Source organism: Vicugna pacos, chromosome 11, assembly GCF_048564905.1.
Source record: "Vicugna pacos chromosome 11, VicPac4, whole genome shotgun sequence".
Taxonomy (NCBI): Eukaryota; Metazoa; Chordata; class Mammalia; order Artiodactyla; family Camelidae; genus Vicugna; species Vicugna pacos.
In genome coordinates, this window is record NC_132997.1 from 21,477,483 (window position 1) to 21,621,661 (window position 144,179).

Below are 144,179 nucleotides of genomic sequence, written 5' to 3' on the forward strand. Positions count from 1 at the left end.
GAGAGGTGGCTTCCTGCCAATTTCTAAGAATCCAAACAACCCACTGACATCATCTGCTAAATATAGCTCTGCCTTTACTTTAGGTGAATAAATAATGTCGCTGGAAGGGAAGAGGCTCTCTTCGGTTACATGTTTATTGTGATCAGGCTGTCAAGCTTGTGTCATCCAAAGAATAATGTCCAAGGAGGAAGGGCGGGCAAAGAATCTTCAAACCCTTTCAGGAGGTCACTGTTGAAGACCCATTCCTGCTGCCTTCCCAGCTGCACCCGGCTCTGAGAGGGAGGTGGGGGATTCAGGAGTTGGGGGTCTTGGAAGCCCTGACAAGTAGGGGTGTGTGTGTGCTGCTTGTATGTCTGCTCTGCCCTCCAAACCAATAAGGAAAAGTGACTGGTCTCTCTGGGGCAAATGCACAGAATGAGGACATTCAAGACAGACACGGCCATGAGCTTTCCATGAGGCTGGGGTGGAGGTGAGCGGGGATCAGAGAGAGAGCAGGGTGGGGTCTGGAGTGAAGATGGCCAAGGCATCTCCCTGCATTCGGCAGGCCTTCGGGTAACGATGCTTATCCAACAGCGGCTGGAGATTCCACCCTCCAGAGCGTTGGCGTTTAGCATGCTGTGTTGAAGCCACAGGGAGAATTCAGACTTACAAGGAGACCGAGAGCTCTCTGCCTCCTCTCCCAGGACACGCTTCTCCCCGGCTCACTCCAAGGCTCCCATCGAGGAGGGGGCCATCCGACAGGGCTTGTAGGCACTTGGAGGAAGAGCAGCTCTAGGGAGAAGAAAGGCAAGAAAATTAGTGCGGGGAGATAAGGAGGCTGTGAGCAAAATAGCTACTGGAAAGTGCTGGCGCCCTACTAACATCTGCAAGGTTTCTCCTCACAGTCAGGGACACAATAGAGGTGGCTACTATGGAAACAGGTGTAAAAGCGCAGAGAAAGGAGAGGGCTGGGTGGAAAGAGGAAGGAGGAAAAGGCACACAACACTTTTAAATCATCAAAGGGGAATACCACAGCACTTTCCATCTCCAAGAGGAACGTTGAATGCTACGAGCAGGGGAGGGGTCGGGGCTCTCAGACAGCGCAATCCCTTTCCCCCAGAAGCCTGGGTATTGAACCTGCTTTCCTGCGGTCAAGATCGCGGACCAGGAAAGCATCTCTAGGCTGCTCTAGTCTAACGTCCACAGCAGACTGCACACCGTGCTCTGTTTGGCCATGGCCTTCGGTAATGACCTTGGAGAGATCAGGTCATTTTTCTGTGTCGTGGTTTTATCACTGACCTTCCTCCAGGGAGGCGTGATGAAGCACTTTGTTCAAGGAAGAAGGGATAGTGCTGTTTAAGGCAGACACATGACGGAATGTCAAGAGCTCTGGGTGCAGCTGGGCAAGACGCGTGCTACCGCAGCCAGTGCCCCGAACGCATCCCAGAGAGCCAGGGAGGCAGAGGCCCAAGCTGTGTTCACACCTAACCAACGTCACTTTGCTTCAATGTGGGTATTAATGAAATGAAAGTGTTTTCTCCGGCAGAGGGGTGTTTTAATGAGTCGTTCATTTTTCATCCCAGGACTTAGAAACACGGTGCAGCAGACATAGGTGCTCTCAATAGAAATAAGATGTGAGCCTCATATGTAACTTCCAATTTTCTAGTAGACACATTAAAAAGCTAACCAGGGACAGGTTAAATCAATTTTAATCTAGTTGATTTGACTCCAGTATACTCAAACTATGATCATTTCAATATAATCAATATAGAAGTTATTAATGAGATATTTTATCTTCCTTGTTTCCATACTGAGTCCTTGAAATCAGGTGCATGTTTGACACTTAACAGTAAGAGATCTCAATGAGCCACGTCTCAGGGGCTCAATACCCCATGTGGCTAAAGACTACTGTATCAGACAGCACGGCTCTGTATTTTCCATTACAGATATAGAATTTTCCATTACAGATATATAAAGAAAGAACACAAAGAAGTGAAAATGGAAAGTGGGTCTATTTGGCTTAGGCCCTGATTCTCCCCACTTGCCTTGTCTCACCGTGGGAGCAATCATTACACCCACACACGCAGTTTGAACAGATAATCAACCTCAAATAGCTGTCTTTGCCCTTGAACAGTGGCCATCCTGTGGTTAGGATGAAGGAGAATTTCCGCCTAACAGCCTCAGCCTCTGGGCCAGCGAAATCAGACAGACCGAGTTCATGTCACGTCTCTGTCACTTTCTGAGACCGTTTCTTACTCTTTCTGAGTTGTCCTCAGTTGTATAATGAAAACACTGTTCATTGGGTCACAGGTTTGCTTTTCAGATTAAATAAGGTGAAGTCCAGCAGCAGGTCTACCATCAAACAGATGTCAGTGAGGGGAGCTCATGTCCCATTCTTCCTCAGCTCTGGTCTACCAGTCTGCCCTCGGATAGCGAATCTTCTCGAGGCCTCTGTGAATGAAGACACTGGAATCGTACACTTCTTCCCATGGTGGGAGACTGTTAGAGTAGAAACACGACTTTAAGGACTGGGATCAGCCTTCTCTCACTGATTCAGTTCAGGCTCGTAGCTGCATGTTTTCCCAGCACAGGAAGATACCAAGACTCAGTCAATCAGAAACAGCCCTTCTTTTGATGGCCATGGACCACATGGTTAAGATATTTTGAAAAGATAATTCAAATGCATCCTTTATTTAAAAAAAATTTTTTTGTTTTCTTTTGGGGGTGGGAGGTAATTAGGTTTATTTATTTATTTTAAATGGAGGTACTGGGGGTTGAACCCCAACCCTGTGCATGCTGAGCATGTGGTCTACCACCGAGCATATCCTGTGCCCTTAAAGGGGTCCTTTATGTTCTGAAGCTCTCAATACAGTAGCCATTAGCCACATGTGGCCATTTCATTCCTTTGGTTAACTTGTTTTCTCAGTCACATGAGCCACGTCTCAGGGGCACAGCAGCTACATGCTGCCAGAGGCTGCCGGCCGGACAGTGCAGAGACACTGGGACGTCCCGTAGTCACAGAACGTTCTTTTGCACAGTGCCGCTCCAGGGCTTTCAGTCTTGTTTCAAAATGCAACCAACACAAAACCCAGAAGGGGCAGGACTTTGAGAGTAAGCAGGTTTAAGGTCAGATTGGATGAGTGTGAGCCCGACTTCACCCCTTTGGAGTTACATCGACTTTAAGTTCCTTAACCTTTCTGTGCCTCAGTTTAATCATCTAGAAAGTGGGGATAATATTAATTGAACTGAATTCATTGGGCTGTTGTGAAAACTAAGGAAGGGAAGCTAGATGAAGTGTTTACTACAGTGCCTGATGTGGTAAATTCTAAATAAATATTATGTACTATTATTAATTCTGCCCCATTAACTGTATCTAAAAATAAGAGAGGATTGGGTTCTTCTGAAAGGGGAAGTTGTCCTTGGTTAACTTAAGAAAACTTCTTAAGAGAGGTAATCCCTTGAGCTGTGATTCAAAGGAAGGTAGGGGTCTTCCATTCATTTGAAGCAACTACTCATAGACATTTCTTGAGCATTTACTATGTACAAGACACTGTTGCAGACACAAAGATGGCCCTTAGTCTAGGAGAGGAGAAAGATAGACCATGTTGTCGTGAGTAAAGGCAGTGAAGGGCTGATGCACAGCATGTCTGCTGAGCTAGAAAGGGACCCTAATCTCAGCTGGGAGGCCAAGGAGGCCATTGCAGAGGGCGCAGCCCCTGAGCAGACCCTTAGAAGGAAGGGCAGGACAGGCAGGAGGAGGCAGGCAGAGTGCAGGAGTCATCAAGTGGCGGCTGCAGCCCAACATCTCAGCCTCTGCATCCCCGGGGAAAGTTACTCAGCCTCTTGCTAATGGGAAGATGGGCTCCAGCCTGCGCCTGGGTGCCCCCTGCATGGGCAGAGCCCCTCTGGAGTGAGGATGGCTCCCCCATCACCATGATTAAACCAATAGCCCTGACACCCCACTACAGAGGCAGAAAAACTGGGAGATCAGATCAAATTTAAGCACAAGGAATCAGGCAGCCAGCCCCAGTGTTATCCTGGCTGTTGTTCATTCTTTTAAGGTAGCAAGTTTAGCCCAGTGGCTCATCTAAAAAGGGCCCGTGTGTCTGCATCTACTGACAGACCTTAAGTAGTCTGCTGTTCTCTTGATTTGCACCAAGGATGAGAAAGAAAAATCCTTGTACTTTCTGTCTGGGTGGCAGCCCAGGTTGAATAGGGGCTACATCAACAAAAAACCAATAAACAAACAAAAAACAAAAATAAAACAAAACAAACAAAAAGCAAAAAACTCAAACAAAAACTTTTTAACAACTTTAACAACAACAAAAAACAGCAGAAAAAATTAAAAATTAGAAAGAAAAAAACAAAACAAAAATAAAAAATAAAAAGGGCCTGTGTGTCCCAGGGAAGGAAGTGCAGGGTGAGCCAGGAATTGGGGGTCAGGACGGGCCTGTCTGTCTTGAGGCCACGGGCAGATACCCCAGCCTTCTGCCTCCATCTGTATGTGGGTCCAGCACTGCCAGCCCAGTTGGAAATGAAAACCCAGAAGGGTGTGTTTCTGGTGACTGGGAATCCCTGAGAGGCCTTACAGGCCTGGGAAAGCAATGAGCCTGTGCAGTCCTGGTGGTCAGGAGGGAGGAGGCCAGACCAGCATTTCCACAGGCTTCTCCCGGCGTCTGGGGGCTCAGGCCTCCCCAAAGCCCGGAGGTTAGGTCATTGAGTTCCTAAATGGATGAAACATGTTGCTCCAGACCCACACTTACACCTGAGGTTGGAAATATTGGATTTCCCCTCAGGGCTTCTGATTCCTTCTCTGCTTTTCCTGTCCTGTCCAGCCATTATCAGAGGAGGAAGAGGCCTTTCCCAGCAGACTTCTGTCTTCCCGTGGCCCTGCCTCTGCAGACCCCCGTTCTGAGCCTCACAGAGTGTGCCCGTCAGGAGAGGCCCGCAGGGCTGCCTAGGACCGTCCTTGGGACAAGGATGCACCAAATGCCCATCTATCCCCGGAAAGCCCTCAGCCTGGCCCAGCTGGGATGGCCAGTCTCCTGCCTCTGTCCAGAGCCGGCCTGGGCAGCGGCTGCATCAGGAGACGTGCATGAGAGGAGGGGCCTTCCTCTCCCCACAAAGAGCTTTTTCTATTCTGGCAGCGAAGGAAAAGCTGAGCGTGGTTATTCCCCCCCCCGCCTCACCCGCTGACCAGAGCCGGAGCTGGTCAGGAGTCACAGACGCGGAGGGAAAACGTTTCACCTGCCCCGCTGCCCAGAGCTGCTCCAAGCCCAGCTGGGCCCCTGGCACCCTGGCCTGCTGGCAGCCACAGAGCATCTGTCCTGTCCTCCTCCACTGGGTCATCGGGACCCAGGAGGAGACGGCGGGAGAGGGGTGGGGTGTCGTGGCCTGATCCCCGCAGGTGTAGGCTGCGGTGTGCTGGGCAATGTTTAACAACGGGCTCTCTGAGGTGGGGGGTGAGCCCTGACTTGTATCATTCGCCAGTGTCTTTGGGGGAGATGCTTCATAGCTGGTTTCCAGCTCCTGATGTGATGTCACTGACCAGGGTCAGGGACAGATGTGCACAATGGGCTCCCGGGAGTTGTGCAAGCCAGGTGAGGGTCCTTGTGCTGGGCCTGTGAGGGATCCAGCCTGGCCCTGCTCAGAGCACTTGAGACAGACAGGCTCTCACTGCGTGCGAGGGTGAGGCTGAGTTAACTTACTCACTATGACGTTAAACGGTGAAATGAGATTTATCCGGAAGCAGGAGTTCTAAGTGATGAGATTGACTCTCAGGAAACAAATGGTCTAATTGGTTGTGGGTTTGGGTTTTTTTTCCTCACTGTTTTAAAAATTTATTTATCTATTTAATTTTTTGATGGAGGGACTAGGGATTGAGCCCAGGACCTCATGCATGCTAAGCACACACTCGCCCACTGAGCTACACACTACCCCCAATAAACGTTCTAATTGTGGCTGGTTTCAGACCTGTTCTGCAGTGATCTGAGGCAGAACACAAGCCATGTTCTCCTGCACAGTCACTGTGTGATACTCACTGAAAAACAAATACAAAGAGAAAGCAATTATTTTTCTTCACTATGAGAAAACTAACCTGTGGGTATAATCCAGAATCAATTATTAAACCACTTTTTGGTAAAACAGAACATGCAGTGAAGGCAAGGAGGGTTGTTCATTTCATTGAATAGTGAATAAAATGGCACCTGACCAATCTGATGAAGACAGTAAGTCAAACTTAAATGCTCTGGCATTTGACGTTGCTGAAACTACAAATTTTATTAAGCAGCTTTTTACATTTAAAATATGCAAAAAGCAAACAAAATTTAGTGGTGAAAGTAAAATTAAATATTTAATGACATAATTAAGTCTTATTAATGGTATGTTCCTTATTTTGCGGATTAAATATTCACACTGATTATCACCTTTCATCTTTATTACTTAAGCAATGTGTTTTTCATAATTATTTGTTGGATATTTTCATTAACATTTGATGAGTATTAATAGTTAAAATAAAAAACAGTTTTTATTTCAGTTGTAATGGCTTTACAGGGATAATACTATATAACTAAGTGTTTATAATGTGTTCTACTTGTTAATATTTAGATGACTGATTTTTGTTGCCACAGAGTGGAAATGTGGGTCCTTATGGGTGACAAAGGACAATCAACACTTTCTTCATTATTCTTTATTTATTTAATCTACTATTCTTAATGTAGCTTCACTGTGGGAGAAATATGAATGGCAAACTCACAACTAAAACTAATAGGTTGTGCTTGAGGTCTAATCTTATTCTTGTGTTAATAATGGCTTGCGTGTCTTTTAGAGACATCCTAATTTGTTTTCCATTTTTGCCTCACTTCCCTCACCGTTTTGGTGCATCAGAGGTTACACAGCTCCATGGCATTTAAGGCTTAGTATCTGGTGGCTTCACAGATATTTCTCTTCTGGGACAAATGACCAGGGTTTTCCATCCTGGACAATGTGAAGTGAATGCATATGGTTCTGCTAACTTTCCATTCAGACAGCAATCGTGGAGAACAAACAGGAACAGGTCCAATCAACGTGCAGAAATGAAATGCATATGGCGGTCACAACTCCCTGCACCAAGTGTGGCGGCCACACTGCCGTCGGCAGCACAGAAAGCTGGCCACCTCTGAGGCAGCCCCGGAGCTGCGCCTTCTCCACCTGAGGCTTCTTCCCAAATCTTCAGTGCATTTTCCCTGAGGATGACCAGCAGGAAGATAACGGCGATGCAGTCTGGTCTCCCTGCAGTCACATTTCAAACAGTTCTGATCCAGATCCCTGCTCAGCCTTCTGTGTCGGGTGAGAGCAGGCATCCGAGTGCAGATGGAGGCTGCTAATCAGAACAGGATGCCCTTTGGCTTCCCTCGGAAAGCTTTTTCCTCTTGGGCAGAAGGCATCTGCATTTTTAAAGCCACAGCCTGTTCGAAAGAGCCCTGCACCACGAAAATGTACGGGAGTGAGGATGCTTCCTAGCCATTAACAACCTATAGGAAATTTATCACTTAAGCTTACAAGAGCCCCATGCGTTTCAGTGGCAACTACGATTTATTGAGAACCTACCTTCTGATGTGCCATTTCTGACTCTCATGAAAGCCCCATTTTAGGGACAAACGGAAGCTGGGTGTGCAGGTTGGGCACTCTAAAGTCTCACCGGTGGTGATGGGCACAGCTGGGATTCAAACCCAGGTCTTTCAGGCTCAAAATCCCGGGGTCTTCTCATCACCAATTGATATCACCTCCCTCATCAGTTATTCCTCTACACGGTTATAGAGGACACAAGCTCCAGATGAATCTCATTGTTAAGAAAAGCTGAAAACACACACAGGCACAGGCAGAAGGACTAGGTTCCCCTTGCCCATGAAGCTGGTGCCTGAACCTCTGCGCAGAAGATGGGTTGGGTGTGGTCACGCCCCATGTGGCCCTGGTTGGGAAATCCGATGCTCTGTTCACAGACTTCTCTCCCGGAGCACTTTTCTCTCTGGCCAAGCTGTCCTCATGTGCAATGAGAAGGGGCCAGCATTAAGTGTCTGTGGGTTCCCCAGCTCCCAACAAACAGCTGTCCTGGAATATCTGGGGGGGAGGGTAAAGCTCAACTGGTGGAGCGCATGCTCAGCACCCAAGAGGTCCTGGGTTCAATCCCCAGTACCTCCTTCAAGCAGAAATCAGTGCATTCTCTTAATAATGGACATTTGGGTTAGCTCAAGTGTGGGTTATTATGAATAAATGTTTTTGTATATATATGCATGCATCTTTTTTATAAATATGTTTTCATTTACCACCTGAGAGGAGATCTATTGGGTAGATACGTGCTAAATACATCATTTTGAAAGAGACTTCCTGAGGTATAATTTACATACCATAAATCCACTCGTTTAAACAACAAAACTCTTCAGTTTTCATGTGTGTAAATGTGCAGTGTTGTGTCTCCCTCACAATCCCATTTTAGAACATTTCTATCACAGGAATAAAAGATTTCTCAATCCACACTTTTATCATCTTAGTTTGACACAGTCAGTCTCTCTTTCTCTGTTGAAATGCTTCCGTGATATAGATTCCAGTTCAATACATTCTACCATTTTTAGAATTGTTTTTGTGGTCGTTTTCTGTATTTTTATGAACTCATTGACCTTTCATTCTGTGACTCCACTGATGGTTTCTACTTTCCTTCCAAACTCATTAGCATTAGTTTGACTCAGGAATCCAGTCTTGATCCAGTTTTCTCAGCCACTCATCTCCTTGCTGACCTCATCCAGGCTTGTGGCATCCATGACATCTGGACTGTCATAACTTGAAATTCATTTTTTCATTCCAAACCTTTCCATACATTCTAGATTTATGCCCAGCCAGCTGTCTCCACAACATCTCCATGTGGACATCTAACAAGCCAAAAGCAGATTAACCATCTCCTCTGAACCTGCTCTCCCTCATTCTCCCCTTTTTGTGACAGTAACTCCATCCTGACAGGAGCTCAAGCCCCAGTTTTGAGGTCTTTCTTGACTTCTCCCCTCTCTCCGCCTCATCTCCTCCCCGTAAGCAAAGCCTTCATGTTCAATTTCAGACTATGTCCCTCGTTGGCCCCCCCCATTCTACCTGATCAGAGCTGCCACCACCTCTTGACTGGATGGCTGAAGCTGCCACTAACCACGCTCCTTCCGGGGCCCTCACTCCTGTAGGCTGTTCTCCACCCAGCATCAGAGGATCCAGTCAGGTCACTGCTCAGCTCCTTCTGCCCACAGCTTTCCATTCCTCACAGATGAAGCCAACATGCACACAGCACCCATGAGTCCTACATCATCTGTCAGGTGGTTACCTCTACAGCCTGGCCAGGCCGCACTCTGCTGCAGCCTCACAGGCCTCCTTGCTGCTCCTTGATTGTGACGGGGTGCTCCTGCCCCAAGGCCTGGCATTAGCTCTTCCCTCTGCCTTGAATCCTCCCTGGACACACACATGGTGGTCTCCCTCCTTCCTTCAGGTCTTGGCTCAAATGCCTGCTTGTCAGTAAGATCTCCCCAGGTCCCTTGTAGTGATCGTGCAGTAGGAACAGTGATGACAGCCCCGTGCATCACCATCCGTTCCACCTCCCTGCCTCATTTCCCTTCAAAGTTTTCTTACTGTTTCCTATGTAAAGTGCAGTCTTTTGTGAATTGTCGAATTCTTAATTGAATTGAATGTTTCATGAAGGAAGGTTTTAAACCAATCTGTTACTTCTTTATCCCAAAGGTAACACTCATTACATGGTAGGTGCAGTATGAATGCAAATGTAAGAATGACTGAATTGCATGAGAATCATAAATATATTTCATTTTATATTAATAAACCTATGAATTTTTCCAAATCTGCATGTGGACATATATGTCAGCATAGTCCATTCACTCTTTAGTCTGCTGATGGAAAATTAATTTCTTCAAGAACTTCTTGGGAACTAACTCTAGGCTTAAGAAAATTTCATAGAAAACAGTAGAGGAAAAGCTAAAAAATAAATACTTAATACAGACTGAAACGTGGCCACTGGTGGTGCAATTTCACCAAATGGAATTTGGAGGAAGTGTAGCCCCGGGGAAGAGTCATAATCTGCCACTGTGTCCCCCTCCGAGTGTGAGGAAGGTCACATGTCCATGGATGTGTACGTGACCAGTCTGGGAGGTTGCAGGTCTGGAAGGCTTGTCAGTACCTGCTTCTGCTCCTCCAGACCTGGCCTCATGCAGATTGACAATCAAGTTCAGTCCCTGGGAGTTTCCTGGGAGTGTCTGTCTTTTCCTGGGACATGACTGGGAGAATGAAGCCAGCTGGCTCTCTCTTCTTTGGAAGGCAGAGCTGGGGTGTGGGTGTCACCCAAGGACATTTTTCTCTATAGAACAAAACTCAGGTTATGAATGAAGAATCATAGAGGAAAATGAGCCAGTCATTCATTGTATAAGATGCCACAGATTATACTCCTGCCATTTGGGGCAGGATCCGATGCTGGTTCTGGTCTCATGGGCCTCCAGTTCTTCCCTGGATTTGCCTCTTCTCTCCCAGTCATGCATTTGGCTCTTCTTGGCTGTGTCCTGGGGAGGGTTCTCGGTCAGGACCATTTCTTCTTTTGTGGCCAGAGGCAGAACCCAGGGTACTCCAAAGTACCGGCTGTGTTAATTGTCCCTCCCTTCATATCCCTTTGGAGGACCAGGCAGAGATTCTCAGGTTCACATTCCCCACAGAATGCCTGGAGGATGACCTTCCTGGGACGTGTTGCTAGGCCTGGAATGTCATGGAAGGGAACAGCTTGATGGCCTTCTCCTGGGCCATTGATCCTGATGGCAAAGAACTTTCCAAAGACATTGGGAGCACAGAGCCCACTGAAAGCCCTGCTCATATTAGGTGGTAGCAGTGGGGTCTGTAAAAATAAATGTACGTAATTTATTTATAGCATTGAGTGTAAAGAAAGTTATCACTGAATCACAGAATCAAAGATGTGGAATGGAGTTTAGCCCACTCGGTTGCACATAAAGACATCAAGTGCCTCTCATGAAGACACTAAGCAATGCACCAGACAGTCAACGACACTGGAGGGTGGCTGTTACCTGACTGACACAGCCCACAAAGCCCCCACTCCCTGAGGGATGGTAGGATGAAGAGCGCTATGAACACTCAGCCTGGATCTGGGTGAAACCCCTTGACCAGGGATCCTAGTCCAGAGGAGACAGCCCGACACAGAGCTTAGCATCATCACTTGTTGTCCTACTGATTGTTCACTTAGAATAATTCTCAGTATTCCTATATATGAACACTGAATAATCTGAACTTGAAATTAAGAACGTACCATAATAAGCACCAATAGATGACATACTTAGGTAGAAATCTAACAAAATATATACAAGATTTATATGAGCAATATGACAGAATAGTGATGAAATAAATCAGAGAAGAATTAAATAAATGGAGAGAGATTCCATTTGCATAACTAAGAAGACTCACTGTTAAACTGTCAATTGTCCCCAACCTCATCTACAGATTAAAGACATCCTAAATCAAAATTGCAGTAAGTGGTTTTATACATATAGACAAACTGATTCTAATCTCCATTTGCAAATGCAAAAGCCCCAGAATGGTTACATACTATGGAACAAGCAGAAGAACAGAGTCAGGCTATGCCTAACGTCCGGATTGAATATGAAGCTAGAGCAGTCAATGAAGTGTGTGTGTGGTGGTGGTGGGAACCCTGGAAATGGTCAGCACTCGGCACAATGTGATGGGGCATTTAGGAGGTGGGAGAAGGGTCCAGATGAAGAGCCATATGAACTAGAGCTTGGGGGCAGGGAAGATTTGAAGTCTGGAGGCAAGTGTGGGAAGAGATCCCCGCATCCTGAGGGAGGGGACAGCAGGCGCCACGGCACAGGGGTGTGGAGTACACTGCTGGGTGCTGGAAGGTGGGCTGAGCACCAGGAGCAGGTGTAAAGGCATCCTGTCCCTATTTCACGCTGCAAACCTGGCCCGTGTGCATTCTAATATTCAGCTCCTGCTGTATGCAGTGATCATTCAATGCAGAGCAGGGTAAGTCATACCCACGGGGCTGGACTTCCAGGAGAGAGTCCAGAGAATCCTCATTTTGATGAGTCACCTTAGATCCTTAGCAATACAGGCTGGCAGAAGGGGGGGCTTGGATCATGGCATGTTCACAGAAGTGGGTACATGTTGGGGTGAGCTAAGCATGACCCTTAGGGGGTTCCCTGGAACTGCAAGTGATCAGGACAGAGAGGGAGGAAGAGTTGGTCATCTGCATCAACATCTGCCCACATCTGGGCTGCACCCATGTTCAGAGCAGGATGGCAAAGGGCTCCACCGGTGGATGAGCTGTCTCTTTGCAAAATTATTTTCCAAATGTAGCCTTCACCTCCATTTCTGGGTGTTGGGATATTTGTTAAAATAGACCTTCTTTCTCAGCAGTACCAGGGATCAGGTTGGAATCTGTGTTCACTGAGGTTTATAAAGGTGGAAGTCTGCAATCCTCTTTCAAAAGACAGAGTGTAAAATGACCCCTTCCTCCAGGGGTCATCTACAGGTAGGGAGGCTCCAAGTTAGTGCTTTTAAAATTTGGGTTTATTTCCCAGTTAGAGTTTTCCAATTCTGTGAATTCTTTTTCTTTCAGGAGTATAAAAATTACATCTCTCTCTCTCTGTATTTCACCTGAAACTTCAACTAGACAAGCCACTTAAGGTATTGCAGCAAGTATTCTTTGTTTGGATGTACACTCTTCCTTAAATAGCCCTGGTTATGAAGATGGTTCTCATGATGCATCCACAAGTGCCTGGGACCTTTGCACCTGGAGTGTTATCTGGGCTGCTTAGAGCTTCCTCTTGATACCTAAAGGGCAACACAAATTCAACAGTCATGAACTGTTCTATGTCCTGCAAAACCTAAGAACTGGCATCTACTCTTTGCTTTTCCCCCAAAATGGAAAAAATGGCTGTAAAATAATTACCAAAAGAAAAGCTAACAGACTAGCTTCACTTCTGTTCCCTAGAAATGGCACCATGAAACCCACTCCAGCTTTATGGCCTCCTACTGCCAATGTACTGCCAAGCAGCCCCGGGGGATCCAGGCTCAGTGCACCTTCAGGACAGCTGGTACAGGATTCCTTTGCTGGTCACCTGACTCCCTTGGGACACCTGGGCTTCAGTTCTCCACTCTCTTCATCTGTGAGGCATCAAAGAACAGGACCTGAGCCAGGCTTGGGCTGAGTACTGACACTTCCATCTAAGACTGATGACACCTGACAATAATCACTTCTCTTTGTCATCCTCAGATTATCCATCCATATAAAGGACCCGACAGCAAGTATCTTAAAGGTCATCATGATGACTGAATGACTTAACACGTGTGTCTAGTGTCTAGGCTTGGATCTCTTCCCAGAAGTGTCTTCATCAGTTTCTTGCTACCGTCCTGGCAGGCTCAGGTGTATGTACTGTTTGAAAGGGATGTGGGGGTCTAGCTGTGGGGATCTGGGCAGCAGACTTGGACAATGTGGAGTAAGGATCTCAGTGGGTCATGGAATGACCCTCCAAAACCTGATGCCCTGGTGAGTTAACTGCTCTACCTAAGGACACCCCAGTAGGCACAAGTACAGGCAATGGAGCAAGACATCCAAAGCTGAAACCTCTACCCCAGATGGAGAATCTCTAAGTAAAATATGAGTTGGCACAGACTGAGGGAATTTCTGTTTTTACTTCCTTAAATTTTTGCAGTATTTCATAAGACTGGATCTGAAGTTTTCCCAGTGGGAATTTCAAAATATTTTGCAGGATTAGTTTGACTTTTTAATAATTGGTTCAATTCATTTCTAAGACACAGAGTTTTGTTTTATTACACTTTGCGTGTTTTTATAAATTAGTTTTTAAAACATTGTGCATGTGATCTCTGTAGGAAAAAATTTTCAATCTATGTTTTTCAAAATATTTTCTTAGTATTATTTTAACACCGTCAAGTTCTACAGAGAATGTACTGGATTTGGTTCTTAATATTTGTTATTTGTGTTTCTGTTCTTTTTTTCATAAATAGTTAGCTAGTGGCTTATTAACTCTATTGTTATTTTTTAAAATTTCTCTTGTTTAAGTCTTTATTAAGTATTTATTTCATTTTATAGATTTTTTTTCTAATGTTTTCATTAAATCTTTTTGAGCCTAGTGTGTCACTTCCTAAGATGATCTTGAGGAAATTAATTTACATCAGCAGACTAAAGAGTGACTGAACTCTGCTGGCATACACGTCCACATGCAGATTTGGAAAAAGTGACAAATTCATTAAAATAAAATAAAATACATATTTGATTCTCATGCAATTCAGTCATCCTTTCATTTGCATTCATACTGCATCTATTACGTAATGAGTGTTACATTCAGGATAAAACAGTAACATATTGGTCTAAAAAAACCCTGCCCTCATGAAACTTCCAATTCAGTTAAAAATTAGACAATTCACAAAAGACTGTACTTTACATGGAAATGGTACGAAAAGCTTGAAGGGAATGAGACAGGGAGGTGGTAGGGGTGGTGATGTATGGGGCAGTCATCATTGTTCCTACTGTGTGATCACAAGGGACCTGGGGAGATCTTACTGACAAGCAGGCATTTGAGCTGAGACCTGAAGGAAGGAGGGAGACCACCATGTGTGTGTCCAGGGAGGATTCAAGGCAGAGGGAAGAGCTAATGCCAGGCCCTGGGGCAGGAGCACCCCGTCACAATCAAGGAGCAGCAAGGAGGCCTGTGAGGCTGCAGCAGAGTGCGGCCTGGCCAGGCTGTAGAGGTAACCACCTGACAGATGACGTAGGACTCATGGGTGCTGTGTGCATGTTGGCTTCATCTGTGAGGAATGGAAAGCTGTGGGCAGAATGAACTGAGCAGTGACCTGACTGGGTCCTCTGATGCTGGGTGGAGAACAGCCTACAGGAGTGAGGGCCCGGGAAGGAGCGTGGTTAGTGGCAGCCACTGCCATCCAGTCAAGAGGTGGTGGCAGCTCTGCTCAGGTAGAATAGGGGGAGGCCAATGAGGGACATAGTCTGAAACTGAGGATGGGGTTCAGTGATGGGGAGGAGATGAGGTGAAAAGAGGGGAGATGTCAAGAAAGACCACAAAACTGGGGCTTGAGCTCCTGTCAGGATGGAGTTACTGTCACAAAAAAGGGAGAATTAGGGAGAGCAGGTTCAGGGGAGAAGTTTAATGTTTTTGGCTTGTTAGATGTCCACATGGAGATGTTGTGGAGACAGCTGGGTGGGCATAAACCTAGGCTGTACGGAAAGGTTTGGAATGAAAAAATGAATTTCAAGTCATGACAGTCTAGATGTCATGGACGTGACAAGTCTGGATGAGGTCAGCAAGGAGATGAGTGGCTGAGAAAGAAAACTGGATCAAGACCTAATCCCTGAGTCAAAGTAATGCTAAAGAGTTTGGAAGGAAAGTAGAAACCATCAGTGGAGTCACAGAATGAAAGGCCAATGAGTTCATAAAAATACAGAAAATGACCACAAAAACAATTGTAAAAATGGTAGAATGTATTGAACTGGAATCTATATCATGGAAGCATTTCAACGAGAGAGACTGACTGTGTCAAATGAAGCCAATAAAGAAAAGTGTGGATGGAGAAATCTTTTTTCCTGTGATAGAACTGTTCTAAAATGGGATTATGTGGGAGACACAACTCTGCACATTTACAAACACAAAAACCAAAGAATTTTGCATTTAAATGAGTGAATTTATGCCTTGTAAATTATGCCTCTAGAAATCTCTGAATAAACAAAGATGCATTTAGCACTTATCTACCCAATATAGCTACTCCCAGGTATTCATCATACAGAGTAAATAAAAATAGATTTTAAAAAAGAGGTGAATAAGTACTAAATAATATTTTTTGTAATAACCCACACTTGAGCTAACCCAAATGTCCATTATTAAGAGAATAGACAAATATTTTGTGATATAATCTTAGAAGCACAAATTATTCAACCCTACAAACAGAATGAATGGAATATTCAAAGAAAAACATTTACCTCTAAAAAACGTTAACTAGAGCCAAAGAGACAGACATCAAAGACAACTGCTGCATCTCTTCCCAACTCCACATGGAGCGGTGTCAGATGAGTGGCTAGAAATCAGCCATGGTGGGATGCTCCCCACCACTGAATTGGCAGATACTAAAATCAGGACTCCTCCTCTCTGGAATGAGTTGTTAAACACTGACCAGCACACCCTTCCTGGGAGGGCCTGAGGGTTGTTAACACCCAGATTGCAGGGCCCACCCACCCACGGGGTTCCTGACTTAGGACGTCAGGGGTAGGGCCTGAGAAACTGCATTTCTAAAAGTTCCCAGGGACACGAGGCAGCTGGACTCAGAGTCAGAGGCCTACAGACCCTTTAGCATCATGTCCAAAAGGAAAGTCATCATCCTTCCCTCAAGCCCGCTCTTTCTCCGTGTTGTGTGTGGGCAATGGCAGCACCTTCCGCCCAGTTTCCTCAGCCAGAAATCTGAGGATTGTCTCCTCCACTTCTGGGCTAAGTTATCACCAGATCCTGTCACCTCTCTTCCATCAGCCCCCTCTGATCCTTCCCCTTCTTGATCTCAGGGCCTGGGCCCAGCCTCATTCGCCCTCCTTCCCTCCTGTCTATTCTTGTGCCAGCCTCCCAGGGAGGCACCCAGCTCCCCTCCTCACCTGTTCTGGTCCATTCTCCACGTCACCTGGCGGCCTGGTCCTTATGAGCTGAGCCATCCATCCCATCATAGGATTCCAGCATGAAAGGGGTCCTGGCTCCCGATTCATTCTCTCTGGGAGTCCTTCTGTCTGGAGGTCCCCTCCCTTCATCATCCTTCAGCCCCCACCCCCATCAGGGCTGGGCAGCTGTTATTTCCTCTGGGATCGCTGCACCCTCTCCGTCCCCACGGCCTATTGAAGAACATTGATTCACATTGTTGCCTTCGTTCCTGCTGTACAGCGTGGTGATTCAGTTATACATGTATATATATATTCTGCTTCATATTCTTGCCATTATAGGTTATTAATAGTTACTGGATACAGTTCCCTGTACTATTAAGTCATCCATATCGTTTATCTAGTTTATGTATAGTCGTGTGCACCTGCTAATCCCACCCTCCTCATTTAACCCTCCTCACCACCACTTTCCATCCTGGGAACCGTAGTTTGTTTTCTATGTCTGTGAGTCTGTTTCTGTTTTATAAGTAAGTTTATGTGTATCATTTTTTTAGATTCCATATACCAGTGATATATTTGTCTTTCTGTCTGACTTACTTCACTTAGTATGATAAATGCCGTGTCCATCCATGTTACTGGAAATGACATTATTTCATTCTTTTTTCTGGCTAAGTAATATTCCACTGTGCACATATATGATACCTTCCTTATCCATTCATCTGTCAATGGACATTTAGGTTGCTTCTGTGTCTTGACTGTTGTGAATAGTGCTGCTGTGAACATTGGGGTGCATGTCTAAGAAATCTAGAGATAGTCATACTAAGTGAAGTAAGTCTGACAGACAAAGATAAATACTATATGATATAACTAATACAAGAAATCTAAACAAATTGCAAAACCGATACCACTTTATAATGAAGCCACTGGGAGAAACTGCTTCTCAGGGGGTTACAAGCAAGATGAGATATTCCAGCTGAGTACAAATCCTCTTGTTCCTGGTGGCCTCGCCTCTGTTTCTACTGCAATTGGGCCTGGATAAAACCTGACAGCCAGCCTCAGCCTTGGGGAGAGGCATTTAAAGACAGAAACATAAATGAAACAGCAAATGAGATTGTCAAGTCTGTCTGGAGTCAGCGGCCCATCATGTGCCCATCTGTCCCTGGGCCACTGCATGTCCACCAGAGAAGGTCAGCCTGCCAGACTGTGTGACTGGTGAAGAGGACAGTCCCCCTGCCCCCAGCACTGTGGTACTGAGAGTGGACAGTGGAACCAGACTGTATTTGATCTCAGCTCCAGCCCTGCTACCTGCATGGCCTTGAGTCATGAGCTCTGAGCTTCTAGCCAGGGCCTCAGCCCCTCTCGAGTTTGCTCTGGAAATTAGAAACCCTCAGACCTCAGGATGCTCTTACCCATCCCTCCTGTGTGGGGGCAGTTTTCTACTGGCCACACAGACCATGAGCACTGGCCTAGAGACACACACACACACACACACACACACAGACACACGTACACCACTGTACATTGAATAAGGATGATGGGGTGGGATCAGAAGAGGAACAGATATGGAGGAGGAAGTCAGAGGAAGAAAAACATGGGAGGCATCGCCTACATGGGACACCACTCCCCCATTGTTTCAGCCTTATTCCACTTACACCAGAGGACGTCCCTAGAAGTACCATGTAGAATCACCCCCACTGTGCAGGTGGGGAGACAGACAAGCCTTGACAGACACCAGGACTTATCCAGGATGGAGAACAGGTAAGAATGAGGAGTTGAGTCTGGATGCCAGGGCATCTCGCCACAGCTGCACACAGAGCCTCCCCGGGAGCCGTGGAGAGGGCACGGCTGCTGTAACTGTGGAAGAGGTGGGTTTGCGAGGAGAAGGGGGTGAGTAGGCAGCAGCCCAGAGGGCTGTGAGTGATGTTGTCTGAGGAGGGGGGTCAAGGAAGTGGACCCCAGGAAGTGATGTCACTTCCTTGACTACAGACCCCAACAGAAATGGAACCTGGTTACCAGGCACCCACATTCTAGTGACAGTCCCGAGCCAGCGCACTTGGCTGGAGACAGTTGAAGAAGAAACATGTTCTCTTCTTGTTTCCCGGTCTCCCAGGGCTTCTCTGCCAGGAAACCCTGGACTGAGAGGTTGTTCAGTGGCTGTAGGCGTCTGTGGAACCCTCAACCTAGACACCTCTGGCCTATTTTGAGGAGGCCACCTAAGGTAACACAGGGTGGACTGTAGAAGGCTAGTCTGGGACCAGATCCGTTGGGGGCCCTCCCTGGGCAGGCCCACTTCCCCTCATCTCCATGTCGGAGAAGGGGGACTTGAGGGGAGGTGTCCCCTCTGGGCAGGAATGGGTTGTTGAACACTTGGTAACCTGCTGGTCCTGTCATGGCCACACCCAAGGACAGGGCTGATGAGGAGGAAAGAGGACTCCTGAGGGGCCTCTTCTCTCTGCCAATGGGAATCCAAGGCCCCCACTTTGTCAGCTTTTTGTCCGTGGAGGAGGTCTGTACAGACAGTGGTGTATGTGTGTCAGGACTGGAGATGTCTTATGGGTTGGAGAACCACCAAGATAACCAGACAGGGCTCTGAGGTTTCTGCTTGGCCGCTGGGCACTGTGTTTGCAGGACTCCACACAGGAGATGGGACAGGACCTGGACCATGGAGTCCCCCACTCCATCTCCCTGCAGGAGGGGCAGGTGCCCCACGACACCAGCAGAGCCCAGGATGGGCGGAGGGTGAGTGTGAGTGAGGAGACTCAATGTCCAGGAAGCCCTGGGCCCAACAGCTGCCCCGCTCCTCCCCGGGCTGCCTCTTAGAGACCTGCTGGCCAAGGAATCTGATTCCCCATCTCCCCCACCCACCCTCACAGCCCAGGCCCTGCCTTGGCCAGATGCAAAGTGAATGACCACATATGAGTCCAAATCTCAGAAAGAGACTTGGACAGAACTTCAGTTCATGTTAAGTCAACAGTGTTTCTGCATTTTTCTACACATTGCCCTGTTTCTCCTCCTTCCCCATGTGCCCACGTTGGCCTGACAAACCTCGTCCTTCCCACCCAGGGATCAGTCTCTGTGTTCTCATCTCTGGAATGGGATGCTGTGACAGCAGTCACAGGGATGAGGTAATTCATGCAGGGAGGTACTGTCACTGCGGTGCTGACACAATGATCTGAGACACTAATGCATTTAATCATCACACTCCGCCCCTTGTACTGGTGATGCCAAGAACCTTGAATCTGCTCAGGGCTCCCCTCTTCCACCTCTGGCACAAGAACTTGAGGCTTGAGGATTCGGTCTGGTCTCCAGCCCCAATCCCTGGGGGTCCCTGGTGCTGCCTCTGACTCATGTCTCTGCTCTTTCCACCCCAGGGGGAAGATGGACCATCAGGGAGCAAGGATGAGACCTACAGGGTGTGGAGCCTCCAGCAACACAGGCTGGAGAAGCTGGTGGCCAACCTGGTGCCTGCAGTCCTGGTCGGCCACCCCTCCTATGTGAACACATTTCTGGGCAATTATTGAACTTTTGCCACCACCCAGCAGGTGCTGGACCATCTGTTCGAAAGGTGAGCACTCTGTCTTCATGGGACATTGGAGACTCGGCCCACTTACTAGCAGTGACATGAGGCATTGTTCCTCTGCCTCCCTAAGCCTCAGTTTGCCCCCCTGCACACTGGGGTCAAGAGACGATCAGGCCCTAGGAGGGGAGGAACAGAGGGAGACCACCAAAAACACTTTCTGGGGCCCTGGCTCACAGAAACGGCAGCTGGCGGGGCTGTGGTTGTGTGAATTTGTCATTGTCCTCCTGCCTCCTGTGTCACTGGGACTTTGGCCTTGGGTGGAACTGTTTTCCCATTTCAAAGGGGGCCTGTGATGCCATTAGCTGTCCCTGTCCTGGGAGAGTGAGAGCAGGGATCCCTGGGAGGGACAAGAGGGGTCCCAGGCCCACTCAGATGTGCGCTACGGGGCTGGGTGGGCTCACTCATTCCTCAAATACATAGGAAGGGCCCCAAGGGATGGGGCTTTTCTAGGAACAACCATCATTTAATGCATCGAGCAGACAACAGCCATGCCCTCCAGGGCTTCCATTCTCCCAGGACTCACAGTGTCACACTAGACACCACATCCAGCTAGTGTGCTCAGGACAGTCCATGTGATGCCTTCCTGCTGTCCTCTAGATACGGGTGCAGCCTCCCTTTTACTGAAGAGGATGGGGGACCCCTGCACCAGCTGAAACAGTGAGTCTCCTGGATTGAAGGTGAGGGACTCCTTCCGCAAATACTGTGTGAAGCTGTGGGCTCTCTGGTTGGGCAGAGGTGGGCAGAATCCTGGATCGCACATACCCTGTGATTCTGGCTTGAGAGCAGAAGTCCTAGGGCTTCCCCTGGCAAAGAGGAGACGAGACCCAGAGAGCTGTGGATGGGACTGTGAGGGGCATGTGGGAGGTCAGAGGACAGAGTCAAGCCCTAAGAAAACCCACAACCACCCCCTATCCATCCCATCCCTGCCCACACGCCCTTTGTGAGACACAGAACACAAGGGGTGGAGAGCATCCTGCCCACCATCTAGTGGAGCCTCAATGGTGGGGACTCAGTTGGTGTTCAGGGGACCCAGGGAGCCTCAGGGCACAGCTGAACCCATCCTGATGATGGTGAGTGGCAGGGGCAGAAGGAGACCCAGGCAGGCTCCCTGGAGGATTATGCGGCCAGCAGGTGCAGGAGCTGAAGTCTGAGGTGTGAGGAGGCCCGTGGGCAGCCTGGATGGCCGACACAGCCTGTCTGTGTCTATGAGCTCAGACACTCATAGAGCAGCTCCCGTGTCCCTTAGAGGGCAGTGCCCAGAGCACACAGCCTGCCTGTCCTCACAGAGGTGCCATGCAGTGGGGAGGGGCAGGGAGAGGGACATAGCAGTGTGACAAGTGTCCCTGAAGCGGTGGACAGGTGGTCACGCCATTGAGCCAGGGCTGTCCCTTCAGAAGGTTTATAGCAGCCCCTTCTCTGTGTCCAAGCCCGCCTCTGCCCAGACTGCCAAGTGAGATGGGACATGGAGCAGAGCCGGCCTCTGGATGGGCAGGAGCCAAAGGCAAAGAGGCCCAGGTCCCTGCTGGGCTACCCTGGGAGCCCAACGTGGTGGGAACAGCCAAGCCTCTGACTCTGGTGCCCTCATGGCTACCCCCAGGGCCATGTCCTCCATCCTGGGCACCTGGCTGCTCCAGTACCCAGATGATTTTCACCAGCCTCCAGAATTTCCCTGCCTTAAGACCAATGTCTCTTACATAGAGCTGAGCATGCCTGGCTCAGACCTGGAGCAGCAGGCCCACCTCCTCCTGGCACAGCTGGAGCAACTGGAGGTCCCAGAGGCAGACAGTGATGGTGAGGAGGATGCAGGGTGGGGGATCTGGTGGGTGGGGAGGGGAAGGCACTGGACAACACAGAGCAGAGTCTGGGAAGACTCCCTGGAGGTGGAATCAGGGACTGAGAGTTGATTGAGTAGCAGTGAGGGCTCCCCTGGCTTTGGGAGACACGTGGGAAAGCAGTCCTATTGATGAGAATTTCCCTTCTTGGAGCCACAGCACTAGCTCCAGAACCCGCTGGAGAAACCACTCTGGGAGGAGAGCCAGCTCCAGCTCTCCTGCCTGAGACAGCGCCAGAGCCAGAGCCAGAGCAGAGGGACGCACTATAAGTACCAGTCAGGCTCTGCTGCCTGCCCTCCCCTTCAGTGCCGGGATGCCCACTGCTCCTGAGGTGTCTGTGAATTTACAACTCCTGATTCTTCTCAGAGGTGATAACACATTACTTGGGACATACTGTGTCTGGCTGACTAATGGATGAAGAGAATGATCATCATTGTTTTTTTCATTTAAATTTTACACATTTAAAAATTAAAAATAAGGCAGGACACCATGTTAAGGCATGCTCCTGGATATGCTCCATGCAGGGGAATTTTGATTTGCAACAGCGGCACCCACGTGAGCTCAGATGAGCAGAAAGAGTCTTCCCAAAACATATCAGGTGCCGGAGAAATTGCAGGGAGGTCTGAGCCTCAGGCCAGGCATCCTGGGATGCCCCCATGCACACAACATAGGGCCTCACAGGGAGGAGAGTCTAAGCTCTTCCTGGAGGGGGAAAAACAGGAGTCCCTGATTCAACTGGGAGCAGACAAAGGAGAGATCAGAGGACCCAGGGGAAGGGCCGCCCGGGCTGAGGCTCGACCTTGATGCTTAGGAGCACAGGCTCAGTGTCAGTTTGTAGGACTTGGTCTGAAGTGATCACACCCAAGTGTGAAGGCAAAACCAAATTCACCTCGACGAAACGCCTTCAGTACAGAAGCCCAGACAGCCTTTGTCCACTTGGAGGTTTTGGAAGCTTGAGATGCTGTGTAGCTCATGATGGACCTGGGGTTAAGTAACACACTCCCAAGTTCTTAGAAAACCGCAAACAACACCTGTCAGACTGCCGATTCTGCTAAGGGCCCCACCTGGTCAAGCCTCTAAGGAGATGCTCCAGTGTCAGCCAGTCATGGGAAACGTGCAGCTCAGCTGCGAGGATCTGTAGTCAGGCTGCACGGGCCATCCAAGCCCCTTGCAAGTCACCCACCTATATGCTCTGGGGTTTGGCTTTGAGAAACTCTTCAACCCATCAACCCCCCGGGGTTCATACTGTCCATTACAGGTAAAAACTGTGTGTTCATGGTTTGCAGACCTTGCAAACAACAAACCAGCCCTTTTGCTTCAAGACATCCAGATTCTTTTCTGGGATTTAATTCTAATTTTAGGATGACATCTGAAACAGTGCATAACTACTTTAGATTAGTGACGCCCAAATCTTGATTGAGTATTTGCTGTCTGTCAAGCGCTGAGCAGAGAGCAGACTGAGAACTGACTGAGGAGCTTCCTGGTCTGGGAGAAGCTCTGAATCCACAGGAGAGAAGACATGCCGGGAAGTGCCTGCCATCGTAGGAAAATGGACAGGGCTTGTGCTCAGGAAGTTCAAGGAGGGATCCTAGATTTAGAAGCTGTCTGGGGAGGACAGGATTGGGCTCCACTTTCAGAGATGAAGAAGGCATGCTTGTGGAGAAAGCTGGCAGCAGGAGCAACAGAAGCAGGTCCTTTAAGGACAAGGGATCAGAAGGACCATGACACAGCTTTGAAAGTCATGTTTTCTAACATTTGCAGTGGAGATGGCCATTACACCTGGTAACTGACAAAGTGGCCGGTAATAGAGCGTCATCTCGTTTTTTCAAGTTGGACATCATCTTAGATGAAATGAGACAAAGATGCTGCGTGATACATTTCAAACCTGCGTTGACATTTGATTGTTAATGTGAACAGCAAAGGGCCATGCGTGTCTTTGTTTGGATAGACTCACTTCTCTGCACCAGACACACAGGGCGGGGATGTGGACAAGTGACCCCAGCACGTTCCCACTCTCTCCCTGCAGGTCCTGTGAGGCAGCGACGTCCTCTCTGTTCTCTGCTGTGGACCCAGGGCCCAGCTCAGGGGCTCCATCAACCCTCCCTGAGGCCCTGCCCTTGGGAAGTGCCTGGTCATGTCATGATCAAGACGAGGACTTTCACTAGAAGGCACAGCCAAAATTTTGATCTCACGGAATTGGCGTTCTCCTAACAGCGTGACGGATGTTGTGTGTGTGAATGTTGCCTGTTTGCCATCCATGGAGCCAGCAGCTCCCATGCCATTCCTCATACGGCCACCAGAGGGAGGTGTGTCACTGCCTCTGAGAAACACACTGCTGCATTCTGAAGTGGTCCTGTCCAATTGAGCCTTCCTCAGAAGATGTTTTAGAAACTGAGGCTTTCTTTAAGCTATAGAGATTTGCTTTTCTTCTTCCATCTCGTTCGGGATCTAATGTAAATCTACTCCAATTCACAAGTAGAAGGTGAGCCACCGAGGGGAAGTTGTCCCTTGGGATACGTAGACATGTCTCATTCTGTGTCCAGCCCCCATCTGTGACCACCTCTGTCCCTTCCTCTCTCCTCCAGCCGTCTGTACATACTGCTTTCAATAAAACACTTCGACAACCAGTGTGATGTTGTAGAGATATTTTAAATTATGTTGTCTTGTGTGTGTGATGTGGATCATTGAGTGCGAGGGCTCTGCTCACAGGACAGTGGGGTTGTCCCTGGATCCCTAGGAGACAACTGAAGGAGGGCAGTAGGTCTCAGTGGGAGTCCATCACCAGGGAAGATCTGCTCAGCACAGCCCAGGTGGGTCCACGCTGTCTCGTATCCTCACAGCAGAGTCTGCCTTCCCCTGGGGAGCTCTGCTGAAGCCCTGTGTTTCCTGAAGGAGCCTCTGGGGCAGAATCAAGAACAGGGATGCTAGCAACCATGGGAGAGGGACAGGTTATGATTCTAATTACCTGATCCTCTGCCTACAACAGCTTTCCCTGTATTGTATTGTGTTCTAACCAATGGTCAGCCACCTGGGAGCAGAGTCTACGCTTTGGTTTCCAGTATATTACAGGTCTCTAGTCCAGTGCTTAGCCAAGAAGACACGCTCGCACTGCTGAATGAATACACTTGGGAGGGAAGACAGGACAGGTCTGCAAATGTATTTGAAATGGGGACTCTCTTGGAGCTGTCCCGACAGGAGGTCATCATACATAGGCATCTTCCTCACCTGCCAAGCCCTTTACACCTGAACACCTTCCCAGAGTGCCCCTCAGCCAGGACCCACCTGATCCCAGGGGTCCCCCAGGTCACATCTCACCTTCTGCTCTTGCTTCTGTTCTCATTTCGCCCCCCTTGATTGTCCCTTAAGTCTCAGAGGACACCTTTGATTCCCTCAGGGATCCAATATCATAAAATTAGATCATATGGTCCTAAAGTTCCTTGCTGGGACTAAATTAACAAATCAAGAATCACATGTAGAAACGCAGCTGTGCATGACTATCGCAATGGGTGTTTGTCTTCAGCTTCTTCAGGGGTCGGGTGATGGCTCCTCTAGGCAGTCTGAACTCCAGAAAACGGATTCTTCTAACTTCCGCTTGGGGCTAGGAAGCTTGGCATCTTCTATTTCCATTTCCTCCTCATTGGTGGCTTCTAACTTTTCTTTCATGTCAAGATCCTTAATACCATGCATGAATTGGATGTGTTTCTCCAGCATCAGCTGTTTCACGAAGGTCCGCCTGGAGTCTGGGCAGTGTGAGCAGGTGTAAACTTTCCTTGATGCCTTTGTGTTTGATCCGGTTGTGATGGCAGAGGCTGACGGATGAGCTGAAAGATTTTTCACACTGGCGACAGGGGTGATTCTTCATTTGCTTCCCATGCTCCTTCCTCACAGGTGGTCACACCTGCAACACGTTCACCCAGGACTGGCCACTTTTTTTGTTTTCACTGATTTCTTCATAGGTGATGGGTATTCCTTTCCCAATTTCTCTTTCCCACTCATGGATCTGGTGTCTGTGTTTTGATTTGCTGAATTTTGAGTTCCAGGCTTAATGCTCAAAGGCAAGTCTATACCCAAGTTTGGAGGCCCTTCCATGCTTTTCGGTGTTCCATGCATAGACGTGACACGGACCATTGTGAGTTGCTTCTGTGCATATAAAAGAGAACAGTCCAGACACTTGAAAACAGACACCTTCTGGTTTTCAATGTGTTGGTCACAGTGGTGATACAGCAGGGTTTGCAGGATGAATACAGTGTCACACATGGAACACTTATATTATTGTTGGCTCTCTGATCCTGATGCCGGGGTGCTGCGTGTAGGCATGGGGATGTGTACTTGGGGAGGACTTAAATGCCACTGGACAGATAGGACACTTGTAGAAGACTTCACTCTTGCATGTGAGACTTCAGTGCAGCCACGTCAGGGTACACAACATTGCAATGCAAACATCAAAAGCCAACTCTCCGCGTGTAGTGTAGATAGTTCTTGGTGACGTGGGTGTGGAAGTGCACCGACCTGCAGATGGCCCTGCACTCGGGGCATGTGCAGGGAGATTTGTGCTGATGGATTCTCTTGTGGGAGGCGTAGCTGCACTGGTCAGGAAGCCGCATCTGACAGACAGTGCAAGTCTTTTGTCCACTCACATCTGCAGCCTGCTGGACATGGGCAGCCAGCGATGTCTCATCCTGGAAAACTTCTTTACACTGCAAACTTTTCAGACTAGGCCTACAGAGCTTGGATGGGTCTTCATCCAGGGGCACAGCTGGAAGGATGGGTGTGCTCAAAGGGGCTGATGTGACCATCTCAGTTACGTCAGACTGAATTTATGTTACAGTGTGGGTGCCGGCTCCCATGGAGCTCAGGAGAGTGGAAGATGAAGCAGGATACTGCTTGATGGAGAAATGAGCATTTGATCTGCTGGGACCGGCTTCAGAATCAAGTGGGAGCCCTGCATCACCACTCCCTTCTTGTGCCCACGGGCATGGGACAGGAGGCTGCACTTGTCAATAATGAGGTTCCTACTACAGTGCACATCACTTCAATGCACACGCTGCATCTGTCCTAGCGTTGGGTCAGGGTCTTTTCAGGGCAAAGGAGTCCCCACACTGCAAGGACTTGTACCCACGGGTTTATAATGTGATGCCCGTGTTGGCAGGAGGACTGAGGCTGGGGATGTAAACTGGGACTGGGCTGACACTGCGCAGCACCTTGTTGAAAGCTTCCACCACAGAACTCTGCAGGGAGGACACTGCCAGGACCTGTGACACCGTTTTGGGTGGCTGTGAGGCCACCGCATCAATTATTGCCTGCTTTATTTGCTGCTGAGATGTGGTGAGCACTTGGCAGAGCTCAGAGGTGGCCTGGGCGCCCTGAGGCAGAAGTTGGCAAGGTGCACAGTCTTTGGCACGAGTTTGGCGTTGGCCAGGCTGGAGGCCAGCACCACGGCAGTTTGCTGCTGGGCGGCACTGGTGGCATTAATGATGCTGCTGCTGGTGCCCTGAATGGAGGCAGCAGGTATGACTGTCTCTATCACCGTCGTGTTGCTGGTGAGCTTCACATTAACGACCTGCGCGCTGGCCGTCTTCACAGCTGACACCAGGAGGAAGGCGGTCACCACAGGCTTGATCGTGACCTGTTTGGGCATCAGCTTGGCAGGGGCAACAGCGTTGGTGATGACCACTGACTGCACAGGTGCCCTGAGGCTGGAAGGAAAGGACAGTGGCTGAGGCTGGAGATGACAGAAGCAACATCACGGACACCACCATGGGCCCCGTCTGCTCTGAAGGCTTTTTTCCAGCATCAAGATTGACTTCGGGCAACACCCTCATCACCATCCCCTTGATTTCCCCAGAGGACATCTTGATGGTTTCGATGTGGACTTTGGGGATTGCTGGCATCGACCCTGCAGGAGAGGAGGGTGACCCCTCGCTAGCGTTCTCACTGGAGACGCTCTGGGGAACACCCGGCTGCTTGAGGGATGCTGTTTTCATCCCTTGGATGAGACTCCGGGACTCAGGAGACTTTTCAGTGGCTCTAGGGCTGTCATTTACTTCTTTTGGTAACAGAGGACTCCCAGGAGTTGGTCACTGGTTCTTTAGAGGAGTTGGAAGTGGCCTTTTTAGCCCTGAGGGCTGCGATCACAGCTATACAGGAGGAAAGCCTGGAGGATGGCTTGGTCCCTGATGGTGCCACACCACCAAGGGAGCTGTCATTCTTCTCAGAGCTCAGCTTCCCCTCATGGGCCCTGTTTTCAAGTACCCTTTCAGAGTTTTCCTTCAATTTATCATCCATTCTTCTGACTTTAAGAGGTTCATAAACACTAAGATTTATAGAATTTGTTTCCATTTCTCTCTTAACAACACAGTTGTAAGATGTAGAGATTCCAGTTTTGCTTAAGCTTAAGATGTTACCCTTCATTAATTAGCAAGAAGCAGCCAGACTACATACAAACTTATCTGTTACAAGGAAAATACATGGCCTGTCTAAAACGTGTTCTATTTCAAATTTTAAAAATGACTTAAAACTTCTTAAAAAATAAATGGAAAAGTTCTTCTAAGGAGGCTCACCTATAATAAAAAACACAAAAGAAAATACGTTGCCACAAAAGGAGGAGGAACAGGGAAGTTTCTGACTTGATTTTTGTTGATGGGGCAGGAGAGGAAAGACTACATGTCACCCCTCTTAGGAAACATGCAACCAGTTCCCTCTCCCCCTCTTCCTTATTCCTGTCAAAGTATTTTTGGGATTATAAATAAGCAAGATAATGATATGAATACAATTTCAGAAAAGATCTAATTACAAAAGCCAAGACATGGAAACAGCCTAAAGGTCCATCAACAGATGACTGGGTAAAGAAGACGTGGTAAATTTATACAATGGAATACTATTCAGCCATAAAAACTGACAACATAATGTCATCTGCAGCAACATGGATGTTCCTGGAGAATGTCATTCTAGGTGAAGTAAGCCAGAAAGAGACAGAAAAATACCATATGAGATCACTCATATGAGGAATCTAAAAAAACAACAAAACATCAATACAAAACAGAAACAGATTCATAGACATAGAATACAAACTTGTGGTTGCCAAGGGGGTGGGGGGTGGAAAGGGACACACTGGGATTTTAAAATGCAGAATAGATAAACAAGATTATACTGTACAGCACAGGGAAATAATACAAGATCTTTTGGTAGCTCATAGTGGGAAAAAATGTGACAATGAATATATATATGTTTGTGTATAACTGAAAAATTGTGCTCTACACTAGAATTTGACACAACATTGTAAAATGACTATCACTCAAAATATACAAAGAATTCATACAACACAGTATCAAAAAAAATTAAACAATCCCATTTTAAAATGTCAAAAAAAATTTTTCCTTTTAGAATAAAATGACTGAAATGAAAAAAAAAAAGAAAGACCATGACTGAAATTTGGGTGTGTGCCAAACACAATACCTAAAAATCTTTAATTTAAATAGCATGCCCATTAGGTTGTTTTTTTTTTTGGAGGGGGTGCTACTGAAGGAGCATCTTCTTTCCCTTTGCTTGGTATGTGTTTCTCATTTTCCCTTAAAAATCTCTGGATTTTAAGGAAATAACAAAAAAGGGCTGAGCTGAAAAGATTATATATACTGGAAGGGGGATAAAGATCTTGCAGGGCCTCCAAAGCCATAATAAAAACTCTGGATTGGATCCTGAAAGTGCTGGTGCCACTAAGGGCCACAACAAAGTGGGCAAGTGTGCATTTGACTACAGTGTACAATATACTGGACTACAATGTAAATATGGAAGAGATGGACAAGGAGGATTCAGAAAAATACACAGGACTAAAGACAAACGGATACAGGGGGAAACCAAGGCAATGCAGAAAAGTCGATGGCAAAAGTGAAGAAATGTGAGAGGGTTGATAGATGCCCTTCAGATCACGGTCTTCACTTCTAGTCCTCTAGCCTCAGAGAAGAAAAACTAACCACCCCACTATACAATAGACCTCCCTCCACTCCTTCTTGCAACCTGAATGCCCATGGCAGCTAAGGGGGAAAAACCCTCTCTTTTATTTAAAAATATGGCTCTTCTACTGGGCCTTTCTGTTAAAAAAGTACCCATCTGTTCCCCTTTTTAAAGGAGACCATCCCAATAGCCAGGACCTGTCCACCTCTGTGCTGATTCAGCCCAAATGTCTAGACACTCACATACTTCTCATAGTTAAATAATGATGAACTAAATCTCACGTAGTAATCCCATTTTCCTGGCCAGTGGGTAGATCAAAGAAAAGCAAGTGAGCCAATGTTGGCCAAGGTGAGGGGAAGGCTCCTTTCTGCAGTGGGTGTGCAGGGGTCCTAGGGGAAAGAAACCATTGCCCTTACAAATAAATATACAGGAAGAGACCACCTTCTTCCACTGGACATTAGTTAAGTAGACAAGACACGTAGCTAGAGTCTGCACAGGGCCGTGAAGACAGCTAGCAAAAGACAAGATGACATGCAGGGGACAGCAGAGTGTAAAGACAAAAACTGAATCTTTGATGCCCTCACTGAGGCTGGACTTTTGCATCTGAAGCCAGCTGGGCACAGGTTGTAGCTGAAGTTCTCTCTGACATCAACCAAGGCCCCAGTGAATCCATTCCTCCATTAACCTGGGGGTTTCCTCATTAAACCCAATATATTCTTACTGTGAAACGCACCTTCTAAACGTCACCAAATGTAAGGGGGCAAGAAAAAGTCATAAGTTAATTAGGTAATGATATGAAGCTGTCACAATGGAATCTTTTTAAGACACATAAAACAACACTGAACTATTACTTACTGGACTCTCTTGGCAGAGACACTGAAGAAGTAGTGCTGTGTATGAGGCCACGATGCAATCCTCCATGTGTTTCCCAGCATGCTGAAGAGCTGAAAATATTTAAACCGAAAACTGTACATTAAAACACATACACACACACACACACACAAAATCATCCAAGAAACCAACACCTCTGTTAGTCATCTTTCCTTCAAAACTGCTAAACATCAATAAATGGTGCTAGGAAAATGGAATATCCACACACATCAACAAAAAATAACACAATGGAAGAGGACCTTAATATAAGAGCCCAACCATAAATCCCTTAGGAGAAAACACAGGACTAAATCTTTGTGACCTTGGGTTAGGAAATGGTTTCTTAGGCACAACAACAAAACCACAAGTGACAAAATAAAAAACAGGTAAGTTGAACTTCATCAAACTTAAAGCTTCTGTGTTTCAAAAGACACCATCAAAAAAGTGAAGACAACTCACAGAATTTATCTGCAAATCAGGTACTTGATCAGAGTCAAGTCTCTTGAATGTATAGAATTCTACAACTCAACCAAAAAATGACAACCCAATTAAAAATATGGGCAAAAGTCTTTGAGAACTATTACTGTAATTTATGACAATAGCTCTCAGTTTACAAAGTGAGGCCAATAAAAGAATCCCCAAGTTTCAGAACTATAAAAACCTTTAGGGGTCCTATTATTCAGGTGCTTTTCTTTACAGATAAGTAAACAGAGAACCAGAAAAGGAAAGCAGACCTTGCCTGCACTGGACAAATACCTTCCCCACTGCTAGGAAGCCTGTGAAGAACTCCCACAAGCACTGAAATATCAAAGCTTGTCTGCACTGAACTAGAGAGGCCATAAAAACAGCAAGATTATAACAACATATGAATTAAACATGCTTCGGAGGAAAAACAACACATATTTCATTTGAATACATCAAAATAAACATACCTTTATTGAGGTCAAGTTCTTCATCATCTTCCTCCTCCTACTGTTTCTCTTCTGTACCATCCGTCTTCTCAGTTGACGCCCACTGTGTTTCTCCACTTGTTTCTTGCCTCTCCACTCTTACGATGCTGAGTGGTGGGAGCATCTTTGATCAACTCGTCTGTTTTACTTTCTGCCAACTGGGCTGCTCTCTCTCGCTCAAGGAATAGCTGAGAAAGATGATTTTTGAAGACCACTGAGAGAGATCACCAACCAGCATGAATATATGCAAACTTAAGGCTCAATTTGCTTTTAAACATCACCAACCCTAAGAAGCATTTGTCTGGTAAACAAGGATAGATATCAATAAATGCCCCTGCTCCTCATCCAACTGAAGGCCAAAGCAAAAGTATAAAAGCTGTTGAAATTCAATCAAGCAAATTAAGTGCACCTACTAATGATGCAGGCATTCTGTTTATAAGACTGAGAATCTCAACACTTTTTCTTAATTTGGATTATACTGAGAGGAAACTGGAGGAAAAAATACAAATGAAAAGTTCCAAGAATTAAACAATTTTGAAATCCTAGCAGCCTGGATAAATTAACTGGAAGGAAGAAAGTACACTGAACAAAACATAATATTAGGGGAAAGCAATGTGGCTTCTTTAAAATGAATTTAAAGGGATTAAGAGATAAACAAGAACCAGTAAAAGTAAAAAGCTAGTTCTCAGATAAAGACCTAGAACTGGACCTCAACTAGAATACTTAACAATGGAAGTACAATTGTCAATGGAAGGACACACCAAAAACTGTAAAAGGGAACCCCAAAACCTCCTGCCTTCACTCACTTTATTTCCATGTGCTGCTGCAGTGCCGAACGTACAGAAAGCATTTCATATACTCACTGATATGACTGGGGAAAACCCTGAGTTACTAATGACAGCTACAGCTACCTGAAAACCACATACCAAGGAGATCTCAAAACTTTGCTAAATATACACAAGCATGGTATATAAAATTTAATACCCTCAAGAAAATAAAATTTCAGCTTTATATGAAGCAGTATTTCTTAAAATTGGTTCCAGGTTCCCTAGGGGTCCCCCAAATCCTTTCAGGAATCTGTGAGCTCAAAACAGCATTCGTAAGTATATTAAAAGGTCAACTGACTCCTTTCATTCTCTCACAACTACATGGTGGGAGTTTTCCAGAATCTACATGCCATGTGATTATGTTTATACACCAATGGCTAATAGAATGAGTTCCTGAATTTTAGAGTTTTTTGTTTTGACTTCTAATTTATCAATAGATAAAGCACACATAAACAAAAGTTACTTGGTATGCCCAATAATTATTATAATGTATACTTTATATCACATAAAAGTATACAGAATAAAGAAGTCCTGAGATCCAAATGTTTGAAAAGGAATGATGATAGGCTCCTAGTTATGACTCAAGAAAACATGAAGCTGTTGCAGGTTAATACCTGAAGACACAGATCAAGCATTTCTAGTTTCAGAAAGGCCAAAAGGATTAATGGGTTAGCAAAGGCTTTGGAAAAAATAGTAATAAAGAAAAGGTTCATGATCACTTCTCAACATGTGCATACTGTCACTTAAGGAAATGACCAAGGTAGCTAGGAACTGGCAGAAAGTATTAAACTGGCAAAAGTGAAAACCAGTAGCAGCCAGCACTGCCAAGAAGCAAAAAATCACATACAGTTTTACAGGGGAGTATAAATCAGCTGACGAGGGAGTATGTGATTGGGGTGGGGCAAGCTGGGGACATCAATTTTAAATATACATACTCTGACACAATTCCTAAGCCAGGAAATTACTCCAAAGACATACATACTTTGAATGGTATGCCCCAGTATTTAGGTACACACATCCTGGGCACAGATCAGACCAGTAAGTGATGCTGGAGGACTTGAACCAGATGGGATAAAGCTAAAACTTGATTTGTTGTTAATAATCTACATTTGATTCATAAACAAAGAGGCCTTGTTTCTGTTTTTTGCTAACAATGCCTAAGGAGTGATTACAGTAGTTGAAAACAGTCAGCAGAGTAAGTAAATGATAAGTAAGCGTACACAGTCTAATTGAGTGTGCCTCACTGACCCGGTGAGAGAGGAAGAGGAAGAGGACGGGAGGGAAGGTAGGAGTGAGAGAAGGTAACAACAGATGAAGAAACTGGACAGATGTAAAAATCGAAGGTGTTAGTTTGTTTTTAAGTTGTTGCTTACTGCACTAAAGCCTGAACTGTAGGGACTTGTCCAGCCACCCTTAAACTACCATCCCCCTCTCCACTACAGAAGGAAGAATCAAAAGAACATGATGTTTCCATGTTGACAAGACAGTGCCAATTCCAAGCATTATACTCAACTAGATTGACCAGTAGACCTAAACCCTACAAAAGGTAAAATATGCCTGTTACCACAGGTGAGAATTAAAACAAATGAATATACAACTTTTGTTGACAGCCAGAAAACTAATCAGTGTGCTATCATTTTCAGAATGGTCGATAACCAATTTATAATTATAAATAATGGTCTTCCCAAAGAATGACTTCACCACTTTTAGTTCTTATACCCTTTATTTTCACACATGGCCCTTCATGGCTCTCTTGTGCGCTCTAAGAGGTTATATTCATAAGGAATTGATTGAAACTCACAATATATTGAGCAACTGATTCTTAAATCCAAAACTAAGATGAAGTTTTGGTCATCTTAACAGATCAAGTACTCATTTCTGAAATAGTTACTTGAACTCACCAGCCCTCGAATACCAAACCTCTGCCCCTGAGGTAGGTGCCGTGGAACCTGAAGCACACAGCTCACCGCTGTGCCCGTCATGCCACCCTGCCCTCCTGCTGTGCTGCTGCCCCATTCTGAAACAGGGAATGGGAAGAGGATAAAGGTTGTCATCATTTTTATGACACTAACAACGAATGTGTATTAACACAAATATTAAAAATTAAAAAGGTATAGCTATTCCTTTATTGAGATACACTGTTGACAATAATATTTCTGAGCCAGGCTACCAGGCTGGTTTTTAAAGTATCAACTGCTAATAGCAGTTAAATCTATACATGAATAAGTGAATTATATGACAGCAATTTTAAAATGACGACATTGAGAAAAGAAGAAACAAGGGGAGTAATATTTTTACATGTAATACAATCTTTCAGTGAGAATACATGTAGAAAATACGACCTACCATTATCATTAGTTAAACTGAGCAGCAGCACCCCAGTGACAGCCCTCATGCCGTCTTCTACTGCTCTGCCCACGTGATTGGTGATATTCCGGGGAGGCAGAGGCTGGCTGTCGGGTGAACAAATACTGTTCTCAGCACGGGTATACTGCTTAGTTAACTCTGTACAATGATGTAACGTTCTTAAGAGAAAACAAATTATAGACTGTTATGTTAAACAAACATAGTTATATTAAGAATTTCTACCTACTTGGACCTTACTGTTTTAAATTTGTCATAAATGCTGCCAAATTCATCTTTTTCTATTAAAGAACTTCAAATGTACTACCTATTTAATTGTGTACCAAACATGTCTGGGTAGTCACACTAGTTGCTAAGATTTTGCTTTTATTTTGGGAAAACTTGATACTAAAGTTTTTTTCTGAGCAAAGTTAAAATTATAAATTCAATGCAGATGTTTATAACTTTACTGCCCACAGCTGTCCCCCATTTTACAGAACTCTCCAGCATAACAACCTACCACAACCCATTCCCCAAACAAGTTAAACATTTAAAAGCTAACACCGGGCACTTCTGAATTTCAATTAGATGTTTTTTCATTTCAAATATAAGCTCTTAGCTTAGGCAAAGAATATTATTTATATTAATATTGCATAATAACCTTGTATAGATAAATATTAAATACTTCATAAACACCAGAACAAACCAAGTTTTTTTATGGAGGTACTGGGGATTGAACCCAGGACCTTGTGCACGCTAAGTGTGTGCTCTACACTGAGCTATACCCAACCCCCCACATCATATTTTTAACATGAGGTCGTTTAACTGACATGTTTCCTGGCAGTCATACAAGGGTAACATCTATAGCCAAGGGTTCTCAAGATGCTACCCAAAATAACAAGGAAATATAATCTTTAAGTGGGTCTAGTATTTCTGAAAACTCTGTAAATCACCATGTCCATTGACTTCAAAGTCTATGAGAGACGAAGTAAGCTGACTCTGTCAGCTGAGTCTTCATGTATTAAAAACCACACAAAACCCTTAAAGAAAACTGTACTACATCTGACTGCTCTCCAGCTGCTCCTTAAAACGTACGCTCTGGTTAAGAAGTGGTTCCTGTGTCTGACATGAAATAATTTGTTCTTTAGAAGTTTGGGGATGTTCACCAGAATTGCCATGCTGTTACTGTTAACTCACAGGCTTTAAGGAGCACTGAGATAATAAAGCTGCTGGGAGGTGAGGTGGGAACAGCAGGAGAATATTTAATTGTTCAATATGCTGTCCCTGCTTTAATCAGGGTTCTGCTGAAAATTTGGAAAAGCCAGATGAGTGGTCTTTCACAAACATCCAATTCTGACCTCTACTGCCTCTTCTAAGACATCTGACACAAAGGTCCTAATCACAAAGGTTCCTAACTGCCTCCTTTTAGAAGGCACGTGTCAGGGGTCATGAAGTACACAAAAGACATTTTCAAACTAAGAAACAGATTTTAACTTGCAAGAATATACTTTGGTAAGGGAGGGTAAACTTGGTTACAGAACAACCAGAATATGCCTTAAGGCTACCTAAGTGTGATATAATTAATAAATATAAGACAAACAGAGATGACAAAGAAACCTACAGATTAAAAGCAAATCTATTAGAAACTAGAGACTCCTAGAAATTTGAGACTATTGGAAATTTGAATAATGACTGCACATATAATATTAAGCAATTAATAATTTATAAGTTATGAGAATGGTACTGTGGTTATATTTTAAGAGTCCTCTTTTAGAGATTATATACTCAAGTACTTATGGATTAAATGATTAGAAATCTGTAAGTTGCTTCAAAATAATATAGAAGGGGGAATGGATAGGGTTATACATGGAAACAGGACTGGCCATGACTGCTGGTTATTCAAGCTGAATGAGGTGTACAACAGGGGTTATGATGCTACTGTCTGCTTTTATCTGTTTGAAATTCTTTAAAATAAGAGGTTACAAACAGATAAATGAGTCAGGCTGAAGTGGGTATTTGATACTATACCAAGGATGTTGGACATCCATCCAAAGAAATAAGGAATCACACAGATTTGGAGTTTGGGATTCTTGTTACAAAATAGAGATCTGTGGAAGGTTAACCCCCTGTGGTACTGGGATTATACTGGACAGGCTAGAGACCAGAGAACCAAGGCAGCAATATCAAGAACTGGGCTAGAGATATTAAGAAGAAGCTGCTATAATGAGCTAGAACCAGAGCTGGAGACAGACTTGGAAACTTTACATGCACTGAGGAGGATGAAATAATGCTATCTGCAGCAACATGGGTGGACCTAGAGATGATCATATTAAGGGAAGTAAACCAGAAGGAGAAAGACAAATACAATGATACCACTCATAAGGGGAACCTAAAAAGATGTCATGAGCCTATTTACAAAACAATAATTACTCACAGAAACTAACAGACATAGACACTTTTATCTTTGGTAACATGTATTTACCGAAGGGGAAGGGGAAGTGGGAGTCATAGGTTAGGAGTTTGGGATTAGCAGACACAAACTACTATAAACAAAATCAATAAACAATAAGGTCCTACTGTACAGCACAGGGAACTACATTCACTAGCTTGTAACAACCTATAATGAAAAAGAATCTATCTACTGATATCTATCTATCTGTAACTGAATCACAATGCTGTACACTAAAAACACAGCACTGTACATCAGTTTGAAAGGAAAAAACAAAGAAAGCATGACATTTCAGAAAAACTTACTTAGCTGATGAAACAATGAGTTGGGAATCTTTCTATGCTATCAAATAGCTTTGATTCTTTGGATTATGCACTGTTACCTAAAAGGAAATTTTTGAAATTTCATGGCAATCCATAACATTCATTCATTAATTCACGCACCACACGCAGTGCTCTAAAAGACATAAAGATGAAGAAGGATTATCAGCCTTTGTCATCTAAGGGAATAGCAACCCCCGTGTTCTAAATTGAAAATAATAGAGCTATTGCTTTACTACAAAATTAAAACATCACTGTTATAGTTGCTTATTCATAATTAATATATTCTGCACCATACATTCCCAGTAATGAATTACCAAGCTTTTTTTTATTCTTTAACACTTTTTATTGATTTATAGTCATTTTACAATGTTGTGTCAAATTCCAGTGTTCAGCACAATTTTTCAGTCATACATAGACATATACACACTCATTGTCACATTTTTTTCTCTGTGAGCTACCATAACATTTTGTGTATATTTCCCTGTGCTATACAGTATAATCTTGTTTATCTATTCAGAAAAGAACAATCACTAATTTAATAAACAAGCTAACATTTAAAGTTCTTAAAGTGGATTCATCTAGGATTTTTAAAAATTATATTTATCAACTGTACTTGAAGCACCCTAGAAGAGCCAAGAAATAATTTCCATTTCATCTATGCCAGAAACTTTTCATTCATAATAGATCATTTTCCCACAGGTGTTTCAAAAAAATCCCCTGATAATCCAATCTGGCCAACACACAGTCTATGTGTCTTGAAATTCACTGGCAGCATAAATTCTAGTCTACTCTGAACTTAGTTACGTCATTCAGAAAATTCAAAAAACAAATATACTTATGGCATACAGTTCAGAAGTACTCTTCAAAGCCAAATATTATAAACTGTGATTATAACAATGCGACTAAGTAGTTACATCAAGAAAATTCATATTAATTAAAAAAATAACAAAAACTTGACTGCATTTAAGTATTATTTTCTACAAACAAGTTAATATATTTAAGCAGAATTCCACATTAAGGAAAGAACTATAACACTTGGCAATATGAACAAACAACACGCATGATTTCATATGGCGCAACAAACTTAAAAAAACTACACTGCTCATTTAACATGTTCTTTAACTTTGGTTGCTCAAGAATGCGTTACGATTTCAACTTGGATTAGTAAATGTAAAACTCTAGGGATGTTTAATATAAAACTATGACAGTCTCACACACAGAGTCATATCTAAGATTAAATAATTTCTCCCATTATTTGTTCATACTTACACTTACCTAAACTCATAAACATCTCTCTGCTCCCCATAATGAGGCCACTAGTTTCTGTTCATCTTCATCTCTTAAATGATCCACACATCTTTCACTAGGAGAAAAGAAATGAATATACATTAGCATGTTTCATCACCTCGATACTTATCCCCTTAACTAACATATAAAAGCCATCTGTACACATGCTATGAATATGCTAGAACTTCTCTGAATACTACTTATTCTAAGTTTTATTCTGTGCAGTGTTAAAATATGAGATTGTAATTAATTTTTTTAATCTCCATAACTCTCCCATATCAAAGTGTTAATGGCTTTATCTTTAAAAGATTTTCAAGATGCTACTAAAGAGAAGAGATCTTTTCAAACTGCTGCAATTATTCTTTGAAGTATGTGAATTTTCTTCAGGCTTTAAATAATATATTAAAATGTTTTATGTATATATATCATAGCTTTACATTATGACCCAGACCACCCAAGAGCCAGAGTTCTTCTTTAACAAGTCTCCTGCTCATTTAGAAGTAGGAGACAGTAACGTGTCCATAGCCAAATGTCCAGTCTGAAAATGAGAAGCACCATTAATGAATATTGATGCACAACAAGAACTCTGAAGCAACAACTGTAGAGATTTAAAAAAAAAATACTGCATGCAACCAGCCCATAGTATTTTGGGGGACTGTGTAATTAGGTTTGTTTGTTTGTTTACTTTTAATTTCTTTTTCAATAGAGGTACTGAGGATGGAGCCTCATGTATGCTAAGCATGTGCTCTACCACTAAGCTAAAACCCCATAGTAGTTTTATAACACACTAGATGCCTTTTTCTGTTAACCTAAACTTATTTAAATTGGTATCAGAAAAGTCTTAAACTGAAGAAATTTTTTTAAACATTTTTTATTGATTTACAATGTGTCAAATTCCAGTGGAAATTTTTTTTTTAACCACTGGCTTATTTCAGAGAAAATCCATTATTTCCAGGAATCGATCATTTGCTAGTTCAATAAAATACATACCAGTACTGTTATTTCTACCATATAGAGGCTCAAGGGTGAGGTGGATAAACCAAAGGGTACATGTATTTCAACTATAGATCAATACATTGAATTAATTTACCACAAAAGTTGTAATAAGCACAATTGCATGAAGAGGGTGTGGGTGTGTCTAAATTTTTGCCTAATGGTAAAAACTGGTATCTTACTGCTATGCTTGGTATTTTTCTGTTTTGAAAATGAGCCTGTTTTTATGTATTTATCAGTTAACTGTGTTTCTTCTACTGTGAGTCCCCCTGTCAAATATTCCTTCCTTATTTTCCAGCAAAGTTTATCTTTTTCATATTGTTCTCTATATTTTCTTATCTATTCTGAATAAAAATCCTTTGTTACTTTTAGGGTTTCAGATTCACCACTTTTAAACTTTACACTGCAGCGTTAGCAGCCTGGATACCCATCATGCGGTCACCATGACAGCATTATACACAAATAATGATTTAGGACCACCACTAGAGGGAGCACAGAGCACTCAGAGCCTTATTTATAAACCAGCCTACTTTTTCTTTTCCTTTATTTTCCTTTCATTTCTATTTTTCATTTTTATTGTATTTCTTTTAAAAAAACACACATAGCCACAATCCCAATAAAGGGCAACCTGGTTCCTGCTGCAGTAAAGAAGCTTTAGTCTAACAAAAGAAATGCTTTAATTAAGCAAAGCTGAAAAGACCTGACTTTCTTCCAAAAGTGTCTTTCCTTTGAAAGAAACTTTACATTAAGTCCTCCTGACCTATTTGAAACTGAATATAAATTACGTATTTAGAAATGTAAAAAAAATCTAATCAACAAAAATCTTAGTATTAATTTGATTTAGAAGAGATCTAATCACAGAATGCAACTTGAAGATTAATATAATTTATAATACAGCTCTTAATACAAACATGAAATACACAATACTGCATTTCCATAAAGTGTGGGTCAGGAGTAAAGCAGTCTAATATTTTTTGAGGCTTTCATTTATAACCTAGCAATTCCAGGATTTCTGTTATTCTGTCCACAGTCTTTAATTTTCTAATAAATAAAATTAAGCCACTAAATTTCAGTGAGGAAGTCACAAATAAACTATTAGAAAAGCCAGAGACTTTCAAATTATGAATGAAGATAGCAACTGATTAATTAATTTATAATTCGTTACACAAACATGAAACTATAAAGGATATTTCACTTACTGCGGCACTCTGAGGTTAACTACCAGCGGCCCAGGTAGTTCTTCTGAGTCTGGATGGTTCCAAAGTCTGGCATTATATAGAGCTTTTGTAGGAAACTAGAGAAATGAGAAAAAAGGCCAACCGTTTCCACCCTAGTGTGGTGCCTTATACAATTATCTTATTTTAAAAAAGAAAATCATAAAGAATAATTGAAATACAGAAACACACATCCTAGACAGAGGTCAGACAGTACCTGGCCCCGTAGCAGACATGGTGTCACTGGGCTTTTCTGCCACAAAATCAACATGAGCACTCGGGTAAAGGGTCCCAGGTCCCAGCCTGTCTCCTAATGGCTTTATGTTCTGAGAATGTAGAAATGGTACAAACAAAAGAGAGGGAAGGGGGAGGAGAGAACTGACATGTGATGCAACTAAAGTTTTAACTTTTCAGAAGTCACAGCTACATCTATATTATATTTATCTTAGGATACTGTAGCTTTTTTTTTTCTTTTTGAGGTATGGTTGGCACACACATTAGGTCAGTTTCAAATGAGTAACATAATCATTCCATACCTGTACATATTGTGAAACAGTCACCGCAAGTCAGTTGATGAGTCCAAGCTGTTACTGTTTGCTACTTAACAGGCCAATAAACCAAGAGAGGAGTTGCTGGGACAAGGAATAGTGACTTTATTCAGAAAGCCAGCAGATGGAGATAATAGCAGACTGGTGTCCCCAAAAACCTTCTTACCCGAGTTCAAATTCAGATTTCTTTCATACTAAAAGGGGAGAGGTTGTGGTTGGTTGGTGAAAACCTCCTGGAACCTGAATCCCTTCTTTGCTGCTGTTGATCTGGTCACAGTGTTCCTATAAATCTCCACAAGACCAATGTTCTTCTGTGTTTTGCAACTTTTTATTTCTATATGAATGGAAAGGTGTTCTTCTTTAAGGGTCAGAGCCTGGAGAATAGGCTCTCCTGTACATTTCAGGCTAGAGACAACATTCTTTTAGTGATTACTTTGTAGCAAAACCAATAGAATACAAAGCATAAAATACAAGAAACAGATCAACATGGAGTCAGGTCTGTTCTTCCCTATTTGAAGTCTAGATGAACTTCCATCACCATACACGCGTAAACAATTTTTTTTCTGGTGAGAATTCTGAAGGTCAACTCTCTTAGCAAGTTTCAAATATGCAATATAATATTATTAAGTATGGCCACCACGCTGCTTCTTACATCTCCATGCCTCATTTGTATTAAAACTGAAGTTAGTTCCTCTTCACCTTCACCCATTTCTCCGCACTCACCTCCTGCCTCTGGGACCACCAATCTGTTCTCTGTATCTATGAGCTTGGATCTCTTTCTTAATTCCACATATAAGTGAAATTCTCCAGTATTTGCCTTTCTCTGAGTTATTTCATTGAGCATAATGCTCTTGAGGTCCTTCCATATTATCACATGGCAAGATTTCTTTCTTTTATTTGGCTATTTCGTTGTACACCTATATCACCATTCTTTATCCACTCATCTGTCACTGAACACTTGGGTAGTTTCTACATCTTAAGCGTTGTAAATAATGCTGCAGTGAACATTTGGGTGCATATATCTTTTCAAGCAAGTATTTTGCTTATATGCATGACCATGATATTGAGCAGTACACAAGCAACTGACACAATGTAGCTGACTGTACTTCAATTTTTTAAAAAAAGTTAGTGTTTTCCTTTTCTTTGGATACATACCAGAAGTGGGTAGCAGTGTTGTATGGTAGTACTGTTTTGAATTTGTTGAGAAAACTCCATTCTGTATCCATAGTGACTGCACCCATTTACATTCCCATCAATAGTGCACAAGGGTTCCCTATTCTCAATATCCTCTCCAATATTTGTAATGTCTTAGCCTTTTCTGTTGTTGTTGTTGATAATAGCCATTGTATTCAGTGTGAGGTGGTATCTCATTGTGGTTTTCATTAGCACCTCCTTGATGATTAGTGACACTGAGCTTCTGTTCTTGTACCTATTGGCCACCTGTATATCTTTCTTAAAAAGTATTCATTTAGATCTTCTACCCATTTTATAATCATAGAGCTTTTTTACTTTTTGTTTCCTATTGATTTATATGACTTCTCACATGTTTTGGATATTATCCACATGTCAGTTATGATTTTCAAATACTTTCTCCCATTCAGAGGGAGCTTTTTTGTTGATGGTTTCCTTTGTTGTGCAGAAGCCTTTGAGGTTCACGTGGTCCCACTTGTTTATTTTTGCTTTTGTTTCCTTTGCTCTGGAGGCAGATCAAAAAAAAAAAAATTATCACCAAGGCTGACATGAAGAAGCTGACTGCCTTTTTTATTTTTAGAGGCTTTATAGTTCCAGATCTGACATTCAAGGCTTTAATCCATTTTAAGTTAATTTTTGTGGATGGTGTGAGATGGTGGCTCAGTTTCCTTCTTTTGCTTCTGGCTGTCCAGCATTCCCACCAGCATTTACTGAAGAGATTATCCTTTCCCCATTGTATATTCTTAGACATTTGTTGTAAATTGACTTAAGTAACTGATGATAAATGCACAGATTTATTCCTGAGCTCTGTATTTGGTTCCATTTATCTGTAGGTTTGTCTAGGCCAATGCCATACTGTTTTGATCACTATAGCTTTGTAATATAGTTTGACATGAGGGAATGCGATGCCTCCAGCTTTGTTCTTTCTCAAAAAGATTGTTTTTGCTATTGGGTGTCTCGTGTTTCCATACAATTTTTAGGATTTTTTGTCCTATTTCAGTGAAGAATGCCATTGGATTATATGAAAGATTGCATTAAGTCTGTAGATTTTGGGTATATGGACATTTTAATATTAACTTTTTCAATCCACGTGGATGGAATATCTTTCCATTTATTCCTGTTGTCTTCAATTTCTCTCACTGAGGTCTTATACGGTATTATGGACATTGTACATCTGAACTTGGGTGTGCATCAGTTGAGGTGAAACAAATGACTAGCTGGATATTCTAATTCAATTATTCCCTGTGCCTTTGAGAACCAGATTTGCCAATGAGGAAGAAACAAGAAACAGATGTCACAGAAGAGGTTAAGTAAAAATCTCACAGTTCTCAATTTGAATTGGATGTATCTGTATAAACAACAGAGAATTTTCTCAAATATGTAATATCTAGCACTTCCTAGGGAAAAGACCTAGAAATGATGATCAAGCCAGAAGCAGGGGGGATACCAGTGTCAAATATTTAGTATTCAATATTATTTCCCACTAAAAGAAACTAAGGTTTCTTGGAGAAATGACTGATTCTAGTCCTGGGCAGGAAACATTCAAGATGAGCTTGAAACATCTTGGCAAACCAGATGTCAAGGAAGCTTTCAGGCTACTTGGGTCACATCAAAAGGACTTAAGAGCTAACCTGAAGGGGTTCTAACTGGTGACAAGATGAGACAGTTTGAACATCAGCAAATACAATAACTGCAGTGTATTTATAATCCATCAAATAGGTTTTAATCCTTGACTTCATCTTGGTTTTCAAAATTCATCATCTATGCAGGATGACAAAGTAGTAATTCATTGTCTTAATAATGGATTAATAAATGAAAAGAAAGAAGCATCTAACCTGCCTTTCCTCTATGAACTGCTTCAATGGGTAGCTGTAGATGGAGGGAAGTGTCCCATTACAAAATTAAACCAGCTGATAAATGAAAAAGAAATGATGTAATTAGAATATCATCCTTCTTCACCCCCAAATGGACAAACCAATGTAAGCACTGAACATCATTGCTGCTAACACCTCAAAAATAGACAGGCAACTTGACTTTTTGTCATTTGATGAAACAGCACACCAATACCTAGGGTCTCATCAAACATCTTGATCTTTAGTCCGATCAAGCCTCTGAATACCCACCTCAAGACCCAGCTCAGGAGTCACTTCTTCCAGGATGCCTCCCATGATTGCTCCCAAACTAGATGAGGCACCCAATCTGCGCCCAGGGCCCCCGGGCTGGCTACGTTCTCCTGTGCCACAGATCATACTCTTAGCCAACTTGTCTGTCCCTGCCACACCTGGCAGGCAGGATGGGCAGCCTGCCAGAGCTCTCCCAGAGAGTGGCCTTGGCCCAGCTGGAAACTATCCCATCAGCCCTGCCAAGCCTCACGGCCCTAAGGAGGGTCCCATTTCTCCCTCCACCTCCACTGCCTGCTTTCTCCAGATGAAATTAATTTTAAAGTAATTAAGCCCAGCAAACCATAACCGACTGAGTAAGAACTGCTGGTGGCTGGCAGAGCTGTGAAGCATCACTTCTGCCTAAGCCTGAGTTTGGAGGGCAGTGGGGTAGGGGCCTGATCCCAGGTCCACACTCTTGGGGCCTAACCACCCTGTGGCAGAGATAAACCTCTCTGAGCATCCAGCCACCTACTGATCTTTAGATCTTCTACCCAGTATGTCAGGAGACTTCTCAACGAGATCAGGAAGAGCCCGAGAGAGCTCTGTCTCATGTGTGGAGGATTTCTATTCAGAGCAGGACAGAACCTGCCCAGGAGGATGTGGGAGCTCTTGTCAATAAGACAGCTCACTCCTGCCCTCCTAATTCTGCCATGGTCAGTCCAGACCCCCAGGGTCCACGGTAGCCTGGGGCAGAGTCCCCATCAGACAGAAGGAGGAGCAGAGCTGGCCTGGGGTATGGGGCAAAGCCAGGACTCTCGCTGCGTACCTGGGATTTCTCCCCCTCCCTTGGAACCTAGGTGAGCTCTCAGGGGTGACCACAAATGAGCCATCCCTAAGGCAGAAGACAGCCCTGCCCACAACAGGGTGTGGGGATAGGAAAGATCCTCCCAGGTGGGAACGGCTGAGTCTGGAGCCAAGGTTATGGGTTGTGGCTACATATAAAGTGGGGGCACGGTGTATAAGGCCAAGACCCACTGCCCCACTCCTCTCCTGGAAATAAGATGGTGACATCACACATATTGAGGGGAAGGACCACAGACACCCCAGGACCTGGAGGAGGCCACAGAGCAGTGTGCTCCACCTCCTGGCCATCAGGTCCTCCTCCCTTCAGGACTTCAGGGTGTGAAGAGAGGTCCCGGTCACATCACATTCCCAAGGACCCTCAGGACACCTGGGGGGAGGGGCTCAGACCCAGGATCCTCTCCCTTCTTTACCCCTCCCAGCCCTTGCCCCACCAGGCTGGTCCCCACCCTTCCCTCACTGCCCAGCTCAGCTCAATCTTTCCTATGAGCCTGAAACACTCATATCTTTTACTCAAAGCCTCATGACCTTTGGGCCAGTGCAAGTGTCTCTCCCCACAAAAGCCTTCCTGCACTGCCCAGCCTCATCTGGTCTCCTCCCTGACCACATGGGCACAGAACAGAGCTCAAAGCCTGGCTCTTTCCTTTCTAATGCTGCCCGCCCCCAGAGAGCTTTCAAGTCCTCAAAGTCTGAGGTCTGGAATCCACTGTGCAGAAAGGTCTGGTCACCAGTGTGGCTGCACAGCCTCCAGTCCAACCCCGATCCCCAGGGCACCCAGTGGGCCGAGAAGCCCCATGCAGCACAGCTGCTCTCACCTCCAGGGGGCAGCAAAGAGAAGGTGGAGGGCAAGCTCATGTTGTGTGAACCCAGCCTCCTTTCTCTTCTTCAGATGACACCACCCACATCCATTCTGCCCCTTTCACTCTCAGCTCAGGGACTGGCATCCCACTCCCCTGGCACCAGGACTGGTCTGCGAGGAGACTGTCTCCATGCCGGGCCCATGAGCAGCAATCCTAGGACACTTGGGAGGCTCTTGTTAAACAGTCTCCCTCTTCCCGTTGGGCAGGACCAGGGGGCTGGGCTGATTAGACATGTGCCTGCAACAGCCTGGGGGCTCTGAATGGGTAAGGCTGCCTGGGAGGGAGGCCCACCCCCAGGTAGGCAGGGACAGGGTGTGGAAAAGGAGGCAATGTCCCAAGGATACCATTTGGGCCCCTGGATCCAGCCATGCCCTATCTGCTTAGGCCGGTACAGGTGTTCCTGACACCCACATGACTAATATAACTAACACAGAGAGTGACTTCAGACCCTCAGCAGGATTCCCTGACGTGAGGCTGGGGGGTGGTATTCTCAGGTGGTCCAACTTAGCAGTTTCACAAGCACACATGGGGCAACAGCTTCCTCTCAGACATGTGAAGCAGAAACTCCACATCACCCAGGGCACCGTAGCTCTGCCTCCTTGTCACGGAAGTTGGGTCCTGACAGGAAGGAGCTCTCCAAGCAGACGAGCCTTGGACTCACCCACCACCAGAGTCTCAGCCCATCTGCAGGTGTTATGCCTGGGAGCTCACTAGGGCACACAGACAACACTCCTGTGTGTTTGCAGGCCCACACGTGTACATGCCATAGGTACACTCACACGGCCACACAACAAACACTTGCTCTGCTCCTGCATTGCTGGGAGTTGTGAGAGGCAGAACAAATGGTGCCTGCACTCCCAGACCCCACAGGTGACCCCTATGACATGTGGGGAGATGGGCAGGATGGCGTGGCCACAGAGCGAAGGCCCCAGCCCCTCAGGGACAGAGCAGCCAGGGAGGGCTTCCTAAAGAATGCCCCAGAGGCAAGGCTGGAGCAGAGCTGGCACACAGTCCCTGCCCGGCTGCACCCCGCCATCTAGAAGCTTCCCTGGAGCACTCACCAGCACTGCTCAGTGGGAGCTGATACTCGTAACAGACCCGCTGTCCTCCCTTTAATGAAGTTCCAGGAGCTAAGCAGCCTGACACAGCTGGACCCCTGATCTGTGCTCCCCAGGTGGCTCCTGATGAGGACTCCATCACTAACAACACAGAGCTTCAAAGCCCCTTTAGCCCTGGCTCACCAGGAGCGTTCTAATTCCTGCTTCCTCAGAGGCCAGCGCAGGAGGGTTGGTAGCCACTTCCTTGCAAATGGGCACCGCTCACCACCTGCGGCAGGGGTGTGGGGGTAAGGGGGTCGGCAGCTCGAGCAGCCAGGCTCACAGGCCCCACACCTCCAGTTGCTCCTCTCTCCCCCTCCCCCTTCCCTTCCCCAAGTCATCATCCCCATTTCACACATGTGGAGAATGAGGCCAGGGAGGGGGTCTCCCAAGCCCGCCAGAGGATTCCCAGGTGGGAGACAACAGAAACCCAGATGAAAATGAACATCGTTACAAAACAGAAAGAGACTCACAGACACAGAAAACAAACTTATGGTTACCAGGGGGAAAGCAGAGGGGAGGGATAAATTGGGTGTGGGATGAGCAGACACAAACTATACCTACAGACCAGACAGACAACAAGGTCCTGCTGTAGAGCACGGGGAGCTGTACTCACTAACTGGTAATAACCTATAACTAGAAAGAACACCTGTAGATGCATAACTGAATCACTATGCTGCACCAAATAAACCAACACAACACTGTAAACCAGCTATACTTCGATTAAAAACAGAAGACTAGAAACCCAGTTCCTTGCTCATACCCAACAACCAGACAGCAATCACATCACACAGCCTCCAAGGCCAGCACCCGGAGCCCAGGGTGAGCATCTGCTTCCCCTGGGTAACCTCCCTTCCCTCGCCAGCCACTACCAGCCCCACAGGCACATCTCAGAGGGGACGGACAGACCCGTGGCCCTGACCCCTGACAGAACAGCTCAGGAGGGGAAACACCTTCCAGAAATGAGTTCCCCAAAACTATTCCCCGCTCCAGACGGTGAGCATGGGAAACCCCTCGGTGTGACTGTAGCCTTTGTGCTGGGCCTCAGCATCCCCCGTGGAAGTGGCCCCTGCCTGGGAGAGGCTGTGCCATCAGCTCCTATCATTTCTTGCCAGGAGAGACCTTCAAATCCAGAAGCTGACCAGGAGGGAAAGGCCGGCATGAGGTGGCAGGGTTGGGCAGCTATAAATGCAACAAGCCCCACATGCCATGGGACCCCGAGTGGCTCTGAGCATGACCCCAAGCTTGAGGGGGTCTCAGAGAACAGAGGTCCCATGTGTCCATCTGCCCTGTTACCCATCCAGGGGCTTTTACTGATTAGTGCCAGGCACCAGCTAAGTTCTCCACTGTCCTTACCTCATTTGGTCCTGGAAACAACCTGTTAAGGGAGGGACCACTGTCCCCATCTTAGAGGCAGGAAAGCTGAGGTCAGCAAATTAAGTCCCCTATCAAGAGACATCAGGGATGCTGTGCATTCAGAGGGGCAAGGACAAAATGAACAATTCCAAAAGACAACTGAATGAGAAATATTCAGGCTGCAGGATGTGAAGCCTGAAAAAGTCTGAGGGCACAGTGGCTGTCTTTAAATGTCTAAAGGGCTGTGGGGTGGAGACAGCCTCAGGCCACTGTACCCCAGTGTAAGGGCCCTCGGAGCTGCAGGGATCTCACCCCACACATGTGGGCCCTGAGGCAGTGGGAGGCCAACCCCCTCAGTCAGAGCCTGGGAGGGAGGGAGGAAGAGGCCAGTGAGGGCAGGGGTCCTGCAACCACCCAGGACTGAGGGGGAGGAGCACATGATGTCTGCAGCCATGACAGGGAAGGCAGCCAGGACCCCTGGGGCAGAACCAAGTCAGGGCCCCTCAGCTCCTGTCACCGGCCTCCCAAGATGGGCACCACTGTGACACGCCCCGGGAGCCCAGCCCAGTGCCGAGTTCCTGTCTCAGAGCTTCGGGCCCAGAACCCAGACAAGGGCCCAGCGTGTGGCCCCACCCTTCCTCCTAGGCCTCTGGATACTCAGACAAAAGGATGGAAAAACCCCCCAGCCCCAGGCCAGGAGCAGAGCTAAGGCAAGGCCTAATGCCTCTGCCTTTGCACCAAGCAGGAGGGCTGCGTACGGAAAAGAGAGCACGGAGACCACCTGCCAGGCCAGGCCCGGGCCAAGCCTGCAGGGGCTCAGGCCACGTCAGGGCTGGCACACGGACAGACTGAGCCAAGAGCTCTAGCCAAGGGGCTGGAGAGGATGGTGTCTAGCCAGTGGGGTCCATGTCTCTGCCCTGACCTGGGGGTTGGTAGAACCAGGCAGGGCCCAGAGACCAAGGGGTGTCATGTATTCTTGTCCAGGGAACAGGAGAACAGAGCAGATAGTAGCCAGGACATAAAGAGAAACAAGGCCCACTTAGGGTTCAATGTGTCACCGCCCAAACCCTTAACTACAGCACAGGGCTCAGCACACCGCTGCTGGGCTCCCCAAAGTTGGCTGCTTGCCAACAGCCTCCTTCCTGCTGTGTGTACATCATCTCTCAATATCCACCACCACAACACTGAGGTAGCCCCACTTCACAGACACTGAAACTGGGGCTTGGACAGGGAAAGTGACCTTTTAAGATCACACAGCAGATCAGTCACAGAGCTGGGATTTGAAACTGGCTCTGCCTGACCCCTGCCCACCAAATAGAGCAAGTTATGGGCTCTACAGCCAGCTGTTCAGGGGCTGGGCCAGGCTGGCTGGGTTCTGTCTGCGATGCACACTCAGAAGTGTAAGGCTGCAGCAAGACTGCAGTTCCGCGCAGCGGCGGCCACGGGTACCCAGAGCCCCGCCCACACAGGTGGCTGCAGGCAGCAACCCTGTGAGTCACTTCATCAATATCAACCTGCTTCCCTGCTCTTCTTCCCACCCCCCACCTCCAAGCCTGGCCTGGCCCAACTCCATTCCTTCCCTGGTCCAACAGCGCCCACCTCTGGCCAGGCAGGGATGGCAAGAGCGCAGCTCCTCCAAAACCAGAGAAGGGCAGCCGAGAAAGGCAGGCCAAGGCACAGAGGGGCCGTGAAATGCTGTGCCTCCAGGCTTGTGCTCCTCAGAGGAGAGACTACGGGCTTGGGTGCCAGAGGCTCCTCCGTAGGCAGCGAAGAAGACACCAGCCCACCTAGGTCAGGGGGAGGGGCACCACCCCAGACACCCAGCGCACAGACACACCCACCCACAAACACAACAAAAAGAGGGCCCTGAGCCACACACGCCTATGCCACCAGCGCTGGGCACACAGACTGGCCCACAGAGCTGGAAACAAGCCTCACATGCCTGTGACATGGCCCGCAAGGAGCCGAGCCCACCTGCTCACAAGCTCTCCACTCCAGTCCTGCAGGGCAGAGCACTCCCAGTGCCATGGCTTTGGTGGGCCAGGAAGGGAGCCGCACCTTGTGTAGCACGGTGACTGCCCAGGGACACAGGGGTCCCTGCGCTGCCCAGATGGTAACAACCCCGCTGGTCTCCAGTGCTGTGCCGCCTGGCAGGCCCCACCCCTGTTAGCCCTGGGCACAGGGGCCGGCCACTCACCTTCCCGCAGGGCCAGAAAAGGGTTGTTGACCTCGATGACCTTGACAGAGCAGATGATCTTCTAGGTCTGCAGGATGTCATCACTGAGGCTCAGGTCTGGTGCAGCCAGCTGGAAATGCCCTGTCATCCTTGGGCACATTCTCCTGGAAGATGGCACCTGGAGGAGAGGAGGGGTCAAGACCAGGCCTAGAGAGGGGCTCTCCTTCCCCACCTCACCCCCTACCCTTGGCCTTTAGGTGCTCGCAGGACTGAAGGTTGCCAGGTGGTGGGAGTTCTGGGCTGGAGTTCCAGCCCGATAGGAGAGATTAAGGCTCTCCTTGGTCCACCAGCACAGAAATACACCCGCCCCCATAGGCCAACACACTTGACATGAGTTACACATGCACATGGCACATGCGGCCACCAGGTCACACAAGTCTCTCACAACCAAGCCACCTCATGTATGAGCCATGCCCCACAGAATGGAGTCAAGTTGGCATGACCTCAGGCAGCACCTAAAGGCCCTGACATGGTCATAGGAATATCATCCCAGGAGCCAGAATATTTCCCCGCAGGCCAATGGCCCCGGCCCCTATCCCCAAAATGGATCGATGACTTCCATCTGCCCTGCTGGCCTAGAGCAGAGCAAGCAGGTCTGCAGGGGCTTTCCTGTGCCAGGGGCTTCTTTATGCAGGGCTTTTGGTGACTGATGACAGGCAGCTCAGTCCCAGCCTGGCTGCCTGGGCTCTGCCTCCTGCTCTCCATCCCTCCCTGCTTTTTCTTCTTCCAAGTACATTGGGGGTCTCTGGAAGGGGGGATTGGAGAAAGTTCCTAGACTCCTTGCCTCCTGACACAGGAAGGCTGAGGAGCCCAGAAGGGGCCATTCTTAAACCGTGAACAGCTCCTCCAGGGTGACCTCCAGCTGGACTTTGCATTCTTGCCTTGGCCAACTCTGTGCACTTGCACCTGAGAGCAGTCAGACTTGCCAGAGCCTGGCTCTGCAGCCTGGACAGCTCTGGAGTCCTCCCTCCTCTCCAGGCCCTGAGGGTCATCACAGTCCCAGGGCTGGGCCCTATGATCCCCGGGCTGGGGTTTGGGCAGGAGGAGGGAGGTCCCCTTCCACGCTATAGCCAGAGCTGCAACGCTGACCTCCAGACCCAAGCCCCACGGACATCACCACCCACCACTGGGAAGCTGGCTTGGTTCGGGTCTCTGCCTGGGGATTGCAGCGCACCAAGCCCAGGCCTAGTCCCTCACCACCCCTCACACCCCTGCCTGGCCTGGCCCATCATTCCTGCCTTCTGACACCTCCCAATCCCCATTTCTCTGGGCTCCTTGGTCTTTCCCAACTGCTATAAAGGCTACTGTCGAGGAGCTCCCCAAAAGCAACCTGTCAGTCCCCCAAACTTGCCCAACTTTCTGGGATTTCCCTATGCTGCTACCAAGTCCCACACACTCCCCATCCACAGGCCTCCTCCTCCTCTCCTCTGTCTCATCTTTCCTCTCCTGGTTCTCCCTCCATTGGTCGCATCCTGCTCATCTTGCACACACACACTCCCCCAACACACCACTGCCCAGGCTTCTCCCCTGGCTCTCATTCCCCAGGCCATCTGCCAGCCCCCAACACCTGGGCCTTGGGAAACTCTAGGGCTGTCCAGGATTGGGCTGCCATCGCCACAATCAGATACACACACACTCCCACACCCACAATGAGAGACACATAGACACACACACCAGGGAAACAGGCAGACACTGTGTTCACTCTAACAGGCTGACAGTCATGCACACACCAACACAAGCTAGGATGCTCCCTTACAGTGACATCAACATGGTGCCAGGCACATACACAGCCACACATGCTGACAACACCCACCCACCCACATTCACCCACAGTTCAGGTTGGGCCTCTTTGATCCTGCCCTGCCAACCTGGTGAGACCAGGGCCCTTTCTGCCCCGATTCCCGCTGCTCTCACCTGAGAGTAAAGGCTAGCGCTACCCTGCCTGAGGCCCAGCCAGGGTCTAGATATGCCTCTAGCCTGGGGCTCCCCACAGCTTAGGCCCTAAGTGTCCACAGAGGCCACAAGGCCCCACGGGGGTACTGGAAACGGGGAGAAGTGGGAGCCCTCAGGAGCAAGGAGCTGCCCATGCACATCTCCCCCGCAGGGCGGCGCGGCCTGGCCCTTCTAGGGATCACCACCCCCAAGCCCCTCAGCTCAGGGAACAGCCAAGTTTGCACGCCACGTGCCCCCCACACCGCTGGGGCCCCCTGCTCAGCCTCTGTCCTGCTGCCCACCGCACCTACCGAGGTGGAAGAGTCGACCTGCACCGACACGCATTGGCATATCCAGCGGAGAAGTCACAGTGTCAGTGTTTCCATGTCCCCTGGGCACACGGCTCATCTGCCCAGGGCAGGGCGAGGCTGAGGGCAGCGTGGAGCAGGGAGGCGCCAGTCCGGGTGCAGTCCCTGGGAGCTGAGCCAGGTGCATTTTCCCCGGCCTGCCTGCCCCAGCCCAGCCCAGTGCCATCAGGCCCCTGCTCTGAATCTGGTGGTGCCTGTGGCAGCCGGGCCCACACAGCGGCTCATGGCTCACAGTGTGTCTGGGCCCCTGCAAGGAGCAAACGCAGAGGAAGCCCACCCACCCACCCTCGGGTCCGCTCCTGTTCCCCTCCCTGCCCGCCTCCCTCCCCTCCACCCTCCTCTTGACTAGGTGACTGCGGAGTCTCAGCCTTGCCCCGTGCAGCTTGGAGAGGGCGCCAGGTGCTCCTCACTCCCAGCCTGGGGGATGCTCAGACGCCAGGATGGTGGGGGGAACCACTGGGGCTGCGATGTGCAGAGACTTGGAGGCCCGGGGCCTTGCGCCCCTTGTTTGCCAGACGTGAAAATGAAGAAGTGTAGGACTCGCACTGCCCTCAGGGGTTTCCGGAACCCACTGGTGTCCACCGACCTCAGACATTCAGTGCCTCACGCCACGACCCCCGTCCCAGGCAGAGACCCTCATGGAGCCAGGCCAAGGATAGCCAGTAGAAAGATGGGGAGGGACGCTGAGCCAGGCACCATGATGCAAGTGGACCCGCTGGTGGCCAAACTTCTGGAACAGAGCTATGGCCATGGGCTGGACCCTAGATGGCCCCTAGGACCTTGGCAGATGCCCATCCCCTGCCCTACAACTCGGGGCTCAGCAGCGAGTCAGGCAGGATGCTCGGACTCTGAAGCCCAATTCATGGCGAGAAACCAGCGCATCCCTCACCTCAGCGCCTGGAGGTGAGGAGCTTTCCAAGGGGCTGGCCTGCTCAGACTCCAACCCTGCACGGAGCCTTTGACACGTGAGCTGGGGTTGGGAGTTCCTTTCTCTGAGCCAGTGGAGAGCGGGGCTCTCTACACCGGAGGTGAATGCTTCTGGCCAGGCACCACCACCAGACGTAGAGGTAAGCTATTTGGGCCCCAGCCTGGGAGGAGGTGGCAAGCCTGAAGGGTAGCCACCATTCCCCACCGCCCCACCCCCCACCAAGTTTCAGACAGACTGGGCTCCACATGGCACACCCAAGATTTGGGGGAGACAGTTGAGTGTTCCCAGACAAAGATTCCATGGAAGTTTGATCTGGGAGCACCTGGCAGAGCCTCCTACCAGGGTCCACTCCTGGGCACCCCTTAGCCCTGTCGTTGGCCTGACCCCAAGGCCTCTACCTTGATCAGGATCAGGTGCTGGGCATAAGAGATTCCGAGATGCTTTCCTAGAACTCCCCACTCACAGGAGAGGCAGACAGTTAAACAGATTATTAAAAGATGTGGCAAGGACCACAAGTGCCAGGTATGCACATGCACGTCCTGGGCTGTGATCTAGTCTGGGAGGAAGAGCCAGAGGATGGCTGCCTGGAAGAGGTGACAGCTCTAAAGGCTGAGTGAGGGTTACCAAAGGAGAAGGAAGTGAGGCTTTCAGGCACTGAATGCTAGTTAGCCAGCCAAAGCAAGAGCAAAACAAAGTGTGTGTGTGTGTGTCTGTGTGTGTCCATGTGTCTGTGTGTGTCCGTGTGTCTGTGTGTGTGTGTGTGTGTCCCCGTGCTGCCTGCCATAGAAGTCACTGGCAAATTTTACCTTGGAAAGATGGGGGAGGAGGCCGTGGAGAGGGGCCAGTGCAGGCTTGGAGAGCAGTGAGGCAGCCCTTGCAGTAGCTGATGGGACTGACTCGGTTGGGCAGGGGCAGCCTAGGGGAGAGGAGAAGCTGGCTCAGAGAAACAGTAGGGAGCCACATGGACTGGCAAGGTGACTTTCAGGATGAAGAGCCAATGGGCAGAAACAGAAAACTGACCAGATATGCAGGAGGCCGAGCTGTCCAGCTGAGTGTGGTGCTCACACAAAGGCACTTTCTCAAGAAACCCATCTTGGCCTTGAATTGTAAAACATGCTCCATTCAGGCTCTACAAACTCTCCATGTCTCCCTTTTCATTCCCTGGAAATTCTACCATGTACTGGCTGAACAGCTGCAGACACAGGATAAATAAAGGATGGATTTTATTATATAACATTCTGGTACCTATGGGGACTGTCTCCACCTCAGAAGCGTGGCAGTATATTCACCCTCTAGGGGTTCAAACTTGAGATTAAGAGCCACAGGGTCAGGGATTCCACAAACACTTGTTTGGACCCCTGCAGTATGGTAGTAAAGTAGGCATGTGATAATTCTAACCCAGTTAGAAGGTTTTGTTGATGTTATGCTAGGCAGAGGTAGCATGACTGCAGTGAGGCCAATCTCAAGGCCCCCTTCCAAATACTAAGAAATTTTGAGGAGACAGACAGTTTTGAGAAGACTTCTGTCAGTTTCTAGTTTGGATGATGAGGTCCCTCTAGTTTGTGACCTGAGGGCTATGACTCAGGCTGGCTTTCCCCTGGAAGCTCTTGGCCAGAGTATCCCCTTCCTCTCCATCTCCCACAGTGTGGGGTCCTTCCCCATCCCAAGATGCTCAGCTCCTAATGCTCATCCTCCTGCACTCCCAAGCCAAGCCAGTTTTCCCTGCTGGACTGGAATGGCCTGGGGAGCCCTTCACTAGCCAGGAGGGGCATTCTGCACAGGTCCCATTTCTCCTAGAGCTGGGAGGCAGCCCCAGAGATGACTGGGGCACTATGCCCCGTACCTCTAGGCAAGACTTTTTGAATCCTGTCTGCCACCTGAAGTTGGGATTACCAGTTTCCAAGGACATTGGCTATTATTGGGGCTTTATCAGGCTCATCAAATTTTTAAGACTTATTGATCCTGGCCAGCCCCATCCCTTTAAGAGCTGATAACCTCAAGGACTGCAAAAGCTGGCTCCCCTAAAGCAGACTCCTGGGGAAGCAACTCAACCTGATGAACAAGTTCACCCCAACTCTAAGCCCAGCTGGAGAAGAGAGATTAGCAATCTCTGGGTCATACAATATAAATCCATTTCACAGAGGGGAAAACTGAGGCTCAGAGGAGTAACTTTCCCAAGACACCAGGTGAGATGCTGGCAGACCCAGGACTCAATCCTCTGTTTGCTCCTCACTAAACAAAGATGTAGTCATAGAAATTAAAAGTGGGTCAATAAATCCTTCATTTGAACAGACTTTAGCCAACACAGGTGATCCTTTTTTTCTAAAAAGATCTTTAGTTATACCAATTCTAGCTAAATTTATTCAATATTTACCATAGGTAGGCACTGTGCTCAGCACCTACATCTTACTAGGAGATGGTATTCCCATTTCCCACTTGGGAAAGGAGGTGCAAAGCGATACCCTGAGCCCATCAGGAGTCTTAATGGGAACACTACTGCAGAGTGTAGTAGTGTAGTTTGCCACCAAACCTGCAGATGAAATGGCAAGGGAAAGAAAACATGGTGGCCCGGTAGGAAACCACAATCATTGTCACTTAAAGTTTTGTCATCCCATAAAGGAGACCTCTCCCTTCTCTGTCATCTCGTTTCTCATCTCAGCCAATAACTGGACTGAGGGAGCACCAGCTGCAATCCTGACCTTCCCAGGAGCCTGCGGCCCTGGCTTATTTCCTGGGGCACTATCTGCTGCACGTAGAACCACCACTGCCCAATCCCCACCCCAAATTTGCTCCTTGAAGCAAGCCCCCAAGCCAGACAAGATACTGTACCATGAAAGACTGCCTTCCTCCCTCCCTCCCCAGCATAGAGCCCTGACCCAGGATTTCTAAGCTAATTCAGGCTAGACCTGCATGAAGGTGACCACTTGCAAGAGAGAGCAAGACCCAGCTTGGGGGATTCTCTGCAGGCTTTGGCACAGAAGACCAGTGCCCCTGAGAACACAAGGAGGAAGCCAACCCCAGTACTGGGATCAACCTCCCCCAGGGCGGGGTCAGCATCTTACAAAGAGCCAAGCTCTATGCCCTGTATCTTCAGTTCCAAGCTGGGCTCTGCCCAGTGGCTCCAAATAACCTGCATCTGCCAGAATCTGAGCTCAGAAAATCCCACTGCTATTTTTCTCTCTCAACCCACTGGGTTTTTCTTTAAAAGAAAAAAAGACAATCCAACAACAACAAAAACATGTATTCATTCCTTATTTCATGCTTTCCTTCAGTCACTGCCTTTGGTCTTCTGTTGTACATTAACTGTCCATCTCTACTCGACTTCCTTACCCCTTCCTCCCAACCTCTTTCATCTCATTTTTACTGTTTCTTAGCATATGTTTATTTGATTTCATTTTCTTTTATACCACTGTACTTTTTACTTTATTTTTACTCTGGTTAGCCTCATGGGTTTTTACTTTTCAATTTCCCAGGCCAGCAATCTTTTGCAGCCCTCATTCCACTATTTGAGGCTTCTATTCATTTATCCTTTGATTTTCTCCACCTTGGGGGCTGGGCAAGTGAAACTGAAGGTGCCCTCCAGGCACCAGCCTTGTGGCAGCCTCCAAGGCAGGACCCACTGGTAGGCCCAACCCCCTGGCCACACCCCGCCTCCTCAGGTACTCTTTCAACTTCATTGACAATGTAACAGAGAAGAACAAATCTGAATCTATATTGGATCTGTTCGTTTAGTTTTAACCACTGTGCCCTGTTTTCCAGGCTCCATCTTGCCAGCTCTGCACCTTTTGTGAATCAATGTTGCCTTTAGCCTGAAACAGACAGGAGAGCCTATTCTCAGGACTCAGCCTATTCTCGGGGCTCTGACGGTTAAGGATGTTAGCCCCTCTGCACTCATGTGGAGATAGTAATTTGCAAAATAGAGGAAAAACCTTTGTTTTTGTTGGAAATTTACAGGGACACCATGACCTGGCCCACGTGGACAGCTGCAAGAACAAACAATGCCTGCAGCAAGAAGTTTGCAACAACCAACCACACCCCCTTTGTTTTTTGGGGTTTTTTTTTTTTTGTATAAAATGAGCCTGTATTCTGACTAGAGCAGGATGGTTCTCCAAGACATTGCTCTGCCATCCTCTAACTCTGTCGGCTTTCTAGATAAAGCCGCTATTCCTTGCCCCAATATCTCATCTCCCAATTTATTGGCCTGTCGTGTGGCTAGCAGAGTGAGTTTGGACTTGGCAACACTAGTGGCACAGTGCAGGGACCCATGTCTGGCAGCCCAGGTGAAGAGGCTTCCATTTGTTGGAGCCACGCCCCACAGGCCAGTGAGGAGGAAGGAAATCACACAGCGTATCCTCCCTAACAGGAGCACCTCCTGTCTGCAGGGCAGGGGCCTCTCTTTATCCCCATTCTATGGGCAGGAAACGGGCCCATTTAGTGTGCAGTGTGCTTAAAACCAGGATAATCTGAAATGTCACATGCGTGAGAAATTGCCTCCTCTGCAAAAAGCAATCTAGAACCTCAGAGATCTGGTCCCTGGACCAAGGCCTCCCTGACATAGTAGGTGTCAGGACCAAATGCCAGCTCAAGCCCACCTGTGGCTCTCATGCTGACATCCAGGGCTCCCTTTGGCTCCATGGAGTCCAGCAAGGTCCATCCTTTCCACAGGCTCCTCTGAAGGGCAGAAAAGGCAGGCAGGAGTTTGCAGAGAGCCATTACCAAATACCAAAGGCGAGCAAAAAGAAGGAGCGTTCAGTTACCAGGAAGAACCTGAGCTGTCATCTCAGTCCCAGGCCTCCTGGGGCAGCCTGTGTCCCAACTTCCTTCTAGAGCAGTGGTCCTCCAGGTGTGTGTGTCCCCCAGCCTGGATCCAGGGTGTTCCTCAGAGGAAGTCCTGGCTTCCAGGGATCTAGCCCCACCCCACTTCCCTCAGGCTTGAACTTCTGTGCTCTAAGTCCATTGTCTTCAAGGAAAGTGTTCTGCTGCTGAGACTCTAAAGTTTGAAAACCTCTCCCTGATCAATCTCTCCGGAGTCCAAAGGCCAGCCCAGGCCCTTCCCAGGTTGCATGCAGGGATCCCTGCTTCCCCACTACAAGGCCTGAGGAGGCTTCTCCTTTTCCTGGCTCCTGGGCCCTGCAACTCTGGCCATTTTGCACTTGAGGGAGCTCCCAATCCCCCCAGGAAGGACAAGTAGCAGGGAACCAAACCCCAGGCTATCTTTCTACAGACAAAAACCTGGGTCTTCACACCCTGATCAGTCACTGCCAAGGCTCTACACCCAGAATGTGGAGCAGCACAGAGGCCTCCTGTCCTTCCCACCACTGCCCAGAGGCCTTCCCGCCCCTGCCATCTGCTGCAGCAGGTCCCTGCAGTGGACTCCACATCGGCTGAGATGAGCCCATGAGCTGAGTCAAGGAAGAAAGCGCACATCCCAAACTGAGAAAACAACAGAAGGTAAAGTGTGGAGTTAGAAGCACACATAGAAACACAGAGGGGAGGGCAGCAAGATGTGAAGGAGGAGTTGGTGGAGGGGCCAGGATGGAATTTGCCAGAAGGGTCCTGGTGGGAGAATGCTGAGGCCAGCTCACTACTTTTCAGACATGTCTCTACAGAGCAGGGGTCTAGGGTGGCCCTGGGCAGCCAGAGACATGTCAACCATTAGGTCTTCAGTGGGCATCAGAGGTTAGCCAGAGGGCCACTGATTCTGAATAGAGACTGAAGGGTGAAGCCCTTGTCCCCTTGGCCACCAGGAAGCTCACAGGAGGCTTACCCACCCTGACTTCACACCATACCCTGTGCCAGTTGTATGTCTTCTGCCCTCATGAGGGATGGGGCTGCAGCTGTCCACAAGTGAGGTGCAGCACCAGGTCTCACTGGACCCGACTCACATCTGCTCCACTTTGGTGATGGGATACCCAAGTGTCACCATTCCTACTGAGCTAAGAGCTACAAAGTGGAGACTCCAGACATCTGTGAAATAAGAGGCTCAGCCCTTCCCAACTCATCCCAACCTATGTCAGGTACAGCCTGGCCTGCGGCCTCTCAGAGCTGAACCCCCATTTTCCCAAGATGCAGGGATTAGGGGACCTGCATCTGCCTGGAGCCCTGGCACACCTGGAAGATAACTCCTTCCCCACACTCAGGCATCCAGCTAGACACAACCCCTAATGAATCAGATCACCCGGTTCATGGACACAACCATTTCCATGAGCAGTTTTTCTCGACTATAAACCTCTTCTTTTATGTGGCAATGAAATGAAATTTTGATTGATTTACTCTGTCTGGGTATCACAGCGTTTTAGCACTGTGTAAACCCAAAGAACAAAGGTGCTACCTCCTGGGGATGCTTCTGACGACTTGTCCAGGATTGGGGCTTTTCCCCAAAATGCCTCTGAGAGATTTCTGTGTGTTAGCAGAGTGACAGGAACAGATTTGTCTTTTAAACATCTGCTCCTTGGGTCAGAGGGAGTGAGAAAGGGAAGCAAAGAGCATGAATCCAGGACAGTGTCAGTGGCAGCCTGGACAGGGAGGGGAGAGAGATACAGAGAGGTGATGAATGCACTTGGAGTTGGGACCCAGGGACAGGGGAGGAGTTGACAGAGCCCCAGGTTCTGGTTTGAGCAGTGGGGAGATGAAGCTGCAGCATGGACAGGGGAATGGGTGGGAAGAGAGTTTCAGAAGGCAGCTTAGGGCCAACTGAACCTTAGACACTTAGGAGATTTGATCAAATCTAATACACTTTCCTCATGAAATCACTGGCAGAAACTGATTACCAGGGAATTTCCACTGAGACTGAGGGTCTTCTTAATGCAGCGGATAAAATTCCTGTTGTTCCTGGGGAAGGTGACTGTTCATACTGGGGTGGGAACTTGGGGAGAGGCATGTGAGGACAGGAACATAGAGGCAGCACCAAATGAGACTGTCAGATCTCTCTGGTGACAGCAACCATTCAACTGACCATCTGTCCCTGGACCAGTGTGTGTCCAGCCAGAGAAGACCCTGCCAGGCTGTGTGCCCATGAAGGGGACAGTCTCCCTGCCCCCAGCACTGTGGTTCTGAGTGTGGACAGTGGAACCAGACAGTGTGAGTCTGTGACCCCAGCTCCAGCCCCTGCTGCCTGAATGGCCTGGGGTCACGGGGCTCTGACCTGCTGGCCAAGGCTTGAACCCCTTTCATCAGGTTTGCTTTGGAAATTAGAAACCCTCAGACCTCAGGAAGCTCTTGCCCAACCCTCCCACGTGGGGGCAGTTTTCTGCTGGCCACACAGAGAGTGAGCTATGGCTTACACGTGTGCACAAGCACAGACACAAAAACACAAACACACAGGCACACGTGCACAGTGACATTAAATAAAGACTGTGAGGCAGGATCAGGAGAGGAACAGATGTGAGCTTGGTTATAAGACAAAAAATCATGAGGTTGGAGGTATCATCTACAAGCGACATCATCCCCACACTTCTCAGGTCTTATCCCACATGCACCTGAGGACATCTCTAGAAGTACAACTAGAATCAGCCCCACTGTGCAGATGGGGAGACCATCCTGGAGAAACAGCAGGATAAATACAAGACGTAGAACAGGTAACAATGAGGAGTTGAGTCTGGAAGCCAGGTCGTCTCCTCGCAGCTGCACGCAGAGCCTCCCCGGGAGCCGTGGAGATGGCACGGCTGCTGTAACTGTGGAAGAGGTGGGTCTGTGTGGAGAAGGGGGTGAGCAGGCAGCAGCCCAGAGGGCTGTGTGGAGGTGTTGTCTGAGGAGGGGGGTCAAGGAAGTGGACCCCAGAAAGTGATGTCACTTCCTTGATAACAGACCCCAACAGAATCAGAACCTGGTTACCAGGCACCCACATTCTAAGGATGGCCCCTGAGCCAGCTCACTTGGCTGGAGACAGTTCACAGAGAAACGTGTTCTTTCTGTTTCGTGAACTCTCGGGGCTTCTCCTCCAGGAAACCCTGGAGTGAGAGGTTTCTGAGAGGCCATAGGCGTTGGTTGAACCCTCAACCCCAACACCTCCGGTCTATTATGATGCGGTCACTTAAGGTAACACCGGCTGGCCTGGAGCATGCCAATCTGGGCCCAGCCTCCTCTAGGAGCTCTCTCTGGGCAGGCCCACTCCCCCCCATCTCCATGTGGGGGAAGGGGGACTTGAGGGGAAGTGCCCCCTCTGAGCAGGAACCAGCCATTGAACATGTGGTAACCTGGTGGTCCTGTCATGGCCGCACCTGAGGACAGGGTTGGCAGGGGGGAAAGAGGACTCCTGAGGGGCCTCTTCTCTGTGCCAGTGGGAATCCAAGGCCCTCAGGTTGTCAGCTTTTTTGTCCCTGATGGAGGTCTGTGCAGAGAGTGGTGTGTGCGTGTCGAGACTGGAGCTGTCTTATGGGTCTGAGAACCAGTCAGGACAACCAGACAGGGCTCTGAGGTTTCTGCCTGGCTGCTGGGCACTGTGTCTGCAGGACTCCTCACAGGACCTGGTCCATAGACTACCCCATGCCATCTCCCTGCAGGAAGGGCAGGTGACCCAAGACACCAACAGAGTCCAGGACAGGCTCAGGGTGACTGTGAGAGAGGAGACTCCACACCCAGGAAGCCCCAGGTCATAGAGCTGCCCTGCTCCTCCCCTGGGCTCCCTCTTAGAGACCTGCTGGCAAAGGAATCTGATACCCCATCTCTCCTTCCCGCCCTCACAGCCCAGGCCCTTCCTTGGCCAGATGCAAAGTCAGTGCCCACATACGAGCCAGAATCTGAGAGACTTTGACAGAATCCCAGTTCATGTTAAGTCAAGGAAGCTTCTGCATTTTTCTACAGACCATCCTGTTTCTCCTCCATCCCCAAGTGGCCACGTTGGCCTGAGGACCCTGGTCCCTCCCACCCTGGGATCAGTCTCTGTGTTCTCATCTCTAGAATGGGATGTTGTGACAGCAGTCACAGGGGTGAGGTAGTTCATCAGGGAGGTGCAGTCACTGCTGTGCTGACACAATGACGGAGACACTACGGCATTTAATTATTGCCCTCTGCCCCTTGTACTGGTGATGCTGAGAACCTTGAATCAGCTCAGGGCTCCCCTCTTCCACCTATGGCACAAGAACTTTAGGCTTAACCATTTGGTCTGAGCTCTAGCCTCAAACCCCTGGGGGTTCCTGGTGCTGCCTCTGAATCATGCCTCTCCTCTTTCCACCCCAGAGGGGAGCTGGACCATCAGGGAGCAGGGATGAGATCTACAGGGTGTGGAGCCTCCAGTGACACAGGCTGGAGAAGCTGGTGGTGACTCTGGTAACTGCCGTCCTGGGCAGTAACCTCTCCTACATGCACACATTCCTGGGCAACTATAGAGCTTTCGCCACCGCCCAGCAGGTGCTGGACCTTCTGTTCCAAAGGTGAGCACTCTGTTCTCATGGGACATTGGTGACTCAGCCACTTACTAGCAGTCACATGTGGGATTGTCACTCTACCTCTCTGAGCCTCAGTTTGCCCTTCTGCACACTGGGGTCAAGAGAGGATCAGGCCCTAGGAGGGTATGAACAGAGGGGGCCCTTCATGGAAAGTGCTTTCTGGGGCCCTGGCCCCTGAAAACATCAGCTGGAAGAAATGTGTTTGGGCTAATTGGTCATTGTCCTCCTGCCCATGAGGAAGCCTCTGCCTCCTGGGTCACTGGGACTTTGGCCTTGGGTGGAGCTGTTTTCCCATTTCAAAAGGGACTTGTGGTCCAATAGTGGTCCCTGTCCTAGGAGAGTGAGAGCAGGGACCCCTGGGAGGGAGAAGTGGGGCCCCAGGTCCACTCAGATCTGTGTGATGGGGCTGATTGGCCTCATTCATTCGTCAAATAGGAAGGTCCACTAGGGACAGTTGCTTTCCTAGGAACAACCATCATTTAATGCATCCAGCAGACAACAGCCCTGCCCTCCGGGGCTTCCGTTCTCCCAGGAGTCACCGTCACACAAGATGTCACATCCAGGTAGTGCTCTCAGTATGGTCCATGTGACTCCTTCCTGGTCTCCTATCTGTGCCTTCCACGCAGGCCCATTTCAATTCAGTGACCTGGGTGTATGCTATTGAACACCATCCGGTGCTGGGGAGATGGTGTCCCCAGATCTGATATTTGCTTCATGAGCAGTTTCCCGCTGGGGACAGTACCCCACAGACATTGACTGCCCCACCACAATGTCTTCTGATGCCTCTGTCTCTGCTCCCTTGGTGGGCTCCAGAGCCCAGGCCTTTTTCTCAGCATGGCCTGTGCCTCCCTTACCCTTCAGGTTCAAGGAGTTTGAGGCAAAGGAGGAAATGCAGACTCAGCAGGTACAGTGGATGAAGGGGATGCAGGGCCTGCCTCCTCCAGCCCCACCAAAGCCGGAATCTTGGGGGCCCACAGCCCTAAAAGTGGGCCCTCAATCAGGTACCCACATGCCCACTGGAGCTGAACACAAAGGTAACAGGGGCTTAGGGACGGCCACTGTCCCCCCATCAGTCCTTTTCCCTCAAGGGGGTCATTGGTCTTTCAACCTCAACAGCCATCGAGGGGTCTCAGCTGTCCTTTGTCACCCTAGGGTACTGATTTGATCAGTTACAAAACTCCCGCCTCCCTGTCTAAGGCCACCACATACAGTCTGCCTGAGAAGCGGGCTGGATGGGGAGACTCTTGGAAAATTAGAGGTTCTACACTTCCTCACATGTGACTCTCTTAGAAGCTCCCCTTTACCTCTCCCTCTTCATTTCCCATCACTGTGGGTGAAGATACAGTTGGCCTTGACTCAAACCACACCCACGTCCATGTTGTTCAAACACTGTCTGAACTAGCATGTGCGCTGCATGGTTAGGAGCTGGATGCAGGAGCCCCTCACCTTTATTTCCTCCTCGTGCTCTGCCCCAGTGTGTGTGCCCAGGAAGCTACACAGATCCCAGTGTCCCTGGGAGACCATGGCACCTAAGGAGAATCCCCCTGAGGCTGTGAAAGAGCATGTGGACACCATGGAGGAGCTGGTGGGGCCTGTCCCCTCAGCCACTGGGGAGCTAGATGCAGAATTCCAAGAGGACAGAAATGAACTGAAGCAGGAAGAGAACAGGGCCTACACAGACCCACATCTCCTGAGCTACACTGACAAGCTGTGCTCCCAGGAAGCCTGCGTCACCAAGGTGGGCTGGGCCTGGAGCCTGGGGGCTGCAAGATTCCAGGGATTGGCACTCTTAGCACCCAGGACTGGGTTTCTGCCCGGGCCTTTGGGACTTAAGTTCTGATCCTTGTCCCTGAGTGCTCTTGCTCGCTTGCTCGCACTCTCTCTCTCTCTCTCTCTCTGTTTCTAGCTGACTGCCTCGGCAGTTTAAAACAGGCTACCTTGTGGAGGACAATGGGGTGGGTCTGTTTTTCACTTTCCCTCCAGGTATTCATGACTCACAAGTTACTCCAGGCCAAGGATACTCACAGCCTCTTCCTTCCTTCTTAGCTAGAGGCAGTCATTCATCCTCAATTCCTGGCAGAATTGCTTTCCACAGAACCACATCTGGACTTCTTGGCCCTAGCTGAGGAGTTGGAACAGGAGGCAGGACTCACCCTTGAAGAGGTGAGCCAGAGAAGGGAGGGATGGACCCCAGGTAGAAGAGGGAAGGCAAGGGACACCCATGTAACCAAGGGAGGCAAGGACCCAGGTCAGCCGGGGGAGGGATGGGACCACAGAACAGGAGGCCCACATGGCTCTATTCATCCCTCCCCTGCCTGGAAGGCCTGTCCTTGTGGAGGGCCTGCTAGGGACTGGGTGCGATGCAGGACCATAGGAAGGAGAGGATGGGGGCCCAGAGGGAAAGGAAGGACACACAGCTGGGAATTAGGCCCAGGAGGACAGCAGGAGTGCTTTAGTGTCTGTACTTTGACTGGAGTCCTGGCGACATTCCCTCTCTTCCTCCCCAGTGCCATCATCCCCCTACCCAGCCCTGCTTCTCCCCTCACCCATGTATGCGGGGCCAGTCACTTTCCACCTACTTCCTACCAGCTGGTGCAGAAACGATTCCTGGACCTGAAGGAGGAGTTGGGTGTGCCAGCACCCACCAGTCACAGTGCACCCCATTTGGACTCAAGCACTCGTGAGTCTAATGTTGGCCAAGATGCCAGACACATGACCAAGACCCCCAGCTAGGGGTTAGTGATAAAGACAGCCCACCAGACATTGATTTTGAGGAACTTCTAAGGCACTACTGAGCAGACAGTGGCCTGTTCAGGACCAAAGGCTTTATTCTCTCTCCAGGACATCACGGTTTCCCTCCATTTCGGGTTGGACAGCCCCTCTCACCTCCCCAGGCTCGAAAGCGCACTGCACGGAGCCTGGGACCCAGTGATGCCTCAGTTCTCAGAGAGACGTCTCCTCCTAGGCAGGCCCCAGGGCCAAGGGATGGGTCCAGTGAGCACAAGGAGGAGCTCCACAGCCTGGCCTTCCTCTTGGCCTCTCAGTCCAGCCTGCGGCCCTGGGGGATGTCCCAGAGCTCTGCCCCAGGGCCCTTGAGATGTGTCTGCCCTGGAGGTTGGAGGCTCCCCAGGCCCCCTTCTCTCAGAAAACTGGCCTCAGCCCAGCACCTCCACCAGCTGTCAAGTCAAGGAAGCGGCCTCTAGTGGAGGCCCAGTGTCTGCTGGGAAGCTGTCCCTGCCCAGGCCTGACCTTGGGATCTGGGGGGCCTGCCTTGACTCTGGGGCTGGCTCACTCCTCACAGGCAAAACAGACAAGGTGTGACCTGTATGTCGCAGGGAGGAGGAGAAGGAAGAGGAGAAAGAGGCACTGCAGCCAGCAGGGAACAGCGGGCCAGCCCTCCACTGCCAGCCACCAGGGGGTCCCCAGGAGACTTTAGGGGCTCCTCCTCATTCAGTGCTGACCCCAGCTGAAGTGGGGGGCAGGGAGGAAGGACAGGGAAGGAGGGGGGACCTTCAGGGCCAGGTTAGGGGTGGGGTGGTGGGGAGTTAGAGGCTGGGGAGGAGGGCCTGGGTGGCTGTGGGTGGGAGCAGCACCTTGGGGTGATGTATGTAAAATATGAATAATGATAATTTTGTTTGGAAATGACCTCAGACCACTGTAGTCTTATTCGTGTCTGCACTGCTCTACAGAGAGGTGTCCTGAGAAGCAGGCTGAGAAGGTCCCAGGAGCTACGGATCCACAGGGGGCTGACTAGACTTCCTCTGCATTGACACAGGGTCCTCAGACTGCTCCTGGGAGCCTGCGGCTCTCTCTTTCCCCAGGGGCCCCTGCATTGTCATTTTCCCTCGAGCCTGATTGGCCACGGGCCTGTGGGGCATCCCATCATCATCTGCACCCCTCAGCAAAGTAGGGATGGAGAGCTATTTCCATGCCTTTCAGCCCTCTGGACACGAACCAGCTCTCTAGAATGGAGCCTGCAGGCAGCCCTTGGCCTTGGGGAGCTTCAGTCTGCTTCTCTGAGGTGGCCAGACGACAGGCCAGGGTTTCCTGTCTGCGTGTCCTGACGAGAGGGGAAGACCTGGCCTGAGAGACAGGGCTTTTTGCCTCTCTGCACCATTGTAGAGGGAGCCTCTTTTAGCCTCCTGGGATTATTGCAACGTGGGGAGTGGTGGAGGCAGCTCCCTCTTAATCCCAAGGACACAAGGGGAATGGGCTGAGAGGAAGTTCATGGGGCGCCTGTTAAAGGTGTGTAAAAGGGGAATGACAGTCAGCATCGCTGTGGGATTTGTGGGATTTCTGTGCGGGAGCATCTTGTCCAGGTGAGGGAGGACGACCCATCTTGCTGTGGCCTTAGGGAATAACGAGTCTGCAAAGACGCCCCACAATCACTATTTGTTCCCTTCCCACCCATGGCTGGACCTGTGTGTGGACTGGTGTCAACACAGATTAGTATTTGCGTATGAAACAGTTTCTCCTATGAGGGACCCCCCCTACACTGTTGGTGGGAATGAAGTTTGGTGCAGCCATTACGGAAAACAGTACGGAGTTTCCTCAAACAACTAAAAAGACTTACCCGATGATCCAGCAATCCCTTCTTGTGCATATATCCAGAGAAAACTCTAACTGTAAAGATACATGCACCCCAATGTTCATGGCAGCACTACTTACAATAGCCAAGACATAGAAACACCTAAATGTCCAATGACAGATGACTGGATAAGTAAGTTGTGGTACATTTACACAGTGGAATACAACTCAAGGCATAAACAAGAATAAAATAATGCCATTTGCAACACATAGGTAGACTTGGAGATGGGCATTCTAAGTGAAATTAGCCAGAAAGTGAAATATAAATACCATATGATATCACTTAAGTGTGGAATATAAAGGAGAAGAAGCAAATGGACTTATCTGCAAAAAAGAAACAGACTCACAGACAGAGCGAACAAACATATGGTTATCAGAGGGGAAGGGAGTGGGAAGGGATAAATTGGGAGTTTGAGATTTGCAGATACTAACTACAATCTATAAAATAGATAAACAACAGGTTTATACTCTATAGCACAGGGAACTATATTCAACATCATGCAGTAACCTTTAATGAAATAGAATATGAAAGCAAATATATGTATGTTCACTTATGACTAAAGCATTAAGCTGCACACCAGAAATTGACACAACATTGTAAACCGACTACACTTCAAAAAAACTATACAAACACACACATACACACACAAACACAGGGAGAAACATGAAGTGGGTAAATTCCTTGAAAACCACAAACATTTATAAAGAATAATATGAATGCCACAAAATCGGTTCCAGCAAGTAGAAGCAAAGTGATTATATCCCAACTTATTTTATGAGGCCAGCATAATGTAACACCAAAACCTGACAATGACAGCTCAAAAAAGAAAATTTCTGACAAACATCCCCAGGATACACACCCAAATTCTCAACAAAATATAAGTGTGTTCATTTTCTCTGGCTGTTACGACAAATTATTATAAAGTATTACAAATTACAAACTGTATCATTAAATTACAAATTACTATTTATAAGCTTAAAATATCTCAAATTTATTACAGTAATGTTTTGCAGGTCAGTAGTCTGATGTCAGTCAAGGTGTCAGCAGGGCTGATTCCTTTTGAGGCCTCACAGGAGACTCTGTTCCCTTTCCCTTTCTGGCTTCCAGAGGATGCCTGTCATCCTTGCAGTTGGCCCCTTCTTCCATCTTCAAACTGCATCACATTAGTCTCTGCTTCTACCATCTCATGGTCTCTGACTCAGTTCATGTGTCCCTCCTTTTATATTAAGTAAACCCAGAAAATTTATGATAAATTTATCTCAAGATTTTTAACTTAGTTACTTCTGCAAACTCCCTTTTGCCATACAAGGTAACACTCACACGTTGTCATAGAAGTGATTAGACATGGACCCCTTCGGGGAACCATAATTTAGCCCACAGCAAGAAATCCACAAGAACACCTGCCATAAGCATCCACATGAATAGACGATCACCAAGTGGAATTTATTCCAGGAATGCAAGCCTGGTTCAATAGTCACAAATCAACACCGTAACCTACCCTATGAAGAGTCTAAAGAAGAGAACCCATGCAGTCACATCAATTAATACAGAAAAAGCATTAAACAAAATTCAACACCCATTCATATAAAAAATGCTCAGAAACTAGGAGTAGAAGGGCACTGCCTCAACCTAACAAAGAACATCTGCAAAACACCCACATCCCACATCATAATGGTGAAAGAATGAACGCTCTTCTTGGTTTGAAAACAACGTTAGAATGTCTGCTCTCTTCTGTCAGTTTGCACCTTAGCACTACAGGTTCTAGTCAGTGCAGTGTGGCAAGAAAGTAAATGAAGGCACACCGACTAGAAAAGAAGAAATATAATTGTCATTATTTACAGATGACATCATTGTCTATGGAGAAAACTGCAAGGAATCTGTAAGAAAACTGATAATAAATTATAATAAATAGTTTTAGAAAGATCCCAAAATATAAGATCCATACATAAACATGAATACACAGCATTAATCATACTTCCATATACTAGCAGTGACCTGAGCAATTGAAAACCAAAGTTTAAAACATATACAATAGGTTTGAATTCAAGGTGGCACCATGGAACCATCCTGAATTCACCTCCTCCCACAAACACACCAAATCTACATCTACACGTGGAACAATTTCCTCTGGAAAAGCTTGAGAAATGGTGGAGCAACCCCTTCACATCAGGCAAACCAGAGGGAAACCATATCAAAGCAGGTGGGAAAGGCTGAGGCACAGTTTCACCAGAAACCCTACCCCTGGTGTGCACAGGCACACTCAGGAGAGAACTCAGAACATGGAACTTCTACTTGAGGTGTGAATGGTTTGCACCCCTACACTGGGGACTCAAACTCTGAAGACTGACAACTGAGAGAGAAACCCCCAAAGCATCTGACTTGGAAGACACCCAGGACACATGGCTGTGAGACCCACTGGGCTGCGGTGAACTCAGGAACCACTCTTAAAGGGCCTGTGCTCTTGGTCCCAGGCCAAGTGCAGAAGTGGCCCTTGGAAAAGCACCCACACTTTACGTGAAAGAGACTCATTTCCAAAATTTAAAGCATTGGTCTGAGGGGCAGAGGCTGCTGGGCTCCTCCCCAGGGACAGAGGTTGATGGGTGCCATCCTCCTGCTCTCCCTCTGCCTTAATAAAACTGGCAGGTACCATCTCTTTTTTCCCTTCCCTTTGGGTGCCAGCTTTATGCTCCAGCCAGCAGGTGACATCTTCCCCGCTCTCCCTCTGCCTTGCTGTATTTCTTACTTCATCTTTTCCCATTTCTTCTGCTACTCTTTATTCAGAAGGTGTCATCTTTGCACTCTCCCACTGCCTCACTCCAGCCATATTTGCACTCTCCCTCTGATAGGCTGCAGAGTGAGAGTATCTCCAAGCAGGGAATGTCTACACACTGGTGACCCAGGCTTTGTGGCTTCCACTCAGGGGATGCTCCTTGATCACCTGGCTCTGGAGGCCAGGACCGACTGCATGTCTCACTCCCATGGATCTGTAACAGTTGGAGAGACACTTCCTGGCAGGCTACCACTTTCAGGCCTTGCACATTAGACTGAGACACATCCCCAGGCTTTACGTGAAAAAAGGCCTCCTTTTCTAGTTTAAGAGCTTTGGACTTGGAGGCAGGCTTCAGGTTTGGCACACATCAGGAGGCTACCGAGGTGCTCTCAGGGGAGGTAGGCTGGGGTGCCACCATTACACTCTCAGCCTGCCTTGTTACATACAGCTCACTGACATTTCCCAGAAAGGAGCTTGTATACTTATCTGAAGCCCTGTTCTTAGTGACTGTTCTCCAGGGGACACCTCCAGACTTCCTAGCTCTAGGGGCCAGCAGGGACTACATTTGCAGTCCCAAGCCTCGATATTTATATTCTTCAAAAGCTGTTACTGGGGGGGTATGGAGTCAAATCAGACTGAACCTTGGTGTTGAGATCCTCATCTTTGAGATACTGACTGGTCTTGGTACACCCTCAACAGCTGGGGGCAGTCAAAATAATATTAGCTGCTTGGATAATCACAGTTTCACTGACAACCAAGAGTAGGCAGGGCTAACTGACAAAGTTCATCTCCCACACAACTCTTTAAGACTGGGAGAGGTGGCTGTTTTACTTAATGCATAGAAACCAACACAGAGAGTCAAGTGAAATGAAAAAACAGAAGACTGTGGACAATGTTCCAAATGAAAGAACAAGATAAAACCCCAGAAAAATAAACAATGAAATGAAGAAAAGTAATTAGTCTGATGAAGAATTCAAAGTACACTCGTATAAAGCCCACTGAACTCAGAAGAATAATGGATGAACACAGTGAGAACTTCAACAAAGAGTTAGAAAATATAAGAAAGTTCCTAACAGAAGTCACAGAACTAAAGAATACAATAATTGAACTTAAAAATACAATAGATGAAGCACAAGAAAGAATCTGTGAACTCAAGGACAGGTATGAGGAACTCCCTCAAAGATAGAAGCAAAAAGGGAAAGGAAGGAAAAAAAGTGAAGGCAGCTTACAGGATTAATGGCGCAACATCAAGCACAATAACATTCTCATTATAGGAGCTCCAGAAGGAGAAAAGAAAAGGGGGCAGAAAACATATTTAAAGAAACGAGATCTGAAACTTTTCCTCACCTGGAAAAGGAAACAGATACCCAGTTACAGGAAGCCCAGAGAGCTCCAAAGCAGACTGGTAACAAGTAAGAATCAGTAAATTTTGGAACTTCCTACAAACAAAAATCCAGGACCACCAATATCCCAGAAACACAAAATATCATACGAGGATACTAGGAACAACTACATAGAAACAAAGTGAAAAACTGAGAAGAAATGGACAAGTTTCTGGAAATATACAGTCCACCAAGATGGAATCAAGAAGAAACTGAACTCTTGAACAAACCGATCACTAGGCATGAAATCAAATTAGCAATAAAAAACCTCCCTACAGATAAAAGTCCACGACCAGATGGCTTCACTGGGGAATTCCACCAACCATACAAAGAAGAACTCATACTAGTCCTACTCAAACTCTTCCAGAAGACTGAAAAAGAGGGAGTACTCCCAAACTCATTCTATGAAGCCACCATCAGCCTGATACCAAAACCAGGCAAAGACACTACCGAAAAAGAGAATTATACGCCAGTATCACTGATTAAAATACATGCAAAAATCCTCAACAAAATATCAGCAAACAGAATCCAGCAGCACATAAAAAAGTTCACAAACCATGATCAAGTTGGACTCATCCCAGGAACACAAGGATGGCTCAACATAAGCAAATCAGTCAATATAATACACCACATCAAGAGAGAAAGGACAAAAAACATATGATCATCTGAATAGATGCAGGAAAAGCATTTGATAAAATTCAACACCCATTTATGATAAAAACTCTCAACACAGTGGGTATAGAGGGAACATATATCAACATAACAAAAACTATTTATGACAAACCTATAGCCAGCTTAGTACTCAACTGTGAAAAACTAAAAACTTTCCCACTAAAATCTGAGGCCATCAAAGTTGTCCACTCTCACCACTCCTATTCAACAGAGTCTTGAAGTCCTAGCCACAGCAATCAGGCAAGGAAAAAGAAATAAAAGGGATCCAAATTGGAAAACAAGAGGTAAAATTGTCACTATATGCAGATGACATGATGCTATAGATAGAAAAACCTAAAAGTTCCACACAAAAACTACTAGAACTAAACAAATAATTCAGCAAGGTAGCAGGATACAAGATTAATGTACAAAAATCAGTTGCACTTACTTACACTAACAATGAATCAATAGGAAAAGAAAGTAAAGAAACAATCCTTTTTATAACAGCACCCAAAGTAATAAAATACCTAGGAATAAATCTAGCCAAGGAGGTGAAAGACTTATACATAGAGAACTAGAAAACATTGACTAAGGAAATTAAAGAAGACTTAACAAAATGGAAAGCTATCCCATGCTCTTGTATTGGAAGAATCAATATTGTTAAAATGGTCATTCTGCCCAAGGCAACATACAGATTTAATGTAACCTCTATTAAATTACCCAGGGCATATTTCACAGAACTAGAACAAATAATAATAATAACATTTATATGGAATCACAAAAGACCCAGAATTGCCATAGCACTGCTGAAGAAAAAGAACGAGGCTGGAGAAATCATCCTCCCTGACTTCAGACAATACTACAGAGATACAGTCATCAAAACAGCATGGCATTGGTACAAAAACAGACCTACGGACCAATGGAACAGAATGGAGAGCCCAGAAATGAACCCACAAACTTTTGGTCAATTAATCTTTGACAAAGGAGGCAAGAACATACAATGGAATAAAGACAGTCTCTTCAGCAAGTGGTTTTGGGAAAACTGAACAGCAGCAATGTAAATCAATAAAGCAAGAATACTCCCTCACATGATGTACAAAACTAAACTCAAAATCGATTAAAGACTTAAACATAAGACAAGTCACAATAAACCTCCTAGAAGAAAACAAGGCAAAACATTATCCAACATATATCTCGGCAATGTTCTTCTAGTGCAGTCTATTCAAGAAATAGAAATAAAAGCAAACACAAACAAATGGGATCTAATTAAACTTACAAGCTTTTGCACAGCAAAGGAAAACATAAGCAAAACCAATACCCTGTAAGACCTCATCATCCTTTGCATCCCATACCTGCCATGATGAAAAGTCCACCACTCCTGTGACAAGAGCCCATTATTGACTCTAACATCTCCATCCTCCACACCGCTACCTCACTTCACCTTTAGAAGGCCACTAGCCTAGTTGAATCCCTACCTTAATTTTCTCCTGTCATTTCCACCAGTGTCGATCTAGATTCTCCCAAAATTACAAAACTGATCATGTGCCTGCCTCTTTTCAAAAACTCTGATCCTTCTCCATTGCACAAACATAAACTCTAACTCTATTCTGCCTACAGAGTCCTCCACAATTTGCCACCTAAGTCCTTTTGCAGGATTGGATTTGATAGCTTAGATTGTCCCTCGCACCTATTATCTTTCTATCAAAATCCCACCACTCAGAAAGGCTCAATTCAAACTCCACTCTTTATATCCCCTACATAATGTTTAGGAAAGGACTTTTCATGGAAAAGGCAAAATTCCTAATGAACAGATTCAGAAAATTTAAAAGAAAATTTCTTCTTTAAAATTTTAAGTCCTTCTGGAAACATTAAGCTTTTTAAAATGTCAGTTCTTCAAATATTATTAATATTTCAATCGAGAAATCCTTCAAAAACCCAGCATCGTTAACCAACATTTACTAAATACTAATAATGCACAATGTAAATTAAACTCTTATATGAAATATCACCAACCTGAAGGTAAAAAGTTATAATTTGGTCCCAGGATTCTAATTCCAATATTATTTGTACTTGGATCTTACTTAAGAAAGGAAAATATACATATAGTAAGTGGACTTGACATTTCACCTAATAGAGACTTAAGTCACTTAAGTCCACAGCTGATATATAAAGTTACCAGATCTAAATCATCTTCAGGCTAGGAAAAATTCTCATCAGATTAAAAAAAATTTTTTTTGACTGAGATGTCATAGAACTAGACTTTTTCAGTACACATTTAAGCGTTAATCGTTTCTAAGGGCCCAAGGATGTGATGGGCAATTCCGAGCCTCTCACAAGGAGACCGGTGATTAGCACACATACCAGCAGGTGCACAGCAATCAGACTTACTCCAGATAAGTGATGTTGTGGGCAGTACTGTCTTTCTGTTACCTTCTAGGACCTTATTTCTTTTAGGCCTGACCTAATTTAATTCCTCTAATGGGTCCTAGCCTACTGAGTTCACGTGAATCTTCACAGCTGTGTACTGTGAAGCACTCTGCTCCTGAAGAGAATGCAAATATTCAATCATTTTTTTTAAAGAATTTTAACTAGTCTTTGTACCTAGCAAACATACTTGGTAAAATAGTCCCTCTATGTATTTCTAAAATTATTACCGTTCAAATTTGAATGTTTCTGAAGTAAATTTGCTTGTAAGAGTAAAATATGCTATAATTTCAAAATTATTAATAACACTAATTAAGGAAAACAGGGAGTTATGAAAAGAGCTCTGGCAACTGAAACAGCATCTTAGTCTACAATCTCAAGTCTGACTCTTTAGTTGTGCGACCTTCAGAACTGGCTTCACCTCAAAACACTTTCTAATTTGAAATAGAGCTAGCCCTGCCCTTCTCCCTCTGCAGGTGGCTGTTCAGGTAACATGAAATAAGGTACATAGCACAGTACCTGACATGAAGTGATCATCAATAGTCTGCTTCCTTCATACAACACAAAAGACACACATGAAGGTTTAGGCATAAGAAAGCCTACACCTCCACAAGTCTGCATGAGCACAAAATATCACAAGTAGTTGGTTCTAACAACAACAACAAAAAAAACAAGAACAAAAACAAAAACAAAACCACCATCAACCCCATCCCACGAACACTTCTGAGGGATCTGGAGCCAGACAAGGGCGCCTGCATGTGGTTCTGCAAGAACTCCATCAGGGCGGCATACACACAGGCCACTAAAGCTTTAACAGGGAAAGTCCACAGTCATTATGTTAAAACCTCTGGAAGCCTTTATGCCAGTACGAGAGCTCACGCCCGGTAAAAGAGGGGACAAGTCAAATTAGGGCCAACTCCAAAAGACTCCTTAAATAAATCACAACAGCTATGCTGGCTTACCCTTCCTGAAACGCGAACAGTACCATGCCCAAACCCATTTAAACACTTGAAGATGGAGACATTCCACACCCACCCTGGTGCCACTACATGTCTTTTAGAGAGCCTGCGCAAGGGAGCACCCCTGGCACCATGAAAGCCGTCCGCAGAAAAGGCAGGGGAGGGGGGAAAAGAAGACGATGACTTCGGGGTTGTACATACCCGCCGCTGAGAACCGCTTTCCAGACCGCAGCCGCCTCCTCAAGCATCTGAAGTACTTCGCGGCTTCACTATGGGGACGTCAAGGGAAGGCCGATATGTCAAGTACCCTGGGGTGGGGGCCGTTCCCGTCCTGGCGGTCCCGGATCCCGGCCTCCGACCCCCGCGCCGCTCCCCTACTTCGCGCGCCATCGAGGGCCGCCCGGGAAGCGCCGCGAGTAACGACCCGGCCCGAGCGGCCCGGCCCCGCCCGAGACCCCCGGCTGCGGTCCGGCCAGGGTCGGGGTCGCGGGTCGGTCACGACGCCACTGCCACAGCCAACGAGGCGGAGCGGGACGCCGGGCGGGCGCGGCCGGCACGCGGGGCGCGGACACTCACCACACCACGCGGTAGGAGCCCTCGAGGAGGAGACTGCTGGAGCGCGGCCCCACGTCGAACACCTGCCCGCGGACCACCTCGGGGCCGCCGCCCGCCGCCGCCGCCGCCGCCGCCGCCGCCGCCGCCGCAGCAGCAGCCGCCGCCTCGGGGGAGCCACGGAGCTTCTGAAACGACTGCCGCTCACACCAACTGCCAACTGCCAACTGGCGGGCAGGTAGGCGGAAGGAGGGGCGAGGCCGAGGAGGGCTCTGGGGCGGGGCCTGTCCTGGCAGCGAGCGCGCGGATTGACTCTTATGGTCTGGGGGCGGGGCTTCGCCTCAGGATGGAGACAGCATACATGAACTGGTGTCCACACAATTTGTATTTTTTTTCTATTAGGAATAATTTTGCTGTGAACATTTGTATACCAGGTTTTTGGGGATCCAGGTTTTATTTCTCACAGCTGCATGCCTGAGATTGTCATGCCTGGGTTATAAGGAAACTCAATGGTTGGCCTTTTTAGAAACTCCAGACTGCTTCCAAAGTGGCTGCACCGTTTTACATATTTCCACTAGCCGACTATGAGCGTTCCAACTTATCTCTACATTATAGGCAACACCTGTTATCGTCTGTCTTTCTGATGATAGTCATCCTCATGGTTCTGAAGTGGCGTCTCCTTGTGGTTTTGGATTGCGCTTCCCTGATACTGAGCTTCTTTCATATGATTGTTGGCCATTTGTATATCTTCTTTTGGAGAAATATGTATTAGAAATTATATATTCTAGATAAAAGGCTCTTTTCAGAAATATGATTTGTAAAAGATAGTCTCTCATTCTGTGGCTTGTCCCTTACTTTCTTGAGAATGTTCTGCCCCAGGGCCTGGCATTAGCTCTTCCCTCTGCATTGAATCCTCCCTGGACACATACGTGGTGGTCTCCCTCCTTCCTTCAGGTCTCAGCTCAAATGCCTGCTTGTCAGTAAGATCTCCCTGGATCCCTTGTAGTGATCACCCAGTAAGAACAATGATGACAGCCCCATGCATGCATCACCATCCGTCCCACCTCCCTGCCTCATTTCCCTTCAAGCTTTTATTACCATGTCCATGTAAAGTAGTCTTTTGTGAATTGTCTAATTCTTAACTGAATTGGAAATTTCATAAAGGATTTTTTAAATCAGTTTGTTACTACTTTATCCCAAATGTAATTCACTTTACATAATCCAGTATGAATGCAAACGGAAGAATAAATGAATTGCATGAGAAACAATAATATATTTCACTTTATTTTAATAAACCTATGACTTTTTCCAAATCTACACGTGAATGTATATGCCAGCATAGTTCAGTCATTCTTTAGTCGTCTGATAGAAAATTAATTTTTTCATTTTTCATGGGAAGTAACCTTTGGCATTGGAAGATTTCATAGCAAATAATAGAGGAAAAGCAAAAATAAATAAATAACTACTTAATGAAGACTTAAATGTGGTTAGCAGTGGTGCAAACTGAGCTGATTGAAGCTTGAGGATGGGTAGATCCTGGGAAGGGTCATCATCTGCCACTGTGTCTCCCCTCTGAGTGTGAGGGAGTTTGCATGTGCATGGATGCATGTGTGACCAGGCTGGGAGGTCACAGGTCAGGAAGGCTTGTCAGTACCAGCTTCTGCTCTTTCTTGGCCTGGTCTTGTGTAGATTGACAATCAGGTTCAGCCCCTAGGAGTTTTCTGGGAGCATTTGTATTTCCCTGGGACACAACTAAATAATTACAGCCTAATGTGGTAAGTGCTAGGCTTGACTTATATAGAAAGAACAGGATAGTAGCTGAAGAGACCACGATTTCTTGATCTTGGGGGACCTGGGTTAATCTTCATGGTGAGGCAATATTTGGGGCTGTTCTTATAAAATGTATTTGGGGTGAGGAATTCTGAGTTGGAGGAAGGTAATACATAGGGGAATTGGAATGGGATTTGGGTAGGGGTTGAGACTGACAGAGATGGATGTGGCCATAGCATTCTGGAGTGGCAGTGAGATTGGAGAGGGAGAAATCTGCTTCTGAGACTTTTTTCAGGGCTGACCTAGATAGGAAGTGTTGCCTCACTGGATGTGGAGAGGAGAGACTGGAAGAAGACTTCTTGCTTGGGTGTTTGGACCTGATGGCCATAAACCAAAGTTGGATATTTAGAGGATGGACACTGTGGACATAAAGGAACAGATGATCAATTGGTCACATTGATTTCTTTTCTTTTAAGTTTTTATTTTGAAATAATTATAGCATAATTAGTACACTGAGATCCTAGGTAGCGTTCACCCAGTTTTCCTGAATGATAACACTTACAAAAGTGTAGTACAGTTTTAAAATCTGGAAATTGACATTGGTATGATCCATAGAGCTTTTTGTGACTTTGCTGGTTTCCCGTGCACCCGTGTATGTGTGTGTGCAGTTTTACTACATGTTGATTTGTGTAACCATCACTACAGTCAAGATATAAAATTGTTCCTCCTCTGCAAAATCTCTCACACTCTTTCCCTTTTCCTTTTCCTGACCCCTTGCTGTCACGAATGTGTTTTCCATCTCTGTAATTCTTGTCATTTTTGAGAGTGTTAAATAGTATGTAATAGAGTATGTAACCTTTTGATATTGGCTATTTATCACTCAGTAGAATTAATTCCCTTGAGATCCATCCAATTGTTGAGTGTATCAAAAGTTCACTTCTTTCCATTGTTGAATAGTAGTATTCCGTGGTATGAATGCACCAAAATTTGTTCCATACATTGAGGGACATTTGGGTTGTGTTGAAGTTTTAGCTATTACAAATAAAACTGCTTCAAATATTCATATGTATTAACTTTTGTGTGTGGATACATTTTCATATCTTTGTGATAAGTGACCAGCATTGCATCTGCTTTGTTGTATATTAAATGTATATTTAGAATGTATTTTTAAGAAGCTGCCAAACTATTTTCCATAATGGCTGTACCATTTTAACATTCTCAGAAGCAATATATGAGGTATCTAATTTTGCCACATCCTTGGTATTGTCACCATATTAAAAAGTTTTCACTCTTCTAATAGATAGGTATAGAGTAATATCTGATTGTGATTTTAATTTGCAGTTTCCTAATGGCAGATGACCATCTTTTCATGTGTTTGTCTTCTGTGTATTCTCTTTAATAAAAACATCTATGTCTTTCCCCATGTCCTAGTTGTATTGCAGGGCTCAGTATCACCACTGAGACACCTCAATCTGCCTCGTTGCTGCTGGGGGAGGGGGTGAGGAAGCACCTGCTGGCACCCTAGACCCTGTGGGGTGGAGGATGGGGGAAGCAGATTGCTGAGTAGCACTCCTCCCACTCACCACCTTTACCTCAGTGCTGCCAGGTCAGGCTGCATGTCCAGTTCTGCATGTAGCCACACTGATTCCACAAGGGGCCAGTTTTTCTTTTGGTTTTTTGGCTGGAGTAGAGCCAGTATTAAGAACAAGGCTATTTCTGCCAGACATCCCTTCCCCTGTCCCTGGGCTAGAGGTGGGGAGAGGCTTTATTTACAACCCTTATCTTCTGGTGGTTCCAGATCCAGGCTTCTCCAGCACCTCATCAGCGGTGAGGGGAAAGAAAACCCGGGGAGCTTCACGACTCCTCACATTGTCAGCTTCCTGGCCAGTCAGCCTTCCCTCCATTTTTCATCGCTTTCCTGTGTTTGTTTGTGGTCTTAGTGCCAGGACTTTTAGTCACAAGAAGGACTGGCAAGCAATGGAGTGACTTCATCTTGGCCCCATGTTGGTTTTTAAGGACCTGGGCCACTTCAGGAAATGGTCTAGACTCAGTAGAGCTTTGTGAAGAGACCTAAGCATAGGGCCATTGACACCAGGAGATGATGGATGAGGGCTTGGGAGCCACTCCAACTTTGTCTGAACCTTGGCACCTGTGCTTACTGGTTGGGACTTAAGACTCAGCTTTCTCATCGTACAAATGGGGGTGATGCTGTTGCTGCTAATAATGCCTGTGTCTGTGACATTAAACATTTAGAGCAATTTGCAGGATACCTAATCGTTACTAAGGGCCCAGTAAAACTGAGCTCTTGCTTTATCTATAGATGAGATTCTTGGGTCTAAGAAGATCATTTTTGGGCTTAGTGAGAGTGATCTAAGTGAGAACAAAAGCCAGATTACAGGGATTCAAAAACCAAGCAAAAGATGAGAAAAGAAGTCAGTGTACCTTCAAGATATTTGGCTGGACAAGTAGAGAGAGGGTTGTGAAGGGATTCAGGGAAGTGACTGGGGGAGAAAGAGTGTGAAGTCTACATAGGAAAGAATAAAGGACTGAAGAGGGAGAAATAAACAGGTAAGTTACAGAAAGAGCCAGGTTGCTGCTGATGCTCGATTTAATACCCGGTATAAAGAAAAGAAAACTATTCCTTGAGACCAGGCACACTCTCCCGTGATCCCCATCCAGCACAGAGCCCAGTTCCTGGCTGTCATCACTGATGTCACCAAGTATGTTAACCTTTACCACTTCCAAATCAGACACCCACTGGTACTGTAACTCACCACTTCAGCTCCTGGTAGTCTGCAGCTCCTGTTGCAGAAAGGAGAGAAACAGAGGAAAGGTGGGACTGAATGAGGAGCTGGGACATCAGAAATTTTTATATAATAAGCTCCAGTCATTTATTGTTATGCCATCAGACATTTACTAAGCATCTGCTTTATTTCAGGCATGTGCTCTGGTTGTGATGATGACAAAACAGACATTATCCTTGTGCTTATGGAGCTTTCCTTCGAATGTGGGAGTCAAGCCTTACGTATCCATGCACAGCTGTGACACATGCTGTGAGGCGAAGGGAATTTGTACAGTGCGGTTATATTACCAGGGGGATTCTGCATGGATGTGGAGGGTAAGGAAGGCCTCCCCAAGGTAGAGAGATTGGAGCTGAAATGAGGTAGTGGGTACTGTGGAAGCTGAGAAGCGTGGGGAATGTTCTAGACACAGGACACAGCATTTATGAAAGAGGAATGTGAAATGTTTGTGGAACTGAATGAAAGCCACCAAGACCAATGTGTTCAGCATGTGAGAGCAAGACCTGAGATGGGAGGCAGAGGAAGGTGAGCCATGCGGGCGTCATAGGCACCCAAGGTCTAGGGTGTGATTCTAAGAATGGCGGTTAGCTGTTACAGAGTCATAAGTAGAGTGACATAGAGTACATGCTCTGGTCCACATCTTTAAGAAATAAAACTGTGTGCCCTGTAGGACTTATATTAGAGAGAGCCAAGGATGGCTATGAGGAGACTAAGCCCAGTATCAAAGAGGCAAATTGAGAGAGGAGGTAGTTTGGACAAGGGTTATGGCCATGGAAATGGAGGGAAGTAAGTGAACTGGAGACTTAGTGATGCATCAGATGCGGAGGCAAAGTAGGGAGGGATGTTTAGATGACTCTCAGCTTTGTGGCTGGGTGACTAGTTTCCAGTTTCCAGTAATCAGGATCACTGAATATTTAGGGGAAGAAAATTGAGTTTATTTTTAGATTTTCATTTGATCCAAGATGCTTCTTGGAAATGTTGACAAAGTAGTTACCTGTGTGGATATGAAGGGAAAACAAAGGCTTATAATGGAAACAAGGGCTTCAGCCTGGGCCATGAAGACTGAGGAGGTCGACAGAGGGGTGGGAGGAAATCCAGGACAGAGGGTATAGTACTGTCATCAAAGGGGACAGTATTAGGAGGCAAGCCTAAGAGTGACAGGCATGGTGGTTTTTGAGGACAGAGGCAAAGATTTAAAGATTAGATTTAGAGTAGAAATAGTATGAACATTGTGGAAACTGAATGAAGAAAGTGGTAAAAGGCTGGCCTGGCACAGTGTTTTCACTGATATCCCTTAGAGCACTGCATCCTTGGGAGTGTTACTGTCATGTTCTCTCTCTGTCTCTGTCTTTATCTTTTTCTCTCTCTCACACAAAATCATGTTTCATACTGGAGTAAGTATGGGGATCACTGTTAAGATGGAACAGTTTGTCAACAACATAACTTTTAAGAGTGTTTGTCTAGCACCGTGAGTCTCAAGGTTGACGGCCCATGCAGCAGTACTTACCGATCCTCAGGGATCCAAGTTCGTGTTCTCTGGAACAGCACTGAAGAGACACCTGCTGGGTGTAATTAACAGACTCAGCCACAGAACTGTGCATCAGTCCCTCTCAACATCCTCCTCTCCCTCTCCACCCCTGCTCCCCAACCCCTCTCTGGGAAAGGTACAGTTTTTCTCAGGAGTTGAAATAGCAGGGTTCAGTGTCAGGGTGCTGTGGGTTTAGGGCAGTGGAGGTCAAAATACTTGGTGAAATTAGAGATGACAGCCAGGAATCTGGATCCATTCTGGCCAGTGGTTGGGTGAATAGCGTGTCTGGGTGTTGGGTGGGATGAATCTTTGGTAACCAGTGAAAGCCTCCGACTTAGCAGCACGGCTCTAGCTCATTCACAGGCAAACAGGAAACCCTCAGAAAAGGATGTCTGGAAGAAACCTTCTGCAGATAATTGGGCTGGGGGTGGGAAGGGGTGAACAGTAAAAGAAAGGAAATAACCAAAAGATAGCCCCTGTCCTGTAGACTGAAATGATTTAAACTTAGAAGGTATGTGCCTGGGATTTGGAGATGAAAGGTTTGTTATTTAAATGTTTAGAACTTGGAAGTTCCTTTATGTTGGTAATCAATGTGTTAGTGTGTAGCTACTTTGCACATAGCTTTGGCCATAAGGAAAAATGAATCTATTTCAATAAGTAACTCTCATCACCACTGGTATGGCAGTGAGATCACCAACATCCTCTTCATAGAGGGTTATATACAGTTTTAAAAAGCAGAAGAAGAAGATCACTATAGAAGGTTTAAGCAAACAAGTGTGGTATTATGTGCAAATGGGTATTTTGTGAGGTGGCATTTTGCTGGAATCTGAAGCCCAGCATTTATCTTGTTATCTCCAGTGCCTAGTGTAATGCCTGATAAACAGTCAGCTTTTGATTGAATGGGTGGATGAGTAAATAATCCCTAAAATTCATTTTTTTAAAAGAAGAACCAGGGGAGAACACTTGAGATTATATTAACTTTGAAGGGGTCAAAGCCAAAAGTATTGAGATTACCTCTAATTTCTGGCATGAATTTATAGCACTAGTTTGATATAGCTGATAGTTGCTGATAAGATTGAGAAATTGGAGTTTTTAACAGGTAGAAAATTACTGACTTTTGCTTGATACCATATGTTTTGGAAGGAAAAAACCAAGATGTCATGCAAGAAGAAACAGCTGGTCTTGCTGTAGCAATGAATAGCAGAATATTGCAGATTTGATTAACATTAAGTTTTAGTTCTAATTTTTGTAACTTCCTACACATACATATTCCTGCATAAGACATGAATGATATGTACACGAGAGCATTGTGTTGAATGAATGTATAGATGAGTGAATTCACATGTACCTTTGCTGGACGCAGCCTTCTTATTTTTTTAATCTATCTATTTGTATCTTAGTGTTTGACATAACCAGTTCTGTCTCAAGCATGCATAGGTATCTATTTGGGTTTCAAATTACCTCATGAAGACCCTCATTTTACTCTAGGATGATGGTTAACATTTGGCATTATCTGTATATCATTATGTCCTCGATATTTCTTATTTTGATTGTCTTGTCATTAACTTTCCTCCTCTTACCTGTCCCTTCTCCAAGGACGGAGGCCTTGTTTTTTCCTATTCAATTACTGATTTAATTTTTCTGTCTTTAAAACAATTAATGACTTCTAACTACATACAGTCATCCCTCGGTATCTGCAAGGGATTGCTACCAAAATCCCTAGAGGCTCAATCCCTTAAATAAAATTATTCCTATTTTGTATATAACCCACTCACATCCTCCTGTATACTTGAAATCACCTCTTGATTATATATAATTTCTAATACAACATAAATGCTATCTGAATTGTTACTGGAGCATAGAAAATTCAAGTTTGCTTTTTGGAACTTTATGGAATTTTTTTGCCCTGAATATTTTGGACCTGTGTTTGGTTGAATCCACAAATGCAGACCCCGTGGATACAGAGGGCAGGACTGTACCATGAATCATACTGGTCACTAGGACCACAGAGATACACAGGACATAGCCCTTCTCACCAATAAGCTCCAGTCAGTAGAAGAAGTAGACATCCATGTGTAGCACCAGTAAGACATTGTAGTAAGTACAGAACAGAGCAAATATAAGGTTCTGTGTTATTGTGGACAGAGACTTGTTATAATGAAGATCAAGGTGGGCAAGGCAGGCTTTTTAGTGTAAGTTATACTGAAGCCAAACCATCTCCTTTATTTCTCTGTATCCTTTTGTTGTATTACCTTCCAAAAGCCAAATGGATCAAGCCCTCAGAAGATCTATTGGTCTGTCATTAAATCTTCTTTCCCTGCTGAAAGAAGCTTCCTTTGAGGAACTAGTCTTTGCTAGGTAATCCCATTAACAGAAAAGCCTGTATTTCAAATCAGTCAGTGAGTAGAAAACACAAAATAGCTTTGTTAGAAATCTCTCAGGTTCTATCATTTACAGCAGTTTATGGCTGAGCTGCCTTTATGTTCAAACAACAGAAAATGTTGAAGGGATTTTAACTTCTGGGGACTAGACTCAAACCCAAGATATGGTGGTCTACTGACTTCTTAATGCACTTAGAAAGTGTAGAAAATACTTTGAAACTTCTTTGTGAATTATAGAGATAAGACTGAAAATAAAAATCATCTAAATTCTCTATTAAGAATAAAATTTGTGTTGTTTGAAACCTATAAAATATTCTGCTTTAGATTAAAGTGCAGAGGATCCTCTCCTATAAAGAACCAAACTTAGGACAACAAATTTTTAGCTTGGGTTTTAAAGGGTGAAATAGGACAGTTAAAAAGAAAAGAAGCCTGGAGACATTTTTGTGTTGGAAGAATTTTTGAAAGAATCAAAATCTTTTATTTTTGTCCCATGACTTAATAATTAAATTGTACTTTTCCCAAAACAAAGAGGCAGAAAGAATGATTGCAATAGTTAAATATATATTTTTTTTCTTTAAAAATGTTATAAGACCTTTAGGATCAAATTACTTTCAAATTTAACTTGATTAATTTCTGAGAGAAATACCACTTTAAAATGAAAGTCTTGCATTCCAGAGAGCATTATAAACAGCTAAAAACAAGGGAGGAAAACTGTACTGTTTTAAAGCATGCTGGAATAAATAAAAAATATTTATTATTTATATGGGAACGTCACTAATCGCCAATAGCATTTGGAAGATTTGGAGATGATCTGGTGTGCATTAAACATATTTAAACATTTTAAAATGCATCATGAATTAAGTCAAATTTTACCTCAAACAGATGTTAAAAATATCAAAATATATAGAATTTTCCTGTATTTAACATCATGATTATCTAACAACCACTTGGCTTTTGTTTTTCCACAGAGCACAATGAGATGAACTGGAAATAATAGAAAAGCATGGCCAGTCCTCCAAAGACAAGGAAAATGCCAGGTTTCTGGACAAACATGAGCAGTGAGCACACCATAGGATCTTGTAGATGGCATCCAGGCTATGGGTGGGCTCTTTCCATTCGGAAAATGCAGAATCTTCTGTGCACACATGTCATGAATAAATGTGAGGATAACTGTGCTTTTCTGCATTGTATTTTTCCTCTTAACATGGCTTTCATCGGGCTTCTTTGAAATGCCAGACAGTGGGCTTTCCCAAAATTGGGGAGAATATCATTCTTGCGTAGAACACCAACAGCATGCACTTTTTGTGATTTTTTATGGCTATATTTGTTCAAATGCTGTTTATTTGTATGATGCACACTTTCATAGGAACCTCCACTTTGGCAACCTGATAAATCACATTTCTTCAAAAAAAAAAAGCCACTTTCTTCTAAACATATGCTAGCTCTTGAATAGTTTTTAACAACTGATTTTTGGGTTGAAACAAGTCATTTTTGTAAATGTTACTTATAAAAATGAATCTGAAACAGAGTCTGAGAATGATAACTGTATATGAATAAGAGAATTTTTTGTATTGGTAAATATATCTTATTCAATCCTCCAATAAGTTAAATTTCATTAATTTAAATAATTAAGAAGTAATCTGGATAAAAAGCAATGAAGCAGGAAGCAAGATTTTTTTATAATTTCACAAGAGCTATGCAAAGTCTTCCTGATTTCATTCTTTCTCTATAAAACACATATAACTATATTTATATAGTTATACATGTATATAGTTAGTACTATTTGTATATCCACGTGGATCCGATCACTCGGAATTAATTTTGCTCTGTGTGCCTATCAGCAGGCATTTAATACATGTTCTGTTAATTGATTCAGGTATTGCTAGTCATTTCACTGATTTACAAGTTAGGAAAGACAAAGAAATCAAGTTGCTTAAATCATTTTACAGACAATCCTGTTTCTTATAAATATATCACTTTTATTATCATAACTGTGCATATTCTGTATATAGATATGTTGGTAGTATAGACTATATTACTATGTGGGTAATCTAATAGATACATTATCATGCCATGTCAAACTTGATTATAAAGTGATGGTGCTCTTTTTATCAATGGGGGAAGAAGTCCTGACTGACTGAACATTATAGGAAACAAAGCTTGTATTACAGAGGGTGTTTTATAATATGTTTTAGGTTTCACACATCCAGATTTTGAGCAATGAAAAAAATAAAAATTAATATCTCTAAATGTGCCAGAAAAAAGGTGAACAGCTTCTTCTTTGTTAGATACAAAACAATTTTACTTTTTTTCTTTAGAACTACACACATTTTGGGTTACATATAGCTGCCTGGATGTTAATTTTGACATCTCAATTGCTAACACGATTAATAATATATATTTGCATTTTTTAAAGCTCCAGCTTACTTGAAATAATACTTAACTTTAAAATTTTCTTAATCTGCAAACTAACAAGCCTCGGTCAGACTCACTTTTGGAGAGGCACTGTTGGTCCAGCTGTGCAGAAATGCTGGAGAGAGTTTGCCTTTTCAGTTTAGATGGTATTTATACTTTTAATAATAAAACATAAAAATTAATGAGCTAATTTTCTGATCGAGGAGGGTGAAAACAGGAAAGTGTTCACAGTTGAGACTCGACCCTGAAACCGCTGTGCTTCCACTTGGAGATTAGGTTGGAACAGTGGGGAACACAAGGTCTTCTGTGGTATTAAGCTAAAGTAACGTGAAACAGAATTTCACCTTTCATTCTGAATATTCTCATCTAAATATTCTCATCTAAATATGTGGATTTACTGGAATTAATTTTATTTGACACTGTATATGTAATAATTTGCAAAATCTATTTCTAATTACTTTGGTCTTTCTGCCTAGGACAATAGCAGAAGCCTTTTGTTGTATTTTGTTTCCTATTATCTGCGCAATTTTGATGAGGTCAGATGGTTTTCACAGAGTCATGTTGTGTTGTTCTTTACTGGTGAGCAATTTGACAGTGTGTATCATTGTTTTGTCACTGCTGCTGTTGTATTCTTCTCAGTATATGAACACTCTGTTCTTCTTGCTGATCAGAATGCTGGAAAGGAGCAGTGTATGTTTCCACTGCCTGAACCCCAGGACCTCCTTCAGACCTCACAGATGAAGTTTGAAGATTTTCCAAAAGACCTCAGAAAACTAAAGAGAGACCTGAGAGGTAATGCACAGTCTTAAAGCAACTCATGATTGATATTTATGCATTTTCAGTGAGAGGACAGACTTTCGTCACGTCGTTGTTAAAAGATAAATATTCCCCCCCACCCCGCCCTTGGTGCACCTGCCCAGGATCTTGTGGCTCGTGAACTTGCCTGTGAAGAAAATATTTTCTTTCACATATTTGATCAAAAAACACACGCATGTGTAATGCTTTATTGTTAGTTGAGACGCCTTATATCAAATCATTTTGAAGAGAGTTTGAAATTCTTTGAATTTGTAAATTAAAAGTAATACATAAAAGCAAATTGTTTACAATTTTTTTTTTGGTGAAAAAACTCCCTTTCATCGCCTCCCTGCTTTTGATGAAGTACACTTGGCTTACAGTATTATGTTAGTTTCAGGTGCACAACTTAGTGATTCAGTTTTTTCATATATTACATACCATACAAAGTTATTACAATATTATTAACTGTATTCCCTATGCTGTACCTTACATCTCTGTGACTTATTAATTTTATAACTGGCAGATTGTACCTCTTAATTCCCTTCACCTTTCTTATTCATCCCTTTTATCTTCTTTTCATGAGGCTTCTTCTTGTTATAGAGTTGAGACACCTCACCTATCTATTTAAGCCTCTATCTTTTTAAGTACAGACAGGGAGTGACTAAGTTTATGTGAGATTTTCATTTCATGTCTCACTAGATGAGAAGAAGAGGCTTGGTTACTGCTGCCCAGAAACCAAAAAGATGATAAAATATTTTAATTCATACAGTCCCAGTGCTAAAGTGTTTATCCAAAGATACTGATCTATAATCAAATTTAGGGAGTCGTTATATTCCAGTTACAGATGCTTTTATATGGATTTAAATCAAAATAGTAACATTATGTAGTTTGCCTGTAGTTCTTAAACACTAAGCATTTATTATGGGCCTGATGCTGGATAGGCATCTGCTAGGTGATGTGGGTACCCAAATTTACAGTCAACTGTCCAGGGAGGGTGAAGGCTTGTCATTAAGATACTCTTCCTTAGAGCCTCTAATACAAGTGCTCATTGATTGAGTCCAGGAATGACTGCCTTGTTTTCTTAAAAATAACAATTAAAACTGTGTTATGTTTATGTAATGCTACATTACTATGCATTTAAGTATGATTTCTTAAAGCAATACAAATCCCAACCATTCATGTGTAGTATTTATCATACTTCAAAATTTTGCCAGTTATCTTGATTTCCTTCTGAAATTCCTCTCTCTCCCTCTCTCTCTCTTCCTGCACCGCCACCTCTGAAGTAGTGCTGGACATTTCTGGGGTATCTGGAGAATATTTAACACTTTAATCAATTCAGTCTTGCAAAGCAGGATTTCATAGTTCACAAATGATTTTCTAAACAAGTGTCATGGTGAGCTAATTAACAGGGGATTTATGTTTACTTTGGTTGGTGCTGCACTTTGGAATGTTACCTCATTTACTTTCCATATCTACATGCTTTCTTGCTATAGTTACATAAGGTCATGAAAATGCTCACATTTCTAACTCTCAAGACTCAGAGCTAAAAATGGAGAACTAACGCACACTGGGAAATGGATTTGGAAAGGACGGGTAGGCAGCACCGATGAGAACTACTTCCCCCTGCACGTCTGTCTTTTCGAGCAATGACTACTTATTGAAGGAGCATCTTAGCAATTTCTGAGTGCCTCAGAGGGTTAAGAAGGTGATGATTTTAACCCCAAGAGTTTATACTTTATATTGGGATAAGAAGAACTATTCTGATTGGTCCGTTCCCTCAACTAGCACCTGCTACATGTACTCAGCACTGCATTTCTCAAGTTTGTCCATAGGCTGTTACAATTTGGTGCCCTAGAAATGGGGGATTTCATGGCTAAATGAGTATGAGAATTGCTGGGCTAAGACAAGCTTGAAGGCATTTCCAGGGCCCTCTGGACAAAGGGTGGCAGCAGTTCCCAGCCCACTTGACCACAGAGCACTTTTCCCAGTGTGTCTGGTAGGTGCTGTAGTCGGCAGAACTCACTTCAAGAAATGCAGGCCTGCTGCCCTGTGAGTAACAGAAGCATGGTGTGTGCCTCAGAGGGGCTTACAGTAAAGGTGGGGAAATGAAACTTTAGATCATGAAATAGTCTCATTACATGTTACTGTTCTTGTAAAATGAGAGCAGCTTGAATGGCTGTTGACAAGGCTGTCAAACTCTGAGAGATCTTTTGAAAAACTGACAAAAATCAGAACAACTTATGCCTCTTATTTTTTGCTTTTCCAAAATGTTTTTGTTTTTGTTATTGTTTTTCATAAAAATGAGATGTTTTGTGACACAAGGAAGGAAATCTTGTGATCTGGAGTTTAAATCCCATTTCTAGGAAAGATCTAGCATGAAGGCACCATTTCATATCAACAAGGCATAGAATAAAACTGCCTTATGTCCCTTTATGGAATGAGATGGGTATAAATACACATTGATTTGAGTAAATAGGAGTCAAATAGGAGGTTATTTGGGATACATTTACTTTACATTAATATCCACCTTGATAAATGTACCCTAATAATGATCCCTTTTAAGTGAGCAAATTAGATAATTCATTTCCGAAGATTCAAATAGCCTGACCATTCTTTTTTTCAGAAGCAACATTTTTAAAGAAGATTTAGAAAATTAGATGATATATGTAGAGAATTTATCCCAATATTTTCCATATAATAAATATCTCAAAGACATTGGCTATTTATGATAAGGAAAATAGAATAAAGAGTGTGATTATTTTGATAAAGACAGATAAGCTGTCAGCCCTAAGTCACCCATCTTCTGGCTCTGTCACTGTTCCTGCTTCCAGACTTAATTTTTATTTATAAGGAAAGACTGAGAAATAATGTGTCATGGCTCTGGCATTTTAATAAGACAACTGAATCTCATTTTAGCACTTTATATGAGCATCTGCTGTGTTTGGTATGTATATTGTTGCCATGCTTTCTCCGGCTCCTCAGGGAGCTCCCTGGCTTCCTGAGCTCAGTGACGTGTAGTTGGTTTATCAGCCTGGTCAGCTTGTGCCTCTTCTGACTGTGAGCAGCTCTTCTTGATGCCGTCGTGCCCCATGATGGCTTCTGTTCCCATTCCTTTCTTGGGTAGAAATCGTTCCACTTGCCACATGACTTAACATGAACAGAGCACTGAGTAATTAAGTTACTGGAACTGGGCATGAATGTTCTCATGCACATACTTCCCTGTATCCTCTGCCCTCCCCCACCTTCAGTATCTGACTTGAAAATATTTAAAATTCATTACCTATATGTTCAAGTTGAAATAATGTCTTTGCCCAGACATATACAGGAAAAATCAGCCATAGATTTATTTGTATTGATTTATATTTGTTTGGAACACTTACATTTATAATTGTAGATGTCTGATTTTATTTATTTTCGTTTGAGAAAAAAATGATGTTATAAACTTAATTCAAATGCAACCAGTAGCTTTCTTAAAAATAATTTTTTATTATGATTTTAGAATGAGTAACATTTTAGTATGGAACATCAGACAACATGGAAAAATGTAGAGAAGAAAATATATTTATTTTTATCAATGGAAATAATCAATAAACAATTTGCAGTAGAAACAGAGAACAGTTTTATTTGAGCCAATCTGAGGATTGTATCCTGGGAGACAAAGAGTCAAGAAGCACTTGGATTGTATTCTGCCAAACCACAAATGGGGGAGGATTATACAAGCAAAAACTGCATAATTACATATGTTGTTTGTCAAGAATTAGAATTGGAGCTGACAAGAAGTAAAGGTATTTGTTAAGCAAAGATTGGTCCAAAATAGTTGCATAGTCACAAGGGGAGACCTTGAGACCATGAGGTAACAGCTAGCAACTACTAGCAGATATTGTTCTGAGAGTGACTGGTGGTGTCCTTGAGTTTGCTACAGTGCAGAAAATTCAAGTTTTTGGTAATACAGGAACATATCTATAATGACACTGATGAAAGAAGTTGAAGACAACACAAATGGGTGGAAAGGTATACCATGTTCTGGGACTGGAAGAATTAGTATTGTTAAAATGACCATACTACACAAGGAGGTCTACAGATTCAATGCAATCCTTATCAAAATACCAAGGGCATTTTTCACAGACCTAGAATAAATTATTAAAATTTGTGTGGAAACACAAAAGCATACAAATAGACAAAACAATCTTAAGAAGGAGGAACAGAACTAAGGGAATCATGCTCCCAGACTTCAGAGTATACAACAAAGCTATAGTAATTAAAACAGTATGGTACTGATCCATTTTGATTCTTGAATGCATTCTTTTCTTTAATAGTTAAAGCAGATGTACAGTGCATGTTTGAAAGCCTCACAACAGTTTGTTGTAGCTAGCATAAACTTTAAGCCAAATCATATGTAAGCCAGAATGACTTACCCATATTTCAGTATGTGAAAATTTCTTCCATCATCTGTCATCCTGTAGTCCAACAACATAAGATTAATATTTTGGTATGTTTTTATCTAGTGTATGTATATGTTGCACATGCACGAATTATTCCATTGACACCGTGATGCATACAATTTTTGTAATTTTTGTCCATTCTTACATTCCCTGTTCTATAGTTGGATAATATATTTCTGTTTACATTATGTCTTTTTTCTGGCTTTCTGTTGTCTTAAAATTTTGTCAACATTCTCTCCCGGACTCCTGCAATACATTTTGAAAGCTGTAGACAGTATTACTATTAATTTATTGGCTGATCTTAATTATTAACATATTTTCTGAAAGTGTATAGTTTTAAAACATGTCATAAATTTATTCATGATATTTACCTTCCCAAATAAGATGAAACTTTTAGAACATTCTAACTAATGATTACTCTTTTCTTTCTTCTGATGTTTTTCCTTTTTGCTACTATCATTTTTCTTTTAAAAATTATTGATATTTTATAATCCTTAAATAATAACATTTACCAATATATTTAGTGACTCTACCACAAATGTTGTATCCTATTTTTCCCTTCTCATTTGGTTATTTGCTCAGTGAGGCTTGGTAGGTATTAAGTTCTGATTCTGGAAATAACTGTATAAAATTTTCTTTCTTATTTTTGAATGATTAGTCTGCTGGACATAGAATTGTAGACTGACACATTTTCATCAATATTTTGAAGATTTTTTTTTCTTCTGCCATCTCTTATCTTTGATAAATCTGTATTTGAATCTGTTTTAGATAATCTGTCTTTGATTTTTGTTGACTTTTGTAATTTTCTCATCCTTACTCATTTTTGGCTCTGCTTTAATATATGTAGTATGACTTTATTTGTTTATTTATCTGTTTATTTATTTATTTATTATCTTGCACTGTACTTAGAACTTTTGATTTAAAGACTAATGTCTATCTAAATGTTTTTAAGAATTCTTGACAATTACCTTTTCATGTATTCATCACTTTCTCTGCTTTTCCTGAAATTCCTCTTAGATGTATATTGGAGCCACTTGGTCCAACACTCTGTGTCTCCTAAATTGTCTTTTATATTTTTAAAATCTATCCCACTCCTTTTGCTATAACCTTCATGCGTTTCTCCACAATGTATTCCAGTTCATTAATTCTCTTTCTGACTCTGTCCAACCTGGTGTTTATATTATCAATGCAATTGTCTTAAAATCATGATAACTTTTTTGTTTCTTATGATTTATAATATGGTTTTTACCATATCTGTGTTTACTTTTAAAATAATTTCTTGTTCTTATTTTGAATATTATCTTTTCTTTATCTCTTTGATGTTTATAAAAATACATTAAAATTTCATTTGGATTTTCTATAGTTTTTGTTTCTTTTTCATTTGTTAATAGCTGTAAGCTTTGTTTCTACTCATTAGTTTTCTTTAAGGTATTAGAATGTTGATTTAAAACAGATGTCAGAAGATGTCAGAAGTTTACAGCCTGCAGGCTGTTTGTAAAGTTCAATTGGAACATAGCCATATACATCCAATCATTTATAAATTATCTATGATTGCTTTTGTGTTACAACTGAAGAGTTGAGGAGTTTTGACAGATACTGTCAATCTGTTTGTCCCTTGCTCTCTCCTGCCCCCTGACCCCACACATCTGCACTCTCTTAATTTTTTCAATTATTTTGACTTAGCCTGCCTGAAGGTCCTGCCATGTGGACATGTTAGGTTATTGCAGTTTCAGTCATTAAGCTAGTGAATGACTTGGCTCAGGTCTTGCCTGGAAAGCTGTATCTGTCTGCTGTTGCTGCCCTAGATGCACAGCTGTGTATGGACCATAGCTCTTTTTAGCCTCCTTTCATGAGTGGAGCCCAGTCACAGCTCTGGGTTTCCAGTGGTGAGACCAGTTCCAGTCCTTGCTGTGTGACCTCTCACCCCACCAGTTTCCACATTAAGCAAGATCTTTACCTTCTCCTCCATGTGCACACTCTAGTGACCTCTCACCTTCACATTATTTATTAACTTAGGCTTCTCTGCTATTTCTGGTCCAAAGAGATATTAACATTTTTTGTAAAGCACATAATGTTGGTTTGATTTTCTCTTTTATGTTCCCATTCATTGCTATGTGTTTTCAGCAGAAGAAAGGCTCAGCCTATGAATTCATTATTTCATTTGACTGGGCATCTGTATTCACTTTTATACATGTTTTCCCACTGAAAGTTATACCATGAGCATTTCCTATGTCATTTAGTGTAATTCTAGAACTGTTTAAGATGGTTTCATAATAATCCATCTTATGATTGTGCTGTAATTTATTAATTCATTAGATTGTTGTAAGAAATTAGACTCCAATTTTCCCTGCTGTTAAGAAATATTGTGTTGAACATCATATTGATAGCTTTTTTTTTTACTATATTTTTGATTATTTCCTTACTATAGATTATTTGAATTATAAATACTGGATCAGATTTGATGGGCATTTTTTAAGATTCCTGATACTTTTAATACCAAAATGCTTTCTAGAAAGGCAACTTACGAATTTACAGGGTGGTTTGTCTCCTAAAATAGAATGGAATAATAAAAGTTTATGACATTTATATCAGTAAGGAATCTCAGAGATATTATAGTCTAATACCTATCATTCAATAAGTGTTTTATTAAATTAATAGAAAATAAAAAATAAAAACATAGACCCTTCCTTCATAGTTCATAGACTAGTAGAGACTAATGGCTATATGAGTAACCAGTACCCAGTATAAAGGTATTTTGATAGTGATATAAATAAGATACTATAGAAACACAGGAGAGGAATGATTAAATATACTTGTAGAATTATATTTAAATTGGATTTTGAAAAGTAAACAATAAAGTGACAAGAAATGGATGGTGAAATCTGATACAGCTAGAACATAAGGTTCTGAGCGACATGGAATCAGAAGATGGCAAGCCATCTTTGCAAAGGGTCTTAAGGGCCTGCTGAAGAGTTTGGACTCCATTGGGGAGGCCCTGCTTAGCCACGGGAATGCTTCTAGGCCAGGACCCAGTGCACTCAGATAGGCTTTTCTGAAAGGCCATCATGAGGCACTTGTGAATGATGGTTTAGAGGGGAGACTTAAAGCTGGAGACCTGCTAGTCAGATATTATGGTACAAGCTAAGGACCCTGGGTTAGGATGAAGAGGGGAGAAGGCTCTGGGAGTCCTTGGAGATGCACTGAAGCAAGATTCTAACCAAACAGATACACAGGGTAAGGAAGAAGGAGAGGTAAGATGACTCTTTAGTAGCCCGTATAGCTGATTGGATTTCCCAGAAGGGAATCCAGGAGGAATGAATAGTCCAGATATACCCTTGTATTCATGGAATGCTGTAAACATAAGATGAGAAGATTTTCTGATTATGCAGACCACACAAATTTATATGCTTTAGAAGGGGTTAACATTTTATTCCAAATCAATATCCAGCCACTGAGGAATTCTGTTCAGGGAACTGGAGTGATATGGTTTGTGTCTTAAAAATATTGCTTTGACAAGCACAGAACTTCAGAGACCAGTTAGTAATGAACTCAAATAAAAGATGATAGTGGAAAAAAAAGATGATTGTGATTTTGACAAAGAAGGGACACAAAAGTGATGCAAAGAACTTTAAAAAAAATGATTCTAATTTGAGGGCCAGTGAGGTTGGTATAAAATAACCATGTAAATGTACAAGGTAATATATTAGTACTTCTTAAAAATTTTTTTATCACTCCATAATTTCCTCTAGATTAAAGTGTTTAGGTTACTATAAAGTTTTTCTGTTTGAGATGTTTAAATAACTTTATATAGGCTTTGAAAGATGCATTTTAATTTGTCATACTTTTTCCAAAGTTAGTAAACTTTAATCATCTTTCTCTCTCTCCTGAATTTCCCTCCCCTTCCCTGTACCAATATGCACATGTTCTCAATTCAGATAAACATTTTCTGGATGTATAGACTTTTCATGCTGTAAATCCCTTGACTCTCCATTGCTTTCAGTGGTAACTTTGCTAGTAGAAGGGAGAGTTAATGAGAAGAAAATCAAGTCATTGGTCATTTACTTTTAAGATTTATGCCATTTATTCCCATTAGAAAAAAATAGTAAAGTTGCATTTCCTCATTTTCACTAATCACTTGCTTTTCTGACCTGACTGCCTTGAGAAAACCACAGTAATTAAAGGTGGTTATTTGACATTTCAAGTGCAGATTTATTTTATTTTAGAAATTATCCCTGATTATGTTACAGTGTGTACTTTGCAAAAGTGTTTTCTTTTCATGCAATGATCAACTTGGATTAATTCAAAGCTGTAAGATGCTGTTTCACACAGGGACCCAATAAACAAATTATCACATGAAAGTGTCATCTTCACATATGGAGTAAACTGTCACCATGGGATTCAAGTCATTTAAAGTACTCTTTGTGAATGTTTCATTCTCTATGACTGAGGTCCTGTGATTATTTCTTTTTCCATTTTCCATTTGCAAACTCCTGCTCACCCTTTGTACTCAGCTAGAGAGACTCTTCAGTAAAGCTGTCTGGATGAACTTGCCCTGCAGGAGAACATTGATAAAAATACACTGGTAGCTTTATAAGTAGACATTTACAGAGGTAAATGACAGCATGTTAAAAGTGAGGGTATAAGTATCAATACCTATTCAAATTACACCAAAATACTACCGATTAATATCTTTTTAAAAAATTTAAAAAGTCAGAGAATGTGAAATATTTTCAAAAATATGGATTAGTGAGATCTCTTTTACATTGATAGTGGAAATATAAATTAACACACTTTCTTGGAAAAATATCTGGTAATATTTCACTAACTTTTTAAAATCCATATTCTCTGACCCAGCTTTTGGTCCCTAGATGTATATACCAGTGCAGAGGTGACCAGGCTAACTACATTTATAGCAGCAGCAACCAAACCCCTAAGATATTTTTCAATAAAATAATTGCTGAGTAAATTAGTATCTTCTCTCAAAGAACATCTATTGATGAGTGAAACTAATTGCACTACATTTATCTGCATTAAAAATAGATAATTCTTATTAATACAATCTTAAGAAAAAACAAGGCATGGAAAATACAAACAGTATGATTTCAATTTTCAAAGTTTATATATCTATATGTGTATGTGTGTGTATATATACACACACACATATAAAATAACTTATTTAGGGATAGCAAGGGGATGAAAAAGACAACCTTGAAGGTAGTGGTTGCCTCTAGGCCTGAGGGTGGGGTGTAAGGAGAATATGGGACCCTTCCAAAATACTAGTTCTGTTCTGTGTCTTAAGTTGGAAATTGGGTGTATGTTATATACATGGTATATATGCTCCTCTGTTCATATATATCTTTAATCATTGTATTTAAGAAGAAATAAAAATAGGTAACCATCCAAGAATCTATCTGAATTAGAGCTGAGATGTAATCACCTGGACTTATTAATTTAAAATGTGTGACAATACAGCCTTTTTTTTATCGTTTATGATGAAATTATATAGTTTAGCAAATTCAAGCGTAAACACAATTAAGGACCATGTGAAATTTAATTAAAAGAACAAGCTATGTATAAGAAGACTTCAAATATATGTTTGCAGATGAACAGTACTATATATAAAACCATTTTTGGGGAAAGAGTAACTTGAAAAACTAGCATGTTATCGGTGAACAGTTAAAATAGATATTATGTATAAGCAATAAATAAAAATAAAATTTTTAAATACTGGTGCCAGAAAGCTGTTAAGTACTTAGAAAAATATAATCCATTAAATTAATAGATTAATGTTTCTACTAGTTGTAAGTGAAGTCAGGGAAACAGAAACCGTATTTGTTAGTGTAATGGAAATCATTTTACACAGGTAATTAGGTTAAGACATGTTAGAGCAAAAAGGGACTCTCAGGTAAATATTGGGAGCAGCCGTCATCCCTAGGGCTAGAGGAGTGAGATGAAGAGGTTGGAGTTGTCCAGGAACCTAGCATGAGAGGGAGAGCGTTCTGTGGGGCTCAGACCCAGACGTCTGTGAAGAGGATGCTGCCTGTGCAAACAGTGCCCGAGGAGCTCAGAGAATGAGCCTCGCAGAGCTGAGACTGTGAGCTTTGAGGAGGTGGTACTGACTGGGCTGGTACTTTGGAGGGTGCTTTGATGCTTGGTTTGGGCCTGTAAAACCAAGCCAGGAACCGGAACCACCTGCTGATTTGTGAGAAGTGTCTGGGGGCAGATCTCACCAGAACACCACATCCCCTAGCTTCCCATCCCCTCCTCCAACCCCACACTTCCCTCCTCCTCAGTGAAACCTGTCAGGGAGCCAGATGGCAAAGGACAAAGGTAATTGGCTGACTCCCAGCACCAGCATCCCAGGCCTTAGTACGGAAAGGGAGTTAGGGACTGAGACAAAATCTTAATAACTTACTACTTCTTTCATGCTTTTTTTCTTTTTTATTGAAGTGTAGTTGATTTACAATGCCGGGGAGTTTCTAGTGTACAGCATAGTGATTCAGTTATACACACACACACGTGTATATGTTCTTTTTCATTAGAGTTTACTGCAAATTATTGAATACAGCTCCCTGTTCTCTATAGTAGGGCTATGTTGTTCATTTATTCTGTATATAGTAGTTTGTATCTGCTAATCCCAAACTCCCAATGGATCCCTTCTCCCTCCCTTTCCTCTTTGGTATCCATAAGTTTGTTTTCTATGTCTGAGTCTCTTTCTATTTTTAATTCTTTAACTTACATTTTTATTTCCATTATTCTAATGTAACCCCACCTGTCTTTCTTATGGTTCTCAAAGTTAAGAATAAATGGAAGAAATGCAGCACTTGTGGAGATTCTTAAACCATACTGTACCTTGTCTTCTCCTGGTTAACATTTCTTCATGTTATCTTTACACTTTATTTAGTCCTTTCATTGTTGCTTTGTAGACAGCCTCACAGATGACCATACCCATTGCTAAAACTCTGAAAAGTAAAAGTAAGTAACAGAGCACGGATGGAGGATTCTGACCAGTGTCTGGAGCAGTAGAAAGGCATTGAGCTTGTTTGAGTAGCACACCTCACATAGCAATATCCCACATCCTCTTCGGTTTTAATAATAGTTACTTGTTAACTCAATTATCCATGTGATTTGCAGGTCATTCTTATTATACCTCTGCCACATTTCTGTGCTACCTGTGATCTTGGTTTCTATATCTTAAAACTGTGACACAACATTGTAAAATGACTATAACTCAACTAAACTGTTACAAAAAAAAACTTTGAATGTATATATGTTGGAACTCATGGTTTCTGATAAGCCTTATCAATTTTCCTAAGAAATAATAATTTCACAGAAACATCTAAAGTTCTTGTCCAGTGTTCTAAAAATTGCAACTTCACTGAGGTTTCTTTTTTCAAATTTTTTACTCAGTTAACATTGGTCTATAACATTATATAAGTTTCATGTATACAACATTGTACATCTAATTCCTGGTGCCCTACAGTGACCTCGTCACCAAAAATACTTTCCATGTGTCACTATCCAGTTGTCCCACCGTTACCTATTTTGTCCTTCCCCTCTGGTAACCACTACTCTGTTCTCAGTAGCTATGTGTTTATTTTTAGTTGGTTTGGTTTATTCATATATTTTACTTTTTTGTTTGTCAGTTTCTTTTTTATATTCCACATATGTGTGAAATCATACAGTATTTGTTTTTCTGCACTGACTTATTTCACTTCACATAACACCTTCAGGGTCCATCCATGTTGTTGGCAATGGTGAAATTTCATCTTTTTATGGCTGAGTAATACTGCATTGTGTATATATGTACCATATCTTCTATGTCCATTCATCTATTGATGGGCAATTAGGTTGCATCCATATCTTGGCTGTTATAAGTAATGCTAGTGAACATAAGGGTGCATGTATCTTTTTGAATTAGTGTTTTAGTATTCTTAGGATAAAGACCCAGAAGTAGAAAAGGTGAGTCATGTGGTAATTCTATTCTTAATTTTTTGAAGAGTCTCCCTGCTGTTTTCCATAGCAGCTGCATGAATATACATCCCCAGAAACAGTGCATGAGGTTTCTCTTTTCTCCACAATCTTACCAACACTTGTTATTTCCTATTTATTTGATAATCGCCATTCCAATAGGAGTGAGGTAATTGTGGTTTTGATTTTCATTTCTCTAATAATTAGTGATGTTGAACATCTTTTCAAGAGTCCATTGGCCACCTGTATCTTTTCTTTGGAAAAATGTCTATTCAGGTCTTCTGCCCATTTTTAATTGGACTGTTTGGTTTTCTATGTCGAGTTGTATGAATTCTTTGTATATTTTGGATACTAACCCCTTATCAGATATGTCATTTGCAAATATATTCTGCCATTCAGTAAGCTGCTTTTTGTTTTATTAATATTTTTATTAATTGTGCAAAAGCTTTTGAGTTTAATGAAGTCCAATTCATTTATTTTTGCTTTTGTTTCCCTTGCTTGGTATTACGAAAAGAATATTGGAATACCAATGCTCAAAGCATAGTGCCTATGCTTTCTTTTAGAAGTTGTATGGTTTCAGGTCTTTCATTGAAGTTTTTAACCCATTTTGGGTTGATTTTTGTGTATGGTGTGAGATAGTGGTCTGGCTTTCCTTTTTTTTTTTTTAAAAAAACCTGGCTATCCAGTTTTTCCAACACCATTTATTGAAGAGACTCTTCTTTCTCCATTTTATGTTCTTTTCTTCTTTGTCAGAAATTAATTGCACATACAAGTGTGAGTTTCATTGTGGGCTTTCAATTCTGTTACACTGATGTATGTTTCCATTTTTCTGCCAATACTATGCTCTTTTGATTACTATGTCTTTGTAATATGATTTGAAATCAGGGCATGTGAAGCAAATAACAGTGGTGTCTCTTTCAGTTGATGGGTGTTGCTCATTGCCACTTGCTTGTGTGCAACATTCACTAAACTCCTTTATGTCGGTGAAAACCCGCTGGATCCAATACTTATTCCAGTTCCAGCACTGGTGCATTTCAGAATTGGAAGATATTGGGAACTGTAGTGACAGAACTACTCCAGAAGCTCTGAAGGAGTGTCTCAGGTTTCTAGGCCAGTCAGAGATGCCTGCAGTTACACTTCAAGGCATTATTTAATGACACTTTTAGGGGCAGTATGTGGTCTAGCCCCTGGCCAGTATTATAATGATCCTGTAAAAGTTTCTGGGATAGTCATGTCTGCCCTTGGTAAGCATTATCACCTAGTCCTAGAAGTATGATTTTACTATACCCTTAGAAAATGTCAGAAGCTTCACTTTGAATAAGTTAGTATTTGTAGTGTATTGGTGTACATTGCATAATATTTTCAGTTTTATGTAAATTGAAACTTTGATACTTCAGGCATTGTACTATTTTATGTGTAGATTTTAATCAAAGTATTCATTTGTACAAGTCCTAAATGTTAAAGCAACTTTTTAATTTTTAAAAATATTATGGTTAAGGATGGACATATTTGAAGAATTCTAGAACCATATGTGAAATATTATGAGCATTTTCATAGTAAGAATGTTTTAATTTTATTGTAAGATATTGTATCTGTCATCTTAAATATGGCTTAAATCAGTGAAGTAATAACTTTTTACAATCACTTTAGGAAAGTTGAATGTTTTTACTTACTTAGAAGAGTAGAGCTTGTAAATCATCTTTCATAATATGCCTTCCCAGTGTGTCTGCTGTCGCTCTGAAGTGGCAGCCACACCATCAGTTAAAAAGACACTTGTGTCCACAGCTACAGCGCCCTCAGCCTGTAAAACTTATGTCAGATGCAGTAGAAAGCCAAGCCTTACACTGTCTGTGAGGCGTATTTGACTGCCCTTAACTCTAAACCAGGAGTTCTGTAGCAGCACCCTGGCCTCGGGTCCTTTGGTTAGAATTAGTACAATTCCAGGTTAGACAAACTGGGACTCCTTGTTATTTACTATTATTATTGTTTGTATATTCCTTTTCATTTTGATGGAACTCAAGCGTACAGGAAAGTTGCAAGGTGGGACTTGGAAATCCTGCATTTGGTTTACCTGGACAACCAGTTGCCTAATTTTCCTATTTCTCATTTTTTCTACCATTCCCTCCCTCCTGCCCCTCACATACAGGCATGTATGTATGCGTGCTTCTATGTACATATGCAGGTGTGCATGATTTTCTTCCTGAACAAACCGCCAGCAAGTCAGAGATATCACAGTCCTTTACCCCAAATATTTTAGTGTATATGTTTGCCGATCTAAGATCACACATCGTGTTTAGTTGTCACGTCTCCTGAGGCCTCTTGAACCTGTGGCAGCTCCACAGTCTTTGTCTTTCTGACCTTGCCATCAGGGCACACACAGCGGCTTGTTTTGTACACACACATCTCTTCTTCTGGGTTTGTCTGCTGAGTGATCCGTGTCCTGTCCATTGGCTGACTTGTGTCTGAGGGCTGTCAGTTTCATAATTGCTAATGAGAATAAACAATTTGGTCACTTTGTCTAGGTGGTGTCTGCCTGTTCCTCTACTATGAAGTTATGTTTTTTTTTCCATTTAGAATCAGTAAGTCATTTGTGTGGTGATTCTTTGAGGGTAGCTATATATTCTGTCCTCATCCTCCTTCACCCACTAGACTGAGCATCTGTTAAAACTTCTAACTTCCTTATTCCTTCTCTGTTGGTTGAAGCTTGTCATTCCTGTGTATACATTTCTTTGAAACAAGCTTGGTATACCTTTAATTCCATTTTAAGCTGCTTTGGTCTTTAATGTTTTATGAGAGGCATTCATCAGTATTAACTAATTAATTATAGTTATTGCTTTTAGGAAAGGTTAAGTTTATTGGAAAACCCAGTTTACCTTTCCTTGTAGTCTCTCAGTGTCATCTTTAGTATTCCTGTAAACTTCTACAATTTATTTTGCTTTCCTATGAGTTCTGAGCTAATAGTAATGTTTATTTAACAATTTGTTTATTCTCAGAAATCAAAAGTTGTTCCCATGGAGACCCACATGATTTGGAAAGGGAAATGGCTAGAAATAGTCCTATCCCATTTTCAGTAGGAAACAGTCTTTAATAAGTGACACATTATGTCATGATTTATCACATGAATGTATTCAAAAAGCAGCATTATTTTAAAAAATTAAGTTGAATTTATGCACGGACTTAGGTATAGAGCTCTATTGTTGCGTATCAAAATTCCTTAAGACCTTTCCTTTGGCTAGTTTGCTGATGGCTGTAATTCAGAACAGGCACAGTGATGGAAATATAAATGGATTCTTTTTGATTTTGTAGATACTTTTTTTCATTTCTTTTCTCATAGTATAGGTGACGCATGATCCATTCTAGTGGCAGAAGTATGTGAATTTCTTATATATGTACCTTTGAAGGAAACATGTGGCAAAATATCTATTTTTAAGTGGGACCACGTTCCCTTCTGACGTTAAGGAAAAGCAAATGTCCAATGCCGAGAAGTGTTGTGTTTTGTGATGCTTTTACCTTTTTGATTGCATTGTTGACCATTAAAAAGATAAATATTTAGGAAATGGGAGAATATAAATATATTTTTATTGAAGTATACTCAATTTACAATTTGTATTAATTTTTGATATACAGCATAATGATTCATTTATATGTGTGGTATATATATAAATATATATATAAAATCCTTTCCATATTCTTTTCCATTATGCATTACTACAAGATATTGAATATAGCTCCCTGTGCTATACAGAAGAAATGTGTTGTTTATCTACTTTATATATAGTACTTAGTGAGTGCAAACCTCGAACTCCCAATTTATCCCTTCTTTTACCCCCTGGTAACCATAAATATGTCTGAATCAGTTTCTGTTTTGTAAATAAGTTCATTTGTATCTTTTTTTAAGATTCTACGTATAAGCGACACCCTGTGGTATTTTTCTTTCTCTTTCTGGCTTACGTCACTTCGAATGACAATCTCCAAGTCTGTCCATATTGCAGCAAAAGGCATTTTACTCTTTTTATGGCTGAGAAGTATTCCATTGTATAAATATACCACAAATTCTTTATCCATTCATCTTTCAAGGACATTTGGGTTGGTTCCATGTCTTGGCTGTTGTAAAGAGTGCTGCTATGAACATTGGGGTGCATGTATATTGTCAAATTAGAGTTGCCTCTGTATGTATGTCCAGGACTGGGATTGCTGGATCATGTGCTAAGTCTATTTTTACTCTTTTGAGGAATCTCTATACTATTTTCCATGGTTGCACCAAACTACATTCCCACCAACAGGGTAGGAGGGTTCCCTTTTCTCCACAGCCTCTCCAGCATGTATCATTTGTGGACTTTTGAATGGTGGCCATTCTGACTGGTGTGGGTTCATACCTCATTGTAGTTTTGATTTGCATTTCTCTGATCATTAGCAATACTGAGTATTTCTTCATGTGCCTATGGGCCATTTTATGTCTTCATTGGAGAATTGCTTGTTTAGGTCTTCTGCCCTTGTTTGGATTGGGTTGTTTGTTTTTTCCTTATTAAGTTGTATGAGCTCTTTATATATTATGAAAATTAAGCCCTTGTCAGTCTCATCTTTTCCAAGTATTTTCTCTGAATCCATATGTTGTCTTTTTGTTTTGCTTATGTTTTTGTTTCCTGTGCAAAAGCTTATTAAGTTTAATTAGGTTCCATTTGTTTATTTTTGCTTTTATTTCTGTTGCCTGGGTAGACTGCCCTAGGAGAACATCGCTGAGATTTATATTGAGAATGTTTGCCAATGTTTTCTTCTAGGAGATTTAGGGTGTCTTATGTTTTCATCTTTAAGCTGTTTTGAGTTTATTTGTGTGTATGGAGTGAGGGAGTGTTCTGACTTTATTGATTTACATGCAGTTGCCCGGCTTTCCCAATACCACTTCTCAGGAGGTGATTTTCACTTAATTTGCCCCCTTTGTGGAAGATTCATTGACCGTAAGTCTATGGATTTATTTCTGGGCTCTCTATTCTGTTCCATTGATCCATATGTCTGTCTTTGTGCCAGTACCACACTGTTTTGATGACTGTAGCTCTGTAGTATTATATGATGTCTGGGAGGGTTATTTCTCCAGCACCGTTCATTTTCTACAGTACTGTTTTGGCAATTCTGTGTCTTCTGTGATTCCACATAAATTTTAGGATAATCTGTTCTAGTTCTGTGAAAACTGTCCTGGGTCATTTGTCAGGGATCACATTAAATCTGTACATTGCTTTGGGTAGTATGGCCATTTCAACAAAAATTCTTCTAATCTAAGAGCATAGGGTATCTTTCCATTCCTTTAAGTACTCTTTAATTTCCTAATCAATGTTTTGTAGTTCTCTGTGTACAAGTCTTTCACCAGCTTAATCAAACTTGTTCCTAAAGTATTTTATTTTTTGGATATGATTTTAAAAGGATTGTTTCTTTTCTTTTGTGTTGTTTCATTGTAAGTGTAAAGAAATGTGACTGATTGGTGTATGTTAATCTTGTGTCCTGCTACCTTGCCAAATTCTTTTATTAGCTTTAGTAGTTTCTGTGTGGAGTCTTGAGGGTTATTTATATATAGTATCATGTCATCTGCATATAGTGGCAGTTTTACATTTTCTCTTCCAATTTGGATCCCTTTTATTTCTTTTTCTTGTCCGGCTGCTATGCCTAGGAATTCCAGTGCTATGTTGAATAGAAGCAGTGAGAATGGGCATTCTCTTCTTGTGCAGATTTTAATGGGAAAACTTTGAACTTTTCACCATTGAGTATTATATTGCCTGTGGGTTTGTCATAAATAACTTATATTATGTTGAGATATGTTGTCTTTATACATACTTTGGTAAGAGTTTTTAATCATAAATGGGTGTTGAATTTTATCAAATGCTATTTCCACATTGATTTAGATGATCATGTAAATTTTCCCTTTTCTTTTGTTGATGTGGTGTGTCATGAGGATTGATTTGCATAAGTTGAGCCATCTTTGTGTCCCTTAGATGACTCCAACTTGATCATAGTGTGTGATTTTTTTAAGTATTGTTGGATTCTCTTTGGTGATATTTTGTTGAAAAGTTTTGCATCTGTGTTCACCAGTAATACTAGTTTATAGTTTTCTTTTTGGGTAGAGACTTCGGTTTTCGTATCAGGGTGACGGTGGCTTCATAGAATGAGTTTGGCAGTGTTCCCTCCTTCAGTCTTTTGGAAGAGCTTGAGAAGGATTGGTATGAGTTCTTTGTATGTTTGGTAGAACTCCCCAGTGAAGCCATCTGGTCCTGGACTTTTGTTTGCAGGGAGGTTTTTTTATTGCTGATTTGATTTCACCTCTAGTGATCTGTCTGTTCAAATTATCCTATAACTATTTTGGTGAGAATAATTATTATGATTTTTTTAAATTGATGTATATTTAATTTAGAATGATGTACTAGTTTCTGGTATACAGCAAAGGGATTCAATTATATATATACACACTCTCATAAATATGTATATATATATATTCTTTTTCAAATCTTTTCCACTATAGGTTATTACGAAATATTTAACATAGTTCCATATGCTAAAGAGCAGGCCCTTTTGTTTATATACTTTATTTACAGTAGTGTGTATATGTTAATCCCAAAATTCTAGTTTATTCCTCCCCCCACCATTTTTCCCTTTGGTAACCATTATTTTTTTCTGTGTCTGTGAGTTTATTTCAGGTTTGTAAACAAGTTCACTTTTATCATTTTGTTTTAGATAGCACTAATCATATCATGATATAACATTTGTCTTTCTCTGTCAGACTGATTTCATTTAACCATAATAATCGCTACATCCACTTGTGTTGCTACAAATGGCATAGTCTCATTCTTTTTATGCTTGAGTAATATTCCATTGTGTGTGTGTGTGTGTGTGTGTGTGTGTGTGTGTGTGTGTGTGTAACATCTTTATCCACTTATCTGTTGATGGACATTTAGGTTGCCCGCATATCTTGGCTATTGTAAAGAGCGATGCTATGAACACTGGGGTGCATGTGTCTATTTGGGTTATAGATTTACCCAGATATATCTCCAGGAGTGAGGTTGCTCAGTCATGTAGTAACACGATTTTTAGTTTTTTTGTGGGGGGAACCTCCATACTCTTCTCCAAAATGACTGAACCAATTTACATTACCACCAACAGTGTAGGAGGATCCCCTTTTCTCCACACTCTCTCCAGCATTTATTCTTTATAGACTTTTTTAGGATGGCCATTCTGACTGGTGTGAGGTGACACCTCATTGTAGTTTTGATATGTATTTCCCTAATAATTAGCGATATTTTGAATCTTTTCATGTGCCTGTTGGCCATCTGTGTGTCTTCTTAGTGAACTGTCTATTTAGGTCTTCTACCTACTTTTTCATTGGGTTGGTTGTTTCCTTTTATATTAAGTCATATGAGCTGTTCATAGAATTTGGATTTAATCCCTTGTCAGTCTCAACATTTGCAAATGTTTTCTACCATTCTGCCAGTTGTCTTTTCACTTTGTTTATGGTTTCCTTTGCTATGCAAAGATTTTAGGTTTAATTAGGTCCCATTTGCTTATTTTTGCTTTTATTTCCATTACTCTAGGCACTGTTGGAAAAGAAATTATTGCTGTGATTTACTTGAAAGTGTTCTTTGCCTATGTTTTCCTCTAGGAATTTTAGAGTATCTTGTCTTATGCTTAGGTCTTTAATCCATTTTGAGTTTATGTTTGTATATGGTGTTAAGAGATGCTCTAGTTTCATTTTTTACAAGGAGCTGTCCAGTTTTTCCAGCAGAGCATTTATTAAAGAGACTGTCTTTTCTCCATGATATATTCTTACCTCTTTGTCACAGGTTAATTGATCAAATGTGTGCACTTATTGCTGGGCTTTCTCTTGCATTCCATTGGTTTTTGTGGCTGACTGTGTGCCATGATCATCCTGTTTGATTGGTGACAATTATTTTTTGAATGTTTTCAGAATTCTTCCATGAACGTTCTGGACCGGAGCTTTTCTTGTTGGGAAGTTTTTTTATTCTGATTTCACTCTTCTTGTTTCTTATTGGGCTGTTTAGTCTCTCTATTTTTCTTTATTCAGAAAAAGAAAGGATGGTAGGATGTATGAGATGAAGATTTTATCCATGTCTTGTACGTTCTCTAATTTGTTCTTATATAACTGTTCACTTTTTTCAGGCATCTGTTGTAATTTCTCTTTTTCTGATTTCTGATTTTTTTTGAGACTTTTCACTTTTTCACATTCTAGCTAAAGTCTTCTCTGTGTTGTTTATTTTCCAAAATAATAATAATAATAATAATAATAATAATAACCTCTTAATTTTGTTGATTTTTTTGACATTTTGATTTCTCTATTTTCTTTGTTTTTGCTCTAATCATTACATTTTCCTTCCTTCTAACTTCAGGTATATTTTGTTCTCATTTTCTAGTGCATAAGTGTAAAGCTTCGTCATTTATTTGAGACATTTCTCCTTTTTATAATATAAGAAATTATCCATATAAACATCCTGCTTTTGCTGCATCCCATACCTTTTGGTAAGTAGTGTTTTCATCTTCTTTAGTCTGTGGGCATTTTTAAGTTTCCTTTTTGATTTTGTCTTTGACCCTTTGTTGTTCAAGGCTGTGCTTTTTAATTTCCATGTTTTGGCAAATTTTTATCAGTTTCCTTGCTGCCATCAATTTCTGCTTTGTCTCTGTTGCGGCCAAAATAGATATTTGGAATGGTTTAACCTTCATAAAATGGTTACGTCTTGTTTTGTGACCTGACATATATTTTATCTTGGGGAACATTCTGTGTGTGTTTGATAAACATGTGTATTTTTCTGCTATTGGGCAGAAATTCCACATATGTTAGTCAGTCTTGTTTGCACTATAGTGTAGTTCAAGTCCACTGTTTCTTTATGAACTTGCTATCTGGATAAACTATCAATGATTCAAAGTCAGGCATTGAAGTCTCCTATTATTGTTATATTGCAGACAATTTTTCCTTTCTGATTTGTCAGCATTTGTTTTATATATGTGTTTGCTCTGATATTTGGTGTATATATATATATATACAGCTGTTTATCTTCCTGTTGAATTACCCATTTATCTTTATGTTATGACACTCTTTTCTTTTAGGGGCAGTTTTTCATGTAAAGCTGATATTTTCTGATATAAATATATCCACTTCTGCTTTCTCTCAGTTACACATGCATAGTATATAAATTTCCCTCACTTCACTTTTGGTCTGTTTGTCCCTAAATCTAAAGTGAGTTTCTTGAAGACAGAGTTCAGTTGGCTCTTTTTTTTCCTATCCATTTAGCTGTGCTTTATCTTTCTATTGGGGAGTTGAATTCACTACCGTTTAAAGTAAGTGTTTATAGGAAAGGTTTTACTCTTGCTGTTTTGCTAACTGTTCCCTGTCCTGCATTCTTTATATATCTTCCCTTTTGCTGTCTTATTTTGTATTTAATGACTGTTTTTGCATGGATAGGTTTTTTTGTTCACCTATCTACTTTTATTTATTTTTTTAACATTTTTTATTGATTTATAATCATTTTACAATGTTGTGTCAAATTCCAGTGTTCAGCACAATTTTTCAGTCATTCATGGACATATACACACTCATTGTCACATTTTTTTCTCTGTGATTTATCATAACATTTTGTGTATATTTCCCTGTGCTATACAGTGTAATCTTGTTTATCTATTCTACAATTTTGAAATCCCAATCTATCCCTTCCCACCCTCTACCCCCCTGGTAACCACAAGTCTGTATTCTCTGTCCATGAGTCTTTAGATTCCACATATGAGCGATCTCATATGGTATTTTTCTTTCTCTTTCTGGCTTCACTTAGAATGACATTCTCTAGGAGCATCCATGTTGCTGCATGGATAGGTTTTGATTCCTGTATATTTTTCAGTTGTAAAAATGATGTAGGCAGTTATATTGGAATTACCAAGGTTCTTATATAAAATGTCTTGTAACAATGGCTTATTTTAAGCTGGTAACATCTGAACATCACTTGCATAAAATAATGATAAAGTTTACCTTTTCACCCCTCATATTATATGATATTGCATATAAATTTTAAACACCTATGTTATATATAATACATTTATATCTATTTTCATGATGTTTCCATTAATCTACACATGAGTGATCTTATATACCAGTTGTCTTTTATTTCCAAATTATCTCATTTACATAATGTGCTTAAACTCCATTTATGTTTTAGCAAATTGGAAAATATCCTTCTTTCTCTTGGATGCATACTGTCCATTTGTGCACATTCCACATACTTTTATTCATTCATCTGCTGATGATGGCATTTGGGTTTCCATAATTTGGCTGTTGTACATAATGCTATAAACATAGGCATGCATACACTTCACCAAATTGCACATCAAAGATCTCATACTCTTTGGGTATATATATGCAGAAATGGAAATGTTAGATTGTATGGTAGATCTGTTCTTAATTTTTTTGCTACAGTCGTACTGTTTTCCAAAGTGTTTAGGCCACTTTACATTCCAAACAACAATTTGAAAGGGTTCTCTTTTCACCACATTCTTGCCCCACCTGTTGTGTCTTCTTGATGATAGATATTCTAACAGGTGTGAGGTTATATTCCATTTTGGCTTCGGTTTGCATTTCTCTGTTCGATAGAGATATTGAGCATCTTTTCATGTGACTTTTGGAGCTCTTTGCAAAAATATCTGTTTATATATTCTGTCTATTTTTTCATTGAATTGGTGGGTTTGTTCCTTGTTCTTGTTTTTCTGTTGTATGAGTTTTTATATATTTTGGATATTAACCTCTGCTTGAATACACATTTCCAAAATTTTCTCAAATTCTATAGAGTATCTTTTTTGAATTTTTACTTGTTCTTTTGTGGTGCAAAACCTTTTGAGTTTGATGTGGTCCCGTGTGTTGATTTTTGCTTTTGCTGTTTGTGTTTTTGTCATTATGTCAAGACAAATCCTTGCAAAAAACAATATCAATGCGGTTCTTTAGGATGTGTCTAGGAATCTCACGATACCAGTGCTTAATCCATTTTGAGTTAATTGTTTGCGAATGGTGTGGGACAGGTGTTCAATATTTTTATTGCATGCATTTGTGTAGTTTCCCCTGCACCTTTGTTGAAGTGACTATCTTGCCTCATTGGGTGTTCTGGGTTTTCTTGTCTAATATTAGTTGACCATATGTAGCCGGATTTAACTCTGGCATCTCCTATTCCATTTGTCCATGTGACTGTTTTTTTGACAGTACCATATTGTTTTAGTAGTTTGGGTTTGTAGTATAGTTTGAAGTCAGGAAGCATGATACCTCCATGCTTCCTTTTCTTCTAAGCGTTGCTTTGGCTGTTCAGGGACTTTCGCATTTACACACAAACTTTAAAACTCTTTCCACTATTTCTGTAATGATTGCCTTTTGTATGTTGATTTGGATTGCAGTGAATTGGTAGATAGCTTTGGGTAGTAAGGCCATTTTAATACTATTAATTCTCCAGATCTACATACATAGAGGGTGTTGTATTTTTTACCTTTTTTTTCTACTTCTTTCAGAAAGTTTGTAGTTTTTGTTGTATAGATCTTTCACTTCCTTGATTAAATTTACCCCTATGATACTTAATCTCTTAAAGTAATCTCTCTGCTCATTACTGGTTTTGTTTGTTTGTTTTGCTTTCTTCTCATTTGCTCTTCTGAATGAGATCATTTCCTTTCTTTCTTTTTCAGCTGCTGCATAATTAATACAAAACAATACATCTGGTTTCTGTATGTTGATGTTTGTATCCAGCCGCTTTTTTGAAATCGTTAGGCTATTCCAACAGTGCTTCATTTCACTCATTGGGATGTAACATCGTATCAGCAAATAGTGATGATTTTATTTCTTTGTTTCTGACTTGGATGCCTTTTATTTCTTCATCGTGCCTAATTACTCTGTTTAGGACTTTCAGTACTATATTTATTGATGTGAAGTGGTGAGAGTAGGCATCCTTTTTTTTTTCTCCTTCTTCTCCTCAGGTAGAGGCAGGGAAGTGGGATTTTTCTCCTATACATTCTAAATAAATTGGGGGCAGGACCTATGGAAAATGCCTGCACTTTTGTTCAGACCACATACTCTTTCAAGACGTTTCTTTGAACTTTGTCACTGCTAGGAATCTGGTGGCTGCTGGGTTCTGTGGGCTCTCAGAAGTGGGTGAGGCAGCTGGAGGCTTGAGTGAATCTGTGGAGCTGGGTGGGGAAGGAGCTGCATTAAGTATTCACCTACCCATAAAAATTAGCAGAGGACTGGGGATTGTCTTTTTCATCACTTGCAGAGAGAGACAAATTAGGAGAGACCCCTTTGTTCAGTAGCTGGAAACGCTGCTGCATCAGTGGTGAAGGGAAACTTCTTCCCGGAAAGGGCTGTGATCTTGGAGTCACTTCAGACATGAGCCAGGGAAGGGAGTCACAGGAGAGGGCATGAGGCTGATAGAGACCGCTAACTTGTTCTCTGTACATGCTGAGCAGCCTAGTAAGTGCAGGGCCTCATGAGCTCACAGTGAAAAAAATAGTTGAGTTAGAAGTCAGACCCTTAGGTGGCAGCCAAAACAATCAGAGTAATATATAGTTCTCCTCCTCCTCCTAGGAAAAAACTCAAAGCCTGATTCCAGCCTGTACACACACACACACACACACACACACACACACACACATGCACACACGCACACTCCCATGCGCGTGTGCAGGCACACACACACGCACACTGGAGGAAGGATTAACAGGAAGCGCTCCCATGTACAAGGTCATTTGAAGTCTGACTTTCAGGCAGCATTTCTAAACATTGCACTTAAGTGTGTAGTACACACCCTGCACTGGAGAAAATGCGAGCTGTGTTTTTGCCCGCTTCCTCTGTTCTGAGATAGGAGAAATAACCCCTGAAGGACCTTGTGCACCTGTTTTAAATCACCGCTTTATTGTCTGTGGTCCCTGGGTGACTCATGAATATTCAGCCCTCTGACCTCCAAGAGCAAGGTGATCTAGGGACCTCAGAAGGCATCCATAAATGTTAGTGCCCTAGATGTCTTGTCCGAACCCTATGTTTCTTAGAATGAAGATGAGAGCCAGGGATTACATCCTGAATGCAAGGTCCAGTACTGGGCCTTGTGTTTATGGCCCTCATGTATGTCGGCTTTTCTTAACATTTGAGTATTTTGCCCGTAATCCAGTGTGCAGGAGAACCAAATCATTTTTAGATTCCTCTCACAGAAAATTGATTCTTGTGTCGCTGTTTACTTAGTACATCATGGGAGGAGGGAGTCAGGAGTCAGGAGCCTCCAGTTCTGCTTTGCCTTGATGTCCAAATTGAATACTTTAAAATAGTTAATATATTGAATTTTATCAAAAAATAGTAATTAAAAAGAAACCTTAAAACCACTTTTGCCAGTAATGGACATGAGCTTATTGCCTCTAAATGTAGCAAAACCCCAGAAACAGTAAATTAGCAACGAAGAGTAAAATTAAGAAGACAGAGTCAACCAGTTGCTTTTTGTATTTTGGACTCACCTTGGAGAACCAAAAAGTAACTCATCTGGGCTTCAGCCCTGCTCGTGGGGCACTTTCTTGTCATCAAGACTTCCCTGATCCGGGGAGATGAATCAATGTTTTTCCCAAGGAAAAACACAATAAAAGCAAAAGTAACATACTGATTTTTACGTTAAACTAGAGTAACAACATGATTCATTATAACAGCTAAGAAGGAAAATACCAAGCATTGGGAATGGTATGGAGGAATTTCAGTTTTGTATTGGTGATGAGATGTTTTAATGGTACAAACATGTTGGAAAAAATCAATTTAAGCACACAAACTCCACATCAACAAGCAACTCTGCCCCCAGGATTTTGCTCAAGCAAAAAGTAGGTAAACAAAAAATGTGTTCATTGATATTTATAGTAGATATTTTTTTATTCCCTCCAAAACTGGAGACACACTAAATATCCTACAATGGGAGATACATAGATGTTGTACAGCCGTGTAAAGTTTTAAACTGGAATACACTTGATTAATATGTTCACAGCTGTATAATACAACAAAATGGTACATTCTCATTAAAATCATGCTGAGAGCAATGGTGAGGTAGCCGGATATGCTGTCCTGTTGAAAATAAAGAGCCTTCATTACAGATTGTAAACTGAATCCTCATCTCTCCTTTCCGTGATCAGCCTACAGTATCCTGGCAGACTCTCTCGATCCTGCCACAGAAGGTCATGGACCGCTTGCTGTGACACCTGGGGCCATCCAAGTCACAGCCTCACAGTTCCATGTGCTGGCTGTAAGTAACGCAGGGAGGAACAGTGAGAGATGCAGGCCATTATCCAGGCACACGGAAGTCATGTGCAGCTAATTTCTACTCATCTCATAAACATGAAAGTTCAGGGTAGGACTATGTGATATGAGAAGATGTCTTCTAACATGAAAAATGGAGGAAAATACTATATTGAAGGGAGGTAACAAAGGAACAGAAAACAATGAAAAGATCATAGGAAAACATGAAATAAATGATCTGTTAATATATCTCAAGCAAATAGAGCAGACATTTTATACAGTGACACTGTAATCTACATACAAAACTGTATATGACATATATATGTGTATATATTTATGTACAGATATATATACATACAAATAATATCTATATGAATATGTGTATAAGTATATACACATAATATGTATATGAATAAGGTTTGCCCAACCACCCAGAAGTTTCCACCAGCAGGCTTGTTACACTCAGTTGAGCTCTCCATCCCTGCATTGAAAGAAATCTCCTGGCCTATTGGGAGAATTTGAACACAGCAACCTGGATGTACGCTCCCTAAAAGGATTCCCCAAATGCACTCTCAGTACATATATGATTTTCAGTTACCAAATCAACATAACCACAAATGCTTCTAATGTCAACTTTACTTTTCAAGACAGTTTAGAAAACCTCTCACCACTTCTATTTCCATCGGATCCCACTGGATACGAGTTCAGAATTCACAAGCAGAGTATTCATCACACAGCCCTGTGAATATCAGCCCTTTCTTGGTTAGTTAGGAGTGAGTGAACTTTTCTGTATCTCAGTTTCCACCAGGGTGTTATGAGGCCACAACAGATACTGCCTTGTTTTGTCCTCATGAGGGTGGAATGGGATAATGCAAATAATGAGCATGTTTTTAATCTGTTCTCACTGCAAGGCTAGGCAGTTTCTGGCTAAGTGCTAGGCAGAAGCGGACTCCTGTGGCTTGCAAGGGCTCTGACTTTCTGGCTAAAGAGCACTGAACCCCAGCTCTGAAGTGGGAGGTGATGGTGTCAATGGTTCATAGGATGACAGTGCCTGAATCCATGCTCCTGAAGCACAAGGGTAGTTAGGATCTCTTAGGATCTGAAGTTCACTTGATAGAGAGGGGAACAGGGTCCCTGGAGGCAGATCCCACAGTTCAAAACCCAATCACAGGCTGAGCCTCCAGCTCAAAAACAGGTTGGCATCATTTTATAAGCGCCAAAGACAAGAGAAGCACCCTGTGTACCATGGCTCTTGTGTGATGGTTCCAGCCATGTTCCTCATTTCTCTTCAGAGCCCTGTGACTATGTGAGGTGTCCCATCCCTTGTGGTGAAAAGGGACCAGGTAGGGGATCGTGCACAACTCAAGCCCCAACATGCGTACAGACTGAAGAATACCACCATTGTGGTCATTGCTTTATTTTTGATCCTGGGAAACCTAAGTTGACCTGTGAACACAAACAGCCCCATGGAGTTTATCCAGTGAAGTCAACCCATTGCTTGGACTCCATCTCTGCTAAAGTAACTTCACTCCCCAATGACCCTTCACATTTATAGCTGCCTCTCTGGTTACGCTGTAGCCCCAAGACCCTTGCATCCCCATTAGCACGTCTTATTTCTATTCTGGTGTCATGAAACCTTGTCCAAAGTCTCCTTCCAAACTCTCAGATTTCAATTTCCCTTCCAAATACACCCCTCTGAATTCATCCACATTTCACTGGAAGACACTGGTTCTGATCCTGATGCTCAAATAAGAATTCTGTCTTCATCCCCACTCCTCTCTTCCTTCAAACCCACAACCATCATCCGTCACATGTTCTCTGCCTGCAGGGCCCCTGGTTAATTGGATTCCATCTCTCCATCTCTACTTCTTTTGCTTCCACTGGGTCCAGACCTCTCTGTCACGTTCTCATACCTGGTTTATCCTCTTTCCAGAGTGGCAGCCAAAGCCCAATTTACTTGAAATCAAGCTGTTTACTGTGCTGGCAGTTCCCTCCATCTTCTGATGCCTGGTGGCATTTACCCCCATCTCTGCCATTCCCTCACTGCATTCTGGCCAGCCTAGATTTTGACAGCTCTTCACGCCCAGCATGATCAGCACTGTATCTCCTGTTTGTGCCTTCATCGCACAGGGCTTCTCTCCAGGTGTCCTCCATGCTGAGGTGTCCCCTCCTCGGAGGGGCCTTCCAGCCCCACTTCTGCCAAGACCACCAGCCCCCACTCCACCGCTACCTCTTTCCCTGTTTCTATTTCTTACACAACTTATACCATCCTCACAGGCAATATCTTCTCCTTAATTTTCCTCTTTAGAATCATTCTTTCCTCCCTTCAGTGTCAGCACCACAAAGAAAGGGACATAGTTTTTAGTTTTAATTAATCTTCCCGAGCCCAAGCATCATACATTTATGAATTTGAGGAAATGTCACATATCTTGTGATGCTACCTGTGTCATTTATTCATGTGACTCCTTCCACTTACAAAAGTACTGTGTCTCCTTCACTTCTGACATGGTAAAAACCAATTTGTGCTCATTGCCTTATAAGAGTGCATGATGTGTAAACAAAGATGGTAATTGTGGGCCTCAGACTAAATTTTGTATGAAAAAAACTTCCCCATCCTAGTTTCCCCCCAAAGTTTGAGTGCAGGATGGTGAATGAGAGATGAGTGGCAGAGATGTGATGATTTTTCCAAATTGTCCAATTAAATTTCTTCTTGATCAGAAACTTATGCTGCAGGTTTCTTGCAGGGAGACAAAGGAAGCAATCTCATATAATTTTCAAATTTATTTTTAATATGGATATTGTTATAGCAGAATATAAAACTTAATAAAAGTTTCTTCTAAGAGTACAATTTAACTTCATCTTAAAGAATATCTATATTTCTTTAAATTATACATACTAAGGTGAAAAAAAGGCTCCTTGACTTAAACTTATGACTTCAGAATATAACTCTAGAAATAAATGCTATGGCCATCTAAAACTTTATACTGACAATTTGCATACAATTTCAAATTATAATGTAACATTTGTGCACAGAATAACTCTATGTATACTTCACTTACATGGCTGATATATGATAGTTACCCAAACTGTCTTGAGAAATGAGGCTTAATGTAGATTCCAGCTAAGTAGAAGATCACTCTCACTTACAACATTTCTTTCAGAACGAATAAGAGAGAATCCATACATTTGCTGAATATAGAGAAAGCCTCATGCTTCATGCTGCGTTCTGGGAATTCGAGTATATTTTAGGTGAGAGATGTTGACCATGAAGGAGTTCACTGCTATGCTCACTTTTAAAGTTGGAGGGACTCTGGTCCAAAGGAGGGGATTCTCCTCCATCCACTGGCCTCCTTGCAGCACAGGTGGAGATCTGACTAAGTGAGTGCATGCATCCCGGCAGGTTTGGAGGCCTGGGTGGAGGGCAGGGCACAGCACAGGTTTAACACGAGGGCCCACTCCTGGAAAGGGACCATCAGGGCTTGATGCTCGATCCCCTGGCTGGTTTGTAATAGCCCCTTGTGATGTGCTGATTCTCGTGACCTCTTCCAGGAACGTGCGCACTTTCAGCATCTCCGCCACCTCTGCTTGAATAGACTGCAGGGATCTCTCTTTCCTCAGTTCTTCAATTACAAAACTGATTTCCTTCCTCGAACTCAGGTTGACCGTCATCAAGTGTCTGTAAGCGTTAGCGAGGCTGGGTACACTTACTGGCTCCTTCTCTAGCCCGGCATTCTTTAAAGTCGTCTCCATGCAGGCACACTCCTGTTTAGCCACATACAGCTGGTCGATGAGGTGGCACTTCTCTTCGATCTGGGCAGCCAGTGTTTCAGCCCGCTGCTTTTCATAGCTTTGATAAGGTGACACTTAACAGACTGAATAAGTTTACAGGTAAATAAGACACCCACCAAAGAGGTGAGGAAAGGGAGACTCAACACTGCCTCCCACTGGAGGCTCTGGAAAATGAGCTGAGAACACAGGCCATAGGGCAGCAGCACCACCAGGACCACGCTCAGCTCCCTCAGGATCAGCCCAAAGCCAAGCTCCATGGAGGACAGCAGCCCCTCCATGGCACTGACCCACCCAGGCCTCTGCCCCTTACTGTGGATCCAACAACCACAAGCCCACAGGAACAGCCCAACATTCCACCTGGAACCCAGCCAGCAACTGACATCACAGATTGGTCAGTTACCAGTGTGTGGGGGAGGGGCTGTGCCAGAGGGGAGGGTTGTAACCAAAGTGTCATTCTCTCCATTACTGTCCAATGGTAATTTTTCTTGCCTCTTTCTTTTTGTGTTTATATCTATATACATTAAAAAATACAGTAAAATGTATCAATGTTAAGTCACTGATTTCACAAATCTTTTGTTTTCCTAACCCTCAACAGAATATACACCCTCTGTCACATTTCAATTGAAGTACACACACTCTTGCGACATGCATCCGTCAGTTTGATGGTTGCTGAACTTGACAAAAATGAAAAAATCACAATGTATACTTCATTGTCTGTATCATTTGCTCTAAGTAATGTTTTTAGAGCTACATGTTTGTTTGTATTTGAATATGCCTTTCATTCTTTTTGTAGGGCTGAATAATGTGATCTTGTAAGATTGTATCACAAAATATTTATCCATTCTCTTAATAATAGACATTTGGTTTAGTTCAAGCATGGGTCATTATGAATAAATATTTTTGTGTATATATGCAAGCATCTTTTTTCTAAATATCTGTTTTTATTTACCCTGTGAGACGAGTACCTGGGAGCAGCTCTGCTGGGTAGATATGTGCTAAGCGCTCCTTCATTTTGAAGGAGATTTCTTGGGTATATTTTACAAGCCATAAACTCACTCATTAAAGCACAAAATTTTTTGGCTTTTGTGTGTGTAACTGTGCAGAGTTGTGTCTCCCTCACAATCCCATTTTAGAACAGTTCTATCACAGGAAAAACTTTTCTCATTTCATACTTTTCTTTATCGGCTTCATTTGACACAGTCTCCCTCCCTCTTTGAAATGCTTCCATGATATAGATTCCAGTCCAATACATTCTAATATTTTTATAATTTTTTTGTTGTTGTTTTCTGGCTTTTTTATTTTAAGAACTCACTGGCCTTTCCTTCTGTGACTTCACTGATGGTTTCTACTTTTCTTTCAAACCCTTTAGTGTTAGTTTGACTCAGGAATTAGGTCTTGATCCACTTTTCTTTCTCAGTCACTCATCTCCTTGCTGACGTCATCCAGACTTGTGGCATCCATGACATCTAGACTGCCATGATTTGAAATTCACTTTTTTGTTCCAAACCTTCCCATACATTCTAGATTTATGCCCACCCAGCTGTCTCCATACCATCTGCAGGTGGACATCTAACAAGCCAAAAACAGATTAACCATCTCCCCTGAACCTGCTCTCCCTCATTCTTCCCTTTTTGTGACAATATCTCCAACCTGACAGGAGCTCAAACCCTGGTTTTGTAGTCTTTCTTGACTTCTCCCCTCTCTCTACCTCATCTCCTCCCTGTCAGCAAAGCCTTCATCTTTAATTTAAGACTATGTCCCTCATTGGCCTCCCTCTATTCTACCTGAGCAGAGCTGCCACCACCTCTTGACAGGATGGCAGTGGCTGCCACTAACCACGCTCCTTCCCGGGCCCTCACTCCTATCGGCTGTTCTTCACCCAGAATCAGAGAATCCAGTCAGGTCACTGCTCAGTTCATTCTGCCCACAGCTTTCCATTCCTCACAGATGAAGCCAACATGCACACAGCACCCATGAGTCCTACATCACCTGTCAGGTGGTTCCCTCTCTGATCTAACTCAGCAGTCTGGCCGGGCCGCACTCTGCTGCAGCCTCACAGGCCTCCTTTCAGCTCCTTGATTGTGACGGGGTGCTCCTGCCCCAGGGCCTGGCATTAGCTCTTCCCTCTGCCTTGAATCCTCCCTGGACACACACGTGGTGGTCTCCCTCCTTCCTTCAGGTCTCAGCTCAAATGCCTGCTTGTCAGTAATATCTCCCCAGATCCCTTGTAGTGATCATGCAGTACGAAAAGTAATGAAAGCCCTGTACGTCACCATCTGTCCCACCTGCCTGCCTCATTTCCCTTCAAGGTTTTCTTACCATTTCCATGTAAAGTACACGCTTGTGAATTGTCTAATTATTAACTGAATTGGAACTTTCACGGAGGCAGGTTTTTTTAACTGCTTTGTTACTGCTTTATCATGAATGTCATATTCATTACATAATAAATACAGTATGAATGCAAATGAAAGGATGTCTGAATTGCATGGGAATCAAATATGTATTTCATTTTACTTTAATGAATTTCTCACTTTTTCCAAATCTGCGTGTGGACACAAAAGCCAGCAGAGTTCAGGCGCTCTGCAGTCCACTGATGTAAAGTTAATTTCTTCAAGATCTTCTTGGGAAGGAACTGTAGGGTCTGGAAAATTTAATGAAAATATTTGAGGAAAATATAAATGAAATGAATAAATAATTAATAAAGGCTAAAGACAATTTTTTAAATAACAATAGAGTTAATAAGTCACTAGCTAACTATTTATATTTAAGTATTTAAACTTAATAATGTAAAATAATGTTTGCTGCAGCACATGAGGCACTAACTGAGGGTCAGGAGTTGGAACTAAATTCTCAACAAAGCAGAAACAGACTCACAGACACAGAGAACAAACTGATGGTATCCAGGGGGCAAAGGAGGTGGTGAGGGGCAAATGGGGAATTTGAAGATTGCACCTCTTGAGAAGCGATGGGAATGTCAGCTCTCCTGACCATGGTGGTGGTTCATGGGTGTGTACATCTATCACAGTTCATCCAATTGTATATGTGAAATATGTGTGATTTACTGCACAGGACTTGTGCCACAATAAAGCTGTTTAAAATACAGAAATAAACTTGAAAAAAAAGAGCTGCAGCTGACGGCACTGTGGGAGCTGAGGTCTGGTGCTGAGACGGCGCAAGTGGTCCCAGCAGCCCAGGCCTGACGAGAGCGGTGATGTGCGCATGCTCTGTCCCTGGACATGGAGCTGCCACATGTGCTTGTCCTACTTGCTGAGCTGGATCAAGAGCTCTGACCTGTGCCTGCCTTTGCACTGGAGCTGGGTTTGGTGCAGGTGGTTGTTCTAGCTCTTGACATTAAACAAGAGATCTTCCTGGAACTTGCGTTGGCTCTGAATCTGAAGCTGGTGTAGGGGGTTGTTCCATGTCTTGAGTTTGCATGGAAGCTGTGGCGTGAGCCCACTCTGGGTCTGGAGGAGCTGATGCTGGTGCCTGTTCTGGGCACTGGGACTGAACGGGAACTGTGGCTGCAGCCTGCCGTGGGTCTGCAGCTGTCAGGGGCACTAGAGTTGGAGCTTGTGCTAGCTCCTGAGGTGGTTCTACATCTTGCTCTGGAACTGGTGCTGCAGCTCTAGGACAAGAAACTATCATCAACGTGAGTGCCTTTGCATGTGCCTGCCAAGTACATTCATTCTGGTCAATGAAGTGTGAGGCCAAGATCCCACCCCTAGGAAGTCTTCCAAGACTGCAGTCCATGGGAACAGTGATCTGAGCCTGCTCACTGCTCCTGACCCCACCCCAGCCTCTGGAGGCTCGAGAACAGCCCTGTATCCCTGACACATGCCCACAGCACCCACCCTGTCTACCTCACCCTCAGTTTCTGCCCCAGGAAGTTCAATTGGCTCCATCAGTGCCAGGAGAGGGTGGACACGGTGCTCCAGGTCCAAGTCAGAAATACTGAGGCCTGTAGGACATGTAGGCCAATTGGCATGTACTTGTGGGAAATTAGGGAGCTGGTGAAAAGCCACAGTGAACTGGGATGGCCAGGTGTCAGGATGGACGAGACGGTATTGCGGTAGACATGTTGGCAGCAGAGTCAGAGGCCTGACTTTTCTTTCCTTACTAACCTTCTAGGACCTGTGGGGCACCAGGGCTCAGGTGCTTCCTGCTCCTGATCATCCAGAAGCCACACCTACCTTGTCCACCTCTCACCTGGCAGTCCTGGCAGAGGCAAGCCTGGTCACAAAGGAGATGATGGCAAAAAGCCTCCATTGAAGGGAGCCTTTGATCAGTGGAGTGAGGGCCTCTCCCCTTCCTCAGGGAAGCCTGGCACACTGCTGTCTGTCTCCCTGCTCTCCTTCCCACTGGAGTGTCACCTCTGGTGTCTGCTCTGTTCCTGGCTCTCACTGGCACCCTGGAGGTGCTCCATGAAGATCTGATGGGTGAGGGAACAAATGGACTCTTTCTCCTGTCCAGGCTTCCATGTCCTACCTGAAAACGTGAACTTTAAGTCCTGTGTCTGCATGTTACTGAGCCCACTAGGTTCCCCATGAGGGGCTTCTCTTCCTCCCACTGACACTCATCTCCCACAGGGAGGGTTCAGCCCGCCCCTGAGTGCCCACTGAGCCCTTGCTGTGGAAGTTCCACCAGATTTGTGAGCAAGATGCTCTCGACTTCCCCTGTTATAGCTCCCAGGATGGGGAGGCAGGCTGCGATGGGAAAGGATGGGTATGGTCCTCCAGCCCATCTCTGCTTTCCCAATGTAACCACAGCCCCAGTTACAGCTTTGACTCCCTTCCTCAGACCTTTGCCCTCTTACAAGATCCATGATGTGTGGGATCCAAGATTCTGCCAGCACATCTGATCCACAGTCCTCACGCTCCTCTCCCAGTTCTGTGGAGAAGGGAGCCTCTCCTGTTGGATCCAAAGCTCACTCACAAGGCAGCTGGTCCAGGGCTCTCCTGCCCTCAGCAGTATGCATCAGGGTACACCCACATCTGGAGGAGGCGGCCAGCTGGGGGCACACGGACTGCACTGTGGGCACTACCTGCTGGTAATGTGTCCTGGGACTGTCTGACTCCTGACTAGGATGAAGCAGGGTTGTCTGCTCTGTGCACGGGATTATGGTTTGTGTCTGGAAAAGGGCTTGTGCCTGGTAGCTTCCTATACATTTGATGAATGAACGAGGCCCGGCCGTTCCCATCAGAGCTGTCTGAGTTGGCCTGAGGCCTCTCGACATGTTCTCAGGGATCCCTGACTGGCTTCATCCAGGACAGGAACATCCCAGATAAAATCTCAACTCTCCTCCTCAATAGGGAAAAACATTTCATTCCAACAGCCATGGAGACAGTGATGGATGAGGCCAAGCCCTGGGGAAGGAGAAAACACATTAGCACAACAGCTCCTCCAGCAGACCTACCACAGGGCCAGGATCCCAGACAGTGCTTTCACGGAGGACGTCACAGTCCCCACAGCAACCCTGTGAGATTAACCCTCTATTCACCCCACTGTTCAGAGGAGCAGCCTGAGGCTCAGAGAAGTGTAGTGACCTTCTGAAGGCTCACAGCTGGCAGGTGGCCGAGTCCCCACCCCGCTGTGGAGGGGCAGGGCCCTCACCTTTGGGACAGCAGGTGCAGGACCGGTTGGGTGATGGCAGATGCTCAGTAAGTGCAGGGAATGTGGGGACACGGGGGGTCATTTCCCAGGAAACTGGGTGCCAGGTGCTCCACTAGCTTTTCCAGCCTGCCTAGCTGGATGGTCCACACCATCCAGGCTTCATTCCTCTTCACTGTTAATCCACTTTTGCCCTGGGATGGCACAGAGGAGGGACATGCAGTCAGGGAGAGCACCATGGGCCACCAGGAAGGAGGGTTAGGGGCTGAAGCTCAGGCTCAACCCCCGAGTCTCATGTCTTGTCACAGGAAGTGGGCCACTGAGAAAAAATTCCTAGTATTAAAGGTAGAATTTGAGGTGGAGAATGACTGAAAATGTTAGTCCTGAGGTCATTTTGTTAGCTGAGTACTGATAGCACCTCCCTGTATCAAGCGCATCATTTCAGTGAGTTCTGATGAAACATCGCATTGTGGAGATGAGAACCCAGAGGCTTGTCCTGGGGAGGAATCAGGTATCAGGACATGCAGGATACTTATGGCAGCGCTGCTAAAATGGCAGCAGAAGGAATCACATCACGGCCCCACATCACGGAAGGGCTGGATATAGTGTTAACCGGTCTCCCTTCTGGAATCTTGTGCAGCTCACTAAGGCCCCAGATATCACTGGGTCTTTTAACCCTCTGAAAGTTCTTGGAGTATTGTTCAAGTAGAAATAAACTTTGATGTCTAAAAAACAAACAAAAAATACAAAATATATAAACAAACAAAAAACAGGATATGTTCCTCAAGTCAGCAAAATGCAGAGAAACAAACATAGTACCATGACCTCCATGTCCTCTTGGGTAAAAGCATCCCCACCAGTCACAATGATGGGTAAAAGTTGGAGAAGTGGAAGGATTGTCTGGCCAACATGGACACCCGGGTGTAAGTGTTAAAAGAAGAAAATACATAGAAAAATGCAAAAATGCTCTGGACTTAATGTAAGATGACATCATATGAAAGTCTCTTTTCTGATATATGTACAATCGTGTGGGCAGTGACTTTCCATCTGGCTAAGGAGGGGCTGGGCGGTGAGGGCAGGTTTGGGGAGGAGGTGGGGCTCCAGGGCACTTTGGGTGGAAGACTCTAGGAGGGAGCCCTGGGGAGCACAAGGCTTTCTGAGACCTGGGGCCCTCTTTGGTGGTATCAGGACCCTGGGTGTGGGGTCCCCTCAGCACCAGCACTCACCCTGAGCCAGCGCTGGACTCTGGGGGGCGGGGATGGGCACCTGCCCTGTGGCAGGGGGATGGAGCAGGTGAGCAGGAGGCAACATGGACCAGGTTCTTTCCAGTCTCCAGTGTGGATCCCAGTAAACCCAGTGCCCAGCAGCCAGGCAGAAAGACTCAGCCCTGCCTGGCTGTCTTTGCTGGTTCTCAGACCCACAAGATATGCCCATCCAGACATGAGCACACCACTGTCTGCACAAATCTCCACCAAAGAGGGAGAAAGATGACGGCCTGATGATGACAGGGCCTGGGTTCCCACTGGCACAGATAGGGAGCCCCTCAAGGATCCACCTTCCCCCACGCCAGCCTGTCCTGGGGGGTGAACATGACAGGACCACCCGCTTATCAGCTGCCCACCTACCTGTTTCTACACTGAGGGGACCCTCCTGTCCTGTCGTTATTCCTGCCACATGAAGAGGAGGGGGGAGGGGGAAGGGGACCCAGGGAATGTTCCCAGAAGTGCCCTAGGCCACCTTCTGTTACCTCAGGGGACCTCCAGGGAAATGACCAGAGGCGTCGTGGGTGAGGGTTGGGTGAACGTCTGCAGCTCTGCAGCCCCTGGAAACCCTTTCACTCCAGGGTTCCCCAAAGCCAGAGCCCTGGGAATTTGTGATGCAGCAGGAGGAACCCTTTCACTGTGCAGTGTCTCTGGCCCTGTGAGCTGGGAATGAGGTTGTTGCTACAATGTGGGTGCCTGTTAACAAGGATTTCAAATTCCGTTAGGGTCCGTTGTGAAGAAGGGGTCTTCCCTTCTGGGGTCCCCTCACCTGAGGCCTCTCCTAGGGCGACATCATCCTAACAGTGCTCTCCACACAGCATCACATCCGTGCAGTCACAGCGAACACCCCTCCCCACAGCCCCCGGGAAAGTCTGGGTGCCCCCAGGGCCCCGGCTTGAGACAGACCTGGGTGCAGACTCAGCTCCCCATTCTTACCTGCTTTTCATCCTGGAGAAGCTGCCATGCCTCCCAGGGCCTGTCTCCTCACCCGCACAATGCGGACCGTTCCAGCGATACTTCTCAGGGATGTCTTCTCATGTATGTGGGACAAGACCTATAAATCTGGAGGAGTTGTGTCACATGCAGGTAGGAGCCTCCAACCTCTTTTCTTCCTCTTGTCACCTCCCCTGTGTCTGCCCCTTTTTTGCCCCAAGGCCACAGTCCTTACATCTAATGTCATCTAGTGTGTACATGTGTGTGTGTGTGCACATGCCAGTGCTCGTGTTCTGGGTGCCTGAAAGAAAATGGCCCCACATGGGGAGGAAAGGGCAAGTGCTTTCAAGATGTTACGCATTCTAATTTCCAAGCAAACCCTATAGAAGCGGGTGGAGCTCTGGCTTAGGAAGTCAGAACAATCCATTACCTCGGGGCTCTGCCTGTTGTGAGCCCTGGGCCAGTGCCTGCCTCTCTATGGGCTTTAATTTCCCAGTTATCCAACAAGGATGAGATTCAGAGCTGCAGGAGTGCAAGCTCAGCAGTAGGGTGGCCCCAGGGCCCTTGCCCCTGGGCGGGGTGTGGGTGGGAACGCACTGAGGAGGCTCCCCTCACCTGGGCTCCTCCTCAGAAGAGAGCTGGCCAAATGCCCATCTGGGCTGCTGGAGGCTCATCATCCCCCCAAGGCCGTCTGCACATCTGTGCACAGTTACACCAGGGCCCCTGCGACAGCCTGGATGCAGCCAGGGCCCAGCTTGAGGACACAGAACTGGGTTCATACCTGCTCCGCCTTCTTACCAGCTGTGATTCTGAACAAGGCCTCTCTCAAGGTCTTCTCTTCTCCCCTCAGTGACTCCCGTCAGTTCCCACCTCCGAGCACGCACATCCCTGTGCAATCCCTTCCCCTCAGGTGTCGACTGGGCTTACCACTCCATAGACGACGGCAGAGTGAGCCAATGCTACTGCCAAGACTGGGGCTCCAAACAAGTGAATAAGCCCTTTTCTGGCTGGTTCTTGTGGGCTGGAGCTGGGCACAAAGAGGGCACCACAATAGCACCGACAATCCACGTTCCTTGGAGCAGCTCCATCAGCCACTGAATTTCCGCCAAACCTGAAACCTATCCCTGCGGTAGAAGCTCCAAGATGGGAGGCCTCCTTCACAGAAAAATGGGAGTGTGACTCAGCGCACTGTTGTGCCATGCCCTAGGGGAGGTAGCCTGGCAGTGACCAGGCTCTGATGCCATAGGTCCTGTGGGGCTTAGGAAAGCAGCCCCGCCCTGCTCCAGGGCTAGGTTACCAAGCAGTGTCACTGCTGACTGTCACAGAAACAAGAGCACCAGCCGTAAAAAGCAGGACACTCGGCACATGTAATGCGCCCCTCGGGGAGACACCGCTGCTCTGGAGCATGGGGGGGAAGGGAGGGGGGTGATGACGCTCCTGCCCTCTGCAGTATGCCCAGCCCCCAGCTGTGCGTTCAGTTAGAAGCCGGCCCCTCAGGCCACAGTCATGATGAGCAGCTAACAGGCCCCCTTCAGATAAAGCCCAGGCTCCTGGGTCTGTTGCCTCTTCATGTAACACTTTGTTTAATCCTTTCTCCATTAGTCATAGTCCCATGTGACCAAAATTCTCATATCTAGTAAACAAAGGACTAAACATCAGTAATATTTTAGGTAAAAAGTCATAAAAAGTAGAATTATATTGATCAGTTCATTCAGTCCCATGTACTTAATTCTCATTCTGCTCAAGTCCGGTTTTTCCATTATCTCTGTATACTTCGCCTGCTGACTGTGGGTGATGGGGCAGCGATAATTCCAAGACATCTGTAAGGTTTTTTCCCTTAAGGCCTGTAAGATTTCCCCAGTGAAGTGGGGGTCTCGGTCACTGAAGGCTGTGAAAACATATTTTCTAAAGGCTTCTTTGCCATTCAGAGGGCATCAGCCTTGCAGCATAGGGACATTTTAACCCATCAAGTGAAACATGGAGTTTGCCAGGGACCTGGGAGGAGCCCAGCGGCCTTCGTGGGATTCCAGTAGCTCCTGCTTTGTGTGTAATTCACAGTTGTTTTTGACCCACCTTAATAGCTCTGATTTAGCAGCAGACTGCTGTTCTGTTACAAGGACATCAGGATAGATAATTCTTACAATGAGGGCTCAGTTTTTTTTTTTTTTTAAGAAGCAGTGTGGGTTTTACCTGCACAGGCCATTATCCTTACAGATTCTGCTACTGCTGCCTTTGCCTGAAAGATAGTGAGGGCCCTTCCCTGATGCTTGATCAGAGTCCCTTTAGCGTGAGCCTTAATTTTGATGACAAGTTACATTTTATGTCAGGATATATAAGATTTTCAGGAATTTCATACAATTTCTGGAGCTTGAAACATACCCATAGAGACACAACATGGAAATGCTTAATGTTACTCCTTATTTGATAATGCTTTCCACTTAATACATTAAATATGCCTAATTAGTTTAATATCTTTCTTTTTAGAAGGAGAGAGAACATGTCTCAAAGTGAGTGCTAAGTCAAAAGCATTTCATTTAGAATTTGATTTGGGGGAATTTTGTCAATAATATCAAGAATGTTTTAAAACATGTAGTCAAATAGGTCACTATGAAACAGTGCTTAGTTATTCACTGAAGTAAAATAACAAAAATTTCGAATGTAGAAGGTTAGACGGCTTTGAGCAAAGCTCAGTTCTGCTACTGAGAGAGCTGGTTTTGCCTGCACCATCAAAGCCTGACACATGGAACACAGAACGTAAGTGATACTTTGACGAGATACAATCCGTTTGGTTTTTTCCACCCTAGGTGGATTGTTTAAAGGTAAAAGAATCCATCCTAATCTCTTATTGTCAAGAGCATAACAGAAAAACAATTGTCCTTTACAAAGAGAAATCCAAATTTATATTCTTGATATTAAACCTCAATTAACTTTATTCCAGTATTATCCAATTTTTCACTACACACAAAATTCCATTTTTTAAAAATTGAGATATAGTCAGTTTGCAATCTTCTGTCAATCTCTGGTGTACAGCACAATTTTTCAGTCATGCATGAATATACATATATTCATTTTCATATTAAAGTTTCTTTCTTAAATTTCCTTTTTTCACAAATCTTTGACAACTTTCTGTGTCTATTTTAATTTGTTCTTTTCTTCTTTTCCCATTTAACAAAAACAACATTATCCCATTTGACTAGTAAACGCAGGTACAACAAAAATTGTTCCTCTCAACTATATTTAATGCTAACCTTGAAGGCATATGTGAATTAATTAAACTAAGTTTAAAATTAGCTTTCAGTTTTTAGAGTTTATGCTAGACCATGTGAACTTGAAAACACTTTGGTTAGTTTTCTTTTCAAGTACAGGGCAATTTTGCCCTAAAATCCTGATCTTTCCTAATACCTACAAGTATTCTGAGAGAACTACACGAGGCCTCAGGACTGGTAAAGATTAGTAGGACTTGACTTGTTTCCAGACTTGTACTTCTAGTTTTGCAGATATTTGCAAGACAAAGACAGTTGTTGACATTAGCCTTTGAATATTGGCCTCCTGCTGATTTATTTCTAGGAGACTCTGGGGGTATCACTGAGGACATGGGTGGGTTTTCTCCCCATCTAGTGGGTTTAGTTCTAAAAGGGGCTTTGGGTGTCAATGGTGGAGAAGGAAGAGGAGGAGGAGGAAGAGGGTGTAGTGGAGGAGGACAAGGTCGGGGCAGTCAAATAAAGAAAAAGGGTTTAGAAAACAGGCAGGTAAAGGGATGGAGGAGAAGATGCAGAATTGGGAGGCAGGTAGAAGAGGGACAAGAAAGTTCAGTTGATTTTTCAAGTTTAGGGAGAGTGTGAGTCAACCCTTCATTTACTGCCTGGAGGGAGGCAGTTTTATTGGTGTTACATTTAGAGGCCTAGAGGCCAATTAAAACATGCTTCTCATTATTTGTCTGAAGAAAAGTTATGCTGTTTTCATGAATTGGTAGAATTAATGTCAAAATGACCATAATATCTAAGTCAGTCTACAAATTCAATGCAATTCCCATCAAAATACCAATGGCATTTTTCATAGAACTGGAACAAATAATTTTAAAATTTGTATGAAAACACAAAAGACCCTGAGTATCCAAAACAATCCTGAGAAAGAAGACCAGAGCTGGAGGAATCACACTCCCTGGCTTCAGACTATACTACAAAGCTACAGTAAACAGAACAGTATGGTACTGGCAGAAAAAAGACACATACATCATTGGAACAGAATAGAGAACTCAGAAAGAAATCATACTTATGGTCAATTAATCTGTGACAAAGAGGGTAAGAATATACAGTGGGGAAAGGCAGTCTCTTTAATAAGTGGTGCAGGGAAAATTGTAGAGCCACATGGGAAGGAATGAAGTTAGAACATTCCCTAACACCATATACAAAAATAAACTCAAAATGGATTAAAGACCTGAATCTAAAACTGAAAACCATAAAACGCATAGAGGAAAGCTTAGTGGGAACACTCTGTGCATATTGTAGGAATATTTTTTGGATCTGTTTCCTAAGGGAAAGGAAATAAATACAAAAATAAACAAATGGGACCTAATTAAACTTAAGAGCTTTTGTATAGCAAAAGAAACCATCAACAAAATGAAAAGACGAGCTACTGAATGGTAGAAAATACATGCAAATCATATGACTGATAAAAAGTTAATATCCAAAATACCAAAACAGCATATACAGCTCAAAAGCAAAAAGCCAAAAAAACCTGATTAAAAAGTGAGCAGAAAACCTGAATACTTTTCCAAAGAAGACATAGAGATGGCCAACCTTTCTAATCATCAGAGAAATACAAATCAAAACCACTCACACCTGTCAGAATGGCTGTCATCAAAAAGAGCACATGTAACAAATGTTGGGGGGATGTGCAGAGAAAGGAACACTTACACACAGTTTGTGGGAGTATAACTGATGAAGCCACTATGAAAACAGTATGAAGTTTCCCTGAAAAACTAGAAAGACAACTACCCTATAAGCCAGCAATTCCACTCCTGTGTTTCCTAAAGAAAATGAAAACACTAATTTGAAAAGATGCATGCACTCCACTGTTCATAGCAGCACTAGTTACAATACCCAAGATATGAAAGTAAACTAAATATCCATCAACAGATTAAAGGAAAATGAATCTCTCTCTCTCTCTCTATATATATATATATATATATATATCTTCGTTGTGTGTACACACACACACACACATTGGAATATTACTCAGCCATAAAGAGAATGAAATTTTGCCATTTGCAACCACATGGATGGACTTGGAGGATATTATACTTAGTGAAAGAAGTCAGACAAAAAAAGACAATACTATTTGATACCACTTGGATCTGGAATGTAGAGAATAAAACAAAGCAGCGACTATGACCAACTAGAAACAGACTCATCCGTATAAAGAACAAGCTAGTGGTTGTCAGTGGGGAGATGAACATGGGAGGGGCAAGGTGGGATAGGGGATTAAGAGGCACAAACTACTAGATATAAAATAAACAACCTACAAGGATACATTGTACAGCACTGGGAACACAGCCAAAGCATTATACTAGCTATGAATGTAATATAATCCATAACATATTTGAATCACTATATTGCATACCTGAAACTAATGTAATATTATAAATCAACTGTATCTGAATAAAGAAAGACAACTACACTCCAGTTGCCCAGATGTTCTATAGAAGTCCATGTCCTATCCTTAAATCAGGCCACCAGAAAGGAAAAGGGACCTGTGGTGCTGGTAGAGTAAATAAAAGAGCTTGGACCACTTACAGATAGTCTTGAAAACTGATGTCCATGTCTTGAAACTCATTTCTAGATCCTCATAAAATCAAAGAATATTAGAAAGACAAGGGGTTTTTAGAAAGCGTGGTCCAGATTTTCTTTTTAGATCTAAACACAAAGAGGATTAAATATGTTCAGCTTAGTCTGGTGGCAGAATCAGGAATCCCATTCTGCTGGTAAGCAGGTCAGTGTTCCTTCCACCATTTGAAGAAACTTAAACACCTCATTTTATGATTTTGCCGTGGCTGGGGGATCTCAGACACATAGAAGTTAAAATAATTAAAGTAATAATCATTCATAACATTGTATTTGTATAATAAAACACAAACTCAAACAAAAATAATTAGGATTGGAGCTCACCAGATGTAAGGGTGTTTATTAAGTAAGGATTGGTTGGGGATTTGAAATGGTTCCACAGTTGTGAAGGGGAGTGAACTCTGGAACTACAAGCTTGCAGCTAGCAGCTGCTGGCAGATACTGTTTTGGAAACCGCTAGTGGCATCCTTGAGTTTGATTCAGCTCAGAGAAGATTCAGGTTTTCAGTGGTGCAAGGACATATCTGAGACCAAAACTCCAGTGGCCGCCCTGATCCATTTTTGTCTGCCTGAACTGTGATTACTCCATTATAATTTCAATTTGTCATCAGTAAACTCAATGAAGATTTGGAAAACACAGTAGACCTAAATGAGTTACTCATTGTTGCTTTAATTGTCCATCAAGAATCCATTTCCCCATTCTTGCAGCACAGAGCTGGGCTCTGTGTCCAGCCCCGGCCCCCATCACAGGCATTTGATGTCGTTGCCAGTGGGAGAAGAAAGAAGTGACATGTGCCATTCTAGACCTGACTGATAATATCCCCCTGCTCCACGAATTTCTTTCAACTCTTTCCCTTATGCTGATGGGTGCAGATGTGGTGAGGTCCTAGGGATGGAGAAGGCACAAAATGGAAGAACTCTGGGTTCCTGAAGGACCACACCAAGGAGTGCAGTCTCTCCTACCTGAACACCCACCCAGCACTGTTACAGGGGAAATCATAGAGTGATAGGCTACTGAAATTTGGGGGGTTATTTAGTAATTCACCAGAAACTTATAATATACCCCCAATAGGTTTAAGTCACAAGATTAATTTAACTCGTGATGAACCTAGTAGATTTAAAAGACTGAAGTCAGTTTGGCTCTAATAGCCGAGCTGGTCAGTACGAGGGCGGATCCTCTTATCCACTCAGCGTCGGTGCCCCGAGCACTCAGCTGGGGCCAGTGCTGAAAGCCCCCTCAAGGTCCTGCCCTCCTGGAGCTCACAGCTTGGAGAAGATGGGTAGAACCATGAGAACACCTCAAACACGTGAATGAGAAGAGTGAATGCTAAGTGGAACCAAAGCAAGGTGCTGCCCTGAAGTGGGGTCCACTAGGTGAGGGGCTCTGGAGAGGCTGCACTGAGGTGACATCTGCATCTCCAGCAGCATGACAAGAAGGAGCCAGCTGGTCAACAGCCTGGGGATATGTAGCCTTGCAGAAGGCACAACAGTGCAGGAATGTGGAGGCAGAAGTGAGTTTGGCCAGAGAGAAGGTTGGAAAGGAGGCCAGTGTGGCTGGAAGGAGCTGGGGAGGAGAGCCAGGGGGGCACTGGGGAGGGCAGGGTCAGGGCCTGGTGCAGGAGGACAGCATCAGTGACATGTCTATTGTTATGTGACAATGCTTCCCCGAACGTAGTGGCTTAACCACCGAACAGTTATTACTGCCAGTCCCTGTAGGCCAGAAGCCCTCAGGCCCCAGCTGGGAGCTTGTGCTGAGTCTCTCAGGAGGCTGGGGCTGGGGCCTGAACTGCGGCAGGATCTGTGCCACTCAGGCCTGGAGCCCTCGCAGTGGGCATTTGTGGGACTCAGTTTGGGCTGAAGGCCTGAGTCCCTCTCTGTCTGTCGCTCTTCCTCAGTGCTGGGACACGTAGGCCTTTCAAACCACAACTCATAAGCCAGAGTCTTGCCCCCTACCTGAACACCCACCCAGCACTGTTACATGGGAAACCATAGAGTGAGAGAGACACACACCTACACAGGGAGCTCACATCAGAGTGAGGATGTGCTCAGACACTGGCTTTTTATAATCAAATCATGGAAGTAACTAATGTTGTCTCACTCTGTCAGCTTCTATGGAATTTTAAGTCCAGTCTACATCAGAAGGGAAGGGATTGCACAGGGATGTGCGTGCTTGGAGGTGGGAACTGTGGGGAGTCACTGAGGGGAGAAGGGAAGACCCTGAGAGAGGCCTTGCTCAGAATCACAGCTGGTAAGAAGGCGGAGCAGGTATGAACCCAGTTCTGTGTCCTCAAGCTGGGCCCTGGCTGCATCCAGGCTGTCACAGGGGCTCTGGTGTAACTGTGCACAGATGTGCAGAAGGCCTTGGGGAGGACGATGAGCCTCCAGCAGCCCAGATGGGCATTTGGCCAGCTCTCTTCTGAGGAGGAGCCCAGGTGAGGGGAGCCTCCTCAGTGCGTTCCCACCCACACCCCGCCCAGGGGCGAGGGCCCTGGGGCCACGCTACTGCTGAGCTCGCACTCCTGCAGCTCTGAATCTCATCCTTGTTGGATAACTGGGAAATTAAAGCCCATAGAGAGGCAGGCACTGGCCCAGGGCGCACAGCAGGCAGAGCCCCGAGGTAATGGGATGTTCTGACTTCCTAAGCCAGGGCTCCACCCGCTTCTATAAGGTTTGCTGTGGAAATTAGAATGCCTAAGATCTTGAAAGCACTTGCCCTTTCCTCCCTACATGGGGCTACTTTCTTTCAGGCACCCAGAACACGAGCACTGGCATGTGCGTGCACGCACACACACACACACATGCACACACTAGATGACATTAGACGTAAGGACTGTGGCCTTGGGTCAGAAAAGGCGCAGACACAGGGGAGGTGACAAGAGGAAGAAAAGAGGTTGGAGGCTCCTACCTGCATGTGACACAACTCCTCCAGATTTATAGGTCTTGTCCCACATACATGAGAAGACATCCCTGGGAAGTATTGCTGGAATGGTCCGCATTGTGCAGGTGAGGAGACAGGCCCTGGGAGGCACGGCGGCTTCTCCAGGATGAAGAGCAGATAAGAATGGGGAGCTGAGTCTGCACCCAGGCCTGTCTCAAAGCCGGGGCCCTGGCTGCACCCAGGCTTTCCCAGGGGTCTGTGGGGAGGACTGTTTGGATTGATGTTGTCCAAGGAGAGGACTCAGGTAAGGGGACCCCAGAAGGGAAGACACTCTCATGACAATGGGCCCTAACAGAACTTGGAACCCTTGTAAACAGGCACCCACATTCTAGCAACAGCCTCACTCCCAGCTCACAGGGCCAGAGACACTGCATAGTGAAAAGTGTCCTCCTGCTGTGTCACGAATTGTCAGGGCTTTGGCTTCAGGAAACCCTGGAGTGAAAGTCTATTCAGAAGCTGCAGAGCTGCAGATATTGGCTAAACCCTCATTCAGATGCCTCTTGTCATTTCCTGGGACGTCCCCTAAGGCAGCACAGGGTGGCCTAGGGCACTTCTGGGAGCCCCCCTGGGTGCCCTTACCCCTCCCTTTCATGTCACAGGAAGAGGGACAGGAGGGGAGGGTCTTCAGGGTAGGAACAGGTAGGTGGGCAGCTGATATGCGTGTGGTCCTGTCATGTTCACCCCCCAGGACAGGCTGGTGTGGGGGAAGGAGGATTCTCGAGGGACCTCTTAGCTATCCTAGTGGGAACCATAGACCCTCAGGCTGTCATCTTTCTCCCTCCTTGTGGAGATTTGTGCAGACAGTGGTGTGCTCGTGTCTGGATGGGCATATCTTGTGGGTCTGAGAACCAGCAAAGACAGCCAGGCAGGGCTGAGTCTTTCTGCCTGGCTGCTGGGCACTGGGTATACTGGGATCCACACAGGAGACTGGACAGGACCTGGTCCATGTTGCCGCCTGCTCACCTGCTCCATCTCCCTGCTGGAGCGGCAGGTGCCCACCCCCCAGAGTCCAGCACTGGCTCAGGGTGAGTGCTGGTGATTAGGAGGCCCCAGACCATTCTGTGCTCCCCAGGGCGTCCTCCTAGAGTCTTTCACCGAAAGGAACCTGGGGCCCCACGTCCTCCCCAAACCTGCCCTCACCGCCCAGCCTCCCCTTAGCCAGATGGAAAGTCACTGCCCACATGTTTGTACAAATGTCAGAAAAGAGACTTGCAAGATGCAGTCATCTCACATTAAGTCAAGAGTATTTTTGCATTTTTCTATGGATTTTCTTATTTTAACACTTACCCCTAGGTGTCCTTGTTGGTGAGAAAATCCTTCCACTTTGTCTCCAAGTCTGACCCCTCCCTGTGACTGGCAGGAGTGCTTTTACCCAGGACATGGAGCTCATGGAACTATGTTTTTTCTCTGCATTTTGCTGATCCTGTTTTTTGTTTGTTTTTATATTTTGTGTTTGTTTGTTTTTTAGACATCAAGGTTTATTTCTACTTAAACAATATTCCAAGAACTTTCAGGGGTCAAAAGTCCTAAAGATATCTGGGGTCTCAGTGAGCTGCACAAGATTTCAGAAGGGAGACCGGTTACCACCATATCCAGCCCTTCCCTGATGTGGGGCCGTGATGTGATTCCTTCTGTTGCCATTTCAGCAATGCTGCCCTGAGCATCCTACATGTCCTGATACCTGATTCCTCCCCAGGACAAGCCTCTGGGTTCTCATCTCCACAATGCGATGTTTCATCAGGACTCACTGAAATGATGCGCTTGATACAGCGAGGTGCTGTCAGTACTCAGCTAACAAAATGACCTCAGGACTAACATTTTCAGTCATTCTCCACCTGAAATTCTACCTTTAATACTAGGAATTTTTTCTCATTGGCCCACTTCCTGTCACAAGACATGAGGATCGGGGGTTGAGCCTGAGCTCCAGCCCCTAACCCTCCTTCCTGGTGGCCCATGGTGCTCTCCCTGACTGCATGTCCCTCCTCTGTCCCACCCCAGGGCAAAAGTGGATTAACAGTGAAGAGGAATGAAGCCTGGATGGTGTGGACCATCCAGCCAGGCAGGCTGGAAAAGCTAGTGGATCACCTGGTACCCAATTTCATGGTAAGTGATCCCCTGTGTCCCCAACCTTCCATGCACTTACCGAGCATCTATCATCTCCCATCAGGTGTGACACCTGCTGTTCCAAAGTTGAGGGCGCTGTCTCTCCACAGCAGAGTGGGAACTCGGGCACCTGCCAGCTGGCAGTCTTCAGAAGGTCACTACACTTCTCTGAACCTCAGGCTGTTCCTCTGAACAGTGGGGTGAATAGAGGGTTAACCTCTCATAGGGTTACTGTGGGGACTGTGACGTCCTCCGTGAAAGCGCTTTCTGGGTTCCTGGCCCTGCGGTAGGTCTGCTGGAGGAGCTCTTGTGCTAATGTATTTTCTTCCCGAGGGCTTGGCCTCATCCATCGCTGTCCTCATGGTCTTGGATTTGAGCTGTTTTTTCCTATTGAAGAGGAGAGTTGAGATTCCAAGTAGGGTGCTCCTGTCCTGGGTGAAGCCATTCAGGGATCCCTGGGGACATTTGGAGAGGCCTCAGGCTGACTCAGACAGCTGATCTGGGGCTGGTTGGGCCTCCTTCATTCATCAAATGTACAGCAAGCCTGCTGGGTGCAGGCCCTTTTCCAAGCACAAACCATAACCCAGTGCACAGAGCAGACAACCCTGCCCTCAGGGCTTCATCCTGGTCGGGAGTCACACAGTCCCAGGACACATTACCAGCAGGTAGTGCCCACGGTGCAGTCTGTGTTCCCCCAGCTGGCCGCCTCCTCCAGACATGGGTGCACCCTGTTGCATACTGCTGAGGGCAGGAGAGCCCTGGACCAGCTGCCATGTGAGTGAGCTTTGGATCAAGTGGAGGGGTTCCCTTCTCCAAAGAGCTGAAAGGAGTGTGGGGACTGTGGATGGGAGGTGCTGGCAGAATCTTGGATCCCACACATCATGGATCTTGAGAGAAGGCAAAGGTCTGAGGAAAGAAGTCAAAGCTGTAACTGGGGCTTTGGTTGCTCCAGAAAAGCAGAGAGGGGCTGGAGGACAGATCCATACCTATCCCTTTCCTATCCCGGCATGCCTCCCCATTCTGGGAGCTATAATAGGGGGAGTGGAGAGCGTCCTTCTCACTGATCTGGTGGAACGTCTGCAGCAAGGGCTCAATGGTTACTCAGTGGCGGGCTGAACCCTCCCTGTGGAAGATGAGTGTCAGTGGGAGGAGGAGAAGCCCTGCATGGGGAACCTAGTGGGCTCAGCAACATGCAGACACAGGAGTAAATGTTGCAGATGTTCAGGTAGGACCTGGAAGCCTGGGCAGGAGAAAGAGACCATTTGTTCCCTGGCCCATCAGATCTTCATGGAGCACCTCTAGTGTGCCAGTGAGAGCCATGAACAGAGCCAACACCAGAGGCGACACTCCAGTGGGAAGGAGACCAGGGAGACAGACAGCAGTGTGCCAGGCTTCCCTGAAGAAGGGGAGAAGCCCTCACCCCATTGATGAAATCCTCCCTTCAATGGAGGCTTTTTGCCAGCCCCTCCTTGGTGACCAGGCTTGCCTCTGCCAGGACTGCCAGGTGACAGGTGGACAGGGGGTAGGACTGGCCCCTGGATGGGCAGGAGCAACAAGCACAGGTGCCCTGGTCCCCACAGGCCCTGGAAGGTTAGTGAGGAAAGAGAGGCCTGGACTCTGACTCTGTTGCCCACCTGTCTGCCCCAGGGCCATCTCCTCCATCCTGGCCATACCAGTTCACTGTGGACTTTACCAGCTCCCCAATTTCCCCATGAGAACATTGCCATTGTCCTACATGGCCCACAGGTCTCAATATTCCCAACTTGGGCCTGGAACAACATGTCCACAGTCTTCTGGCACTGATGGAGCAACTCAAACTTGCTGAGGCAGAGAATGAGGGTGAGGTAGAGAGGGTGGGTGCTGTGGGCACGTGTCAGGGATACAGGGCTGTTCTCGAGCCTCCAGAGGCTGGGGTGGGGTCAGGAGCAGTGAGCAGGCTCAGATCAATGTTCCCATGGACTGCAGTCTTGGAAGACTTTCTAGGGGTGGGATCTCGGCCTCACGCTTCATTGACTGGAATGAATGTACTTGGCAGGCACATGCAAAGGCACTCACGTTGATGATAGTTTCTTGTCCTAGAGCTGCAGCACCAGTTCCAGAGCAAGATGTAGAACCACCTCAGGAGCTAGCACAAGCTCCAACTCTAGTGCCCCTGACAGCTGCAGACCCATGGCAGGCTGCAGCCACAGTTCCCGTTCAGTCCCAGTGCCCAGAACAGGCACCAGCATCAGCTCCTCCAGACCCAGAGTGGGCTCACGCCACAGCTTCCATGCAAACTCAAGACATGGAACAACCCCCTACACCAGCTTCAGATTCAGAGCCAACGTAAGTTCCAGGAAGATCTCTTGTTTAATGTCAAGAGCTAGAACAACCACCTGCACCAAACACAGCTCCAGTGCAAAGGCAGGCGCAAGTCAGAGCTCTTGATCCAGCTCAGCAAGTAGGATGAGCACACGTGGCAGCTCCAGGTCCAGGGACAGAGCATGCGCACATCACAGCTGTCGTCATGCCTGGGCTGCTGCGATCACCTGCGCCGTCTCAGCACCGGACCTCCGCTCCCGCAGCGCCATCAGCTGCAGCTCTTTTTTTTTTCAAGTTTATTTCTGTATTTTAAACAGCTTTATTGTGGCATGAGTCCTGTGCAGTAAATCACACACATTTCACATATACAATTGGATGAACTGTGATAGATGTACACACCCATGAACCACCACCATGGTCAGGAGAGCTGACATTCCCATCGCTTCTCAAGAGGTGCAATCTTCAAATTCCCCATTTGCCCCTCACCACCGCCTTTGCCCCCTGGATACCATCATTTTGTTCTCTGTGTCTGTGAGTCTGTTTCTGTTTTGTAGAGAATTTAGTTCCAACTGCTGACCCTTAGTGCCTGTTGTGCTGCAGTAAACATTGTACGTTATTAAGTTTATATACTTAAACATAAATAGCTAGTGGCTTATTAACTCTATTGTTATTTTTAAAAATTGTCTTAAGTCTTTATTATTTATTCATTTCTTTTAGATTTTCCTCAAATATTTTCATTAAATTTTCCAGACCCTACAGTTACTTCCCATGAAGATCTTGAAGAAATTAACTTTATATCAGTGGACTGCAGAGCGCCTGAACTCTGCTGGCTTTTGTGTCCACACGCAGATTTGGAAAAAGTGAGAAATTCATTAAAGTAAAATGAAATACATATTTGATTCCCATGCAATTCAGACATCCTTTCATTTGCATTCATACTGTATTTATTATGTAATGAATATGACATTCATGATAAAGCAGTAACAAAGCAGTTAAAAAAACCTGCCTCCGTGAAACTTCCAATTCAGTTAATAATTAGACAATTCACAAGCGTGTACTTTACATGGAAATGGTAAGAAAACCTTGAAGGGAAATTAGGCAGGAAGGTGGGACAGATGGTGATGTACAGGGCTGTCATCACTGTTCCTACTGCATGATCACTACAAGGGATCTGGGGAGATCTTACTGACAAGCAGGCATTTGAGCTGAGACCTGAAGGAAGGAGGGAGACCACCACGTGTGTGTCCAGGGAGGATTCAAGGCAGAGGGAAGAGCTAATGCCAGGCCCTGGGGCAGGAGCACCCCGTCACAATCAAGGAGCTGAAAGGAGGCCTGTGAGGCTGCAGCAGAGTGCGGCCCGGCCAGACTGCTGAGTTAGATCAGAGAGGGAACCACCTGACAGGTGATGTAGGACTCATGGGTGCTGTGTGCATGTTGGCTTCATCTGTGAGGAATGGAAAGCTGTGGGCACAATGAACTGAGCAGTGACCTGACTGGATTCTCTGATTCTGGGTGAAGAACAGCCGATAGGAGTGAGGGCCCGGGAAGGAGCATGGTTAGTGGCAGCCACTGCCATCCTGTCAAGAGGTGGTGGCAGCTCTGCTCAGGTAGAATAGAGGGAGGCCAATGAGGGACATAGTCAGAAGTTAAAGATGAAAGCTTTGCTGATGGGGAGGAGATGATGTGGAGAGAGGGGAGAAGTCAAGACAGACCACAAAACTGGGGTTTGAGCTCCTGTCAGGATGGAGTTACATTCACAAAATGGGGAGAATGAGGGAGAGCAGGTTCAGGGGAGATGGTTAATGTTTTTGGCTTGTTAGATGTCCACCTGCAGATGGTATGGAGACAGCTGGGTGGGCATAAATCTAGAATGTATGGGAAGGTTTGGAGTGAAGAAGAGAATTTCAAATCATGACAGTCTAGATGTCATGGATGCCACAAGTCTGGAAGAGGTCAGCAAGGAGATGAGTGACTGAGAAAGAAAAGTGGATCAAGACCTAATTTCTGAGTCAAACTAATGCTAAAGGGTTTGAAAGAAAAGTAGAAACCATCAGTGAAGTCACAGAAGGAAAGGCCAGTGAGTTCTTAAAAAAAAAAACCAGAAAACAACAACAACAAAATTATAAAAATGGTAGAATGTATTGAACTGAAATCTATATCATGGAATCATTTCAAAGAGGGAGAGAGACTGACTGTGTCAGATCAAGCTGATAAAGAGAAGTGTGGATTGAGAAAACTTTTTCCTGTGATAGAATTGTTCTAAAATGGGATCGTGAGGGAGACACAACTCTGCACATTTACACACACACAAGCCAAAAAAAAAAATGTTCTTAAATGAGTGAATTTATGGCATGTAAAATATACCCCAAGAAATCTCCTTCAAAATGAAGGAGCACTTAGCACGTATCTACCCAGCAGAGCTGCTCCCAGGTACTCGTCTCACAGGGTAAATGAGAACAGATGTTTACAAAAAAAGATGCATGCGTATATATACAAAAAATTTATTCATAATAACCCACACATGAAGTAAACCAAATGTCTATTATTAAGAGACTGGATAAATATTTTGTGATATAATCTTACAAGGTCACAGTATTCAGCCCTACAAACAGAATGAATGGCAATTCAAATACAAATACGTAGCTCTAAAAACATTACTTAGAGCAAATGATACAGACATCAAAGTATACATTGTGATTTTTTCCATTTTTGTCAAGTTCAGCCACCATCAAACTAATGGATTATGTCCTGAGAGTGTGTGTACTTCAACTGAAATATGACAGAGGGTGTATCTTCTGTTGAGGATTAGGAAAATGAAAGATCTGTAAAATCTAAAAATTAACATCGATACATTTCACTCTATTTTTTACTGTATATAGATCTAAACACAAAAAGAAAAGAGGCAAGAAAAATTACCATTGGACAGTAATGGAGAGAAGGACATTTTGGTTACAACCCTCACCTCTGGCACAGCCCCTCCCACACACACAGGGTAACTGACCAGTCCAGGATGTCAGTTGCTGGCTGGGTTCCAGGTGGAATGTTGGGCTGTCCCCGGGGCTTGTTGTGGCTGTTGGATCCACAGTAACCGGGCAGAGCCCTGGGAGGGTCAGTGCCAGGGAGGGGCTGTTGTCCCCCGTGGAGCTTGGCTTTGGGCTGCTCCTGAGGGAGGTGTGTGCAGTCCTGGTGGTACTGCTGCCCGATGGCCTGTGTTCTCAGCTCATTTTCCAGAGCCTCCAGTGGGAGGCAGTGTTGAGTCTCCCTGTCTTCACCTCATTGGTGAGTGTCTTATTTACCTGCAGACTTATTCAGTGTGTTAGAAGTCACCTTAATCAAAGCTATGAAAAGCAGCGGGCTGAAACACTGGCTGCCCAGATCGAAGAGAAGTGCCACCTCATCGACCAGCTGTAAGTGTCTAAACAGGGGTGTGCCAGCATGGAGATGACTTTAAAGAACACTGGGCTAGAGAAGGAGCCAGTAAATACACCCAGCCTCGCTAACGCTTACAGACAGTTGATGACGGTCAACCTGAGTTCAAG

At 44.4% G+C, this 144,179-nt stretch overlaps 1 protein-coding gene, 1 long non-coding RNA gene and 3 pseudogenes across 2 annotated transcripts; 3 read left to right on the plus strand and 2 right to left on the minus strand.

Moving 5' to 3' along the window:
• The first annotated feature begins 4,085 nt into the window (after nt 1–4,085).
• Nucleotides 4,086–4,206, plus strand: LOC140699937 (small nucleolar RNA SNORA31; annotated as a pseudogene).
• Nucleotides 4,207–25,229: 21,023 nt separating this feature from the next.
• On the minus strand, nt 25,230–26,350 carry LOC140685380 (zinc finger protein 532 pseudogene; annotated as a pseudogene).
• Nucleotides 25,230–51,610, minus strand: LOC140685408 (zinc finger protein 532 pseudogene; annotated as a pseudogene).
• Nucleotides 51,611–54,547: 2,937 nt separating this feature from the next.
• LOC140699893 (NUT family member 2G-like) lies at nt 54,548–67,485 on the plus strand. Its single transcript, XM_072972389.1, has 7 exons — nt 54,548–54,753; nt 65,026–65,198; nt 65,640–65,902; nt 66,211–66,327; nt 66,754–66,844; nt 67,209–67,379; nt 67,466–67,485. Exons 1-7 carry the CDS (start codon nt 54,548–54,550, stop codon nt 67,483–67,485), a joined length of 1,041 nt encoding a protein of 346 aa, XP_072828490.1.
• A 10,154-nt stretch (nt 67,486–77,639) lies between these two features.
• LOC140699697 (uncharacterized) lies at nt 77,640–87,145 on the plus strand. The gene is made up of 2 exons (XR_012077943.1): nt 77,640–77,728; nt 86,939–87,145. It is a non-coding gene; the product is annotated as an uncharacterized lncRNA (long non-coding RNA).
• Nucleotides 87,146–144,179: the final 57,034 nt, after the last annotated feature.

Bases quoted from the DNA above. Each gene is read 5' to 3' on its own strand.
- LOC140699893 (XM_072972389.1), top strand. From the start codon at position 54,548: ATGATGCAAGTGGACCCGCTGGTGGCCAAACTTCTGGAACAGAGCTAT. The intron at 65,903-66,210 runs GTGGGCTGGGCC...CTTCCTTCTTAG, and splicing joins AGGAAGCCTGCGTCACCAAG to CTAGAGGCAGTCATTCATCC. The intron at 67,380-67,465 runs GTCTGCTGGGAA...CACTCCTCACAG, and splicing joins GCCTCTAGTGGAGGCCCAGT to GCAAAACAGACAAGGTGTGA.